This window comes from Carettochelys insculpta, chromosome 4 (assembly GCF_033958435.1).
Source record: "Carettochelys insculpta isolate YL-2023 chromosome 4, ASM3395843v1, whole genome shotgun sequence".
Classification (NCBI taxonomy): domain Eukaryota; kingdom Metazoa; phylum Chordata; order Testudines; family Carettochelyidae; genus Carettochelys; species Carettochelys insculpta.
In genome coordinates this window covers 106,603,959-106,748,137 of record NC_134140.1, presented here as the reverse complement: position 1 = coordinate 106,748,137, position 144,179 = coordinate 106,603,959, and the positions used below count along the sequence as shown (strand labels likewise).

Genomic DNA, 144,179 nt, shown 5'->3' with positions numbered 1-144,179 from the left:
TGACAAATTTATCATGACTTACTGTACAGCCCATATACCCCAGCTGGCAGCAGCGCATTGGATAGGGGGTAGTCAGGCCAGAATGTTTATTTTTTCTGGGTGGCAACAAACCAAAGAGTAGCTAAAATCCTCTACTTTTTAGGTGTATTTATTGTGCACATAATCCACCATGCCGCTTACCTACCCACCTCAAGTAGGTGGCTGGAAAGTTAGAAGAGATGGGAATGGCCAAAGCCTGGGCTCCCCCTTAACGCACCAACCAGCACAGCAGAGCCAGCTCAGGACAGGTAATAGTTTAACTGTTTGTATATACACCAGACTCAAGTTTCTACATCTAACTGGAAACATGGGGAGGAAGGAATCATACCTCTGCCCCATCCATGTGTTATTTTCAAGGAGCAGGAAGTGGTTTACCAATGCAAAAAACAAAAGGGCTCTAAACAAAAAATAAAAGTTGCCCATTAACTTTGATAGGAAGGAAAAACTAAGACTTCTACCATAGCAATCAATGAAATGCCACTGTAAATTCGGCACTGGGGGTGCAGGGGTGATGCACAGCACATGGAGAGTTCCAGGAGTATTTCAAAGGTGGAATTAATGGTATGCGACAAAAGACCAGCTTTTCACAATGGAAATAATGCTAATAATCTTTCCTATCGCTTAAATCCACTTTCATCTCATCTTTCTGTCCTAATCGATTTTAAAAATTGATTCAATAAATCCCACAAATGTATTTTTTTTAGATTACACCTAATCTACCTATTTTAAATACACCATTGGGCACTAATGCACTTCCCTGCTGATTAAAGTCACTCTACCTAGGAGTGACCTGTCCCATTCATCTTGATTCTAAAAGGTGCTGCCATTGCAAGGAGGGATGTGAGCAGGGGGGGCTGCCACAGTGCCGCAGTATGGGGGTGAGACCAGGGAACGCCATTCTGATCTATGGTTGTACTCTTCACAATGCCTAGATTCAGCCTTGCCTAAGACTTCAATCTTTTGTACCAAAGGATCACCTGAGCGGGGGGGCGGGGGGGAGGGGGTACACAACCCAGAGAGGTGTGCCTGGTAACACAAAAAAACATACTGACTTATGAAAATCAGTTTTGTTGGGGAAGCAAAGGCAATTTTGCTTGAGAAAGGCCTGATTGAAACCTGAGGGCCACAGTTTGTTGAGTAGCCCATTACTTGGTGATTACTTGCTGAGTCCTTTTACATCACTGGGTCTGTGCCACAACAGATGTCAAGGGAGCAGGATTTGGCCCTGACTCGGGCCTTCATGCATTGGCCCCATAGCTGTAACTAACAGAGCTGTTTGCTACAGTTATGGTCTGTCCCATATTCCCATATAACCACAGGCCAAATGAGGCTTTGATTTTTCTTGGTGGTGGTGTGGCAACAGTGATTATTATATTGTTCAAACATGAGTGTATTATTACAACTGTTTTATTGTATTTAGCCATCTCCTTCTTCCCATCCTCTCCTTTTAAGAAGGAAAAAAAAAAAATCAGCCGAACTAATGAATCCCACAATGTTAACAGTCAGTTAAGCAATATAACTCGCATGGTCATGCAAGAGCTGGTTTTGCTTCTTGCCTTAGTTCAGGAGCACCGGTTGATATTAGCAAAGTTGAAGTCCAAACTGCTCTGCTTGATGCGAGAGGCTAAGGGATGCAGTCCCCCTAGAGTAGGCCGTCATGTTAATAAGGGTTGATTTGTAAACGGCGTCTACTCCCACCCCCACTCCCCCCACCCCCCCCCCCTTTGCCTGACTCCCGCTTTTCTGCTCAATGGCACAGATGCTGCTTTGTGCTGTCTGGGACCAAGCAGCTATTAGCAGCAAATCCAGCAAGGGAAATTAATGAAGGGACTAGTCATAAAAGACAGCTCAGGACAGCCATACCAACTTGCTCCAAGCAGTAATTAACTTAAAAAAAAAAAACTCATGAAGGTAAATATGCCATAAGCTTTGGTCCAGTCTCTCTCTCTCTCTCCTCTATTAAAAGATGAGAGCAAGCAAGATTGTTCATGGGCAACTAAGGCAATCAATATTCCTTTCCCGTAAGAACAACTTTCAGTAACTTGCTGCAATATGTCTCAAACTCCCTGGCACAGAAATGTAGAGCAATTCACAAAGCCCCAAACCAAAGATTAAAAGTTGTCCAATATACAGACTAAATAAAAACCCTCTAAAGAGAGCTAGATTTGAGAGAAAAAAAACTATTTGAAAAGGAAGCTCTCTTTTGCCATCTAATGTTGCGTTGCTTTCGTTACATCTTCTGAATTTAATACACTGGGCTAATGACTGTAAGATATAAAAATAGCAGCTAGAATAAAGACAGCTGTTTGTAGCCAATTCTCAGCACCCCATTGGCAGTCCAGCCATTTAGTTCTGACCATTCAGGACCAACAGCTAGGGTCAAATTCTGCCCCCACATAGACTTATACAACCTTACTGAAGTTATGCACCCTTTTATGGTCACAGTTTAATAGACTTTAAAACCGGTAGGAATCTATTATCATACAGTTAGGTGCCCAAATATCTTTGAAGATCTGGGGGCTGGGATTTAAATACTGGGTCAGCGCTTATCACTCATATTTGGATAAATCTCTCAAAACACAAGGGGATTTTTTTGCCTAAAAATGGGGACATGAACATGGGCTCATTGTATAAGAAGAGCACACAGTTGTGATTGTGTTGGAGATTGTTTTCTAGCTCCTTTTAACTACTATACACTAACAATAATGGCATGGGCTAAGTCAGCTTACTCTGAAAACTAAATTTTAAAACCTGGACCCCGTCAGTATAGGGTTTGTTTCTGTAGCTGCCATATCTCCAACTGTTGCATTTATCTAGACCGTCAGTGAACCATCTCTTCTCCTAAGAGCCAACGCCCTAGTTCTCAAAACGTTTCCTCTCTCAGAGCACTTCAAAGAGCTGGACAGACTATTTATTGTGTATAAAAATCACTGACTGAAGAGGTTATAAATAAAACATTTTCTTTTGTGCTTGGGCACATGCGCACGTTAGCAAGCGTGACCCTTATGCTGGGATCTGCATATACTGCCAGCCTGAAAGAGAGTGCCTCTAGTCCTGAGTATGACTGTTGTCTTTACCTACAAAAATAAGATTAGGGAAAGCAGTTACTGTCTACTGTTCAACAGCCTGAATGTGCTGGTAAGTGCAGCTGCCTTGAGTGCTTTGCCACAGTCATACTCTTCCCAATAAGCCTTCTGTACTTGCTTGAAAAACACAGGCTTAGCCTCCATTTAACCATTAGCCTTGCTCCTGGCTCAGTTTTATTCCTTCACACTGAGTTTATCTGATTACTTCAGCTGGGTGAAACAGAAGGCCAGTTGACATCACCAGTGAATACTCTGTCCTCCCATCTGACTCTAAAGCAGCCACCCAATATTCCATAAAAACACAGAAATCAGCTTGGGGAGAGCGTATTTTAAAACAGATTCTGCACAAAGAAAGCAACACACCTCTGTGTGTGCAGCAAGTACTTCTTCTTTGTTGCAAAGTGGCCTTGCAAAAACACAAAACATTATGAATAAAGCCCACTGGTTTGTGACAAAAGCCCCACCATTCCCACAAATGTGCCTCAACGTTTAACCAGGAAGACTTCTTGCAGGGTTAAGAAAACGAGCTGGAGCAGTCCCTGTGTCCGTTCAGTCTTTGGGTTCTCTTCAGAGCCTGCTAAGAAGATTGTTAATTGTAATGGTAGTTTTAGCCATGTGGACATGTGCTGTGCTCACATGATTCCAGATCTCCTGCTCTTCATCTCTGAGCCAAGACTACTCACGCCCTCCCTCAGCCACATGCACACTGGAGTGACCAACAAGGTACAGGTGTCAGGGATCAGCTTTTGTGTCTCTGTCATCTCCTTGGGTGTGTTTTCTCTACCTTTAATTACCTCTCTCTATAATGCTGATGCTATAGAACTACACGTACCCTTTGACAATGCCAGTGACTCCACCCTAACTGTGTCCAAATAGACTTCCCTATCTCCCATGCTGGGAAAATCCCCTTCCCTTTACCTCTGCTGCTCTGCAACATCCTGTAACCCAGTGCTCCAGCTCCAACTCTGCTCATTCACATCTTTCTCACCTCTTTCCTCAATGTATTTCTCTTCTGCATGATCTGATTCAGCCCTCCAGACACTTCTGTGCACAGGCAGCTGCTGCTTACTTTTTTTCCGACACAAACTCAGGTTCATCCTCACGGGCTCCTCATTCCTTTTGAGTCCACTTTAGAACTGCCCTTCTGAGGCCCCTTGCATGATCCCCTGTCTCCCAGGTAGTTCAGCCCTCTATAATCCCCTCCCCGATGCCGCCATTAATTTTGCTGTAACACCCGCTCAATTCCTTCCCTCTTTCCCACTCTCAGTGCACCAGCTTCAGATAGAATGACCCCGCTCTTATGTGTTAGCTAACCCATCCCAAAGGGAAAATTATTGCACCAAGCTACCCATCCTTCCAAGCAAGAGGTAGAAAGGCTGAGCTGCTTATGTTTTGTTTTGTTTTGTTAGAATACAGACTAACATGGCTACCTCTCTGGTGCTTTCAGTAAGGTTAGCATTACCTCTTACCCATCAGCCTATATACTTCTTTCATTTTTGAATGGTACTTGGATTTTCAGCTGTTTGAATTCCTGCTCTAGGGATTACGCCAATAGTTGACAGCAGTAGCAGGCAGTTATCTTCCAGTTCACCAGGAGTTAAAGGCAGGAGGTGACACGTTGTGTCAGCACATTTCAGAAGTCTGAAATACAACTTTTCTGCCACCTCCTTCTCCAGCCGCAGAAAGGCAAAAGAGGGAAGTTGGGGGAGACACTAGAGAAATGGAGGGAAAGCCCTACAGAGGAGAAAAAAGCACTAGTTGGTGCCAGGCCTCCCTCAGTTTCCAGATTCCTGGTAGACAAGTGTCCCTCCCTCCTGCACGCTCTCTCTCGCTCGCTCACTCGCTCTCTGCTTTCCAGGTCCCTGAACTCTCACCTCTCCTTCCCGCCTTCTGTGACCTCACTGCCTCCCACTTACAGCTCTCCTCCCCCGCCACCCCGCCTTGACTTCCACATATTCTAGCTACCTGGCTAGGAACTGTGCCTGCTGCCCTCCCTGAACGTGTGCCCTGTCTGCTTCTGCCCACCACCATCTGCAGCTGAAAGTCCTGCAGACAGACCTGCATTCACTTCACATTCACATTCCTTCTCCTGAATGGTCAGATTTCTTTTGCTGCTCCTCCCGCCTCCCCAGCAGACTTTTGCTTTGGAACAGGTTACCCTAGCAGGGATCTCTCCTTCAAACAATTTACCTATGCCTTAACCAGCCATAACCACCTCACTTCCCTTCTTAAGCAGCTTGCACAGTGGGGGGAGGGTGGAGAGCCAATCTCTTCTGCAGGAAACCTAGAGCAATTCATCACAGCATCAGCTGCTGCTCCATACAGGGTATCGTGGGGCACTCAAGTCCCATCTGAGTAATCCCACAGCTGTCATGCACAGCCACGCAATGCTCAGGAACCTCACTGCATTCAAAATCTATCAGGTGTGATTTCCCATGAGCACATAAAGCTGGGTTTCCTAGGTTATTCAAGGGTCAGCCAAGGCATCCTTTGAGGTACCTCAGGGCCGGTTCCATCCTGACCAGTGCTGTCCTCCATGTCATGTGAGTTTTGACACATTACTTGTGCTGCACTTAAAGCATTCATGCTGTTACAGCACTTTTTTGTGCATGAAGACCTGAAGAAGGGCCAGCAAGCTGTTCATGCGTCTCATTCATGCTGGAGAGAGGGAATTGAAAGCTGGCCGATAACATTTTTTGAAAGATGCAAACCATTTTTCACAAAAACATTAGCAAATTTTAGTTTGACAAAATGTCAGCAATGTCCAGCCAGCTCTGCAGGTATGACTCTAGCAAATAGGCTATAGGCTGACATTGCCTGAGGACCAACCATGTCTTGGTGGAGGCATCCAAAGCCTCAGAGTCACCATTTGGAGCCAGGTTTCAAATGAGCTCAAATCCCATTTAGGCACAAGAAGCTGTGGGTTGTCAGGAAAACTGGCAGGCACAGTAGGTACAGGGAGCTTCTAGGTGCTACACATTTTTGAAAATCTGGTCCCCAAATGTGATTGTCAAACACTTGACCATCTGGCCCTTGGTTAAAAACCACATGTAAGTTTGTGAAAACCCTGGCAGCTGGACCTGCTCCTTTCAGTGGAGTCTTAAGAGATGCAGAAACATCCCTTTTGCGTTTGCCTTGCTTTGACAGATATAGCCTCTCAGCTTCCATATAAGACAAACCCTCTTGCAGTTGTTCCACTGCATGCTACTTCAGGACAATGCAGTGACTTTTTTCTGATGGTATTGTGAAGAGAAGGGCTACATAACAAGGAAAATGGCTCACCTGTAATTTGATTTCTGAGTTTTCTTTCCTCTCCCTTCATCCCTTTTTTATAAGTGGCTTGCTCAGGGCATGTTCACTCTAAAGGCCAAGATAGCCTTATATAAAGCAGTGGACTAGCAGTCTTTTATTTCCTCCCACTTCCTTATTGGGTGAGATAATAGTATAATATTATTTATTATATTTAATTTATTAATAAGTAATTTATTATTATTCCCTGTCACATGAGTATGAGAAGCCTACAACAAGCTGTTTGTCTTCACTGCCACATCAACCCTCCATCTCATTCCAAACATCATTTGAAAAAAGAATACTTTCTCCTTTGCCTAGTATTGGTTGTGCGTGTTGTTTGCAGTGCAGTGGTGCCTAGAGCCTGTTGTGCAAGGCACTGTACAAACATGCAGGGAGGAAAGTCCCTGCCCCAAAGATGTTACAGTCTAAACAGACTGGAAAGATGAAAAGGTGAGACAGGAAACAAAGAAGATGAAGTGATTTGCCCAAGGTCATGCTGCAGTTCAGTGGCAGAACTGGGAATCGCACTCAAGTATTTTGACTCCCAAGTCAATGCCTTGATTTTGCTTTTCCACTGTTATTTTAGGGCCCGATCCTGCAAAGATTTACTCACATGCTTCATGTTACACACTATGAAAAGCCCCACCGATGTGTGTAAGTCATTGTGGGCTCATGGCCTTACTAACTATATTTAACTGAATGTGTGTGTAAGTATTTTGGGATAGGGTTTGCAGAAAAGATAGGAGGCAGAGTTGGAATACATACATATTTAATCCCTGTCCCATGAATAATGTTTGTTAAGTGCATGTAGAATTTTATATCCCTGCCTAGACCCAACGAAGTTAATATCAATGGCATTCCTCACAGGTGCAAACTTATACATGGTTTTTTTCTTTGAGCGCCCTACACCTCGTTTAGGGCTGTCTCAAGGTGGCATTAGCACTTTAAGAAAGCAATAGTCCATACACCTGTCACTGGTCAGACACTTGCTCCCGTCCCTGTGCTTGTCCAATTAGGTTTTAAAAGGGGCACCTGGGGCCTAAGTGGAAAAAAAAATCCCTGCTGGAAGTCTGCTGAAAGCTGACTAGGAGGCTCCTGAAAGAGGTGAAGTGAGACCTGGTGAGTCAGAGCTGCTTACAAACATTGACTATGAGAGACAAGAAAAACTGTGTAAAAACTGCCTTAGGAGGAGAGGAGATATCCAAAAAGTAGTAGAGGAAAGTAAGTACAGTGAACCATTGATAAGATCAACAGTTTGTTCTTGGCTTAGCCAGAAGTGGGGGGTAAAGGAGAATTTGTGTGAGGACCTTTGAGATGAAGGGGAAGCAAGCTATATGGTTAGTGAAAGCTGAGACCAGAGGGTGGTATCCTGGAGGGATAGGATTTGCAGGGAGTTTTGTCACAAGATACCTGACCTGTGACTACTAGAGCAGACTTGTGGGAGGTAACTGGGTCTTGAAATCTACAAGGAGTGGGGCCCCGATCATATGCTTAATAACTCTTTTTGTTGGTTGATGGGGTAAGGGGACTAGGTGATCTGAGAATGGAATTGTAGAGCAGCTGCTGCTGTGTAACTTTTTTACTTTCTGATTTTGAGCAACGTGTACTATGAGGAATCTGGACTGTGGTAGTTAATTTTAATAAATTAGTTTGAATTTCTTGCTCAAAAATGTTACTTTGCACTGGTGGATTCTAAGGGAAACTGTGGCAGGTGTGCCTGTCCTGTTGTGGTTTGCCAAAGGAGGGTATGCCAAACAGGTCCTCTCTATGGTAAGGGTCTGCATGGATTTTCAGTCAGTTCTGCTTTTCATGGGCTTATGGGATGACTTAATAGCTTTTTGCATAACTTGTATCATCTCATTGTTGCAGAACTTTGCAAATCTATGTGGAAAATTTATTATTATACAGGTGTTACATTTAGTTTTGCACCTCCTTTTCTGAGGCTAAGAGTTTTAACTTCACACAAAATGGTTGATCCTTTCAGCGTAAACCTATTAAGCAATGCCATCATAACCATATGCAGCCGAAGTGAATTACTTTAAAGTACAATCAGATAACTTGTTTCTCTGGTGTGAGGTAAAACGTAAGCCTACGTTCTCAAATGGTGGATTGGGACCCTAATGTGGGTCACAACCATGTTTTAATGGGGTTGCTGAAGCTGGAATTAGGTTTGCTGGGGCCAAAGGCTCCATCCCACTGTCTGAGGCCAAAGCTGAATTTGGGACTCAGGTTACAGGTCCTTAGGCTTTGACTTTGCTTCCCCTGTAGTGAGGGTTGATGTTTGACCCTCACCCTCCTTCCACTGCCCAGGTAGGCTGAGGCTGTGGTCCCACCTCCTGAGCTGGGGTAGTAAAGTTTGTTATCAAAGGGCATAGGAGTGTAATGGCACCTGAGAATCACTGTGATAAACTAATTTTAAAATGACAGTCTCAAAACCTGAATTTCACATTTCTCGTGTACCCAGGCCTCAAAGGCCTGCAGGTCTGGGCCCATGAAGACATGACGTAATCAAGACTGTTGAACTCCTCCTCAGTGACTATGTATAAAATGAGTAAAGATTGCAGACAAACCCACAGATTTAATGGGAGAGAGCCTCCCATTGCTGGGAGACGGCACTGTCTCTGATGCCACTAGTTTTTGGCTGCGAGCTGTCTGTATCTTCCTCTTACCCAGGAAGCATAAACTGACTGAATGTACAGTTCCTAAATTTTACTGTCAATTTTCCAGTGTGATAAATTCCTGGATGGGGGAGGTGGAGACCAACTGATCATACATCAGCCCTGGCTATTTGTGCACTAAAGCCCCACTTTGCCTTTGGTTCTAGGTGTTTGCCTAAAGTGTGGTGGTGGAGGGGAATCTTTGTTTAAATTACACAGCCAGATTAAGGCTGTGTCAGGACCTTGCTCTGAAGCTATATGGCCAGATTTATGCCTTGTGCCAGAGAAAGCCCAGGCAAGCGCTTGAGGCTATGCTTTTGTCCCCCTGGCACTGCTTTGGCTTCTGGTCATTATGTTGATGCCAAGGAGGGCAATAAACCCTCCGGAAGGGCCCAGACCTGCCCGCTGAGCTCCAACTGTGCAAAGAAGCTTTTATGCCAAAATACAATACTCCCAGGGATCATAAACCCCCTTTAAAGGGAAGATGGCTGCTTTGTCAGGGGGGATGGAGGTTTTATGGCCAGGGGCTGCTATGGAAACCAACTTCTATTTTTCCCTCCACTTATTTTGAAGGGGACAGGCTGTCTTTTTACAGCCCGATCCAGCAGCATATTGACTTTATTGGTGGTGGGCTGATAGCCTGATTGCCTCTCTGCTCCAGCTGCAGTCAGTGGGGAGTTGGGAGCTCTTAGCCCCTCAGAAGGCAATAGCTGGCCTGGCATAGCTAGGCCTATTGGGTTTTTGCTTTATATACACTGGGAGCCCGTCTATTTCAAGAAGCAATTGGACAAACATGGCAAAATGAGTTTGACATACGCTGGGTTTGACATACTGCTTGCAGCCACTGCTATATCAGTACAGAGTCTGCCATGGGGGGTTTCGCAGGCCGGGCATTGTGCATCAAGGGGGTGGCAGCAGGCAGCTCTGGTTGATTTTATTTTTTTAGTGGAGTTCAGAAATGTGCTGGGAGGCACCTAGTCCCAGCAGAGGCCCTTTCAGCAGTCAGCTACAGAGCCCTGGACTACTGTCAGGATATGCCCCGCTGGACAGGAAAGGGTCTTCTGCGCCCTGTTCAGACCCTTGGAGTCAGGGAGGTGCACACTTGTATTCGCAAGCAGCAAGGCAGCGGGGTGATCCACCTCCCCTGTGCGTTTGGGCGGAGCAGCTCACATCATTTTAGCTGACAGTCTATGGAAAAGATGGGCCTTGCCTGAGCTGGGAATGGCCTGTGAGCGGGGCCCGCAAGTGAAGCGTGCACCTCTCGGTGGCCTAAGGCAGGAATGCAAAGTACCCGAGTAGGATCCCTTTCTGCCCTAGTCTCCAGAGCTGGGGAGAGCTGCTGAGCTTCCGGAGCAAGTGTTCAGCTCCCTTCCTGAGGACACTTCATTGCTAGATCTAAGAGTTGTCTCCCTCTCCTAATTCAGGAGCTGCCCATTCCTCCCCTAGACCCAGCTTTCCTTTGGAGCCATGTAAACACTCAGGAGGCAGCTGGCTAGTTAGGCTCCATTGTCCTTCCATGCACACCCCGCCCCCAGAGGTTCAATGTGGCGCACGTCTGTTGGGATCCTTTGTTGTATCTGGCTACAAAACCCAGCTGAGCCCACCCCAGACTTGCCTGGAAACCCCTGAGATGTGGGTGGCTTCTACTGCACTCTGTGTGCTTGCCTTTGAGCTGTGGAGGATCCCAATGCCAGACTGAGCATGGGTGAACCTGAAGCATGTTGAAGGACCCTGAAAAACTCCCCTCAAGTTGCGGGTTTATAAGGAAACAGGCTTTCTTAAAAAAGGCTCTTCCCACGCCTCCCAGCCCCCGTTTTGGTAGGTCTGCCACCAATCAATCCATGGAGTGTTCTCCCTACTCTCATTAGGATGAGGTGCTGCCTAGTCTAGCTCGGTGTTTCGTAATGCATGGTACACAAAAGAAGTCCACGGGGGGGTATGCACTTGAGCCCTATGCAGCTCTTTGAGCAATAAAGTGCTCAAAGCCACAAGGGCGCTGCGCACTGCTCTGCACGTGCGTCCCTCCCTAGCATCTGGAGGGAGTAGTGTGGCAGTGGTAGCAGCAGCGGTGGCTCCCATGAGTCGCCAGCATTGGATTACAGTGTGTATGTGTGGGATGCCTGCCTCCTGCGAAGGGGGGATTGGGTTAAAGTGGGGGGTGGAGAGGGCTGGGGGGTGCCTGGCTCTGGAATATTATACATGGTATCTGAAGTAAGTGATAAAACTGCCATTTGTACAATTGTAGTTTAGTATTTATAATTACAACTGAAAGGGTTTAAAGTGGACCAATTCCTTGTGAAAACTAAGAATAAAAATGCGGATTTGGAAGAAGGTAATACACAGGAAACCATATCAGAAACATCGATTTAATTGTGGTCCTCAGCAGTTTGGAATCTAGGTTTGAACATTTGATTTCATCCAAACAAGCTCAAATTTTGCACCAAATGTTGAATTAAATTATACTTTTCTTATAATTTCAATGACGTTTGAATAAAAATATATGTATGAATATAAAATGGGACTTACATTATGTTCTAGTGTTTATATCTATCCTCTTTGCACGATCACAAGTACAATGGCAAGTTTATTGCCTACAGGCAATTTCTTCCAACCAACCAGTTACAATTCAGTTGGTTAAACAAACGTGTTTCAATGGTAGAAAAACCAATTGCCTGGTCGAAAATTGTCGGTTCTGGGGGTATTTATAACTTTTTTTAAAAGGGGTACTCTATATTTAAAAAAAAAAAAGTTGAAACACTGGTCTAGCTCGGGAGCAAGGCGCTGTACGGCGGGGGTTGGGTAATAGGGGGAGAAGCAACGTCCCGAGCCGAGCCGTGGGCTGCCTTGCTGCGAGCTGGAAGTAGTCCCGGAAACCTATAATGACACGCTGATGGCAGCGTGGCTCATCACACCGGCGTGTACCTTCCTGCCCAGCCTTCAACGACTGGGGGAAAGCAAGAGGAGTCCTCCTCGCCTGGGGTGGGATAGGCAGGCACCTGTTTCCGATCCTTAAAGGAGACGCGCGCGGGAAAGGGTGGAGGGGTGGGGCCTGGCTTTAAAGCCCGCTTGAGGCTCCCACTCCTCCGCGGGTGGGGCCTGGCAAGGGAACCCTGAGAGGAGAGGGGAGCTGTTTATTCGGGGCGGGGGTGCAGGAGTGGGTCTCGTCCCGTCCTGTCGCTCCAGGCCAATGGCGTCTTTGGGGGACGCGGCCTGCGCTCGCTGGCCACATCAAAGCAGTGATTATGCAAATAGCCCCTCTTTAAAGGCGTTATTTATCCCCCAATAACCCCCCGCCAGGGCCGGGGACAATGGAGCTGGCCCCGGAGAGCTGCGGAGCGGGGCGGAGGAGAGCGCCCTGCGGTTGTATCGGGCTAACCTAATTTCCCGCCTGCTCTTTCCACACGTGGCGCTTCCGGGCTGGCCTTGGCGGGCACCGCGCCTCTTAGTTAATTAACACCGTCAGCCGGGCCGGGTCCCGCGTGGGGCTCGGCGCCGCTGTAATGAGCCCCAGGTGCTGGCGCCCAGCAGTCACCCGCTGCTCCAGGCTGGATGGGGCCGATTGGTTTTAATTAGTGCCACTGCTGTAAAGCGGGAGGTGACGCCACCCGGGTCCCCCGGGGCACGGGGGGGAGGGCTCTCAGCTGGCAGGAGTGCGAGTGCCCCGCCTGGAGCCGCTCCTCTCTTGCCTGCTGCTGTCTGGCAGTGACCCGGGCCTGTAGCTGTGGGGTACGTGGCCAGCGCTTCCCGCGACTCTCCCTGGCCCTGGGCGCGGGCTCTCCCGGGCGATCTGGCTGGGAAGCGCCGGGGTGACCCCTGCCCGGTCCCGCGCCGTCCCCTAGCCCCCCGCCCCGCAGCTCTCCAAGCGGGCGCCGGGCCTGCAGGGGGCCTGGCTCCGTGGGTCTCGTGCTGCGACGAGGGCTCCAACTGCCGTTCCGCTGCACCCAGCCCGTCCCGGGGCAGCTCGGCGCTCAGTACCGCGTCTCCAGCTCCAATTACAGCCGGGGCTGGGGCGGGCCTGTTTCAAGGGGTCCCGCCCGCGGCTGGCTTAGCCTCGCCCCGGTCTCCGGCTGTGGCGCTTCCAGGGAGGAAACAGGAGGAAGCGGATCTGCTACAGCCGCGGCGGGATCGGGCCCAGAGCCGCCTGTGATGCGCTCGGCTGAGATCCCCAGTTCTGGCGAAGCGAGTGGCTTCGAGCCAGGCCCTGCCGCGGCACTGCTTGCAAAGCCAGTCGGCTCGCCCGGCCGCCCCGCCCAACAGGCTACTCACAGCGCTCGCTAGAGAATACAAGCCCTGAACCCGAGCGAGTGGCGATCAGCCCCAAAGGGGCTCCCTCGGACCTGGATTCCAGCGTTGCTCCGCCATAAGAGCAAACCTCTTTGGAGCGGCTCCCAGGATAGCGTCTTCAAAACCCAAACCTCAGCGGCCCCAAGGAGGGCAGGCCGGCCCCCCACATAGCTAACTCTACCTTGGGTTCGCGCCTAGGCGCACGAGGGAGAGTCCCACTAGGGTGGCAGCAGGGGGCGGAATAGTCAGTGGTATAGTGAACGGAGGTGGTGACTGATTGCAAGTGATCGACTTTTTCCACGGTCCCTTCGACAATCTCGCCTTGTGGCTGGAACCCGGCTCCTAAGCCTCGGGGCCCCTACTGGCGCGTGTTTGAATGTTAGTGCAGTGGTGGGGAGGGAATCCACTGCCTTGTTTCATTGTTTTAAATGGGCATGTCCCTGTCAGGCCTGGGAGTCTGTGAATTAAGTGAGGGATGGCCGAGAACACACAGAACCAGGGCACGGTTAGACCGGCAGGTCCTCTCCAACACAGGCTCTGTTGTGGGCGGGGGGGGGGCGTGTTTTTCCTCCGGGGATCATCGACCCCCTGGAAGCCTCAAGCAGGACCTCCAGCGAGCATTGGATCCCTGAGCAGCATGCTGGGAAACGGTTCTAGCCTGTTTGGGGAGTGGGGGACTTTGTTCCAACCGGGCTGCGTTTGACTCTTGCCTGGGCTCAGATGACGCTGGCACACGAGACAGGCCGGCAAGGAGCTTTTGTGGGTTGGGCCCGTGTTGCTAGCGCGGTGTTTGGAGGGATTTAGAGGCGCGTGTAAGGTGAGACGGCCTCCTGCTCGCTGCCTGCCAGGCTGCCTGGGGTAAGTTCTGTTTCCGATGGAAACTATTGTATGTCCTGTGTGTAAACCCATGAGCCGCCGGGGGGCGAGACTCGCCCGCGGACGAATACACTCGCGCCTTTCTTTTCGCTTACACGACTATTCGCAGCCGTGGCTCGCCCTGGAGGGGTGCAGATGCAAACCTCACGTGACTGCATCCATCTACACGTCGCAGGACACAGCACCTAGCAGGGCAAAACTCTTGGGTACCCGTTCCCGGACCTTACATCAGCTGCAAGGGGTAGTGGCAGGGCTCTGTGCTCGCTTTCCGCCGCCTTGCAGCTGGAGTCAGCTGAGCAGCCAGTCCGCACCTGACAGCGTCTCTGGGTCAGTACACCGTAAATCGTTGTGGGTTTTATCTTGACCTTTCCCGTACAATCAAGCCGAGGTGCCTTCGCTATGGAAGGAGGAAGCCGTGTTTCTAACTAACTCTTCTAAAAGCTCTTCTCAGTCGGGAGTTAGCATGAACTTTGGAAAACAAACCAAGTTAATTTCGACTGAGGTCTCTAGTCAAACTAATCCCACAGGGGTGAGGCAAATCTTCATTCCACTTATTTAGAAAACACAAACCATTTATTTAGGAACCGCTTTTTCTTACTTGTGGCCCACTCGTTCACATCTCCGCCCTCCCCTTCTTTACAGGCAATAACCCACAGCTCGGGGCACCGCCCTCGCTTTGTCATACGTTTATCTGTGTGTAAACACACAAATAGGCCTCGGGATGTTAGAAGAGGACCAGATGTCTTTTTAATGCGCACGTCTGTGAGCTCTTCTGACGGGGGAGAGTCACGTCGTAAGAATTTTCCCTAAACTTTCCTGGCTAAATTAAATGATTGCGGCCCCTGTTGCTGCTAGCTGATACGCAAATAACCCAATCAAAGACGACAAAGTTATGAAAATTATAGTTTATTTATATCTCCTCACAAACACGGTGCCTTTGCTCCTCAGCTGTAAAACGTACTAGAATAGACTCTGTAAAATATACAAAAATACATATATTCCATGAAATCTTTCTTTTATAATAAATAGAGGTGAACACGTGTGGGGCTGAGCGCTGTAATGCCCCGTGTCTGTTTAGGTTTTCAGGCTGTTGATTTATTTTTAATCTCTTGAAAGAAGGGGGGAGTTTCTCGTCCCCTTGAAGGTCGAGATAAATAATGCATGAGGCAATCCTCCCTTCTGACTTCCTCCCCCTCTACATTTTTTTTTCTTTTGATTGAGAGTTCAGCCTAAATTTCCACGCTTGCATTCAGTCGTTACAAAGCCTACAAATTATACAATGACTTCTAACCTGGGCCGGGAACAAAACAACTTTTTTTTCCCCTTATAAATCATAAGAGACAGATGGCAAAATGGGGGGCGGGGGAAGGGAAGCGAGAGCGAGGGGACAAAACCGCATTGTGCCGAAGCTGGGAATCTGAACAAAGTCCACAGCAGCCAGGAAAAGTTTGGTGTGACATGTGAAATTCCCACAGCCTCGCGGCAGCACTGGGAAAGCGACAGATGCCAGGCCCCGCAAAGCTGGGGCTAATATTGCCAACGGGCCTACGAGTCAGCTGCGACAGTGCTGTTTCCCTCTTCCGTTCACATGCCTGTGAAATCAAAGGTGACGAGACCACAGCGCAGAGGGGCGCGGCCTGGGCTGCTTCCCAGGCCACGGCGGCCCCCTAGCGCGGCCGCCTGGTTCGCACGCGTGGCCCTGAGCTCAGCCAGGGTTCGGCCTCCCTCTGCGCGCTGCCACGGGGTGGCTGGAGCTCCCCCCCCCCCCCCAGTCTCTTAGCGGGGTGTGTCAGTCCGGCCCCGATCCTCCGAACGCCCTGCGGAGCCAGCGCCAGCGCGGCTCCGAGCTCTGCTAGCCCGGGGCGCTTAGATGAACTCTCTGGGCAGCGGGTGGGGCGGTGCGTAGCGATGCTTGTCCGGCTGCCAGTAGTCCAGGTCCGAGGCGGAGCCGGCCGGGCTGGCGGGCGATAAAGCGCAGCTGCAGGAGGAGGCGGCGGAGGACAGGGGGCTGCTAGTGCAGCTCCACGAGGGGGCGGGCGAGGGGCTGCTGTCCGGGGCGCTGCCCGGGCTCAGCAGCACGGCCTCGGGGAAGAGGGCGCCCGGCAGGCCGGCGGCGCCGCAGTGATCGGCCAGGCGCAGGGTCTCGGTCAGCGCCCAGATGTAGTTGTGCGCGAAGCGCAGCGTCTCGATCTTGGTGAGCTTGGCGTCCTCGGGGAAGGTGGGCAGCACCTCGCGCAGCGCGTCCAGCGCTGCGTTCAGGTTGTGCATGCGGTTCCGCTCCCGGTTGTTGGCCTTCAGCCGCCGGCTCTTCTTGATCCTCTGCACCGTCTCGGCTGTCTTGGTCCCCCGGGAGCCGGCCCGGGCCCGGCCGGGGCGCCGCTTGCACGCGTGCCGTCTTAGGCTCAGCGGCACCCGCGCCTGCTGCTCCTGCGCCGGGCGGGCCGGCGAAGCGGCCTGGAGGTCCTCCTCTTCCTCGGCGCTGGAGGACAGCGGGGAGGAGCCAGGGGAGGCCGGGCCCAGCAGCAGCAGGTCTCCCTCCGCCTTCAGCTCCAGGCTCTCCGGCTTCACGAACATCCTGAAACGAGAGCGGGCGAAGCCCCATCAGGCGAGGTTCCCGGGGCTGCGCGCCAGACCTCCGAGCCGGGGCGCTGCTCCTGCGGCGCTCCCTCGGCCTGGCCGCGCCCCGCCGCCTGCCCACCCTAGGCCCTTTGGCTGTCCTGCGCCTATGGACGCAGACTGCGATCCGCGCACTCCTCCCCCCTGCTCCACAGCTGGTCCCGAGAATAACCTCGGAGCAGCCAGAGCAGTGCCGTCGAAGCGCGGGGGCGCCTCGCACCCAGGGCTGCTCCCTGCGGCTAACCGGGCGGTGCTCCCCCTAGATCAAGGGGAAGTGGCGCGGCCGCACTGGGAGCAAAAGGTGTTTTGCTCCCGGCAGCGGAGTTGGTTTGCGCGACCTCGCGGGGGGGGAGAGCGAGAAAATCAAAACTCCAGCGAAGCTTCAGGCAGAGGCTCGGAGACTTACGTGGCTCCCCTTTTCGCGCAGCAATGCCTGGTCTCTGCGGAGCGCGCTCTCCCTGCACTGACAGCCTGCGGGGCCAGGTCCGCGGGTGTCCCCCCTCCCCTCTCCTGGAGAGGGTCCCACTCGGGCGGGAGTGGGGGGTGGGGGTCCAGCGGCCTCTGCCAAAGAGGAGCTGAAGGCGGGCCGGCGGCCTGCTGCCTCTGCCTGTGTTTTGTTGGGGGGGGTGGGGTGCGAGAGACAGAGCGTGTCCTGGTGGGGCCGGCCGCTGGCACGCGCCCCGGCACTCCAGTTAAAGTGAAGCTGCTTGAGGTTCAGTGGCTGTGTGTCTGGCACACGACTCTCCTTAAAACCCCTTATATACCCCCCGGGAAACAATCAAATCTACCCCCGGGGCCCCTTGAGCTCCCCCTCCCCCCCTCCCAGGCTTGATTCTTTCTTTTCATTTCATTTATCATCACTCGTCTCATTCTTTTCTCTCGCTCCCTTTTAAAGCCCCCCTCGCCCCTGGCCTCCCCCAGCCTCCTCCCCTGCTTTCCTTTCATCTGATCCCCATAAAGTGTGTGGGGCAGCCCCGGCTGCGCTGCGGTGTGATTGGTGCCTCGCGCTCGGTTGGAGCGTGCCGCTAATTTATTAATGAATGGGGGGTCGCGAGGCGCAGCTGGCCAATCAGCGAGTCCCGCTCGCCACGCGCGCTGGAGTCTGCTCCTTTTCAGCAGCTCATTAGGCTGGAGGGCAGCGAAGGGGAGGGAGGCTATAGGATCCCCAGCTCGGCCCCCTTCCCCCGCTGACTCCGGGGCACAGCGACAGACGTGCAGAGCGGGCCACGCAGCCGCACCTATAGAAAAGAGAACGCTCGAGCTGGGGCATCAGATTGCACTGAGACCAAGCGCCGCTCCCGGGTTCATGCTCAGTGCGACTCGGGGCCCGCAGTTTACACCCGACGCGATCAAATGAAAGAGACAAAGCGGCCCCGCGCGCGTGTCGGTTTAGGGCTGGCCAGCTGCTACCCAGGGTGTGGTGCGCTGGTGCTCCGGGGTGGGGGGTGGGGGCGGAGCAGGACGATCTCCAGGGTTTGGTAGCCGGCGGGGAGTGTGGAGAAAGGGGAGGCTTTTAGCTATGCGTGGGGCTGTGGGCCGAGATCGTGGGGAGAGGTCTGTATTTGCGCCAGACCGGTAACCCGCTGAGCAGTCGCCTTACCTACGCCTTGCCGGGGAGTTGTGCGTGGGGGTAGCAGGTGTGAAGCAGTGCCAGGGCAGAGAGAGGCGTGGAAGCCCCCCGGTAGCGGAGCTGTCACCACGAGCGCGAGGTGTGGGAGAGCTCCGAGCTCCAGGAAGGGCGTAGCACTCGCTCTCCTCGTTTTGCGCTCCTGCCACTTCTAGCCTGGTCAGTGTGTTCCGCTCCAGGCAGACAACAGACACGTTGCGGCACAAGCTTTCGTGGGCGAAGGCCCGCTTGGTCTGACGGTCTTTGCCCACGAAAGCGTGTGCTCCAAAATATCTGTTAGCCTAGGAGGTGCCACAGGACTTCTTGTTGAAGATCCAGACGAACAGGGCTTCCCCTCTGGTACCGCTCCAGACGTGAACCTGTCCCAAGGAAAGGAGCTGTCCAGAGTTCCCTCAGCTAGCCGGCGGCCTGCGCTCGCCTTCTTCCCCTGGCTCCCCACTGACTGAACACAGCCCTCCCTTTTCTTTCTCTGGGGCGCTGAGGGCATTTGAACCCTCCAGCCAAAAGACACTGGGAAGGGGGCCGCTATGCATGTGACTCTTGGAGGAAGGGGTACTGCTTTAGGGGTACGTCCACGGGGCCCTTAGACAGCGAGCCTCCAAGGGAAGGACGGGGGGATTTGTAGCGAGGGTTCGCATCTGTAAATGACCCGAACCAACACGCTGACAGGCAGTACAGCTCAGTTAGAGGGTAGCATGTAGCCAGGCAAGGCGGGAGTGGCGGGGGAGGTGGAAAAGAAGGGAGCTGTGCCGACAATGGTTTCTGTGACTGAAAAACAAATTTTTAAGGACAGGAGAGGAAAGCGAGTTTTGTGGGGTCTTGTACGAAGGAGGAGAAGTGCAGCGACCTAGTGAAATCCCTGGGGAGGAGCAGGTGCTGATGAGAGCGGTAGCTCCTGTTTTTGAGGGACAGGAACAAATGAAATCTCTCTTGGCAACCCGTGACACACAGGGGAAATAGCTCATCTTGTGCAAGCCTCTTATCATGGATGTACCTTTTCTGAAGTCTCTAAAATGTCTGTGCTAACGTATTTGTTCTGCTCTACGTCCACTCGTGGAGTTAAAGGCTAAAATACACAATCAAATACAGTAAGGTTTATGATGAGCACTGTTTGCAAACTGGGAATAAGTTCGTCGTGACTATGAGGGGGAAAGGGCTTTTAAAATTGTGTTAATGCCCCGTTTCGGATGGGGAAGGGATTGGGGAGATTAAGAGGGAATCTGCCTCATATACATTTATGCTGGATTTTGAGCCTGGCGACTAAGCAAAGAACATTTTCTTCCTCCAACGAAATGGAAAAGAGAGGGAGAAAAATGATTTGGGAAACCAAGTGCATTGCAGATGCCTAGTTTATTACAGCATGTAATAAGATGTTAAAATACATCCTGAAAAATCTTGAAGCTGCCCTTTTTCTAGTTTCAAGGTGCGAAAAAGAAACCAACACCACTGCCTGAAAACAAGAAGGGGTCTTGCAGTTTGTTGTTTCATGGACACTCTTCTTCACACTTAAAAGGTCGATGATCTTTCTATTCTGTACCTTACCCGAATTTCCTTTTACCTTAGTAAAAGCTGGGAAATTAGGAGGAATGAACGGAAATGTGACTTTTTTGATGTGCCTTTCCTTCTATGGGAGCACATGTCCACCGCCCTTTAAAAACAATGCTGCGAAATGGATCACACCCCATATCCGCGCACCAGGGCTTAAACCCAAACCAAACCAAAATCCAGCCCCGCACCCTTTCTCCAGACCACCCTATTAGGCGAAAGTCTCGAGTGAATACCTAGGCCTTGCAACATGCCCTGGAAGTCACCAGACTTGGTCTCAGTCGGCCTAACACGGGAAAGGAGTTGAGCGGAAGACCTATACAATCAAGTGAAGAGCGCCGCGTATTTCAGGGGCCCAAACAAGACTATAGCAACTTAGGGGGGAGGGAGGAGCCCCCCCCACATCTAAAAAATCGGCGAAGACAACCCTAAAAGCCGGCTGTTAACACTCTTCCACATGCCACAGCCAGACACTGTAAACGGCCCAAAGAACTTCTTCCTTCGGGCGCAACCGATATTTCCCCCTTCCGTGTGGTTTGGTCCCTTATATGACTGTGCCCGAATTGCTTGCTAAAAGCACCTTGTAGCCTCAGCTCCGCCTGCATCCTTAGTGCTGGAGCTAAATCGGAGCGCTAAGGCCAGCGGTCGATTGCCGGGGACCGGGGACAGACTTCCAGTGCAGTCCTTGTGCGCGTTCTCTCGGGATCGGGACAAGAGGGGCGCGGTTACCGCTTTCCGGTAGCGGCTGAATGGAAAGGGCCTGGGAATCGGGCGAGGGAGTGAAATGGCCAGTCAGGATCCGTGAGCGGTATGGAAAACGCGCCCGCTTCCCCACGCGTGTAGGAGTGGAACGCCGAGAAAGGCCACGCACGAGCTCGGGGGGGGGGGGGGGGAGGCTTCACTTCAGACCAGTCGCCTGCCCCCTTGTTTGGGCCACGCGTGTGGCTCCATCTCCCTCCATGGCCCAGGCCGGACTGGCTTTCGGCCCCGCTGTGAGACGCGCGGAGTGAGGTGCTCGGTAGGACAAGCGCTCCGCTCACGGCACCGTTCCAATTGCCGCCCGGGGCCCGGTTACCAGGCACGGCTGTTTATGGCACGGGGGGGAAGTGTGCCCGGGAGAAACTGCGAAACCCTCTCAGGGGCGTGATCGCAATGGGAGAACACGGCGGTGGCACCAGCGCGGCCCCCACAGGACTCGTTATTCCAAACCAGGGGCGCTTACCCGGCCTCCTCCTCCTGCAGCACCGGGGCCAGGCTTGCACACAACGAGCCCCGAGCCCCCTGCCTCCCCGACAGCCAGGCGCCCCCCCCCCCCACTTTAACCCAGTCCGACCGATTCCAGCGCGTCCCCTGGCTCGCGCCCGGAGAGCGCGGCGGCACGTGTGTGGTCCAACCACTGGCCCAGCGAAAGGGAGCCGAGCGGCTCCGCCCCGCGTGCTGATCGGCTCCGGGGGTGGCCACGAGCGTGGCTGCTGCCCCACTGCCTGAACTGTCCCCAAAGGGTCAAACTGTTCCGCCCCAGCCCCCGGCCGGGCGCCAGGCGCACAGCGCGTTAAGCGCCTCGCCCGGCCCAGCAGAAGGGGCGCTGCACGGCGGGCGGCCGGGCGCGCCCTTCCGAGCGGCTTTGTCAGGGCTAAGACGCTTGAACTCTGAGGCGACCCCGAAGCCCTCAAGGTCTGGGGGCGGGTGTAGCTGAGGGACCTCCGGCTCCCGCCCGCGCTTCGACCTCACAAGTTGCGAGCGTGGCGTGGCGCTGCCGCAGGACTGGGCGGGGGCCACGATCCTGAGGCGCTGCGAGCCAGCCCGCCTCCTCCCGTGCGCTCCAGCGTCCGTGCCGCGAAACGCCCTCCCCCCGCCCCCGGGCCAAATCCCCCTCTCCCGCCCGCCGCGGCCGGAGCCCTGTGCGGCTTGGGGCGCACCCTGCCATGCCCCTGCGGCTTGCGGGCGTCGTCTGCCCGGGGCACAGCACCCCGCCCCCGCCCCCACTCCTAGGCCGGTGGCTCCCGTTCCGATTTGCATGGCAGGTGCAGGCCTGCGGCGTGGTTTTGACACCCCCCCCCGCCCCCAGGCTGCCTGCCTGTGGAAAAAGGCCGCCGGTCTCCTCCTTTCCCAGGAAGCGGAGGAGAGGCCGGAGCGGCGCCCGAAAGTGCCCCACTTTTCTGCTTCTCTTCTATAGCTGTGGGCAAAAGAACAGCCGATTGTGTGGGAACCCCGGCGCCTGCAAAAGGGACACCGGCAAGCCAGGCGAAGGTGCGAGCGGGCGAGAGCACTAATCGCTGAACCAGGAGACAAATACGATTACCAGCTTCGAGCCTTGAGTCAGAAAGTCTCATAGACTTTAAGATGTTAATCCCCGACATAATCCTTCCTTTGGCGTGTAGGAATAGTGCAGCCACAAGAGTTGTTTTGTTATTTATATTGGCGTTTAATAAAACTCAGCCAGTGGTGAATGGGCTGCCCACTCTCCAATGGTAATTAATTCCCTATTTCAGTGACCCAATTGTGCTGGGATAGAGCAGTGGGCCAGTCCCACTGCCCCAACCCGCCTTTGTGCAGCTACACAGCTCTCGTGCTTCAACAGCTATGGAAACTCATTCTTTTGATGTCATTCAAGGAGTTTTCCTTGGGCATCTTCTAAACTTCAAGGACCCTTTTCTTTCGCAAACGCATGAAAAGCAGGGCTAGCTTGACCACCTCTGTAGAATGTAATGATTTGGTGAAAGGGCCTTTTGGGGGTTTGTGTAAGAAGAGAGAGAAAGGAAAATTTGGCAGGGGGCTATCCAAACTTGAGCGCATCAACCTCATTCAGCGCCTAATCTATACAGCTCTTGAAAGCCATCCTTCCTTATTACACATACTTCTGGGCTTCTCTTGGCCAAGCCCCTTCATTAAAGGACCTGCTGGGAAACGTATATTATTTTGCACGCTTGCCCCGCGAAGAGGAACTTGCGGGCGTTGTGAAATCAGCCCCGAAACAACGATGAAGACGCTATTTTCGGCCATTAACGGGGAAAGCGAAGACGGGTGGAATTAGATTGCTGAGCGCTAAAAGCAAATAGCGCACCCTTGGTTATGTATGTTGCGTCTTAAGCAGAAAGTAATGGCAGTTAGTTGGCTACAGAGGGCAGGTGAGGAACAAGTAAAGGACACGCAGGGGATCTGCAAAGCAGTCCCAGCACACACAACTTCTACGTCTTTATAGACACTTAAAAAAACCCACCTTCGCAAGTCACAGAAACAATTCAGAATTCAACTAAGAAAATACAGAGTGAACCATATGGCCAGGGTGGCTCGAGTTGGCTGCATTTTCCCCCAGACAAAGAAGGGATTGAGGGTTGAAGGAAAGGAGAAAAAAAACAACTTTCCGGCTGATGAAGCTGTTGTCTGGAGGCAATGATCCCAAATCTCAAGGCTTTATTCCAGGCTCCGACTGAGACGTGATATGTCATATGATTAGCATCTTTCATATTTACAAGAGTAGTATAGGCTGCCAGGCTTTAGAGAGAGGCGAGAGAAAGAAGGGGCATATGCTGAAATGGATTTAGCATTTGAAAGAGTGAAAAGAGATCGGATAAATACACTTAAACGAGGATTTAGTTTTGCTCCTGTTGAGTTCTAATGGATTGTTGATTGAGATTTTAGGGAGTGTAACAGAGGTGTCAGCAGTAATTTAAAAGAGCTAGTCAGTCGTTTACTGATTTTTTTTTCTTCCACACTTCACTTATTAATGTCTTCAATCACTTCTTGGGCCAGAACCATTTCACAAATATGGTAGTAAGATACACTCCTGGCTTGATATTTTAATAGAATGGCTAACCTGCAAACTTTAGGCTGTGGAAAGCACTTCTGTTTCTTTTCACTCAAAGAAAAGTACTCCAGCTCTGTTGGCAGCAGACTTGCATCAGATTTAGCTCCATTATCTGTACAGACGTCGTGTGATTATTCAAATGTTTTCTTCACCATCTTTCTCTATTAAACCTTTGGTAGTTCAAAAGGATGGTTATTCAGATCGGTCTAGCAGCAAGAGAGTGTGCTGGCGCCACCTAGTGGACCATCTTTATCTTATCACAAAATCAGTTTAGCGGGCTCTGGAAGAACTTGCACAGAATGGACAACACACTCATATTAAATCACATTCCAAACCAAGCGTTCTATCTACATGATACACAAGAAATACTTGTTCAAATTGTTTCAGAAACTAGGAAGAGTAGCTTGAATATCTTAACTAAATGAATTTTCAAAACCAACACTTTCGATAGAAAACATTTTTAGACCTGGCGTCTAGACATATGCTATGATTAAAATGCATTAATATTATTTTAAAGAGGCTATAAGAGGCTTTTCTGGCTGTCTTGGTTATTTTATAACAGGCTGTTCTGGTTTGTTTCTACACTTCTTGTTTAATGCACAAGTTTCCTCTCCATGTCCCGCTCCATCATGCTATAAAATAGTAATTCAGATCATTCAGTTGGATGATCATTCAGGGCTGAGAAGAGAGAATAAGCATTTGTAAGTGGGTAAAGGGAAATCATTTTGAAAATTTCCACCAGATGTTTTTTATATTTAAAGGGAGTCATGGTATTTTCATTTTTCTCATGAAAAGAAAAATAATAAACTTCACTGTTTTATCAATAAATTTACAAGCCCAGTAGGACCTCTTCCAAAATAGGTCATGTTCAATTATGTAGTTCTAAATAGTAATTAAATACAACCTATTGGAAAGTAAAGGGGGTAAGGGAAGCACTATTTCTTTATAAAAAAAGCTTAGCCATGCCCATTCCTACCTTTTGGCTGAAAGAATCTAAATTCTCAGAGAAGGGAAAACTCTGCAGCTTTTATTGTTTGAAATACACTGTCTCAAATGTTTATCCACACAGCAAAAACACATATTAGGTTGGATTCCAAGGGTTCCTTCCAGAAACAAGGTACCACTTAAACTGAGTAAGGGTATCATAATCTGGCTCACAGAGAAGATGAGAAGTTGTTTCAAAACCTGGTTTTATTAAAGTTTGCTATCAAAAATCCCTTTTGGGTAGTTTTGCTTCCAGTGATTTCAAAGCAAGGACGCAATCCATCCTATGTTACCATTTATGAAGAGCTGCCAGCACATATAGTTCAGGCAATACTAGGGTTTGTTTCCTGATAGATAAGAGTCTGGGGTGATGGCAGTAACATATTACATTTTCCAGGATGACTCCTTGCAGCTGCTGTTGCCCCTACCGCCTGCCCCCTGCCCCCAGGTAATTCTCTGTTCCCATCCATAGGATGGGTGGGGCAGCTGTGGGGCCCCAAAAGCGCAGGACCTGGGATGGACATCCCACCTCATCTCATGGATGGGACAGCCCTGTGCATAGGGCAGCAACATGGTCCTCCTATTAATACCTTCATTACGCACTATAAGGTGGCATTTCCATCTTCCACAGGAGCTTCCTCCATACCCTTTAGCATGCCCATAATTTGCTCTATAATTCTGTGACATTTTTTTTGAGATGGGATGGCTAGTACTGCACGTGGTGTTCCAGACGAAGCAGCACCATTAAGTCACATATCATAATAACATTTTCTATCTTATTTTTTATTCCATTCCTCATGCATCCTAATTTTTTTTTTATTTTTTTTTCACTCCAGCTGCATATTGACTGGAGGTCTTTATTGAGCTGTCCAATTGCATCCGGGTTCCTTTCCTGAGCTAATAGTTAATTCATGCACCATACAGGTTCTGAGTAATCCGTACTAAATTCATGGCCATGAAAATGCATCACAGACCATGAAATTGAGTCTCACCTGCGAAACTTGGTCATTTATGTACTTCTGCTCTATGCAATGCAGTGTTTCTCAAATGGGGGATCCTGACCAGAAGGGGGGATCGCAAGGTTTTTGTAGGAGGGTTGTGGTATTGCCACCGTTATTTCTCTACTGCCTTTCAAAACTGGGTGGCTGGAGAGCAGCCACTGCTGGCCTGGCACCCAGCTCTGAAGGCAGTGCTTCACCATGACATCCTTACTTCACTGCTGCTACAGCGGTGATGCTTTCACAGCTGGGCTCCTGGCTAGCTGCAAAGGCAGCCCTGCTGCCTGTAGTAGCATAGAAGTAAGGGTGGCAATACTGACACCCCTATACTATCCTGGTAACTCCTGACTCCTACAACTTTGTTTTGGGTCAGGCCCCCTACAGTTACAACACATTCAAATCTGAAATAATTAGTTTTTCAATTTTTGTGGCCATGAAATAGACCATGAATTTGGTAGGACCCTAAGAGTAACTGAAATTTCTGCTTCCAATGTGCATTATTTTGCAATTATCAATAATGAATTTAATTTGTCATTGTGTAGCCCAGTTACCTGACAATAGTACATTGCTATGGAGTTACTCTGTCTTCCCTGAACTTAACTAGCACATAAAATTTTGTGTGGTCTGCAAATTTCGCTCCTTGTTTCAACACTCCCTTAGCTGACTGTTAAATATATTAAGCCACGCTGGACCTACTACAGAACCTTGAGGCATACTTGTATTACTCTTCTATGATTAATGGTTTATTCCTACTTTTTGATTTCCTGCCTTGAAGCTAGTTTTTGATATTTTGTTTCTAAAACTATTGATTTTTTTTGAGTAATCTCTCAAATCTTAGATATTGTCATAAACCTTCTGAAATTTTAAGCAAATGCCAATGCCCATTTTTCTCTTTTTACCTACTACTCAACTGTCACCTCCCAAGAATTCTAATAGATGACCGAGACAATAATTTCTTTGCAGCAGCTGTGCTGGTTAGACTGTACCTGATGTTCCAGGTGTCTTATCATTCTGTTCATAATTATAGTTTCGACCAATTTGCTGGTATAGATGTAAGGTCTGTAATTTCCAGGATCACTCCCACACAGAGCATTTTTAAGTTACATCTACCATCTAAACTGGAGAGTTCTGAGTGAGAAATAATGCAAATTACAGTGCTCTTAAATTTAAGTATTCCAGTTATCAAGCAATTAGATGTAATTACATTAGTGATTCGTACATGGAGTAAGTAGAAGACTTGCACAGTGTTGCCCAGGGCTGGCCTGGTGTGGGAGGAAGGGAGGCTGAACCCTAGCTGCTGCAGGTCCAGGGAGGGGAGCTATGTGGGCTGCCCACAGTGCTGGCCTAGGGCAGCAGGGGAGGCAGCTGCACAAGCCACCTATGAGCTCTCCCCAAGGCCAGCTCAGGAGCGGGGGCCATGCCGTTGGGGTGCTCCCTGTGGGCCAGACTGGGGGTGGAAGGGCCATGTGGGCAGGTTGGTGTGGCAGTAGTTGTGGTGCTGGCCAGAAACTGATCACTGGGGCACTTGCTCACCTCCCTTTTCCCTGCATGGGTCTATCATGAATATAACTTTCCCCTGTGCTTGCTGCCCTGCTGTGGTCATGTGTAAGTGTAATTGTTCCTGTTCTCAGACCCCCTCCCTTTCTGCTTGATATAGATCAACTGCATTCCATGCCCATTCCATTACCCTGGCACTACCAAAACCTGACCTTGCTTTATGTTATGGTAAGAGGAAGCCACATATCAAATTTGGTGGTCCTCGCTCTTACTGTTTAGGAGGCTATCTTAAACAAATGGACTCATTGACAGATGGACAGATTTTAAAAACATGTATTAGGAATACAGATATCCAGGCAGTGGTATATAAAAAAGCTGTATGTTACAAGTGATTTATTTTTAAATATTCTTTGTTGTTCCATTTAAAAGCATATAATTTATACCTTTTCCTTCTGTGACAGATTTTTTCTTTCTTTCTTTTGCTTATTCTTTTCTTCTTCTTTCTTTTTCTCCAAGTAATATTTAAGAATATTGTTCAGTTGCTGCTCATACTGGCTTACATGTTGTACTCCATTCTCTCTCCCTAAAAGCAACCATAAAGGACAACTGCAACTTATTTTACAACAGCCCTCATAATTCATGGTGAAAATATTGAATTCCCGAAACACACCAAAAAAATGTTTCCGAACCTTGAAAACAAGGAGCCTAACCATTATAAATCAATGGGGCTGTCCCTCTCAAGTCAACAGGGAGCTAACTAATTTAGGGGGCACAGAATTGGCATCCAACTGTTCTCCGGAAGCAGCTCCTACCTCTTCGTTTTTTGGTTTGTTTTTTAACCTGTTTAGGAGTCTCTTACAGCCTCTCAAGTGCTAGGTGTACCAAAGCCCAGTAAATGGTGCTAGATGTACTTCAGAGTCAGAGTTACCATTTTAAAAAATCTCTGGCTGTTATGATTCCAAACAAAAACTTTCAAGACATGATGATGTGAATGTGGATCCCTTGATGCTAACTGGCAGAGGGCACACAGGGTGTTGAGGGTTTTACAAGAATCTCCTTAGTTCACCAGCTGCATAATAATGTACCACACAGTGGCATGTGAAGTCTCCAATGGTGGTCATAACCCCTGCAAAATGTATGTACAGATTATACTTAAGGTGTTGTGTCTATGCAGATTATGTTCTTAAGGCAGCTCACCAGGAGGTGACAAACTTCAGAAATCTTCATTCAGATAGGAGGTAAATGGCACCTATCGCCCTGGCTGGCCATTTGTGTACAACCTGGCCATTTGCATACTGAACCAGGGCAAATTGAAGGAGATCAAAATGTATAAGAGAGGAACTCCACAGGAATAAATAGTAAATGGGTGGCCTGTTTAGGAATAAAGGCAAAGAATTGGTCTGGTACACGCTGAAGAGCAGAGAGATACTGGAGCCTTCATCTGTCTGGCAAAATAAAAGTGTGCTTGTCTCAGGAAAGGAGTTACATCCACTCAGCTCTCTGATGATACTAGGGAAAGAAAGCAGCCTGATCCTTGCACAGTGATCAGAGGCTGCTAAACATAAATAATGCTTCTACAGATCAGCTGCACATGTTGAAATAAGATACAGTATAGTTTTCTGTCATAAAACTATTATAACAAAGAAGTGGCTTTAAAATTAAAAATATTTTACCTTCACAGTGGTGAATTACGTGGCCCCAGAGTTTGTTCTTACTGAGACAGGCCAGATTTCCCACAATCAATAAATGCCTCTTTCCTCTTGTTAGGGCAACATTCATCCTCCTTTCTGAGTCTATGAACCCAACTTGTCTTGTTCTTACACAAGACAAAACAATGATTTCCTTTTCTGCTCCCTGGAATGCATCTACAGTTGACACCTGCACAGCTTTAAACTCAACAGCATCTGAGTGTACAGCACTTAGTAAATTATAAATCTGTGAACAGATGAAGATGGAAAGTTATTGTTTTACAAATACACTAGTTACATAGTCATACTCACTCATACTACTTATAAAAGACTGACAAGTCAGGCTTTATTCACATTAAATGGACTCTAGTAACAGAGAGATAGCCGTGTTTAGTCTATAGTCTACCAAAAACAAAAAGGCAGTCCAGTAGCACTTTAAAGACTAACAAAATAATTTATTAGGTGATGAGCTTTTGTGGAAGAGACCCACTTCTTCAGACCATAGCCATACCAGAACTCTAAATGGACTCTAAAGATTATATCTTACAAGGGTACCTTCATCAAGTGCAAACACACTTTTGCACTGAGCCTACCCCTGACACCACATCCATAGATGTAATGAGAGGAAAGCCTTCCGGTCTGGCAAACAGATAGATAGATCTGCATGTATCAGATTTTGTTACGGCACAGTGGCAAGTACACTCATCTCTCTTTAAACGAGTACTATATTTACAAAAATGCACTTAAATGAGGGACACATATACCTCCCCTAGCTCACTCAATAAGCGAACCCCACCCCCCGCTAATACGAGTCTTATTGCCTCCCTGTAGCTCCAACTCCTGGTAGTCTAACTCCCCCCACCAGCCCTGCAGCCCCAACCCACCGCAGCCAGACCCCCACACCACCGCCCCCCCATCCCAAACCCCCTGCAGCCTGACCCCCCGCTGCTGGCCCTGTACCTCACCAGCATAACCAGCCCCACAGCCAGACCCCCCCTGCCCATGGCCCCATGCAGCAGCAGCATAAGGCCCCGCAGCCAGACCCCCCTGCCGGCCCCGCAGCCCTGTACCACTGTAGTGTAACCACTCCCATGGACAGATCCTTCTGCTAGCCCCCGGCCCTGTACCGCTGCAGCAGCAGTGTAGCCAGCCCCCCTGCCGGTCCTGCAGCCCTGTACCATGGCAGCCGAACTGGCCCTGCAGCCAGACCCCCCTGCTGGCCCTGCGGCCCCATACTGTGGCAGCCTAGCCGGCCCTGCAGCCAGACCCCTCTGCTGGACCCTCGGCCCTGCAGCATGACCTCCCCCCGCTGGCCCCACAGCCTGAACCCCCTCCCAGCCTCAAACCACAGCAATCAGACCCCCCCCATTGCCCATACCCCTCCTGCGGCCCCGCAGCCTGAACCCCTCACCAGAATTCAATCTTCCCTCCTGCTCATGGCCCCAAATTGCCCCCAGCCTTTAACCCTCCCCAACCCAAGGTTAACTTACCCTTCAAAAGCAGTGCCACCTGCTGCCACTCCTTCCCCGAGTTAGGAGCCCTTAGGAACCAAATAGAGACTTTTACATGCATTTTAATAGGAATTTAGTGTTCCTCTTATGAGTTTTCGCCTACGAGCAGAAAGCTGGGAACCAGATGTGCTCGTACAGCAAGGGATGAGTGTACATGAGACGTAAAACTCTCCCGCTTTGCCAAATAGGGAGCATTAGGTTTGACACAATGATTCCATTCCTGACAAACACATCATTTTACAATGGGCGTCCAATCCATCAATTAAAATTAGGGGTTCTGATATATTAGCACATATTCTAATATTTGTAGTTTTCTGTAACTAGTCTGATACTTTGCAGGGGGAAAAGGAGCAGGCATGGTGAACCAAACTTCTGACTATGAATTGACACAATCTTTCTGATGTGTTTATTAGAAAAGTTATGCAAATTGCTGTAAATGTGTTCACAGAAAAAGAAAAGCAAGCTCATGGTCTATTTCTTTTCAAATCAAAATAAAAGCAACCTTTTTGGTCTATTTCTGCTCAAATCTAATTTGGCACTCCCTCCTCACTTTTGAATCCACAAGGAAAAAATCCAGACTGCTTAATTCAAAGACAGACTATTTATAAGAAGACTTCTTCTTTTGGAAGAAACAAAGGTCCATACATATTACTATTTTAAATAAAGAATAGAAATGTAAGTTATGAAAAAAATGCTTTATTACAAGTTCATCAGAAGGGCAGAAAGGGTCAGCCCCATGGCCCATCTAGTTCAGTATCCGGTTCTCTGAGAGTGGCCAGTGCAAGCTGCTTTAGAGGAAATAAAATGAGCAGGAAAATTGCAGTTGTTCAATCTCAGCTTCTGGCAGGCAGAGATTTAGAGACAAAAGGAGCATGGTGTTGGGTCCCTGATAATCTCAGCTAAATGATCAAATGACTATCTTAACTTTTCTCATTATATTTTTATCCAATTATGCTTTTGGTCTTCACAATATTCCCTGGCAATACATTTCCATGGGTTGACTGTGCTAAGAAATATTCCCTTTATTTTATACTTCCTGTTCATTAATGTAATCAAATGGTCCCTAGATGTGAGAGAGGATAAATAACACTTCACACAACTTCTTCCACGCTTTTTCTGATTTCATTAACCTCCATCACTTCCCTCCTCTCGCGGTCACTTTCTAAGATGAACAAAGAGAGTCTTTTCGTCTCTACTCATAGAACTGTTCCATATCCCTAATCTAATGTAGATTATTTTGCACTGACTGGTATTGAATTCCCTGTCATTTTTTGCAGTGTCCTGAGGTCCCTTTGTAACTCTTCGCAGTCTTGTTGAACTTGACTATACTGGGTAATTTGGCATTGTCTTCAAATTTTGCCTCTTCACTGTTTGTCTCCTTTTCCAGATTATTTATGAAAATGTAGCACAGATCACAGTACAGATTCCTGGCTGGGGGAGAAGGGGAATTCTGCTATTCACTTCTCTGTTGGGAAAACTGACTATTCATTCATATCTTTGTTTCCTATCTTTTTAGCCAGTTACTGAGTTGTGACAGGACCTTCCCTCTTATTCCTTGACTGCTTAGTTTCCTTTAGAGTTTTGGTGAGGGGACGTTGTAAAAGATTTTCTTTATACTATACCAACTGGATCACCATTGCCCACATGTTTGTTAACACACAAATAATTCTAACAGACATGATACATAATTTCCCTTTAGAAAAGTCAAGTCAATTTTTCTCCAACATATTGTTGACAACATGTCTAATAATTCTGTTCCTTACTATAGTTTCAACTGCATTTGCTCTGTACAGAAATTCAGCTTACAGCCTATAATTCTCTGAAGCTGGTTTTAAAAATTGGTATTTATATTATCAAAACAAAAAGCAGTCAAGTAGCACTTTAAAGACTAGCAAAATAGTTTATTAGGTGAGCTTTCGTGGGACAGACCCACTTCTTCAGGTCTGCCTATGGTCTGAAGAAGTGGGTCTGTCCCACGAAAGCTCACCTAATAAACTATTTTGCTAGTCTTTAAAGTGCTACTTGACTGCTTTTTGTTTTGATAGTGTATAGACTAGCACGGCTTCCTCTCTGTTACTATTCAACGTGCAAGGCACTGCATTTATATTAGTTACCCTTCAGTCATCTGTACACAGACTGATGTATGCAATAGCTTTCATGCTGCATTAGTCATTCTGCAATTTCATATTTGAGTTCTCAGACCTTTTGGGTGAACACCATCTAATTCTGGTGAATTATTACTGCTAAATTTATCAATTTGTTTCAAAAGCACCTCTGCTGACACCTCAGTCTGGAACAGTTACCCAGATCTGTCACCTAAAAGAATGGGTCTGGTGTATGGATCTCCCCTACATCTCATACAAAGAATTCAGTTAGCTTTTCCTGGAGTGCTCCTTTGTCTCCATCACCCAGTGGCCCCACTGACTGTGTGGAAGACTTCCAATGAACTTGACTAAATCAAAAATTGCCTCTTTCCTTGTGGGCTTCAGGACAAGCTGCTCCAAGAAGCAGTCCTTTATGTTAAGCAGACATTTTCTGTACACCCATTCCTGAGGTGACATGCCCAGTCAATATGAGGATAGTAGAAATGCCCTATTATTTCTGACGTTTCTGCCATTTGCAGCCATTTGAATCACCCTCAGTATTTCACAATCACAATCTCTATCCTGGTTAAGTGGTTGGTAGTGTATTCCTACTGCTATACTCTCATTTAAACAAGGACTTCCTATCCATAGAGATTCTGTGGTGCAGTTTGAGTTGTTTAGGGTTTTTACTGTATTTGAATTTACTTTCTTTAACTGAAAGTGCCCCTCGCCTTCCTGCACAATTGACTCTATCATCCCTGTATATCTTGTACCCTGGTATTACTGTGTACCTCTTTTTGTGAAGTTTCTATGATTCCTATTATATCAACATCCTCATTTACTGCCACGCCCTTTAGCTCACCAATCTTAGCATTTAGACTTCTAGCATTTATATATAATCACTTGCATATTTTGTTAATATTCAATTGATTGTCTTTAGTTGTATTCCATTTAGATGGGACTCATTTACAGTTGATCATCACTAATTGTGGAAAGCATAGTACATACCTTATACATCTGTGACTTATATAGTGTAATCACACCAATCTTGGATCCCTCTATTCCACTTGCAGTCAGAGACTGTACAAGCTTGATTATAAAATAAACTTCTGCCATATTATAAATGCTATTATCTCTTTCAATCTGGAGATGGGGAAAGAAATTTCAGATTATGCTCTGCTGAAAGGCTATCTAAAAAAATTTAGCCATGAATAATCAGGCAAAAACTAACAACTCAAGTCTCAAAACAAGATTTCTATTTAAAAACCTACCTGCTCTATTCCATTAACATTAAAGAAACATAGTGTTGGAAGCCAATCCAATAGAGGACTTCTGTCTGTCTCTGAAATACCATCCAACAAATTTCCTTCATAGAACAGATCATTGACTATAGCACTAATTGCAGGATGACAGCGATACTGTGTCCTAAGAATGACTGCTTTGTGTCCCTACAGGAATGCAACATGAAAATCTAAATAGTTGCTGAACATTTTGCAATACATTCCTGGGAAATTGCTTAATACTTTATATCAAACTACTAATAGAACAGATTTACTTAGACCAATGGTCCCCAAAAACTTTTGCTCATGCCCCCTGCCACCACTACATGGTCCAAGTCCAACCGGAAGCCATGGTCAAGAGCCAGAACCACAGCTAGAGCCAGGAATGTGGCCACAGTACAGTTCCCCTTTGAATGTTCTCCCACGACCCCTATGGGTTTGCCCCTCCATTTTGAGATCACTGACTTAGAGTATAGTAAAAACAAACTATTAAGATTCAGTTGGGTTTCTGGATATGTTCTTGAAGCTCTCACTGATCTTAATGGAAACTGTACTTTCAGAGCTGAGGCCAGAAGCTGGCAAGTATATTGTAAGTCACGTTTTATTCAGGCATTTGATGTTTTCAAGTTTCTATGAGCTATTCAATTATTTATAAGTAATACTTAGACAAAAATCTGGACAAGGCCATTTTAAAAAAAATCAGTGTCCTAAAATAATGTTTAAACTAAGATTCATTTAAATGAACTGCCCCAGACAACATACACAATAAAGACAATGGGGCTTGGATTTTATCCCATGTCTTTCAAACAGCACATACCATCAAGCAAAGCCGGTCAAAGAGTGTCTGCTCCAATCCTTTATCATGAGCACCTTCAGGCCCTTGAATGGTTGGTGGTAACTGTTTAGGGTCTCCAACTAGCACCAACCTTTCACACTCAAACCTAAAATCAGTATTCTAGTGAAAATCAATTGTAAAATAAATGAATTACAGCACTTACTACAATGTGGTTCTCTTTACAGTTTGCTTTGTGCTGGGCGACTCTTCTATTAGCAACTTGTGACTAAGAGAACTGCCACCTCGGAGGAGAAAAAATAAAGCCCACACAGGTAACTCCAGTTACCTCTTAAGGCTGCTAGGAGTGGGAGGGGTTTGCTCCTATGTAAGCTGGACATAGACCAAGGGAAGTGAGAGGAAAAGGCAATGGCCGGGAAGAGTGGGATGCTAAAGCATCCCAAAGGGGGCAAAACAGTGACAGGAAAAGGGGGTGAAGAATTTAAAGAATGCTCTGTTTAGGGAAAGTTTGGGCCCAGGTTGGAGCCTGTCCCCCTAGGAAACCTTGGACTTGTCTGAGAGGTAACACAACTTATGGGTAATGGGGCAAAAGATTTTGGTTGTGGATGGTGGCAAACTAAGGAGTGATACACCAATTTTAAAGTACTCCTCCATTCATCCTCTCTAGTATCCTTCCTCTCCCCCATCTCTGTGGTGGTGAGATCATCCTGGCCCCCACAGGAAAAAGCTTAGTGAGATGTGAAATTTGGGGCTGAGCTGGAGGGCCAATTCATATTGGTGATTAACTTTCTGGAGTTGTTGAGAACCCACCAATTCTCACCATCCTTTTTGTCAACTGAATTAAATGCATAGTAGTTCTGAACTTTTCTTAACTGTAAACTTTTATTTTTACAGTTAGTCATCACAAAACAGAAATGTGAACAGTTGATTTGTACCTTGCAATGGGAAGGAGAGAAGCTGGTTCTGTCATCTGGCTACACTCATCCAGCACCACCACAGGGAATTTAAGATCATTCATGCAAGGGAATGGGCAGGCAGCACAGGTTGCTCCAACCACTTTCACCTTTGCAACAAAGGGTGGGGGAAAGATTTAACAACCTACACAAATATACAGATTCCATGATAGCTTAATTTACATAGTTTAATTTCCAATAATCTGGGCATGTCTAGTGTACCCATCAATGTGGCATACAGACACTGGTGATTACATTTCAACTTCCGTTACAACATCTCCTGGAAAACATATTTCTTGAAAGTTGTGTTTGACCGTTTTGCCCTTTCTCCCACAAATAATCTTTTGCATTGGATTTCAAGTTCCGAAGAGTGGCTCTCACCTTGTGACTCCTTTAATAAACTTAAAGAACTCAGTCACACAAGTTTCATTTACTAAAGTATATTGGGAATAACCTTATGGTGGACAGATTCTATCTCATTCTATGTGATAAGGCTTTCACAGCCTCAGAGGGACTGCCAGTTTATGCATACTTGGCTGCAAGTAAAGATTTTTTTTAAATGTTTACTTTCTCTTCTCCAAATCACTATGTCAGTACCTGTTTCAGAATAGCTTTATTGGTTCCCAGTTTATGATGTTCAATACTCTTCCTGACATATATTTTTTCTGCTGGAGTTAAATCTTTTTTCATTAGGGAAAACAACTCTTTTAATTCTTCACTTTCACTTCCAGAGCCAGCATGTAAACTTTAAAAATATTTTGAAATGAAAGTTATTAATATTGATTGTAACTGCTTCTAGCACTCAAAATGCAGCAAGTATATAAAATCATATTTGCTACTCTAGTACCTTCACATTACTGATGAGATAGGTAGGAGTCTCTCCGCTGTATAGTGGAAGAAACAAATTTAAGTCGTGAGTACCCAAAGCTACGTGGGGCAGAAAAAAAAGGCAGTAGTCATGTTGTTCTTTTGCAGACAGGTTTATATATGATATCTGTGTGGCACTCAGCTTGTGATTAGGAGACTGAACATTTTTCCAAACTTTTTTCAATTCATGCATGTTTTGTTAGCATTTTCTGAGCAATTCCAGCTACTTAGATCACTTCTGCTTAAATCATACCTACCAGAAGGGTAGCCGTGTGAGTCTGTACCTGCAAAAACAACATGATGTCCTGTGGCACCCTATAGACTAACAGATTTTTTTTGAGCATAAGCTTTTGTAGGTACCTGATAAAGTTGGTCTTTGCCAATGAAAGGTTATGCTCCAAAATTCTGTTAGTCTATAAGGTGCTACAGGACTCCTCATTGTTAAATCATACCTGTGACGCTATGCTCCCATATTTAAGGAAACGTTTTTGAATATGCACTACTCAAACAGGGTTTATGGAAAAAGTGCCGTGGTACCTTTTGTTGAAAAGCTTGTAGTTTGCGGAATATGTAAATTCTATTTGTATGCATGTATAGTTCTTGTATGTGAGGTTAGAAATATGATGTGTAAACCTGCTTATTAATCTAGGTCTTCTAGTGAAAGCCATTAGTGGTAAAGAACTTAATGTCCTGGTGCTCAAGACAGTGATCTGTAAATAGTTTAGTTTTTCCTTTTAAGACTGAAGTGTGGTTGGTCCAATAGAGACATATGACCACACCACCTGATATTGGAATCCATCTTCTGGGTGGGAAACGCAACAAAGGACTCCCACTCTGGGGAAATTCTATTTGAGTGAGGGGGAGCAAACAATGAGTGTCTTCAGCTGGCATTTGAAAGTGCCTCCCTACCCTAAGAGGATACACAAGAACACCTGGAAAAGAAAGGACCTGTAACTAGATGGGTGGTGGAGTACTGCAGGGCCCAGGTCAGAGAAAAAGATATTCGCTGGCTTGAGAATAACTGCCCCTGAAGTAAGTAGAGTGAAAAATATGATTTGTGACAACTTCTCTTAGTATATTAGGCTTAGCTGGCATGTTTTATTTTTGCTTAGCAACTGATGCTGAGCTGTCTGTTTCTCACTTGCGCTCACTTAAATCCTGCTCTTTTTATACTTTTGATTATTTAACCCAGTGTAGATAATTGCTGAGGGCAGTGGAAACAACAGATGTGCATATCTCTTTTCACTGATCAGAGGCAAACTTCATGAGCTTTCTCTGGGTAAAATTTTAATGTGGAGTAAGATAAATTTATCTGGGGACCTAAGCTCTAGGTGCTGATGAGTCCTTGTAACTGAGACCAGTGTTCTGCTGGGGAGCTGTTACAACAATTCTGTGCATTTACTTGGGGAGACTAGAGCTTCTGGTATACCAGGACAGAGTGGTGGGGTGCCTCAGAAGACAGATAGGTGGGCTCCGTGGTAGGATCAGCATATCGGATATCAGTATCCAACCCACCACAATATCAACTTTTACACAGAGAATTGTCTAAACCCAGAACAATTTTAGATTAATACAGCCATATAGTACTATAGACTTATAGACTATAAGCCATTACATCTATTACATTTTCTGTAAAATCAATTCTTCTGTAAGACTCATTAAAATCCTGTTTCTATACCAGTCACCTTTATAGTACTACCTTCTATCAATCACGTGATCTGTTCAGTCCTTTGAAAAATCTTAAGCCTCTTACCTGTAAGGAAGAACTCTCTTAGCAATTTTTCTAACACTTCCAACTCTGATAAAGTTCTCAAATCCAAGATCTAGTAGACTGAAAAAAAGATGCAAGACATTGCAGAAATGTAATAAGATGCAAAATTTGTCAGGAAAACTGAATGCTCTTGAAAGAGACAGATACAGATCAAAACACTAACACTTTTTACAGAAAATTTATCATGTGAAGTGTATGTATTGTACTATGTAGTACAGCACATGCATTGTTCATTTATTGATATTCTTAGTATTCCTCCCAAAAGCACTCCTCACCCACATGTATACCTTCTCTGTATACCTTCTTTCAATCCCATCACTTACTCCGCCATTCTTTACCATATCTTAATCTCTCCGACTTTCTTTTTATCTTGAATTCAGAGATCAAGAATAGCCAACATTCGTTGCAGCTGATGTTTTCTCTTTATTTCTGACTTGTCCTCCTCTTATCTTTATACCCACTGTTTAACTTCTTTTATTCTGTTTTCCCTCTTTCTCCTGCTGGCCTTCAAGGAGCACTTGCTGACTCATCAACCAAATTAACTTGGTACCTAATCTTTTAATATTCTGCTACCTGTATGTTAGCCAGATTTTGCTTATAATCTCTGTCTGTAACTGCCCTCTCCTGCTGTGACTGTACCTTCACAAACTTTGTGTGCTAGATGCTCTTCCTCTCTCCTTTCTGTAGTTTTCAGCCACACACCCTTCCACGGAATCAGTTCCCTTTAAAATGTATAACTTCCCCACTTTATGTCGTGCTGTAGACAATCATGCTTCTAAGCTACTTTCTCCTTTGACTCTGGCTGGTTTTCACTATTTCCTCAGTCCTTTTGCCTTATTGTTAATGACTTCAATGCTCCTATTGACTCCTCTCCCCCTGCTTATCTAAAAGCACCTTGCTGCCATTTCCTGCTGATCTGGTCCCTCATTTGAGCTGGTGTTCACCATGGACTGTTTGTACTCTAAATTTTCCCATCTCCAAATCACCTAGGACCATCAACTCTTTCAGCATCACTCCCTCTGCCTCTTGAGATTCCCAATCTATTAGCACAGGAGTGCTTCAGGTATGGCTGCTTTGCTACATCTGAATATGATGTGTGTCTCTTCTGTGACTGACCAAAGTACTGGAGATGAAAATTAGCCTTGCACAGTTAACACTGTTAGACTTAAATGGTCCTGGAGCTCAGGTGAGCTGCTCTAGGGAGAGAGGGAAGGAGCAAGAGTCTCTCTAATTCTTTAAATTCAATGTTACCTACCCAAGAAGCACCCTGTCAACAGCAACATTAGTGGAAGAAGCTATCAGAAGTTTCCATGGGGTTGGTCTTGAACTTTCAGCTTCCTCACTGCTTTCAAAAAGCTGTACCAAGAACAAGACCACAACAGACAGCAAATAGCTCTTTCCAGCTCCAAAAACACCTACCATTTTGAGAGGAAAAGCCAAGGTTATAAATATAATTTCAAGAAAATGAATAACTGAGATTAGTTCTTTCAAAGTACTATAACTTCATATTTCTCTTAGTGCTTCCTTGGGGTTCTGATTGATGCATGAACCAATAAATGACAGAATTTGGTGGGCCTACATTTTGTATTTATTATCTGAATGTTTAATAAAACCAAAGGATAGGTAGAGACTCTTTCCAAATGTCCTGGCCCAGAACCCCAAAAACATGCTGCTGGACAAAGTTTCTAAGCAAGAATGCTCTCAGGAAACAAATGTGAAGTGAGCATCTGCAAGGTGTTTATTGTGCCATGAGTCGGCAATGCGGGGTTGTATGTAAACTGAGTCTTTTCAGTTTTCAGTTCCATCTACAAATGGAATAATACACTATAAAGAGAAGCATGTGCTGACAGCAATACTTTTTTAAAGAATAGGCTGCGTGATTTGAAGGACTACAAGTAACTTTACTTTGAATATTTATTTTAATAGGACCCAACATAAATTACATACTTACCAATACAGATTAAAAATAAGATCTCTGAGCTAAGGAGTTTTCAAACTGTTTGGATATAATGCAATGAGAGGACAAAAAGACAACAAGGAAGAATAGAAGACCAAGGACAAAGGTATCTTTTTAGTAGATTCCATGGTTAGAGTATTTAGCAAGACCAGTATATAGTACAATGACATGTAAGGTAATTTTCTTACACTGGATAAATTTATTTAAAAACAAATCCCGACCCTGCAATTGGATCCCCTAGAATGGAAGGGGCAAGGGCACACGGGATGGTGCTGATGAGCCTAAAGTGGAATCAAAGCCTTAATATGTTTTTCTTGTAAGCCTCATGGAAGAAATAGATTTTCAAGAAAGATTTGCAAGGGGAGAGGGCAATAGTTTTATGAATTAGCTAAAGTGAGACACTCCATTACCTTCCACTTGGCTCAGTCTGAGATTATCCAGCTGTAAATTGGGCATGAGGATATCCTTCACTACAAGATATTGGAATGGAATCTATGATAACTGAACAGTTAGAATCTCTCACCATTTAAAGGATTCAGACCTGGATGTTCCACTAATCATAGCATCACATCAACTTTATTTTTATATAGATCAAAACATCTAGCATCTCGAGATACTTGGGTGTGTGTATTGCAGGGGTGGCGAATCCACCCTGCTGTGGGCTGGATCCAATGGAGGGGTGTATGTACTGCAGGGGCAGTGAACCTTTATCGAGTTGGGGTCCACAGGTAAGAAGCAAAAAACTACAACTGCCAACTCACTGTGGTCCTAGCTATGGGATCTGGGAGGGAGGGTGCAAGAGAAGGCTGGAAATTGGGTGGGGAGGGAGGGTGCAGAAGTTGGTGAGGGGGCAGGGTTGGACCTGGGCAGGAACAGGCTGGGGGTGTGGTTGTAGGTGAGAAGGATACAAGGATACAAATAGTTTTGGGGTGAGGGGTCTGGGTGGGACGGGCAGGAAGACAGTGGGAGTGGAGGTTGGATGTGAGGCAGGTGCAGGAGCTGTCTGGGTGATGGGTACAGCTTACCTTTGCAGCACCTGTGGGGACACACATTTCTGTGCCCCCTACCCAAGCTCCCAGGCACTGCCTTCTGCTGCTCTGATTGGCCAGAGGAAGCCTCCGGGCAGGATGCCTAGGCTACTGCTGCTCCCACCTCCCTTCTCCCAGCTGGGAGAATAGCAGTGATCAGGAACAGAGCCCCGAGCTGTTTTGTGGTCCCCAGCAGTCTGGATCAAGTCCTGGCTTGCCTGATCTGGCCCAAGAAGCTTGGGGTTCCAAATACTCCACCCTGCTGTGGGCCAGATTCAATGGAGGGGATTGATCTGGATCCAGACTGCAGGTTCCTCTCACCTGGTGTATAGTAAAGGAGCTTGAAGGATTAGTCAATGAAACTAAGGGCTGTAACTAAGGGCTTGACAGTTATTTGCTTTTTACCGTGAATGATTGTGATTGGGAAGGCCTGCTGGTCTTCCATTTGTGGATCATTTTCATGTGATGCCATCATCTGAGCTATCTGAATTAGTGCTGTAGCTTGATCTCTGTTCAGCTGGAATGTCTGGATCATCCTTCTGGCCAATCCCAATGTTATTTCTGGACTAAGCAGCCCACACATCATTGTGGTCTTGGAATTTAAGGCTGGCGGAATAAATTTTCTTTTGTTGATTCTGTTAGCATGTTTGGGGCTGAGAGGCCTAAGAAAAACAAGAGTTGATCTATCAGTAAATTTGGTCCATTGCAGACTAAATGCATATATGCATAACTTTATGTGCACACATGATTTCCTGTGTACATGCATACATATAAAATTGCTCTTCTAAAGGGGGAAATCTGAGTAAAAAACAACAGTACCTTTTCAACTGATTTTCAGGTAAAGAAGGAAATATTTCCACTTTCACCTCTAGATATATTAAATCTCACATTCATGCGTAAAGTATTGTTTCCGATTTATTTTTTATACTGAAAAATCTTTATATGGCTACCAAATGTTTTTAAATTTTGTTACAATCAATCTAAATATCAACTTAGGTGTAAAGGACCAACGACTGTCACTTTTTAAATAAACTGTATCTTCGCTGCTTATTTGGACCAAAGATTTTTTGTTTGCTAAACTTAATCTAACCAAATTTTAAAAGTTACTCTCATGTATATCAATGCAAGCCACCATGTGCATCTTTATGATGATGATTCCACATCCCCTTTTCTTTCAATTGTCTTATAGGCTCAACACAAGTTACCTTGTGACTATTCAGAACACTGCACTGATTTTTTTTACTCTCAGCATGTATTTCTTCTTATTAGAAATGTAGGGAAGAAATACTGGAAGGCTGATTGATTAATGGAATATAAAGGCTGACCAAGACATTAAATTATAAAATTTCACAAATCAAGTGACCATTTATAAGTCAAATTACAAGGGCTGGGGTACAAGTAAGGTAAACTTGAACAAATACATCAGACCCTTGAATAAGAGATAAGTAAGGAATTACTTGTATCATATCTTAATGAGAACTGAAGTGTGACTTTAGGTGCTGACAATACATCACTTACACTGCCACAACTTTTTCCAGCTTTGATTGGAGTGTACTTATTGTCCAGTGAGCACAAAGGAAAGCTTTCTTTCACATCTATTCACATTTACAACACACACACACGAGACTGTATACATACGTTTTTAGTAGGTACTTTACTAGTGGTAGAGTAGCTGGATTGAAATACTCTTGCATATTTCTCAAGGTTGTGAGCTCAGTGCTAGCGTTACAAACCAGCAAAGCATGAACAATCACTGAAATAATTACAAAGGATGTTATAAAAAACAAACAAACAATTTTCTAATGCTCAGTAAATAGCCTTCCGTGATGTCACAGAAGATAAACTGAATACTTTACAATGTGTAATCTAATGATTTATTAAGTGATGCGCTTTTATGGGACAGGCCCATTTCTTCAGATCTGAAAATTCTGAGATCTGAAGTGGGTCTTTTCCTAAAAGCTCATCTTGTAAATCATTTTGTTAGTCTTTAAAGTGCAAGACTGCTCTTTTGTTTTGGTGAAGATACAGACTAACATGGCTACCTCCCTGTGATAATGTCTAACCTGAGATTGTAGGGCAAAAAAATCAATGAGCACTTCCTTTAAGCCCATTAGCTTGAGAGATTTATAGCTTTGGCATGAAACTCCAGGATGGATATCTAGATATAGCGATTATTGCATCTGATAAAGCAGGTCTTTGCCCACCAAAGCTTATGCTCCAAAACGTCTGTTAGTCTACAGAACTAGACTGCAGTATTTGACTTGACCACAGAACTTCTTGTTGTTTTTGAAGATGCAGACTAACATGGCTACTTCTCTGATAGCAATTATTGTGATATTTAAGGAAATCATTTAATTGGTGATGAGGTTCAGGAGATGGAACTTTTAAAAAATTGGTTATTTGTTTGGTCATTAACAGACCAGCTTCATTTCCATTTTGTTTCCTTTATTTAAAATTATCATAGGTGGAATTATTTTTTGCAGTATGAATACAATACATAGATGGCAATTGTTGATCACACTCTTTTTGGGAAGTGGCAGTGTTTGTGCAGAACACTTTATTGACATAATCTGAGTTTACAACAGTTAGGTGGAGCTGGTCTCTTTGAGGCGAATTAGAGTACAGGACTCTCAAACTGAGGTTGAGATGTTTTGGCTCAGGCTTGAACCCAGGCGCTACTACCTTGCAAGGTGGGTGAGTGCCAGGAAAGCCAGAACCTCTAAACTGCAAGTAATCAGACCCTTAGTTGACGTCAACTGGCATGAGCCATCCCCAATGTCTCACTGTAGTGCAGACATATTTCTAGTCTGCAGGTAATGTTTAGTACTTAATTTACTACTGTAGACTAAATTTGGTCTGTATTTTACAAACATCAATGAAAAACTTTACCCAACAAAAACTACCATAAGATGATAGGAAAGTAATAAAAGCAAAGAAGTTCATGTTTAAGTATCTTCTAATATCTTCTGATGGTAGCTCACACAAGCCCTGAATCCTGTTCCATTTTTCTGCAGTAATTAATTTTGCTATTAAAGTCACAATGCCTGGTTTTTTCACTTTAGTCTTTCTGCAGTCTTAAAAAAATTACAAAAACATTTTGTGCTTGGTTTCAGCTCTGAATTTCTTCAGAACTAGTAAATTCCATTACATTTTTGTGAATTAGCCAATGGGGGGGAAAACCTACTTTTTATTATGGGGGGAAGAATTTAAATTTTGTTGCACGTGGACAAAACAAATAGTTAAATTTTAATTTCAAGTTTATGTAGCTAGACCTCCATGAAGAAGAATCATATTTCTTAAATCTTGCATCTTAAAATTATATTATAAGCTAATTAAAAATCTTTCCAGAGACAAGCTTAGTTTAACATTTCCTCCATTAGGGTTTTCTTTTTTGAAACAGAGCTGGGTAGCATGGAACAGCCCAACTTTAATGCCACAGCTAGGTTTTTTTCAAGTTTTAAAACTTACAAGGAAAATAGATGTGAAACATTAAAATTGCAAAGTTAGGGAGCGGATTAGTGAAAGGCCCAACTCTGTAGTTCTCATGCAGGGCAAAACTCCCAGGCTACACCTACAGCACAGAGATCTTTTGAAAGAAGCCCTTCCATAAGATCTCTTCTGAAAGAACTTCTTTCGAAAGAGAGCATCCACACGCAAAACAGCAAATCAAAGGAGTGATCTGCTCTTTCAAAAGAGAGTGTACACACAGCCCCCCGCTCTTTCAAAAGAATGTGTCAGGGATTGAAAAATCAAGCCCCATGGGGACTGCCCTTTCAAAAAAAGGGCCTGCGGAAAGTCTGCACACATTTTCTTTCGAAAGAAGCTTTTGAAAGGGGACAGTATTCCTGAAACAGGAAAGAAAGAGCTATTTCAAAAGGAGTGATGCATTCTTTTGATTTATGTTTGAAAGAACACATTTGCGTGTAGACACTCCATGGGATCTTTCGAAAGAACTTGCTAATGTAGACACATCCCCACTGAATTATGAGCCTCCGGCTAGAATAGAAACATTTGTCTGACCACACTGCACATATGTACAGTGGTATTACTGATTGATCTTCAGTCTATTAGACAAGAAACTTAAAGTATGTGCAGTGTACCCTGGATTAAAAAAAAGTTGAAAAATAATTCTCGAATTTGTACCGTATTTGTGTACATTCTTGAACTACCAGAATAATGTCAACAGCTGTAGGTTTCTATTCTGCTCCAGAAAACATACATTGCACTATATAGTTCTACTTCCTACTTACTTCGTCACCTGGCTTATTTGTAGCTTCATAAACAAAAAAAAGACATACACCTCCAGCCTAAGCTCCCTGCTTCCCCAAACCCCCAGATGTTTGGATGTTCCTGGGGTTTCTCTGTAAGACAACTTCTTTTCTTGCTTCCTCTGCCAGAGGCATGCTCTGAACCCTCTTGTACACTTTGCCCAATATCATCACAATACATAACCTGACTGGGTTTTAAATGAGGCTGAGGTGGAAGAGAAAAGAGTAAAACAAAAATGTCATTAATTCACTTCTGAAATATTTGGCACATAATAAATGTCACTGGTTAACAAAACACTTCCAACTCTTTCTACCAGGTTCACTTTCTGAAACCTTTGCAAAAATAATTCAGAAGTAAAGTCCTTCAAAAACTTATGAAATTTTATATTTTTAAATAAAATCAAAGAGTTTGGATTTTTTTTTTAAAAGAGTAACAGGATTTGAGACTAGAACAGGGAGGAAAATTTGCTGAGCCACAGAATAGATTAAATAATTCCAAGATGCATTTTGTAAAAATGTTACAGCTAGCACGTTCTCAATGCATGAGTGACATACTTTTTCCATTGTATATGGCAAGATAGATGATGAATATCATTTTGGGTTTTATTTATGGGTCTCTAATTTCTCCAGTTGTTCATTGCTCCAACCCTTAAGAAATTCATAAATTCATGGAGGATAGGTCTATCAATGGTTATCAGCAGTGGTGCAAGTAAACATTTGTTACTGAGAGGAGAGGTGGGTGTCATCCCTGTCTCAGTCCCAGCTGAGTTCCCTCATGCTTTTTCCTCTCACCTCCATCCCATGTTACCTGCAAGGAGTAGGACCTGAGGACTATGTGGCAGCCAGAGGAGCTGTTAGCAGTTCTGCTCCTTGCCCCTCCCAGCAGGAAAAGGAGCATAACCCACCCCAGCCCTTCCCTTCCACAGAGCTACTGTGCCTCTGTAGTGGCATAAGCCCAGGACTTACCTCTTCCCTCCAGCTCTATACACAAAGACAGAGTTCCATGGAGATGCTGGGGGGTTCTACTCCATTTCTCACTGCCTCATTTGAAGGGAAAGGAGCAGAAGCAGTAGCTCCACCACCTGGCCCTCCAGAGAGCTGCTGCGTCTATGTACAGTGGTAAGGAGAGAAGGAGGTCTGGGAGTTCTTGTCCTTTACCTGCTGGGAGAAGAGCAGAATGCTGATACATCCTCCAGCTGCCACAGTGCTCCCAGCCCCGGTCACAGCCCTGGGCACAGAGATGCTGCAGCTCAATGGAGAAGTCGGGGCTGGCTGGCATGGAGTCTTTTCACTATGTGATATCAACTACAAATAACTTGCTGGTACAGCATACTGTACCAGCCCCTTGCACCACTGGGGAGCAGATGTGATGTCCTGAGCTCTGTTCCCCAAAAGCTGCACATGGGCGGTCGGGGATAGATTACTTGATGACCTCATAGTTCACTCCCTCTTGGCCAGTTAGCATTAGCTCCTGGAAGAAGACAGGAGAGTGGACTGAATGGACCTTTGGTCTGAACCATTGTGGCAGTTCTTATGTTCTTAATTGCTTAAATGACTAACCTGATAATAATACTTCATAATAATCAATTCATAAGAGTGACGTCTGAGAAATATTGTGTTCTTCATCCCTACTTGGATATTTTCCTATTAATACATGAAACAATTCTTCAGAATAAAACTTACTATTTGAGCACCAATTTGTGGAACAATAGCCTTTCAGAGGCAATAATTCAATTTCATTGCTAGACGATGGTCCAAAGAAAGCACTACATGCAATGAAAGTGTCCAGAGATTCAAAGTTCAGAGTCTTTGAAACAACCCAAAGGTCGTCTGTCAAAATAAGAAATCAATTTTTCACTTAAGACCAAATTTCTACTATTGCAGACTTTTAAATTCAAGCAATTTTTTTCCAAATTATGCCACTAATACTCTGGTAAATAGTATCTAGTGACTTATGACAAATCTAAGTGTCTTAATGCTCTTCACGTTATTCAGACTTTAGACAAATTGTTAAAAGAAATAGTAGCCATTGCCAGCCCCTAATTACAGACAACAATTATAACTGACAGCTATTTTGCTAAAAAACACTAACAAAAGATCTCCTTCAAGCTAGATTCTGAGAGCCTAAGAGCACATCTACACTGCACACCATATAACAGCACAACAGTCCTATTGCAGCCACCTGTTGTAAGGTGTGCTGTGCAGACATTATTTATCATTAGCAGAGAGTTCCTGTGGTCTGGCAAATTCTCTCATCCAACAACGGTCAGATCCCAAGGGTGCTACATTAGAGAGGTTCAACTTGTATCTGTAAATGCAAACCATGACTTCTGAGTACGCTTCAGTGCCTAAATTATGCACAGGCAAAGGTTATACATGTGCACTTCTGAAGACTTTTTCTGTAGTTCTATTCTAAGTGCACACGTTATATAGATATGAGAATCACCCTATCTACCACTGAAGTGCACCCACTTGAGTGGAATGCAACAGTGGTCAGAGGACTCGACTACCCAGTAAGTCAAAAAGTAGAAAAAATACCTTTTCCAAATAGCACCACAAAGAAGTTTAGGTAAGCAGAATTATCAAAAATGGAATGTGATTGTAGCACCATGGCAGCCTATTTCCCTTTTCTTGTGTAAGGTTCTTAAAAGACCACCATGGTCAAGAACCTTGATTTTCATGTCTTCATTGAAAGACTGTTCCTCTGACAGAACAATGATCTGTTGTGTGGTGATGGATCAGAACCAGTTCAGAGAGAAGAGCAACACCTATTAAATAATATACACCAATTTCTGTGATCTGAGGTTTCCTTAAAGGTTCCTAATATGAGGACCATGTCTGACTCTAGGTGGCTTGCTAAATCAATAAGGTCCCAGCCAAAGATGGCATATCTACAGACCAAAAATGCTGCAAATTCACTAACTTACATTAAATACTTTTACTTTATACAAAATTTATTTTATTTTCTGAACATGATTTTCAATGTTCATGATTACAAAATCAAAAACTGACTTAAGACACCTGGCTACCTTTCTAAAATTAGAACGAAGCTTCATTTCTTGTCAAGATCAAAGAATTTGAGGTTTTTCTCTCCTATGACAAATGCTTTATAAGACCACTTTAGAGGCAACACTAACCTGTGTCAGACCTGCCAATGAAAGATGTAGATTTGCTTACCTTTGCTGTACACAGAGGAGTGTTCCTTTCTGCTCAGTTTAAGGTATAACTTGCTTTTAGAATCTCCTTCAAATTTGGCATTTGCAATCATTAATTTCTTTAGCTTACTATGTTTTCTTTGAGCATCGAAGTTTCTTCTGTTTTTAAAAAATCCTATTTCAATAGTCAGCATGTAACTTCAAGCAAGAACCTGGCAGAATTCTAATTCAGCTTAAGAAACAAATCAGCAGTCTTACCAAATAACAAAAATATTAAGATTGAAATGATTTTTGCAGCCATTTGTCTTTGGAAGAGTTTATGAAAGACACTCACTAAAAAATACTTCTTTGATATTTCTTGTCTTCCTCCTACTTAATCTCCCAAACAATGGCAATGTAACACTTGTCCCCATTTGCTATTAGTTGTGTAGCTGAGTATGAAAACAACTAACTTTGAGAGCCTAATCATTCAGGATTAAATCTGTTTTCCTTCAGTAGCAAAAATGATGTGCTAAGCATAATTTTTAGAGTTGGTTGGAAATTTTTATTCATTTATTTATTTTATTGCCATTTCTATAAAAATAGAAAATATTTTTTCACTTAAAATGGTTTGTTTCAAGACTTGTATTCCTAATTTTCTATTCATTATCAAATCTACACACTACACCTAAAAGAGTAACCATGAACTTCTTCAGCAACTGCTTCTGCTGCAGTCCATAAATTTCTACAGTAGCATGACACTGACATGGTCTTTGACAATTGACAGCAGAGTTTTTCTAAATGGGCTGCTGTGAAAGTACTGGAGTTGGCTGGCTATCTGACTCAGAAAACATCATAGAATCATTTTACATTCAGTTTATCTCCGAATCCAGCAGGACTAGTTTTAGTCTGCAGGTTTTTATTTTACTTTTTAATGGACAACTTGAGGTGTGCAGAGGTCCACGACTAATTAGGGAAAGTTTCACATTCACCATTGGCAAATTGCCAAGTGGTGTTTCAAATGGTAATGATTTTTATTTACTACCAGACTGGACCACAGTGCACTTAGTATTCTGAAATTTTAGAAGTTCAATATACTAATACTTTTTAGCCAGACAACACTGGGAATTCTTATCTGGTGAAAAGGCTGCAGCAATTTGCTGGCTAGTGAAATATTCACTTTAAAAGAGGAACTTGTAGCAGAACTGTTAAATAAAATCCAAAAATTGAAGTGGAATTTTACTTCTCCTGTACAACCTTGATGCTAAGCCAGGGTCTAGGATTCAGGCAGTTCACACCTTTACTGCTACACTTAGTCTATTGTAAATTCAAGTTGATATTCAGAAGTTTTTCTGTGCTACCTTGCTACTTCTATTCAAGTTCCTCTGTTGGTGCATCCTTAGGCTAAATCTACACTACAACATAAATTTGAATTTAAGGCATTTAGCTCGATTGTACCAAGTGACTGTCTTCACTGTAAATACCATTAGCTCGATTCAGGGAGCACTAATATTGATATCATAACATTGTTGAAACCAGCTGGTTGTAGTGTCAAGTTCAAATTTAAATGTTTGAATGAAGGCTGATGTGGAAATGCCATGTCTTTGAATCAAATTCATTAGCCTCCAAAGTCTGACTGGCACTGCTGCAACTGGTTCCCAGCTCCAACAAACCAGGTGCAGCAGCACTGGTCAGTTTCCTGGCTCCCCCAAGCTGGAAGGACCTGGGAACCAGGCAGCAGGGTGAGCGCTGCCGATGGTAGGGGTACAGCAGGGCCCAAGAGGGTGGTGAGGGAAGGTGCAGACTGTGGGGCTGAGGGAACTGTGGGACAGGTTCCCACAATGCACTTCTGCAACAGTCGCTGTTTGGTCATTGAGTGTGGCAGCACTACCTCGACTTTCTGTGGATTTTGTGGGGAAGTGAGGATACTCGGAGTTGAATTGATAAAACCCAGCATTGTAAAATCGAATTTAATAAAATCAAATTTATCTGGTAGTGAAGACATAATCTCAATGTAACTCTTTTGGCCATAGAATCACACTGGAAGCTCTATTCAGCTGATTATCCATCACAGCCCCAAAGATGAAAGATTAAATTCTGGAGAAACTGACAGGTACACTTTGGCTTTACTGAGTAAAATTGTCAAATCTTGCACAATAGGACGTATTTAAGGGAGAAATTACACAAATGATAACAAGCAAGACAATCAGAAGGGGCTTAATTTTCTGGGTATCAGCAATTTGATAAATCAGTTGTTTTCACAAAATTATTGAAGGCAAAAATCTAAACTGTTGTTGTATTGATCTTTCTCAATCTGAACACTTTAAAATTTCCCCCCCAGAATCCCTACCTCATTAGCAAAGATTGTGAACATTGGGCAGATTCTCTGCTCATATAATTCCACTACTGTCCATGACATTACAGCAGCAGACCACTAATTTACAAATGTTATGTTTCATATGATACTGTAACAATTATCTTTTAATCCGGTATACCTCACCAAAAGTTGGCATTCCTCATAGAGGGAAATCTTCTGACATCTGAGGTAAGCACCAATACTCTTCATGTCATGAAGCATTAAACTGGCTCTGGAATGTAGCTGTCTTGGGTTCACGTCTTCTACCCACTTGAAAAACTTACATTGGTCAGTTTTGGGGGCATCACAGGTATAAAAAAGGCGACCCTAGAACAAGTAAGCCATCAATTTTATTTTAAAAATACGTATCAGTTTATAAGTTGGTTTGCCCATGCTGTGTGCTCTAAAGGTAAGTAAATAAATCTGCTGTTTTTATTTGCTCCACAAATCTGCTGGGAAACTAGGCAGTTTGCAGAATCACTCATTTCTGTAATTGTGGCTACGTCTACACTAGCCCCAAACTTCAAAATGGCCACGCAAATGGCCATTTCGAAGTTTACTAATGAAGCACTGAAATGCATATTCAGCGCTTCATTAGCATGCGGGTGGCCGTGGCGCTTCGAAATTGATGTGGCTCGCCGCCACGCGGCTCGTCCCGACAGGGCTCCTTTTCAAAAGGACCCCGCCTACTTTGAAGTCCCCTTATTCTCATCTGCTCATGGGAATAAGGGGACTTCAAAGTAGCTGGGGTCCTTTCGAAAAGGAGCCCTGTTGGGATGAGCCGAACGGCGGCGAGCCGCGTCAATTTCAAAGCGCCGCGGCCGACCTCATGCTAATGAAGCGCTGAATGTGCATTTCAGCGCTTCATTAGTAAACTTCAAAATGGCCATTTGCGTGGCCATTTCAAAGTTTGGGGCTAATGTAGACACGTTCTCTGTGTGGATTGTCATTCATCACAGTCTATAGAATCCAAACTGATACTTAGCAAATCATAGATTTTGAAATATCTGGTATTAAATCAAATGAACTATCATATGTGCATGTTACATTAAAAAGATAACATTTATACTTTAATGTATTAATCTTGAAATTGATACTAACACTGATTGTCAGAATATGATAATGCTATGTTAATTTGTAATCACATAACAATCTAAGAACCGTAATAAAGAAGTAATCTGCACCTTATTTTGACCTTCTTTTTTAACCATAACAAGCTTCGCTGGATGTTTGTGATTGCAGAGTGGAACACAGTTTTCATTACTTTCCTCAAGCCCATCTTTCACTGAAGTGCAAAATGACGTGCTCACATTGGAAAGAGCCTTGTGTAGTTTTTGTGACTGCTCAAAAAGCAGTATGTTTAACTGTTCTTTACATAAAAAGAGAGGGAAAATTTAAGATAGCTATTGTGCACACAACTTTCCTTTGAAAGTAAACAAATGCATCTCTTTTACTATCAACATAAAATTTAGATGGTAATTTTTTCAAAAATCTATACCTGTCCTATAAATGTGACATCTTCTTTGAGGGTGAACAGTTTAGAAATGACATGAGTTATTTAGTTCCAACAACCTTATTTTCAGATATCCCATGTGTAAATTGAAGTATCTGCATATTAAAATGATTGTACTTGAAAAAGTATGTACAAATCTTGACCTGGGACTTATGTGATATATAGGTCTTGGGAAAGACAACAGCACAGAGGAGTTTTTGAAAAAAAATAAATAAATAAACATAGCTATTGGTTTTAACTCATTGTCAAAGTAACTAAGATACTTTCAAACCAGATAGAAATTTACTGTTCCTTGCTCTTCCCCACCATGAAAATGCAGCACGTTGAGCAAGCTACATTTATCACTACAATGCATATGACGTTCTTTGAATAGTCAAGAAGTGAATAGGCAGAGAAGCCGAATATTTTCAATGATAACAAAGTATACAAGTCAGAACTGAGATACGTGGGCAGGGAACCAGTCAAGAGTCAAAGCAGATACAAATCTAACACATGTAACATATCACTTTTTCAGTCTGTGAAAACGTTTAGAAATTAAAAAGTTCACAACTTATTAATTTATTATGGCTGACATATGTTTTGAAACTATACCTGTCAAAGCAGCTGTAAAAATCTGCTTGTAATGAATATGCGACTGAAACACAGTAGGTATGTAAGTTTGCCTTTTGGGAAGATTAGTACATTTTACTTTATCTCCACTGGGAAAAGAGAGCTCAGACAGAGAGAGGTCCTGCAAAGTATTAAAAAAAACAAAAACAAAAACCACGAGGCATTAAAAATACTTGCTAAATCCTGATCACCTTTTAAGAAAAAAGTAATAACTAATGGAAGGAATTTTTGATTCCTGATTGACATGCAGAAGAAAAGCTGTCTGATTCACTTTGCTGGGACTGCAAGCATGTGTAATGACAAGCACATACGCATTTGCAATACAGAGGCTTTGGACAGCACTTTCAATACTACCATGTTCACTATCAGCATGCTAAACAAAGTGAAATTCACACCTCCATTGAGAGTCTGTACAAAGTTATGCACAATCTAAGTTTTGAGAGCTTTAGTGGAATTTAAGTGATACATAGGTACCGTGGCAGGCCTTAGCGCATGGATGAATTCTCCCCAATTCATAATTAGAACCATTTCTGTAATGCAGCAACGTAGTTTCACTCATAAAGTAGTGTAGACGCTCTGGGGCCCTTTTGTCGACAGACAGGGCTTCTGGTTCATTGGGCAGCCCTGTTTGCAGAGCTTCCTGTCAACCATTCTATTGAGAGAGGGCCAGGCAGACTGGCTGCTCTCTGTCAACACAGCAGATTGCTCTTTCGATCTGCTTTTATGTGTAGATGTGATCTGTCGAGAGGAAATCCCTTCTGAAAAAGATTTCTGTCAACAGAGGCTTCTCATCTAGACATGGCCAAAGACTTCTGTTTTGGTGCCCTCCTTTCCCTGTTCAATCCACGTCTGTTGTTTTGGAAACTACTTTGTGTTCTTAACTGAAACACATCTCCTTGTGTTTCCCAAGCTCTTATTTATTCTATGTATGACTGGTGTGCTTCTAATGATAAAATACAAGAACAGTTATGAAATTTAACTACTGCATTTTGAAATAACATTTTTCAAGCCATAACATTCTCATTGATATGAACCACGTACACTATAATCCTCAAGCTATACACATGAAATATTGACTTAAAGAAATACTGTCAACTTAAATAAATTTTTAAATCTCACTTCTCCATTTTCCCCAGTATCCCTCCCTCCCTCTGCCACCGCTATGTGAAAGGAAGAAAATGACTAATCATACAGGGGAAACTATGAAACGTACTAAACAAAAAAAAAGCAGTACTGTAGTACCTTAAAGACAAACACTATTATTTATGAGGTGATGAGCATTTGTGGGAAAGACCCACTTCTTCAGATCTGGAGAGTAACTGAGAGAAAAAGAACTGGAAGGAAAAAAAAAGCAGCGAAAAAAATTTGAGGAAACAGCTGCAGATGGAGGGAAGGAAGGAGGCGGAGAGGTAAAAAAACCTCTGCAAGTGTCTATTAAGTGGGATGTCTGCCATCACTGTGAATATCAAAGGAGGGGAAACTGTCCTTGTAATATGTAAGATAATTGAGATCTTTGAGTCCATGGTGATAAGTATCAAACGTGAAAAGTTTGGACACTTGCCAAGGTTTCCCCCCCCACCTCTCTTCTCCATCCCCCACCACAATGTCTTCCCCCATCTAGCTGCTTCCTCAAGCTGAGGAAGTGGGTCTTTCCCACTAAAGCTCATCACCTAATAAATAGCATTGTTAGTGTTTAAGGTGCTACAGGACTGCTTTTTTTTGTTTTGTGAAGATACGGACTAACATGGTTACCTCTCTGAGACTATGACACTTACCGTGCATTTGACAGTAGTATGTAGCTAAAATAAAAACAAGTTGGTTTGTTTTCTTTAACAGATGGAATCTCATATTTATAGTGACCTTAGCTGCCACTTACTACAGTAGTAGGTTAAGTGTGTGTTTTGTTTTCTTTAAGTTGACTGTCACTAAACACAGATTGCAAAATATGAAAATCAACTGTAATCTATTGGTTAGTTAATTTTCCCTTCAGAATATTAACTTGATAAACTGAAAGTGGTTCATTTTCTGAAGAGAGCAACATGGATTTGCATATACATTTTGAGGACAAACAAAACCTAAAAAATTTGGAGACAATGTTCATAAAGACCACCTGAAATGCACTGAAGTCTTCTATGTGCAACATTGATATGTTCATGCATAAGGAAATATAGTAACAAAGAGGAAGCCGTGCTAGTTTATACACTATCAAAACAAAAAGCAGTCAAGTAGCACTTTAAAGACTAGCAAAATGGTTTATTAGGTGAGCTTTCGTGGGACAGAACCTTCTGGTCTGGCTATGGTCTGAAGAAGTGGGTCTGTCCCACGAAAGCTCACCTAATAAACCATTTTGCTAGTCTTTAAAGTGCTACTTGACTGCTTTTTGTTTTGAAGGAAATATAGGTACATCTAAACATCATTTGCCTATAGAGCTATCTATTTCCACCTGATATTTGTAGTGCACAATAATTCAGATTGAAAACTCAGAATACCCAATTATTGGAAGTGGCCTTGCTCAGGAGTGGACAACCTGTGGCTCTTCAGAAGTTCATATGTGGCTCCTTGCGTAGGTGCCAACTCTGGGGTTCGAGCCACAGGTGCCAACTTTCCAGTGTGTTAAGGGTGCTTGCTGCTCAACCCCCAGCTCTGCCCCAGGCCCTGCCCCCACTCTGCCCCTTATGGTCTAGATCTATAGTGTTCAACACATTAACCACTAGCCAAACATGGCTGTTTTGCCAGTTGAGTTGGCTAGTTGGCTTGACAATAAGTATTTTCTGAATAATGTGGCTAGTTCTCTACAGCAGTAGCCACTATATTGGTTATTGCTTCAGAACTAGTTGGACACCACGGGTCTAGATGATGATGATTGGTTTTGTCATGAGTGCAGGAGACTGGACTTGATGACATCTCAGGGTCCCTTTACAGTTCTATGATTCTGTAATTCCCCAAGTCCCGCTCCTTCCTGCCCCCACTTCTGAGCCTGCCATATCCTCTCTCCTCCTTCCTTCTGTAGAACCTACTGCATGCTGTGAAACAGCAGATCACCATGCGGAGGAGGCACAGGGTGGGAGACGTAAGTGCTAATTGGCAGTGGGTGGGAGCTGATGGTGGAGCCGCTGACCTATTACTGTGGCTTTGTGGCAATATACACTGATAAATTCCGGCTCCTTCTCATGCTCAGGTGGGCCAGCCCTGGCATTGCCAATTCTAAACAAAAGTCAACATCACAACCTTCCTATCAACTCCCTGGCATCAAAAATCAGAGCATACAAGTCTATTTGGCAACCAATGAAACAGAAGTAGTCATAAAGCAATTACCACAATAAAAATGTATGTACCATATGCTGTTACTGTGAGCACGAATACGGAAAATAGTTCTACATTTTGCTGAAACATCCCAAAGGAGATCTGACACACACAGTCAGAAAAACAGTTTATTGAGCAGACTATCAACAAGTAATGTGTCACCATTCAGCCTGGCAAATTTTTACATGTCAGCTTTTTTAATATTTTAAATGAAAAATTCAGGTCATTGGTCTTCTACATCTACTTACCCATACCTGTGGATTTTGTGTGACTGGAATGGTGAATTGTCATGACTTGTTTTGCAAGGATGATGTTTTTTGACAAGGCTTGCATTGGACAGCACAGCCAGCATGAATTGCCAGTGGGGCAAACATGTATTAAGTGTACACAGTCGACTTGAATAGTTACGCACCTGAGCCTCTACTATTAGACGACAGTGAGTCACCTGACCCAATGCTTTTTGTGTTTCTTCAGCGCTAGGAATCTGGTTTAAGTGCAGAGAAAGTATCTTTCCTTCTGAAATAGAATCTTGGCTGCTAAAATTTCTGCCATATTTATCAAGTATGCCTTTTATCATTTGCACATGAACAGAGTCTGGAAGGCTTTTATTCACAGCATCCCTCTCACTCTCTCTAGTGTCAGGAAGTGGCATTCCAAAGACATTCTCAGCACAGAAGTCATCGGTCATTTTCACATCACCTCTGTTTTGAGTTATCAAATCACACTGAGCTGTGTTGTGATATTTCAGCCACTTGCTTTGTCTGTTTTTTGAAGTTCCATTTGAAAACACTGGCTCTATAAACTTCCCTTGTCTTTCTTTCGAGTGCTCTACAGGTGCAGAGGTTTCATAGTTCCTGTCCTCAGGCCCAAAAGCACAGACAGGAAACACTGCTGACTTGCCATAAAAGTTGACTATTGGAGAATCAAAGGATTGCTGATTCTCACAGTCAGTTACACCTGAATAAACTTGAGAGTCAAGAATCTCCTCAGTGGCAGGAAGAGTGATATGTGGAGTTCTTGTTCTAACTGTGGACTGGAGGCTTTGGAGGTTGCTGTCTCCTGAACAGCAAGATTCTTCTGTTCCTAGAAGGCAAATATGTCGTTAGTAATCTGCTACACCAATCCCTCAGACCCTATTTTTATCTTAGACGCACAGAATAAGCAAAACATTACACCTTCCTTGTGCATCTTGACTTCACCTTGTCTGTCCTCTTGGCAGCAAGCCCTACATTCTCTAAAGAGTATCAGACTAAATGCCAGCATAGAATCATAGAATACTAAGACTGGAAGGGACCGCGAGAGGCCATCAAGTCCAGCCCCCTGCCCTCACAGTGGGACCAAGTACTGTCTAAACCATCCCTGATAGACATCTATCTAACCTGTTCTTAAATATCACCAGCGATGGCGATTCCACAACCTCCCTTGGCAATTTATTCCACTGTTTGACCACCCTGACAGTTAGGAACTTTTTCCTAATGTCCAACCTAAACCTCCCTTGCTGCAGTTTAAGTCCATTGCCTCTTTTTCTATCCTCAGAGGCCAAGAAGAACAAGTTTTCTCCCTCCTCCTTATGACAATGTATGTAATAGTCATTTCAAATGTGATTTTTTTACTCAGTTTAAATTCCTATTTTGAACAGATATTTAGAGGAGTCCTACTGAAGTAAAACTGTATTTTGTAAAACTTGTTTCAGCATTCTGGCAGCTACTAATAAATATGTGGAACTAGTGGCTGGGTCAGCTGTGTGCTTTCAAAAAATCAGATTCAGCATTAGCATTTAACAAGAAATAAAACCACAAAGTTACTACTGTCCCATGTGAAAAGACTGTGGTATTACAATAATCCTTTTGCTCAAATTCAATACGAGAAGAAATAATAGGCCAGGGGTAAGTAGGGTCACTAAAAGTAGACTGGAAGAAATTTTAAAAGCAGCCCAATAAGACAAATTACTAAAGTTGAGAGCTCGGCTTTCAGATCTTTTCAATGGCTTCTAGAAGGCTTTTGATTGCTTCAGGGTTCTGAAGGGAAAAAATACTGTTCCAGGAAAAAACCCCAAATACAATATTGCCCTAATTAATTTTCCTATGCTGGCAGGATAATCTAGCTAATTGCTATTTACAACTACAAACAAACATATACATGAAACCTGAAAGATATAGGTGGTGAAGGAGCTTGATGTTTTCCAGGAAGCACTCAGTATATTTCAAGATCAAGTGTACAGTAGAGTATTTTATGCAACAGAATTTATTCTGCATCACAGAACTTCAAGGCTGTGCAGGTAAAAGTAACAATCTATAATTACAAAGAATATTTTTCTCACTGAAGAAGCATTCTGAGTTTTCTTTATTGCTTGGTAAACATCTGGATATCAGGGACTCTTGTTCTTCTATGCTTTCAATAAAGTCAGATTTCTTTTGAAAATTAATTTCTGTAATAAAGTTCAGACCATCTTCTGGAAGACATCTTGAGTCTGGGGACTTCAGAAAAGACCAACTTGATTAAAGCTGATAAAATATTCACCTTTCAAAATTCCAATTTGTATTTTAAATGGAAAGACATACATTTTACATTTTGTACTAGCAATGATGCAGTTCTTGAAATAAGACACAAATGGCTTTCTCCTAGTTTCTTCAGTACACTCATCCCTCGCTATACAAGCACAATTGTTTCCAAGGGCTTGTAACTTGACATAAACCAGTTGAGTTTAGGTACTTTTCTGATGTATTTGAATAGTTTGGCACCAGAAATAGGATGTAATGCATGTATGTAGAGCAGGGATTTCCACCCTATGGGTCGGGACCCAAACATGGGTCCCATTAGATTTATTAAAGGTTGCCAGCTGGGCAATTTCCAGCTGCATGTGGCTGTTAAAGAAGCCATTTGCAGTTTCTTAATACTGCTGCCTCAGGCAGGTATCTATCAATAGTGATAGCTGCCATCTCCAGCAGTTAACTCTGTCACTAGAGATAGCAATTACCATATGCCTAGGTGCTGAAACCTTAACACTTGAGTTAATTGAGGGGAGCAGTAGGGCTGGGGGAGCCACCCAGCCTAGCAGCCCCAATGAAGAGGCTGCGGGAGGAGGAGGAGGGTCTAAGGCTGGGGCGGTTGAGGGATGCAGGGGAGGTCTAAGACTGGGAGAAGTTTGGGGCTGCAGGGGGAAGTTTGGGGCTGCAGGGAGAGTCTAATGCTGGGGGCAGTTTGGGGCTGCTGGGGGGGTATAAATCTGGGGGCAGTTAGAGGATGCTGGGGGAGCTTTAAGGCTGGTGGTGGTTTGTGGCTGCTGGGGGGCAGTCTAAGGTGGAGGGTGGCCTGGGACCATGGAAGGCAGTTAAAACCTGGCCAAGGGTGAGCTCTGCAAGATGGGCAGGGGAGTCTAATACAGTAAACCCTGGAACTACCCAGGGGTTGTTCCTGCAACATCTGCACAACTCAAATTTTCTTGCAAGGGGAGTGGAGCCAGCAACCAGCAGGGCTGATCAGTTTCCTGGCTCCCAAAGTGGCAGGAGCTCGGAACCAGGGGCAGGCTGGTCCCAGTCTCCCCATGGCTTGTGGGGCTGGGAAACTGATCAGCTCATGGCTGCTCAGTTTCACATTCCCGCTATTGCAGGAAAGGAAACCAGGCTAAGAGCCTTCTCCCTCTCTTCCCCCAGACAAAGGGCTGTCAGACAGCTGCATGTCTGAGGGAAGGGGAGGGGGGGGAAGGCTTCAGCTGCGGGTCTTCCCGACCCAGCCAAGAACCTGAAGGCTGGAGCTGAGCCAGCCGCAGGGCTGTGGGTCTCCCCAGCCCCCCAGCCAGGGACTCCGCTCATATAAGTGGGGGAAGTTCACTCATATAGTGAATAAAGGTAGGTATATATGTTCCTCATTTTAGCAAGTACTCATAAGTAAAGTACTCATTAAACGAGGGATGGGTTTAAAGGGCATTGTTTGGGGGGAAAAAACATGGTATATTGTAACATGACTGAGCAGTTACAGATGCCACTGTCAAGAACAAACCAGAACAGAATGTTTAAACTACTGCCCCCTACCCAACCAAATGAGTAATTTGTGAAAGGTCCTGGTTGCTTTCCTCTATGAAGAATGTATTCAATATCTCTTGTTACAAATGTGTGTGTTCCACTGGTCAGAGACACTAACTGGAATAAAATCAAATAGTTTTATAAACTCTTATACAAACAAGGCCTTCAGCAAAGTAAAGACTTGTAGGGTAACTGCTTAAGACAAATCATTAATGAGCAAACTCTGAACACAAACTAACTTTTTTCAGTTCTTAGTGATTTTGATATATATCTGGGGATTTAACAACTAGTTCTCCTCATATTATTTTCACATGATGTTTCCTAGGATTAGACTGAGGAACGGTAACTAGAACAAACTTATATTTTACCTGTATTAAACCAGTCCCAATAGAACTGCTTGAAAGCCGGGGTGATAATAAATAGTCTGTTGTCAGTCTCTCATGCTCAACAGTGCCTGGATATTGATTCCATCCTAGCTGTGAGTAGGGCAGTCTCATCATTAACTCGCTAGCTGCTGATCCTTGCACCTGGTACCCTCGAAATTCAACTGGCTATTCAACATATTGTGATATTCTTAGTTATTAAATGAAAGCAAAAACTGCTTAGAAACAATCTATAGTCTGAAACACAGTCTTCGGAAATATAAAGGAAAAACAATGAGGTACATGGCAAGCATTAACTCAAAACCGTGACCAGCTTCTCTCTCATTTACTGAAGTATGAATTTGCAATTCATACTAAACTGCATCTTGAAAGGCTATAATGCGAAGAAGTTGGGAGGCATAAGATGAATATTTAGTAAATATTTTTGGTTACTTTGAAAACTTTACTCAGCATTCTGTTGAAAATGTTTAACCATTATCTTATATTTAAAAGATATATACAACATTGTTAGCACTAGAACACCTTAGACTGTACCTTTGATTGGTAGTCAAAGATTCTCTTAGCTGTAGTACCAGGCCAGGGAGTGACAACAGATTTCTCTAAATCATTGTTCACAGAAGACTGCTGGATAGAAAGCAGCAAGAACAAATTAGTCATAGCATGATCGGTTATTCTGTAGTCAATTTTGCAGCAGAGAATCTATTCTGGCTTGACATCAAAACCTTAATGGGAAAAGTTCTGAGTTTAACATTTGACCTGAATATAGATGCCAAGATCTCTCTGTCAAAACAAAAAAGTGGTCATGTAGCACTTTAAAGACTAAAAAAAAAATGTATGAGGTGATGAGCTTTCATGGGACAGACTCACTTCTTCAGATCATAGCCTTTCCGGAACAGACTCAATATATAAAGCACAGAGGTCCAAAAATTATCAAGGTTGGCAAATCAGAAGAGCAGAGGGACGCAGGAGGTGGGTGAGGGTGGGGTGGGAAAGTTAAGAGTTAGATAAGACATCAAAGTATGTAAAAGAGTCCTTATAATAGTCAGATAATTGCTGTCACTGTTCAAACCACATGTTAATGTGTCAAATTTGAATATGAATGTTAAAGAGGGAAGGTTAGTCCCTCTTTAATAGAATGCAGACTTTCAGGTCTTTAACAGAATGGCCCATGCCATTAAAGTGCTGGCTGATAGGTTTGTGTACCCGGAGTTTTTTTTATGTCTGTTCTATGTCCATTCATTCTTTGTCAGAATGTTTTCAACCTGTTGCATATACATGATGTGTGGGCATTGTTGGCACATGACGGCATATATGATGTTCGCTGAAGAACAGGAGAATGTACCCATGATTCTGTAATTAACGTGGTTAGGTCCAGTGATGGTATCTGCAGAATAGACATGTGGACAAAATTGGCAATGGGGCTTGTTGCAAGGAAAAGTTCCAGGATTAGTAGTATCGTGGTATAGCCTGTGGTTGCTAGTGAGAATCCTCATAAGGTTGGGAGGTTGTCTATAGTAAAGAACAGGCCTGTAACCCCAGGGCCTTCTGGAGCATGGCATCATGATATAAGATAGGTTGTAGGTTTTTCTGGCAGCTGATATGTCTATATGTTGGAGAACCCTGTAACATGCCCACTGTTTAGAAGTCAGAAACAGCCAAGAGAGTGGCCACAGGTTACACGGGGCCACAAGACACAACTCACGTGAGGAGAAACAGAAGAAAGTGTCTATTTCTGACAGTGGGAAGAACATGACAAAATTCTAATTGTTTGGGGTTAAAGCGAAGTGCTAATAATTGTCCTAGCCAGTGCTTGTTTTGTGCCAGTACTGAGTCGCACCAGGACCTCAGTAGCCTGAGCCATGGGACTGGCTGGGTGTGGGGAGCCAGCTAAGTATCAGCGCGCACGCACGCACGCACACAAAGGCATTGATGCTAGATGAAATCGACATAATGCAGGTAGGCACCAAAGAAATGTCCTCACACAGTCTGATCATGAGCCTCAATCCAAGCTGTACAGCTCTTAGTAAAGTATCCTACAAAGCTGTATGAGAAATGTTAAATCCATGAAATTTTTCAAAGACTTTGGAAACAGAAACAAGAACAAAATGCCAGTGATAATAGCAACAGGTAAAGAGGGAAAAAATAGCAATGGAAGTAGGCAGTAAATGTACTTAACACTTTATCTGCTCCACTAAGAGATTCTTTTACTATTTTAAAAATTGTATTTTGCTTTTCAATTTTCCCATTGTATTTTCTAAACAATATTGAACATACTCACTTATATGCCCAATCCTGCACTCCTTACTTGGGTAAAACTCTAGTTACTTTCTTCACAGATGAACTAGAACTTTAACAGAGGATACTTTTACAGTGCTCAGTATGTCAGGCACTTCCCACTACAAATGGACAATATAAATTTGCTGCTGCATGCTTTACAATCTAGTTTCAGGTAATGTAAACAACAGAACAATAGGGTGTGAATGAGGAAGATTACATGAACAAGGTCATGTGGTTAGCCATCAAAGACAAATAAGAATGATGGAATAATTGTTTTTTTAAACAGTACATATAAAAAATCGGAAGCATGTGAGAATGTATGTATATGTGTAATGGGTCTACTCTGAAATGATAGCACAGCATGATAAAGATAATACAAAATGCAAAACATTTTAAAAATACTGAAAATTCTGGAATTGTAGACTACTCCACTGTTTGGGGTTGAAACAAAGAGTATGATTTATTTGGTTGGATTGTTAAGTAATTATGAGTCAGGGGCAGAACTGTTAACTAATACTGATGATCACAGCGCACCAAAACTAAGGGACCCAAAGTCAACTGTGTATTTTTAAGCATGTGAGTAGTCCAACTGACTAATATAAAATAAACAAGTGTCTGAATGTGAAACACAATATTAGTATTCTCAGGCTTGGGCCTAATATACTTAGAATGGTAAAACAAAGAAATATGCTATAAAGAACATATATTTCAGCCACTCTTACTTTTAAAAATATATCAATCTGTAAAGGTTTGAGTGGTTCATTCACACTGGTTACCTGGCAGATGCAATGACATCTGCGCAAATAAAAACTACAATTCTCTTTTGTGCTTAATTCTCCCATATGAAATAGATCAGGGGTCTAGTTTCCACTCTAAACTGAACACAAACACAAAACACAAAATAGAGTTCATGGTATAAAAAATTATTTCAAAGTAGAGAGTCATGCATTTTGTAGACTGTATGTAGAAAAAAATAGAAACAGTTTGTTTTCCTAAAATACCCTAGATAAACTCTAATAGAGCAGAAGTTCCAAGTAATTTTACAAGAAAATTTGAAAGTATTACTTTCTTATTTAAAAATTAAACTCAGTAGGCCACACTGCATGGAACAAGTTCTGTGTCCTTCCTCCAGAAATGGCTCAGTCTAATTCTTGACCTTCCCCCCCAACCCCTCCACTCTCTGATTTGCTCACCTTGATTATCTTTTTTCTGATTTGTCCTCCTTGCTTACTGTTTTTGGTTCTCTGTGCCTTAAATATTGAGTCTGTTCTGGTCTGGCGATGGTCTGAAGAAGTGGGTTGTCCCATGAAAGCTCACCTAATAAACCATTTTGCTAGTCTTTAAAGTGCTACTTGACTTTTTGTTTTGATAGTATAAGAAACAGTTACTGAATAACCTACACAAAAGAGAAGTTTCTTCCTAATCCTAGGCACTGGCCAGGGGCTGTCTTATCTTTCTGAAGACATGCCACTTTTATGGTGTCTAACATAACTCTGGATGTATCATATGAAAGTCAAATTCTTAATCTCAATAATATAGTACAAAATGCTAGATCATGTACTGTGGGGGGGAGTGTCTAATCATAAGAATTTCTGATATAAACTGGGTGCTCATGAGTTGGAAGCAACAGAGGATAGAGACCTGGCTCTATATCTTGATTGCAACATGATGTACCAAGTGAGGCAATTCCAGCAGACAGAGAAGTCTTAATGCCATTGTACAACACTTAAGACCTCATTTGGAATACTGTGTACCATTCTGCTGATTCATGTTTTACAACAGTAACTTTTAATTTTGTCATCTGTGAATCAAATTTTGAATGGACGCATAGACACCTAAAGACAATCTGAGGAACCCTAGTGGTCTGTGGAACATAGGTTGAAAACAACTGTTCTAGAAAGACAACAAGAAGTCCTGTGGCACCTTACAGACTAACAGATGTTTTGGAGCATATGCTTTCATGGGCAAAGACCCGCTTCATCAGATCGGCATCTGACAAAGCAGGTCTTTGCCCATGAAAGCTTATGCTCCAAAATATCTGTTAGGCTATAAGGTGCCCCAGGACTCCTTGTTGGTTTTGAAGATACAGACTAACTCGGCTACTTCTTTGATACTTGTTCTAGAAAGATGCATTTAAACAAACAAGTGCTGAGAACAGCTACTAGGTCTTCCATTTCCATGATCGTCCTGTCTTATGAGAGACTAAAAGAGTCAGGTTAATAGTCTAGCAAAAAAAAAAAAAAGCTGAGAGGGATATGATTCTTTATAAACACATCAGAAAAATAAGCATCAGGAAAGGTTAAGAACTATTTAAGTAAAGGGGAATGGTGACAGGAGAATAAATAGATATAAACTGGCAACGAACATATTCAGACTGCAAATTTAAGCTTCTAACCCTCAGGTGGATGAGGTTCTGGAACTGACTCAGAATAGGAATTATGGGGGCAGAGTTGCTTGTGACAGGGATTAGAATCTCTAGGGCTCATGTCTGGTTTGTCTTATTTTTATAAAAGCTCATGCTTCATGGTTTTGGTCGGTGACCAGAAGTCAGGAAAGGATTTTTACTTCTTTGTATTCTGAGAGGGTTCTTTTTGTTTTATGTTTTTTGTTTTGTTTTGTTTTGTTTTAATTTCCAATCTCCTCCTCTTTGAAGCACTGGGGTTTGTCATGATTTGAGAAAGACATTGGACAGGGAGGCTCATGGCTCAGAAGTGGCACCAAAGGTACTGGAAAAATTTCTGTAGTGAGGGTTGCTGAGAGCTGTTGAACCAAATTGTAAACTTATATATCTAAACCACTTTAAGACGGGGGTGCTGCAACACCCCCAGTTCCAGCACCTGTGTAGTGGCACCAAGTATTCTCTCTCTCCCTCTCTCTCTCTCTCTCTCTCTCTGATATTTGGGCTGGCTGGTTTTTCATAAGATCAGTGCCTAAGTGATTGCTGTACATGAGATCAGGAAGAAATCTTCCTCCAGGTCAGACTGTCAGAGGGAGGGGTTTTATCTTCCTCTACAGCAAGTGGGGATGGGACACCTGCAAGGATTGTCTGGATATATCTTCTACAGTCATTTCACTGCCATTGGTGACAAGTATCAGAGGGGTAGCTGTGTTAGTCTGTATCTGCAAAAACAACAAGAAGTCCTGTGGAACCTTATAGACTGACAGATTTTAGAGCGTAAGCTCTCATCCGATAAAGCAGGTCTTTGCTCATGACAGCTTATACTCCAAAATATGTTAGTCTATAGGGTGCCACAGGACTTCTTGTTGTTATTGTGAGGGTCTTAGTCCCACCCAGTCTCTGCTTGTGACACACAAGTCTGATCTTCTGTGACTGTAATACTATCGTCTAAGTTTGGTTGTTAGATCTAGTGCATGGTTTCCCAAACTTGGGGGCATGCCCCCCCAGGTGGGGGTGTCAAGAAATTCTGGGGGGGCATGAGAAAACCCATCCCCCCGTCAGTTTCCTCTCCCCAAAGAAAGAGCCTTTGCTTCCAGCTCTCAGCCCCTGCCATTTTACATGGGTCACCCAAAGCAGCCGCTATAAAAAGTAGGCAGCCGGCAAAGACCAACATGGAGCTAGCTGCCTCCTGCAAAGGTGAGTGAGTGTGGGTTGGAGGCAGGCCGGAGAGGAGGATGGGATAGGAGTCGGGGGCTAGTGGTGCCTGGCTTTCGGGCAGGGGAGGGGCTTGAGTGGGCAGCTCGCAGAGCTTGGGCAGCCAGCTTACGGGGCTCGTGCATCTCGGGCTGGTTGGTGGGTGCATGGCTGGCCCCAGCAGTGTGGGGCTTGGTCAGCTTGGGCTGGTGGGTGGACAGCTGGTCCTGGCAGTGTGGGACTTTGGCAGCTCGGGCTGGTGGGCAGATGCCTGACCCCAGCAGCGCAGAGCTTTGGCAGCTCAGGCTGGCGGGTGGGTGGCTGGCCCCAGCAGTGCAGGGCTTTGGCAACTCAGGCTGGCACGTGGGTGGCTGATCTGGCACCATGGGGCTGAGGCAGGTGGCTGGGGCAGCTGGCCTGTGGCTGGTCCTGGCAGTGCAGGGCTGGGGCAGCTGGCTGATGGGCAGGAACCAGCCCTGGTAGTGTGGGGCTTGTGTGGGTGGCTCTGGCAGCACAAGGAGCTCTGACGGCTGGCATGTGACTCGGGCAGCTGGCCCTGCACCGGGAGCCTACAAAGGGCCAATAAAATCTATTTGTGCTTATTTTTAATTGTAAGTAACCTTTTTATATCAAGATTGTGTTTATTTTAAATTACAAATTGAATTTTTTGTTACAAGGGGGGTTGGATAGTGGTAAAGAAGAGGTGGGGGGCATGAGGGTTTGTCAAAAATCAAAAGAGCTGTCATGCCTAAAAGTTTGGGAACCACTGGTCTAGTGTGTGGGTAATGATGTGTCTGGTGGTCCTATGTGGCCTTAAACATTTTGGCCATGAGGACCACAGGTTAAAAATATATTGTGTTGTATTAAAAGCATGCTGGAATATCAAAAAGTAATATACCATCTCCTAGCTCTACCACTGTGGATTCTCAGATCATCAAGTGGAATTTAGGAGCATCATGGAAGCAGATTTTATTTTTTATAGAAACGTATATGTGAAATTTATTACCACCAATTCAGGAGAGTCGAGGTACAAATAAGACGTCTGCATATCTTCTGAATAAGACACTTCAGCTAATTGTTGCCTAGCTATAAAAAACAAACAAACAAAAACCTATCATTTCAGTTTAACGAGAAAACACCTGAACATTTACCGTCTGATCTTGCAACCTTTACTCAAATAAATTATCATCTCCTTGAAGTCAATGGCATTGTTCATGGAAATAAGACATACAGGTTTGGGGCACATAATATATATTATTTTTGGTGTGTCCTTCCATCTGGTTGGGCACCCATGTCCATCCATCTGTTCCCCACCCCCCACTTGCACCATGCCAGCCCCTATCCAAGCCAGCGCAGGGCCCAACCCAGCTCAGGCCCCTGGCAGAGACACCCTCCCTGCCCCCACTGTACTGTGCCACACCAGCCCCTTCTGTGGCCAGCACAGGGCCTGACCCAGCCCCTCAATGGAGCTCTCCCGCCACATACCATGCCAGCCCCAGCCCCTCTCTCAGCCAGCCCAAGGCTGGTCCAGCCCACCAGCAAAGCCCTCCTCCCACCATGCCACTCTCCCCCACCCCCCTGTGGAGTTTTCCCCCACATCATGCTAGCCTCACCCGTCTCTTGGCCAGCGCGAGGCCCAGCCCATACACTTTGGATGTGTATTACAAGAAGTTTATCTAGAACTTCTCTTCCAGCCCAACTTCTGTTTAAGTGGAGCTACAACTGGGCATCTAGTGTTTAAGAAAGTTACTAAATACCACCAACTGCATAAGGTATTTTAGTACATGCATATTGCAAACAATTATGTCACTGCTGCGTACAAGAAGACATTAACTTTTCCCGCTCCAAAAGAGGCTGATACACTACTGATGCACATTTTAAATCCATAAATCTACTGTACTGTTACTATTTAACTGCAAGACTGCCAATTTTTAATGCTATTTCCTAGGCTATTCAATTGTCACACACAACGTATAGGAAAAAAACCCAGCATTGCAGCATAATACTCTCTCCCTGAAGACATAGGCTTAGCTCTACTCATGAGCAGTTGCCAATGTCTAAGTCCTTGAAAGATGAGATCCTTATTAATATTTTTTCACAGTGTGTTTTGATATCAAAACAAAGATATAATAGATTCACAGGGAAAGAGACAAAATATTGATTGACAAAAGATCCTAAAATTTTTGGAACTAATTTGGTGTCAAAACACTTTTTTTTTCCCACTACTTTCAGTGAAACCAGTCTTTGTTTGGCAGTGAACCCTATTTAAACTATATTAAGCAATATCCTTTTCAAATCAAACAAATCTAAAATTAAACAAGGCTAATAATCAGTTCTTGGCACTGTAGGCTTGATATCTGCTAAATAGTGAGCATACATTTTTTTTTTTGTTTTCAGATTATGGCTAAGTCATTTTTCAATTGTTGAGATCACCTGTTTAAATTAGCATCTCTAATTGATCAGTGAGAAATCGTTTTATCAGGGAACACTACTAGAATGGGAAATTTGAAATAAAATTGCAATATACAGTAGATATTGCCTTCTTATGAGACAACTATATATTTTCCTGTCTGTGTAGTCATTTTCTGTTCACCAAGTTCTGAGTTTCTTAGTTTCCTCAGCTCCCACTAAATTCTGAATTGATCCCTTTTTATGTGTTTTCTATTACATATGCATGGTCTCATTTTTATCATTGTAAAGCTTTGTTTATATACAAATGACAGCTGACATAAGGAAAACACTATTTAAATCTCAAAATGAAAGAAACCCATCTTCAAAATCTTGCTTTTAGAGATTATTCTCCCTTCACATGTTGTGCTGCTCACTTTAAAAACATATGTGGGCTAAATATTGAATTAGCTTCAATAGAAATGCCAGGATAACCACAGAGAAAATTTAGTCCCTAATCAGATTTTCAATTTTCTTTCAATTTAGTTATACTTTGATAAGTGACTGTGAAACTTCAATAATTTAAAAAAAAAAAAAAAAAGTTGAAGTCCCATGTTTACCACAAAAGTCTCAAATGTTAGGCGTCTCTGCTTTCAAATCCACTATTCAAAATCTTCAGTGAGCTTTAGATCAGGCCTAAAATCTATTCACTGTAACCAGTATCGATAACGCTAATTAACATTTATTGATACTGTAGTTGCCTTCTGCAGTTTTGTGTATCAAATGATCCATCTTTAATTCTTTTATTTGCTAGCAGCTCCTGGCTTCTCTGGCTTGGAACAGGGGTGTAGATGTCCAACTTTCAGGAAATAATGGAGCATAATATTCTGCTTAGTTACTATTTTTTCTTACAGACTGTTAAAAGAAATGTCACCACCAAACTAAGTCATTTTTTATTGTTTAAGGGGCCCTTTATTGTTTAAGTGCTACATCCACTGAAGTCAATGACAAATATCACATTGTCTTCAATGCTGCAGGATCAGATCCTACTTTATTTACAGTTAGTTGCAACTGTGAATTTTAATATCTGTGAAATTCTTACTAACAGCTCTGGAAAGTGCTATTCTATTGCAGTACAGACAGATACAGTACATAAGAGTGCAGGCTTCCCCATGATCTAAAATGATGACTTCCAAGAAAGAAAGGCAGTTCAGCCTCCCAGGTTCATTCAATCCTTGTCTCCTCTGTTTGAGGCTAGATAAAAATAAGTTGTTTAGCAATGCCAAAATACTCGTGGAGAGTATAAGATATCATCTGTAGAACATACCAAACTCATACCAAAATTCAGTTTTCTAACTGGAAATGTGTTTCTCAATAAACTTAAATACAGGGAAAAAAGGCAGTCAGGTCAAATACTAATGTAGAAATCAAATATTTAAAAATTAACATCATAATCCAATGTAAAATGGAATTTGACCTAACCTTCTAATTCTTCAGCTGGTTCACTTTTCTCTTTAGGATACAGCAAACAATCATTGTCCTCCATCATTTCTAAGCTTTCTAGTGCTGTCTTATGTTCAGTCAAAGATCTTAAGAGAGTCATACCATTTACCAACTCAGGAAGTCCTGAGGAATATTCAACTTGAGATACGTGTTTCAGGAAATCCATTCCCATTCCTTCACCTTCCCTGGTTTCGTAAATGGAAGGCATGATGCTTGATTCATTTTCACCTATTCCTGCTTCTTTTGAAGATGAATGCCCTTTTGTTAAAGGATAAATGGCAGTTCTGGAAACTTGAGTATGTTCTCTAACTAACATATCAGATGCAGTACCGTATTTACCTGTAATATACTGGCATGGATCACTGGAATTGCCAGTCTTTCGTGGTGAGGCCTGTAAAGGACTAAGTGGTTTAATATCATCACTAGCACTAAAGCAATTTTCTAAAGCACTATCCTCGGTGTTTGTCTCTCTGAGATGTAGAACATCTTTTTCAGGATTTTTGTCCATGACAGAAGTCTGTAAAGTAAAAGGAATATATGAAATAATTTCATTTTTCTCAAACTTGTTCCCAGTATTACAGTCATAATTGAATTCCGCATTCACAAAATCATCAGAACACTTTTTATTCATTATTAAGTTACTGATAGTACACACTGGAGAGAAATCAAGGCCTTTTTTGCCAGTAGCATCAATACTTATGGTAGTTGCATTCATCCCTTCTTCAGTATTTTCAACCCTTGAGGCTCCCTGCTCAATTGCAGAAGGATTGAGAGCATCTTTCACAATTTTGTCAAAACTTTCACAGGTTTCATCACAAAGTTGTAATGGTAGAGACTCCCTGGTCTGATTATCATCGTTCTCTCCCAGGATTGCTGAATATTTGACAACTCTTTCTTCATTATTATGTATCATTATTTCACAACTCGTATGAACCCTCCTCTCCTCATTTTGTGCCATAGCTCCCGTTGCCAAGCAGGCTAAACCCTCTGAAAGCATGTTACATTCATGTACTTCTTTATCTTGTGTGTCATTAAAATAAAAAGCATCCAAGAGATTGAAGTTAATCTCCATGAACTGTTCAGCTGAATCACTAACATCTCCACATGTAGTTAATATCTCACTTATAGCTCCCGGACCAGAACACGTTATATCCCCAGAAATCCTAGACAAATTAACTACATTTCCTGAATTTATACTTGGCAGAGGTCCACTTAGTGGTTGAACAGAAGAGACTTCTGAATCCTTAAGATTCTGCATTACTTCATGTTCACTATATTTGCACATATTTGTTTCAAAGATAATGGACCCATTTGTGCTTCTAGAATAAACGTCTTCTGAAGATGAGGCAACCTGAATGTGTCTCTCTTTATTTATGTTTGATTCAGATACTAGACAAGCCTTTGGTTGGTGTCGCCCAGAACTTTCATTAATGGCTGACAGGGGAGTTACCAAATCGCTTCCACTGGGTGCACATGCTTGAGAAGCTGTTTTACAATCACAGCAGTACTGCCTCTCATGATCAGTTTGTTTCACGCAACTGTACTTTAGCTCTTTTTCAACGGGCTGCACAAAGGCTGTCATGAACCATGAAGCCTTTGGATTGGAAGGCTCTTGTAAATCTAAACCCGAAATACTTGCTTTTTTATCATGTCTCCTTTCTGTGACTTCTTTGTCACAAGATTGTTCAGCTGAATTTGGCAACATACAAACAGCCCAACAATTATTAGTTACGTTTTTCTCTGTAGTATGTTGGTGCTGTATATTTTTGTTGCTTTCTCTGTCAGAGTTACCCATATGTTTAGATACAGTTTCACTCCTTTGTTTAAATAAGATGCCTGGGTCTTCTGATGAGTGACATCCAGAAAAACACTCTGTGATTTCAGAAGGCTTTTGCTCTTTAAACAGTTGTGTTGGTTTGGATTTCAGAAGCGCTATTATCTGTGCCTTACTCCTAATGTTCTGAGAGACAGCCATACCAGTGAGTGACTGACAATTTGAATCCATCTGTCCAGAAATAGAGATGTTGTGGTTTCTATTATGTATGACTTCTTCAGGAATGCTGATATAAGATGTAGAAACCAGTGAGGAGATAGCTGTACTGTTTCTATTGCTACTTGTGCAAGCATCAGGATTAGAGTGTGATGGTAAATTAGTTTCTGCATTCTTCTTGCAAATAGTAGAAAATAAAGGAGAGGTGACGTACAATTGAGAAGGGAAGGAAGACTGAGATCTCTTAGATGAAGGGGATATTATTGCTTCCATGTCTTCCACTGGTACCATTTTCTTTTCAATCTGACGTGGTCCTTGGAAGCCCTAAAAGGAAAAGTTTAATTTTAATCTAATTCATAAATCAGCTTTCAAATTTAGAACCTAAACAATGAAAAGCAACAGGCACCCATTATGCTGCAGGTTCTCAAACAATTTGACACATTAATTGAACAACTCCAAATTTATGCTTTTTGTATTGCATCCTGAGCAGCAGCAATGTTTCTAAACATAACAAATGTATTACATCGTAACAGAGAGAAAGCTGTGCTAGTCTATATACTATCAAAACAAAAAAGCAGTCCAGGAGCACTTTAAAGACTACCATAATAATTTATTAGGTGATCAGCTTTCGTGGGACAGACCCACTTCTTCAGATCATAGCCATACCAGAACAGACTCAATATTTAAGGCACAGAGAACCAAAACAATTACTATTTTTGGTTCTCTGTGCCTTAAATATTGAGTGTGTGCTGGTATGGCTATGATCTGAAGAAGTGAATCTGTCCCACGAAAGCTCATCACCTAATAAATTATTTAAAGTGCTACTGGACTGCTTTTTTGTTTTAAATCTATTAAACTGGGCAAAAATCACCCTTGCTGATAGGAGTTTGCCTTAGTTTGCCAAAAAAGCATAAAGAAATGTACCAGGACATTTAATATCAAAATGTCTGTCATTAATCCACTCTGTTTTCATGCACTATACCATATATATTTGCGCAAAATACTGCACATATGTTGAGCCCCTCTGAAAAACAGTGTCAACAGCAACATGAATAGTCATTTAAGGAAAATATTATGAAAAGAGACTGATGAAATATACATCTAAACAATACATTTGCTGAACAAAGTAATTTTGTTTATGAACAACCGTGCAAACTTTAATTAAATATATTTTCCTTTCAATACACTATCTATTTCATCTGTACTATCTAAATATGTACTAATTCATCTACAGTACTTTAATATTCTTCATTAATACTTTTAAGGTTCATGTCTTGGTAACTAAACAATCTAATATGCTGTAAATTAAACCTGGCTACAGTCATGACATTTAGCATGAATTGAGCAAATCACATATCTAAACAATATATTTATATTAATATAGTTTGCTGAGAATTATGCCTAAACATATTATACCTCCTTCTCAATATACACTTTCTTGATTTCACTCTAATGAAACTCCTCACCTATGTGCCCACAACACAGTTATTCCTTGGATAATTAGAAAGCACTAGGAAAGACACATGTTGGATGCAGTTACAGGGTATACCATCATGAGGGAAACCCTAGATTTTAATTAAGAGGTTCCACTAATGTTTTAAGTTGTTCAGCAATGTCAAACATATGAAACAAAAGCATACAGTATATTTCCTTTTCAACCCAAGAGGAAGATGTGGCAGAGAGAGACCATTAGGCTTCAAACTATTTCTGTTCAATGTAGAAGCTTCTGTTTTCTTTTGCTGCTCACTATCAGCGTTTACTTTTGCTGCTTCAATTGTGATCAAATATCTATCGCTTTCTAAGTCATCTCCAGGTTTCATCTAGACAAGACAGAGAACCAAAGGCATTGTGTAATGGCATTATGTATAATAGTTTCTCCTAAGTATTGCCAAATATATGCATACTGAAAGAATTTGTTTACAATACTGTCAGAAATAAAACCATAACCTACAATATTCACTGTATCCTAGACAACTGGAGCAGATAAGATATGAAAACAAGCAGCAGACTTCAATTTCAAGTTGTTTGTATAGTGTCTTATATAAAAACTCCAATTTGCTCAGATTATAATGTTAGAGCTTAAAAATGAAGTTTTAAACAACTCCTGACACCATAATTATTTACATATGTTTATCGGTGTTTGGGTGTCCAGTAACAACCAAGCAAACAAAGAGATCTCCATCTCAATGTACCTGTAATATAAAAAAGTACTAAATAGATCAAAATCAAATGGGTAATGGTGAAAGTATATTACTTTTATAATGCATCCTAGAAGAGTGTTTTTGCTTTTTAAACAAATGGTGTAAAAGACTTGCATAGAGTAAGAGAATATTTCAAGCATAGATGTTTGCACAACCCCATCTAGCAAAAACTTACTGTATATTCCCAATCTGTTATCCACCATACGCACAATTGTCAGTTATCCATGTGCTGCTTTACATATAAGCTGTGTCTACACATGTGGGCATGTTAATGAAGCACTTCAGAGGATGCTAAGGAGGTGCTGATATGAATATGCAGCGCCTCATTAGCATAATGGCAGCCACATGCGATTCAAAAGGCTGCTTTCGGAATGCCACCACCTGTGTAGACAGGAACCTTTCAAAAGGACACCCCTGACTTTGCAAGCCCCTTCTTCCTATCTGGTTTTAGGAAGAAGGGGCTTGCAAAGTCGGGGGGGTCCTTTCAAAGGCCCCTCTCTACACATGGGGCTGCGTTCCAAAAACAGCACTTTAGAATTGCATGTGGCCATCAATATGCTAATGAGATGTAGATCCCAGAGGTACTGAGACCTCATCTGGGGTGAGTGAAGTCCCTCTCTACAGCCTTGGCTCATAGCCAGCTGGCCTTTAGCTCATGTGGTAGAGTGCAGGACTTTGGCCCTTATGCTCGCAGGTTCTATCCTGGGGGCTGGCAACCCAGGTCTGTCAGCGTTACAACTGGTGCATTGGCTGGGAAGAACTGCTGGGAGGTCTCAGAAGCTCAGGATGTGTTTCCTCAGCCCAGAGAAGCATGTAGTATCCAGAGGCACTGAGACCTCATCTGGGGTGAGTGAAGTCTCTGCTCTACAGCCTCAGATGAGAGCCAGGTGGCCTTCATCTCACATGGTAGAGTGCAGGGCTTTAGCCCCTGTGCTCACAGGTTCTGGCACTGGCACCGCCAGGTCTCTCAGTGTTACAGAGGCACTGTACAAAAATGTCAGCACCTCATTTGAATCTTCCAAAGTGTCCCATTAACATGGGGCATGTGTAGACACAGCTATATATTAAAAGCTGAGTTATCTGCAATTCAGATAACTGACAGACTGACAGACTTAAGTAACTAGCACCAGATGCGGGCAGGTGCAGGGGGGGGGGGGAGTGGCTCCACTCCAATATCCAACATATTTTTATTAGCCGGAACCTCCATTTAGCTGCAAAGATGAGGACATTAGCAATGACAAGGTCAACAAAACTGCAGAGTATGAAATTTCGGATCATGAGACAGTAAAAGGAGCTGCCTCAAATTATTGTCCAAATAAGTTTAAAAGCTTTACCTGATTATAAAAAATAATACCTGAGATTTCACAAATACACTCTCCAAACATTGTCCTCTGTCGTCAAATAGGGTTGCCTGCATAGAAATAAAATTTTAAACAACAAACGTGGTTCAAAAAGCAACTGGTGACACAAATAGAAGCTTCAAGAGTAGTACGATATAGCCGTGTCTATGCTACAAAGTTTTGTCTACAAAAGAAGCCTTCTGTTGACAAAACTAGAGTGTCCACACTGCACATGCGTTCTGTCTAGAATCTGTCGACAAAACACAACCTTTTTATTTTCCCCAGCAGAGTTATGTCTTGAAAGTTTGACGCATAGCACCTCTGTACACAGATTCTGTAGACAGAAAAATAGTGTAGGTGCTCTGGGGTCCCCTCTGTCGACAGAGAGGGCTTCCAGTTCACCTTGCAGCCCTGTCTGCAGAGCTTCTGGCTGGCTATTCTGTCGACAGAAGGCTGGGCGGTTTGGCTGGCCTCTGTCAACAGAGGAAGCCCCTATTAGGCATGGACATGTTCTGTAGACAAAGGCTCTGTTGGCAAAACTCTTTTGACAGTAACAGCAACGAAGGGTCCCGTGGCACCTTGTAGACCTACAGAAAAGTTTTGAGCATGAGCTTTCATGAGCACAGACTCACTTCATCAGATGAAGTCTGAAGTGAGTCTGTGCTCACAAAAGCTCATGCTCAAAACTTTTCTGTTAGTCTATAAGGTGCCACAGGACCCTTCGTTGCTGTTACAGATCCAGACTAACACGGCTACCCCTCCGATACTTGACATCTTTTGACAGTGACTTCTGTAGACAGAACTTTGTAACATAGACCCAGCTTTTATGATACTGTATTAAACATGAATTCTTCACCTTATTTCCTGCAACACTGGTCTTCAAAACTCCATCTTGCCATACTTTTGATTTCTTAGTCTTCTGATGAGTATACAAGACCTAATTTTTTAAAAATAATTATACATTTACATGATTTAAAGTGGTCATAAAACATTTGTGAAATCTGATTTCCTTTTATATACAACAGTGTTTAAAAATAAGACTCACAGTAAATTCCTGACAGGCCATTGCTTTCATGAAACAAAGCAGTCCAAGGGCTTACGATGTGTATATTCAGATCTTCATATTAGCTAAGAAAGAGGAGGGCATACTTAGAATTGAACTCAGCTCTACTACAATGGTACCAGACAAAAATACACACCCCATACTTTCCCTTAGGAAGTGGGAAGTAAGAGAGGGTAAAAACTGGGTGGTGATAATAGTGAAGGAATGCTAGAGTTCTAGAGACTCACATAATGAAAATGAATTAACACAAATAAAGATTGACAGCAGAAGCAGCACTTCAGTATATATCAGGAAAAGGCCTAATTTTCAGAAGCCCTGAGCATTCACAACTCCTATTCATTTTAATGGAAACTGTTGCTGACAAACTGATTTTTAGAGATGCTAATATCAGTTCATTTTTATACAGCACTTTAAAAATTATAACCTTAACAGCATCAGAAATAACATACCTACTACTAAAATATTATCCAAGATTTTCATATCTCTAGTGAACTGGTGGGGCTTCGTTTTTGGGTACCTAATTTTGAACCCCTAAAATCACTAATCACCCATGAAAATCTGGGCATAAAGTAATCAACGGTAATCAAAGATTTATATAAGCATTTTCTCATCTTCAAAACCTGTGAGACACCAATATTGTACAGTAAATAAGTAATTATTAAACATAACTTGTATTTACATGTAAAGAGTTGCACTTATATTAGGATCTTCATTCTGCTTAACTGAAGTTTTATCAGTTGAAAACCACAGGAACACCAATGATACTGGCAATTGCCAGTATAACTTCTTGAAATCACTGTCTGACTCTGTGGATAGAAACAAAAGTGATGAAGAAATAGTTAAACGTAATCAAATATAAGAAAACAAAAAAGCAGTCCAGTAGCACTTTAAAGACTAACAAAATAATTCATTAGGTGGTGATGGCTATGGCCCTAATGAATTATTTTGTTAGTCTTTAAAGTGCTACTGGACTGCTTTTTTGTTTTGATAGAATATAAGTTAACATGCCTATCTCTCTGTTACTATCAAATATAAGAAAAGGCTTGAGCCAAAACATAAAAGCTGTAGAGATTATAGAAAGATATGAGACTAGCTATTAAACAATCGTGAAAGGTAGTAAGTTTTAACATTAGACGCAGTAGCAACAGGGTGAAAAAGCTCATAGCACATCTTTTGGGGAGGAACTAGAAAACTATTTTTGAAAAATTGTAATACACTGATTTCATTGTTAACATATAAGCAGATTCAATTAGCATATTCTTTCTACATAAATGTTTACAAATCAATAAAAATGTGTATTAGATTAAATAGACTGCTGTTTTTCCTAATTACAATATTTCTCACACTGTGTTTCATTAAAAATTCCAGTTTTAAAGTGTCTTGTTGCCCTTCAACTTCTTAAATTCTACACACTCACCACAAGGTGGCTCAGAACAATTACTCTTTTTTCTTCTCAGTCATGGTACAGTTTAGATCATGGGTGTCCAACCTTTTGGCTTGCCTGGGCCGCACTGAGTGAAGAGGAATTGTCTTGGGCCACATATAATATATATAATATAGTTAATGTATATAAATCACATAATAATGTTAAAAGTTTACAATCTTGTGGGGCCACATTACTAGCTGTCCAGGGCCGCATGTGGCCTGCAGGCTGGACACGCCTGGTTTAGATAGACGTATGGAAATCCAAGTTCCCATCTGTGCAATTTATAGATCCTGTTGCCTCTCAACATTTTTGTAATAGTACCAGAAGAGGCATCTTCACTTTCCCCTTACTTGATACAACAATGCTAAATCAAGCCATTTACAGAAAGATTGTTACTTAAGAGCAGTGTGATTTTTCAGATAATCATCATCTCATCCCTAGAACAAAAGGGAATAAGAATATAAATTACATAATCTATCCAGTAGTCACTGTATGGGTGGCATGGATCATCATTTATGTTGCTCCTGTATGCCTGGCCCAAGCAGTAATTTTGAGAATGCTTATTGTTAAAAATAAGGCCAAAATGTATACTTTCTTTCACAGAAACTACCTCAAATTGTTTGCAGGGTTAAAAATTTAACAGGCCCGGCAGTAAATTGAAAGGAAGACAAATCAATTTTTTCTTTCTGAGCCACAACAATGAAGTTATGGTCCTAAAAGGATTTGTACTACAGCAAGCACTTCTCATATACAGTATTCTTGGAAAAGCATGAAGCATTATTATTTTGCTCTCGCATCATTCTCGAAGGTAATTAACTAGTCTCTCAAACCATTTAGTAGATAATTTTGAAAGTGGCTCCATGTTGACCAAAATCCTGAGTTTTACAACTGACAAGTTGGAACAGAGTTCACCTAATGCTGAGTGCTCTTAAAAATCCCAATGTTAAAAACTAATTGTATTTACAATTGAAAGTGGGGTTTACTAGTGTAGCTGAAGTTGTTCATAATCAGACATGTAATATTTTTGTCTGAGAGCAAGACAAGGCTTTTTTTAATGGCCTTATTTCCTTTGTACAGCATTTTTTTTAAACTAAAAAGTGGGTCAGGCCTGACTAAGGCAAATTCTGCACCCAGAGCAGGATCTGGGAAAGCACTAAGGAGACCTGTAATGGAGAAAAAAAAAAGTTGGGCTTCTGCTCTCTTCTCCTCTAGGCTGTCTATGCTACAGGGATCTTTTGAAAGACACTCTTCTAGAAGATCTCCTCCAAAAGAACTTTTGTTTTGAAAGAGAGCATCCACACAGCCCTCTATTCTTTCAAAAGAACAGGCCTGGGATCAAAAATGAAGACTGGTCTTTCAAAAGAAGGGCCCTGGCAAGCATCTACACCTTTTCTTTCTAAAGAAGCTTTCAAAAGGGGGAACTCTTCCTGAAACGGGAAACAAAGCGATTTTGAAAAGAGCACCCTATGCTTTCGATTTACTTTCAAAGGAACGCTTTTTGTGTGTAGATGCTCTATGCGATCTTTCAAAAGAGCCTCTTTTTCTTAAAAAAAATCTTATCAAAGAGCTTGCTAGTGTGGATGCAGGCGTAGAGGCCACAGCCCCATTGTTCCTGGCCCTGTACGTTCACCCATCAGCGACAGTGCCTGTTCTGGGGAGTCAGGCAGCCAAAGCTATTTTATAGTATTTTTTAGACACCTCCGCCTTTCAGACGCTAACTCGGCTGGAGGACGCTGGTGATCAGAGGACCAGGCCAGAGGCGTGAGTAGAAGTCATGCCACAGAGGGCAGAGAGGATACGGCCAGACCGCCCGAGGCTCTGTTTTCCGTTACCAGACGTTTCCTAACCCTGACAGACCGTTTCTACGGATGCAGCCGAGTCCCGGCCGGAGCCCGCGGGGCTGCTGCACTCCTATTCTCGTGGAGTGTGATACACAACAGGCAGCCAGAACCGGTCTCCTCCCCTGCGCCGTCCTCTTTCAGCGTGGATCGCTGAGGCGGCGAGCCCAGCAGCGCCGAGCCCCGCGGGCTAGCCAAGTCGGATCAGCGGCCACGCCACCCCGCCCCGCTTCCCACACCTCTCGCGCTCTCGGCCTCTGTCCCCGATGTTTGAAGGTTTCCCGCGCTACCAGCAGTCGATGACGTTATTTTCCAGCGCTATGGCACTGAAGGCCCCTCTCGTCTCCGGGGTGCGCGGTCGGAGCTCAGCCCGTACCCGGGCGGCAGGGTAAGTCGGGGCCTTTCTGAGAGCGTCGCGCTGGTAGTGACGCGACTACTGCGGCGGCCCTAGGGACTGTAGGAGGCGGGTGAGGGTTGTGCGGGAAACCGCCAGAGGCCTGCACGTATTGGCGGCAGCAGGTCAGAGCCCGGCTCTCAGGAAGGGAAGGGCAGGGCGGGGGTGGAATGTAGGTGCGGCGAATTATGGCATTGTAACCCCTTCTGCCCTGCCGGCAGGGGGCGCTGCCCGACGCTGTCTCGGCGCGTGCGTCTGGTGCGCCCGTGTGACTCACGGGATGGGAAGAGGGGTTGGGGCGCGCGCGTGGTCGGGTGTCGTGGGGGGTGCAGCTGGTAATCCTTGTGCGTCAGGGCTTGAGGCAGGTGTTCCGAAGTCCTTTTACTGCCCCCCCATTCAACGGTGTAAGGCCATTGGCAGGAGGGGCGGTTGGTTTGGGATCACTGTGCTGGTTTTGTGAGGGAGCTACCTTCTGCACTACTGGGATCTGGCATCTCCAGCCCTGTCCACGCTACACTGCGAAGTCACCCCTCTGGGACTCACTCTTGTGCATTGGGTGCAGCATCCATGGGGTATTATAAACCTGGGCTTATAGTTGCTGCAGCTGAGCTGCCTTGTCTAGGGTGAGTGGCACAGACTTTTTGATTTAGGTCTGTGTCTGGATCTGCACCCGCACAACAAAATGATAGAGTTTGGATCAACTGTCAGATTCTGGTTTTTCTTTCTCCTTTGCAGGGCCCCTAGAGCTGGCTCCAAAGTGCCCATTGGTTAGTCTTAGGTAGACTTGTGAGTGGATGATAGGGAAATGAGTGCAATGCAAGCTCAACTTTTCGGACCTCCCACCCCGGTAAATCCTACCACAATGAGTTTACATCATCTCTCCATTGTAACAATGTTGCCAGTGCTTTAGACATGCAGCACCTTGCATATGTGAAAGTAGACTAGAATCTGACATAATAAGCATTAAACTTTTTTCTCAGTACCCCTGTGAGTTGTTAGTTCCTCATCCATTTCTGTTGATTAAAGGAAGGCTTTATTTTCTGATAAACCACAGCTGACAGTCACTTACATCCTGTAATTCTTGTAAATCCTTTACTTTCACTGAGGCCAACAGAACTTTGTTTGGGTGAGTACTGCATTGTTTGGCCCATAGTTCTTACTGATAAGTTTTTTTGTTATTGTCCATTTCTGTTCTTTGTCTCTTTGTGCAAAGCATGAAGCTCAATATAAAATCTTGTATTTAAATTACTTGGGTGGTAGTTGTGCATGCCAAATGGAAATGGAGGTAGAGCTAGAAAATGCTCTAGTCCAGGGGTCTGCAACCTGTGGCTCCAGAACTCTTGAAGTACTTCTTTGTGGCTCCCAATACTACAATTGCAAAGTTTAAAAAAAAAAAAAAAAAAGAGAGAGAGAAACCCTCCTGATTGTTTTGGATAAAAGGTTAATGTCTAAGAGCTCAATAATGAGTCCAACTCATGTCTAAATAAAAACAGAAAAGCAGTCAAGTAGCACATTAAAGACTAACAAACATATCTAAATAGTAAGCTATATGGAACCTTGAAACATCGGATAACTCCCTATTTAATATGCACAGTGTATTGTGGGATATGGTACTGTATCTGTGTTTTGATTGAGTTGCTAATAAAGCCTTGATTTTGAATAGGAAAAGGAGGCATGCGGCTTTTCTGCTGTGAGGGCATCCCACATTTTAAGAAAACTGAAATTAAAAATGAAATAAAATTGACAATTAATGCGGGTTCTAGAGTGAAAGGCAGGAAGACAGTAGTACAAACGCACATATGAAGTGTGAGAAAATGGAATAGGTAAAAAGTTTGTGAACGTCCTGCAATAAACATACTGCATTGCAACTCATTGTGTGTGCTGTTCTTGAAATAGGGGGTTACAAAAAATATGAGTTGATGTTATTTATTAAGAACTGCCTTGTATTCACTTGCATGGCAACTCTTGAATTATTGAGTTTTTACCAAATCCAAAAAAAAAGTCTCTTCTTGCTATTTTGGTTGCTGACCCCTGCTCTAGGCAATAAATATTAAATGTAAAAATGCATTAATTCAAAAGTAACAGAGAGGGAGCTGTGCTAGTCTATATACTATCAAAACAAAAAAGCAGTCAAGTAGCACTTTAAAGACTAACAAAATAATTTATTAGGTGAGCTTTCGTGAGACAGACCCACTTCTTCAGACCATAGCCAGATCAGAACAGACTCAATATTTAAGGCATAGAGAATCAAAAACAGTAATCAAGGAGGATACTCTCTGATTTGCTCACCTTGATCATTTTTTTCTGATTTGTCCTCAATTACTGTTTTTGGTTCTCTGTGCCTTAAATACTGAGTCTGCTCTGGTCTGGCTATGGTCTGAAGAAGTGGGTCTGTCCCACGAAAGCTCACCTAATAAATTATTTTATTAGTCTTTAAAGTGCTATGTGACTGCTTTTTTGTTTTGCATTAATTCAGGTTTTAGTATAGTTATGTAAAAACAAGTAGTTCTGACTGGACCAGGACATTACTATAGCTGCTTTGACCAAGAAAAATAGAAGAAATTTGTATGTATTTGGGTGAATGCCTCATTCATAAGGTAATAATTGGGAGCATTGGCTTTTGTGATCTTTGGGCATCTTCTATTTCTTTTATAATGGCTGAAAACTAAGGGACTTTTTGGTACAATTCTTTGTTTTTAAAATACAAATCAAGTCTCATTCACCTTTATTAAAATATTTTTATGAATATCGGTTATTTATTTGGGTTCAGCATCAATTCAAGGTAAACCTCAGTGGCAAATGACTTAAAGGGGAAAATGAGTTTCCTCTCCCACAAATAACTAAGTTCTCTCAGTTTTAAAAGTAGAATGCCAGGAATAATAATGCTTGACACTTGAAACTTCCTAAATAGTTTATGGATTGATTGAATACTGTTAAGTGATAATGTAGATAGGGTAAGCAGAGCTGCCATTATGTCATGAGCAATAGCTCTCAAAGATTTGGGCATTAGGTGTTGTATGTTGAAGGAAGGTAGTATCAGGAATACATTTGTAATGCCTGAATATTTTATTAGAGAAGTCTTTATCTTCTAACTGGACAGGCATTGGAGGCAATCTCTATCTGAAAAAAAAACCTCTAATACTATAATTTTTCCTGTAGCTTCTTGTCAAATACTGTATTGCGTTGCTGATGTTAGTGTTGCTGTGTTACTTGAACTCACATTGAACTAGCTCAATGATGAGAGTGTGACCTCAGTTATCCTTTCAAGCTAATTGACTGTTTGTTGGTCTTAATCATCTTGAATGGTCAGCTCACAGCAGGGCCGTAAACTGGAATCTTGCTTAGAGGAGCCTGATTTACACAATAATCTGAAACCATTTCCATGTTTATGCCATCTTGTTATATAGATGGGCTTCTTTTCTTTCTCTGTGCAAGCACCACTTCCTGGCATATTGTATTGCAGTACTAATCATTGGCCAAGTCATGGAAAGACTTTTGTGTAGCTATCATGTGCAAAATACTTAACCCATTGTAAAAACTTAATGTTTGGACAACTTCCACTTTTGCCAAGCTGTATCTTTTTATTTTATACATATAAAATAAAATAATTTGAGGATGCTTAAAGTCTCACAAGATAGGTGCTAAATAATTGAGAAAAAAGATTAACCTTATATTTGAATACAGCATATTCAGGTTATAATGTAGACTTCAAGGGGGGAAAAAGTATTAATCAGTGAGTCCAACAATATGGTGTTCTTAATCTTTGTCACAGTTTTAACAATGCAATGAAAACGCATGTTGATTTGCAGAAGATGTTGACTGAGAAATTTTGGATCTCCACATTCTTTTCTGGTTTTGGTGTTTCCTCTAAAAGGAAGCAAACTGTTCCCAGTGGCATAATGGGTCAGCGCACTGTACTTATAAAGCAGGACTGTTTTTAAATTTGAGGTTCAGGCCAGAAACTCATGCAGCCAAGCTCCTTAGCTGGTTATAAGGAACATAAACTCTTGGAAAGACCAGATGGGTAAGGTTATACCTCTCACTGAACCAAGTTCTGTTCTTTTTTCCTGGAACTAACATGGCTCCAGCAAACATACAGCTGTTGAACATTGTAGGATTAGTAACAGGGAGATAGTCAAGCTAGTCTCTATACTAACAAAACAAACAAGCAGTCCAGTAGCACTTTAAAGACTAACAAAGTAATTTATTAGGTGATTGAGCTTTCGTGGGACAGACCTGCGTCTTCAGATCATAGCCATACCAGAACAGACTAGAGGTGCTTATGGAAGAGCAAACCAATAGTCTGTTCTTTACAAAGGTATCTCTTATTTTCAGATGACAGTATGACTGGCATAGAGAATGAAACTGTAAGGGACAAAGCCATGCAAGAGGAAAATACTGAACAGAAGAAGGAACGAGAGAAAAAGAAAAGGTCCAGGGTTAAACAGGTGCTGTCAGATATAGCAAAACAAGTCGATTTCTGGTTTGGAGATGTCAACCTTCACAAAGACAAATTCCTCCGAGAACAAATAGAGAAATCTAGAGATGGATGTAAGTTTGCTCATGGGTAAAGAAATTTCTGTTTTGAATTTTAATTTCATCTGCAGTAGTGGTGTTCTGAATAATTGTTTATATAAATTATGAATGTATTCTGTATGCATGGCTGCTATGGAGGGAGAAAAAAGGCCTATGCAAGCAACTGGAGTAGTGACAGTCCTACTCCCAAATGAGAGCTGGATACTGGGCTTATGAAGAATCTTATTTATCCTTATATTTTTCTTTCTTTTCTTATATCCAATTAAAATTGCTTTTGGAGAATTTCATGGGTAATTTTTTGTGGTTTTGGTTATTAGTTTTAAATCAGTAAACAAATATGAAAATATACAAATTAGCTATTAGTGTTTAATTTATAGTGTATCTGGCATGGAACCATGAGAGCTCTCTCACTGTGTTTCTGCCCTTAGTCTTGTTCCAGCTTTTTTAAATTTGTTTTTTAGGTATGTTTGGATGAGTGGGATTTTTTCCATGTCAAAGAAGGGTAGTTAGAGTTCTGTTCTCTCCTTTGATTTTTATTTGTGTAGTTTGACTTTTACCTTACAAAGCAAAAAAACTACCCATGCCACAGATTTTTACTTCGGCTTCTAAAAGAATCACAGAACACTTGCCATTCTGAGATGGAAAAAGGTTCTTTCAGTTACATTGTGCTATATCATATAATTTTGTGATATTAGTACAAGCATAAAGGTGCTTTGAGTTTTGGTAAGATATTATGGACATCTTCCTATATGTGATTCTATGGTAAATGAATGTTACTTTATATCAAATACTATGCAATCTGAAAATCATGTAGAAATCCCCTTCTGAAGAGCTATATTTTAACCTTTTTTCTAAATGTTAATCTTAAATAAACTTGGTAAAAATATTTCACCAGTGCACACTTTGCAATAGTTTCTGTCAAACTTTTAGCAACATCATTCATTACTACTAAATAGAGGGTATGAACAGATCCTTTGTAATGTGAGTGAGTGCTTGAGGGAAAGATGAACTGCCAATGTAAAAGATTTTTGCATCATAAAACCACAGTGAAAAGGGGGTTTCTTCCCTTTTTTTCCAAAGGGAGTAGTTACCAGTGGAAGTTAGAAAAATAGATCAAAAGTCTATTGGGAAGATCTGGAGAGGGGAATTTAAGCTTACTTAAAGTCCAAAGCACAGACAGTAAAAATTCACCTTTATGTAAATTCTTGTCAGTAGTCAACACAGTTACAAACCAGAGATGCTCTTGCAGCTTTTATGCAGGGAAATAATCCCAGTCTTTTAAATGCTACTTTAGAATACATTGTTAGTCTAGATCTGTGGTTAATGTGAATGAGACCTAAATATTTTCTTTTTTAACTTGGACTATTTTCACTACTTGCTTTTTTTTTTCCCCCCAGATGTTGACATATCACTTCTTGTATCATTCAACAAAATGAAAAAATTGACTACTGATGGGAAGTTGATAGCCCGAGCGGTTAAAAGCTCGTCTGTTGTAGAAGTGTGTATTGTTTTTTTCATTACTTTTACCTGCTATTACTGCAGTTGGGGTGGCAGACAATACTTTCCAATACTGTGGAAAACTGATGTACTAATTTGCCTTTCTTGCTCTTAGTTGGATTTAGAGGGAACTAGAATCAGAAGACGTCAGCCACTGGGTGAGCAACCAAAAGATGTGGATAGTCGTACAGTATATGTGGTAAGGTTGCCTCTATTACATGAGTGTCGTGTCTAGAAGATTTATGGATTATTCTGTTATCTTTCAGAGGAGTAGCTGTGTTAGTTATCTATGAAAGTTAATTTTAAAATTATTTCTTAATAAATCTTAGACTGTGAATTCTACAACTCCTGATTTGTTTCTGTCTTGAAAGTGCCATGCCACAAGAATGAGTGAAGCATTAGAAAACACTCCTTATAAATATAGACTCAGAAAACTCAGATCTATTTATCTTGACAAAGAGAAGGTTAAGAGGGGACTTGATTACAGTCAAGTATCTGTGTGGGGGACAAATGTTTAAAACCTGTGACAGGTATAACATGATCCAGTGGTTGGATGTTGAAGCTAGACAAACTCAGACTAGATACAAGGCATAACATTTTTCATAGTGAGTGTAACTACCATTGGAACGTTACCAGGCGCCACCATGGGTTCTCTGTCGATAATTTTACAGTCAAGTTTGGATGTTTGTGTAAAAACAGAGTTGACTTGGGGGGGGTGGAGGCAAAGATGTGTGTGGCTCCCAAATGCTGTGGGCAGGAGGGGCAAGGAGATGGATCTTCTGGGTGGCCCAGGAGACTAGCAGAATGGCCTGGCACCCTCAGCAGGGGTGGCATAGGGAGAAGTCATGTGGAGAGAGTTGTTCATGTGACTGGTGTGCATGTCCACCCCCTCATCCATCCTCACAAGTTGCCCTTATGTAAAAAATATGCTCTAGGAATTATTTTGGAGATATTGTATGGCTTGTGTTTATATAGAAGGTCAGATTAGGTGTTACATGGTGCCTTCTGGTTTTGAAATTGTGAATCTTTGAACCGATTAGGATAACAAAGAAAAATTCATGCATATTAGCTGCTCCTTGAGACAGGTTGTTAATGGAATTATAAGACAGTGAGAAGCATGCAACTTTAGGGAAAGGTAATGGAAAACTTCATAGTATGAATATTCTAATGTCAGTTTTACTACTGTTTTTGCTACTAATGTACAGAAACATAGATGCAGCATATAGAGTGAAGCATTGAACTCACATTAACTAATGTTAGCAAGATAAGCAAGACTTATTTTAACACACAGCAAGGCTATTTATATTGGAGAAGTGTGTGTGTGGTTTTCCTGCACCATTGCTTCCACAGTTGGTACCATGAAAGGAGCTGCACTGATGCAGACTAGTGCTTCTGTATTCTTTCAGAACCAGGGTTCCCAAACTGGAGGTTGGGAGTGGTGGCCCAGGAGACGAGGGATTGTGAGGTTACTATGTGGAGGGAGTCATGAGCTCATTGTCCACCCCAAATCTGGCTTTGCCTGTAGCGTTTATAATGGTGTTCAGTACATGTAAATGGTGTTAATTTATGAGAGGGATCACACTCAAAGGATTTCTTTGTGAGAGGGGTCACCAGTACAAAAGTTTGAGAACTGCTGTCTTATGGTAAACAAGGCATTAGGATGATGATAGAGGTCACTTGATCAGAGAAGATGTGAGAGATGAGTTTGACAAATAATCTAGAACTACTTTAGAGGTTATTCATGTAGCATACATTACAACAGGAGTTGTTAGTGTTAGAAGTATGAGCATGTTTGTTACATATCTGGTTTGTCCTGCAATATCATTGGCAGTGTTTTGAGAGCAGAAAGCTCCTAAATTGGTTGGTTTCAATGTTTTGTTTCTGGGAAACCCTTCCAACATGTATGCACTTCGGCCGTGTCTATAGGTTTTTTTTTTCTGAAAAATCTCCATGTGTTGCTGCGTCACCAGTATTCCAACAGTGCTGGCAATGGCAATGAAAATGGTGCTGGATGATGTAAGCTAATGTTTCCACATTGGAGCTGTATTCTGGGAAGATTTTCAGAAGGAGCTCTGTATAGACAGTTCCAACTTCACTGGGGTCCTATATAGGAGTTCGTTGGTCTTCAGAGAGCTTTTGTCGTTCATATCAAAGTAGGTATTATAGCAGGAGCCATTGGGAAACTGTATTTTCAATGAAACAGCATTTTTTTCTGGTATGCACAGAACTTTTCATGACTGCATTTATTCAGTAATCAGAACATACATGTTCACTTGTGCCATGTTTCTCAGCTCTCCAGGTGGGTAAATAATTTGGGTTGCTCTGATTGTCTTAGAGAACAAAGTATTTCTATAGGCCCCCTTTTCTTCAGTAATAAATAGTGATGGCCTGGGCTTTTGTTGAGTGTGATGTCGTAGTGCTGATAGAACTCCTGAAAGCAGTTCTAAGCTCTCCTTATTCCAAAATTGTTCAAATACTACCAAACTTTTCTGTCACTATTATTTGAAGTAAGGTGTTCCTATTTTAAGGAGCTTTTTAGTTAGGCGTTGATTTGAAACAGTTATAAAAAGAAGCACCTGTTTATGTTTTGTTGCTCCCAGACGTTTTATATGGAGAGTAATTGAAAATATACATCTAATCCTTTTTACCACTTACAGATTTTTTAACAAGGGAGAGACCAATGTGTTTTTATACAGAGATTAGGTAAATTTCGAACCATGCTCAATCACTTCTTTTAATGTTCAACTATGGGGAGGTAGAGATGTATTAGGGAATGTCACCAGGGATTGTCAACCTTTTTTTCTGTGAGCCCTCTTGCTCCTCATATAATGCCACAGCCCCATCTGTGCCACAGTAGCTGTTCTACTACATATTTGGTAGATCAAAAGCCAGAGCCCATGTTAGCAAATAGTAAGCAGGCCAGTTGCCCGGAGCTCCACAAAGATAAATTGCTTGGGCTTTGGCTTCCATCCTGAGCAGTGAGGGCTCGGGCTTCAGTTTTCAGTCCTCGGCCCTTGTTAGTCTAACATTGAGCCTGGTCTCTGGTTTATTTTGGTGGACCTTCCGAAAACCTGCTTGCAGCTCCGGAGGGTCCCTGGGTGAGAACTGCTAGTCTTAAACAAGTCTGTGGGCTCAGACTGCAGCACTGTAATCTTTGTGGTATAGGTTTTGGGGTTCAGACTGGGCCCAGAGTCTGAGCTCCAGTCCAACCCCAGATGTCTGCATCACAGTTTTACAGCCCAAGTTCCACTTAGCTGACCCCAACCATGTGCGGGTGTTTAAATGCTGTTTAGGCATTCCCTAGGGCTTGTGTGTGCACTCCACTTAAACACTTGCAACCAGCCTGTGACTAGGGTTTGAGACTAAGGGGATGTTCAGTTGCAATGGGCAAGGACCTGAGCTCTGGAGCCCTCCCACCTTTCAGCATCCTAGAGTCTATGCTGCAGTCTGGGCCCAAATATCTGCATTGCAATTAAACAGCCTCTTAGCTTGAGACAACTGACACCAGCAGTTGAAGGTTTTAAATGACAATCAGGCCTGCTGATTGTGGTGGGAGGGAAGCAAAGGGGGCAGTTGCTCTGGGTCCTGGGGCTGTGAAGAGCCTGGGGCACCCAGCTTTTGCTACTGCTCCCTCTTCTTCCCCCTTCCCCCCCACCCAACCCCTTTCCCCAGGGCTCAGCAAGTCTGTCAGCCCACCTGACTGCAGTGTAAATGTACATGTAGAATCCTTGATAGGTTTTCCTTCCATCCTGGAGATGATCAAGGAGAGGTTTTTTTGAAGGATCTACACAGTCCACTTTTGTAATCTCAGATGAATAGAACACATCCTTGCATATCACAAAAAATCTGCTCCTGCACTTGGGTTCACTGGCACAATAGCATATTTTTCAGTTGATACTGTAAGGCACAGCTCCTTTTTTGAAACAAAAATTATGTCCATGTAATGTATTCCTTTTAGGTGCTGCTTCATTATCTTATCTATAAAAAGAAACTTCCCTTAAGGCTTAATTGAATTATCAAATCATTTTTGAAGTTTAAATTTCAAAATAGGTAGCATGAAAATAAATTTTGCTCCACTTTTGATTTATTAATAGTGCATAATTTTTTCTGATGCTGTACAAATCCCATTAAATATTTTGTGATTTTTGAATTTACTGACACTTAGATTGTAACAAAACTATGTTGGAATGTGCTTCTAAGGCAAGCAGAGCCTATATTAAACCAGTCACTTAACCAGAAGTTTCTCTTTCTTCAGACAGTGCAGTGTCTCATTACTAAGTTCTTCAGTTAAAACTGTCTTTAGAAAGATAAACTTGTAAGGGGTTAAACAATGCTTACATTTCAATTTTTGTTTATATATGTATTTGAATGTGTCTCTTATCAATTGGGCCACCCAGAAGGGCCTCTTCAGAAAGTATATAAAGCTGTTTCCAAAGTAGAAGAAGCTAATAGTTTGGATAAATTTGTGCTGTCAGCAGTAAAGGGAAAGTAGGCTATCGCAAGCTGCTAACATTTGTAGCACTAAATTATGCCCATCACACAGGTGATTGACTGAAAATCCCACACTAGTCATCACTACAGATAGTCAGTTTTGCATGCTGCTGCTCATGATAAAGTCTAAAAACCTAGGAGTACCAGGTTTAATTTACTGTTCTTTTCATTAGTACTTGTTTTTTGTGGCATACAAATACCTATTTCTCTGAAGTGTGAGTTAACAAAAGTCAGAAGACCTTTGTGCTGTGAATAGATTGTTTCAAGCCAGTGAGACTCTGCACTGGCTCAGAGATTGCTCGTGCATGTATGCGATTGCAGGATTGAGGTTTTGGTATGGGAAGTAAATAGATAAAGTATCTAATGTACTTTATTGTTTGTACTAATGGTATAGTTTAAAGTAACATTTCCAAGTGAACACTAAAACTTGTTGACCGTTCTGCTTTACTTACTGTCAATCTCCCTGTGTAATTCAATAAACATACTTGTCTAGAAAAGTAAAAATATTTCTTAAAATTTTCATAGCTATTTCCTTTTGAATACTTTTAAATAGCTAACATCATTATGCTACCTTGAACACCCTGAGATTTATGATAACTAACTGTAGAGGAATGTGTGTATTGTACTGCTAAGAAAAGTAAAATGTCGCATCTATTTTTTTTTTTTTAAGGAGCTGCTTCCCAAAAATGTCAACCACAGCTGGATTGAGCGGGTATTTGGGAAATGTGGTAATGTAGTGTATGTCAGTATCCCACGTTATAAGTCCAGTGGAGATCCAAAGGGATTTGCATTTGTTGAATTTGAAACAAGAGAGCAAGCAGACAAAGCTATTGAGGTATGTCCTGCTTTAGCGCTTTCTTTCATGTCAAAATAGAGTGGCAAATGTGAATAGTCTTCATTGCTGCAAAAGGCAGTACAAGGGAAACTTAAATTTTAAATAAATGAATGAATTTAAGTACGGGAGTTTTCAGAAATAATGTAATTTCATAGTCTGGGTATCACCTTAGTTTTTATGTTATGTTTTTTAATATTCTTCAAAACCTGGATATAGAAAACTTTACTGTTGGTGAAGGTAATCCAGTTAAAGTAAATGGAGCAAATGAGAAAAACCTCTGATATTTTCTCTTTTAATTTCATTAGGCTATTTTTAGCTCCTTTTGAGTCTGGGATAAAGGTCCATTTATGACAGCTGCAAAATGGGAATAATATGGCCTTGCAAGAGGATTGTGCAGATTTTAATGCTATTATAGTTTTGTTGTGTGGTCCTGAGGATGGTTCATTTGCACAACAAAAATAAAATTAAGATTATTTTATTGGCCTAAAGAGGTAGTAACACTAATTACTTGAAGAGCAATGAACATTGAAGCAGTAGTGCTGGGCCAGTGATCAAAAAGAAGACAGATGCTCCCTTGATGGATTCTTAGCAACCACATCTTTCTAGAATGGGTGTAGAGGCAGTATATGTTTCTGTAATAATTTCTTTTTTGAGGAGGGAATTCTGCTGTGAATAAATTTTAGTTTTTTTTAAAATATTTTCTTGATCTTATATACTTGTTTTATTTTAAGTTTTTGAATAATCCACCAGAAGAAGCACCAAGAAAACCTGGCATATTTCCTAGAACAGTAAAGAATAAGCCTGTTCCTGCACTAAATACAAATGAATGCTGTGTGGTGGGTAGGTATTGTGGGGGGGGTCAATATTTTCGGTATAATATTTTCATTCAGAAATCGTAATCTCATATTACAGCAGTTTAATCATCTATTTTTGTCATGAGCCACATCTGTGAGGGTGGATTTTTCTTTTATGTGTCCTCCAACTGATCTTTTCTGTCGGTCAGTGACCCCCAGTCCAAAAAGGGCTCCCCACCCCTGTCATAAAAGAACTAATAATGCCATCTGGGACAATCTCTTTCCTCTTTACAGTACAGATAGTCCATGATTTACAAACAGGTTACATTATGAACACCTGGTCATATCTCGATTTGGTCGTAAATCGGAAATACCCTTATACTGTAATCCCTTGAGGTACATGAGGTGGCGTTTCACACAATCCTGATGTACCTTGAATTTTGCGTACGTTGGGGAGGGCTTGGGTTGGGACCCTGGGAGGGGGCAGGGAGGTTAAGCCTGGGGTGGCTTAGGACGGCAGAGGTGGTGGGAGGGTGCAGGTGATCTGGGGCTTGCAGGGGGTTGGACCTGGGCACCAGGGCATTGGGGCAGGGGTTGAGCCTGGCCAGGGGGTTGGAGCTGGAGCCCCACATGATGAGGAGTGTGAGCTGGAGCCAAGGGGAATTGTGGGGCTTAAACAAGGTGAACCGGGGCAGGATGGTTATCTGGGGGGTGGTAGAGCCTCATGCGCCTGCAGCAGCTGACAGTCTGGCATGTGCCAGGGCAGGGGGTGAGGGGTGTCAGCTGGGGACAGAGGAGGATTGAATGGGGGTGAACCAAGGCGCGGGTTGCTTGAGCTGGTGAAGGGGATAGAGCCCTTTACACGCTGGCAGCGCCTGACAGCTGGGGCCCCAAGCATGGGGTGGGGGTGAACTGGGGCCGCAGGAGGGAGGGGTTGAGCCAGGTTGGGGGGTTGAACAGGGGATGCAATGGGGCGGGGGGGGGGTTGAGTGGAGGGGGGTTGGAGCCCAACCGTGAGCTGGGAGCCGGAGCCCCAGGCACAGATTGAAGTCAGAGCCAGATGCATGGGGGGGGGGCGGTGAGCTGGAGCATCGAGGGGGTTGAGCCAGGTGAGGGAGGGGTTGAACGGGGTGTACCGGGGCAGGGTGCTTGAGTGGAGGACAGGTTGGAACACCGCATGTGCTGAGCAATCTGGGGCCACATGGGTTGAGGCCCAAGTGTACGGGGGGAGGTGTCAAGGCCCAGGTGAGTGGGAGCGTTGAAGCAGAGGGGGTTAGAGCTGGGTCTGCAGGGGTGGGAGGGGAGCCCCATGGGGAGGTGAGCTGGGGCACACGGGGGGGTGAGCTAGAGGTTGGTTGTAAGTCGATGTGTTCGTAAGTCGGGGATCACCTATAGTTACCTAAATGTCTTATGGGGTAAGCTCATCCCAACTTTCTCAGTAGCTGAAAACTGAATTTAAGGTTCAGACTTTGAGCGCTTCAAAAGAGGGAATATTTTGCTACCTCTATACAGTTAGTCTTGCTTATCTAATCTTTAATCAGGAATAATAATTTTTGAACTTTAATCAGGAGTAATAATTTTTGTCCAAGTTTTAAATATATTGTTTTACTTGATACAGAAGAGAAAAAGAAGAAGAAGAAGAAAAAGTCCAAAATGAAAAAAGAGAGCAGCATACAGTCAGCTGCAGAATCAAAAGAACCAAACATGGACACTACTGCAGAACAAATAAACAAATCAAAGAGACACAGAACAACATCAGAGAGCTTGGAAACGGAAGTATCTGGAGTCCACAGGCAACCTTCTAAGAAAGAGAAAAAAAAATGTGATAGAACAGAAAGTTCAGCATTAACTGAGGAAAGTGGGCTAGGGAAGAGGAAAAGAAGCAACTCTGGAGAGGTAGAGGCATTAAGCACAAAGGTCAAGAAAACTGCTCAAAAAGATGATGTCCATTCTGCAAAAGAAGAAACGACAGAAGATCAAAAAGATTCCAAAGGTAAAAATGTTATGGAAAGTTATAACTATATTTTTTTTATAGCGTAGAAGCAAAATTAAATAAAGATGGATTTTGGCAGGCATTCAGAGATGGTGAGAAGTGGGTTTGCATTGACACCAATTACTTTTTATCAAAAGGTCTTCAGTCTTGAAGCATTCATTGGTAGTATTTAGGCCAGTGGCTGTCAGATGCAAGATGAGGGGTTCAGAAAACGAACTGAGGATTATGTAGCTTTGGATCTCATTGCTCATTAAGTGCTGTCAAATGTAAAGTCATCACTGAGACATCCAGAGGCATGAGTTTGGTGGGAAACAGCAGAGACCATTGGGACACCAGAGAATTTTTGAGGCTCTCATTGGAAATGAAGATGGTTTACAAGGAAGTCTCAAATCAGATCAGTGCTACATTTCTGCTGTTTTGTTTTGTCAGATCTTGTAGGGGCAGGAGAAGGGCCATTAAAATTAGGTGTATCTTCAAAAACTCAAGACCATGCTGACAGGCCACATACAAAAACCTAGATCACATATAAAAACCTACATATGTAGGATTAAAATCCAGAAAAGGCATATGCTGGAGACTCTTCAAAACTAGAAATGAGTGATGCAAAATGTCAAAAATGTATGTCAAGATAAGGATCTTGGTTAGAAGCTAAGATCAGATGGCTAACCACCTGAACCACAGCAGGCTTTAATATGGGGAAATATTTGATATCCACAAAGAGTTGAGAAAACATCTTTATTAAGAATAAAAATAAATCCTGCAAGTGTATGCAGAGACCTTGAGGTCTCTGCCAAATCTGTGGCAGTCAACTGTGGAAAATGGGAAAGGGGAAACAATTATAGTTCTCAAGTGAAAACTAGTTGGGAGAGCATTGCAGGAGGAGGGTGATAAAATCACTTTTGTTCAGAGTAGTCAAGTTACTTTTTGCCAAGGTTTAAATTTCTTGACCAATATAAAATCAAGGTCCAGACAAGATAATGATTAAATAAAAATGTTGTGATCTGTTCAACAGTTTCTGGTCTTCCAGATTTGGCCTGCAGTCTGCCTATTGATTACCCCACTTTTGATTGTGACAGGGAACAGATTATGGGAAATAGAATAGTGTCTTATGCTACTGGTAAGGGGGAAAAAGTGTGGAGACATAAACTATTGCTGGAAATCTGTTGAGTTTCTTTTATTTACAGGGTGGGAGATGGGTTTGATGTGATCTAGAAGGGGCGTGGAGAGGAAAAGAGTGGTCAATTAGTTTATAGGTGGATTAAAAGAATAAAGACTCTAAGATGAAGAAATCAGTAGAGTGCACTATCTTTAATTTTGTGAATGTAAAACAAAAAACGCCAGTGCTCAGTGGAGAAAAGAGTGAAGGGTTGGGATGAAACAAAATAGAGGACGAATAGTAGTCTAACACATACACCATTGCATTCTGTGTTGTTTTTCTTCCCGGTTGACAAACTAGGAAAGGTTTGACGTGTAAAGGAATTGAACCTTCTACCTGTTCTGAGAAAAGATTAGTGCTGTTGTCTCCCTTAATACTGGCACATGAATGAATGAATGGACTCACGTGATCCATGTGAGCAGATACTGCAGACAGAAGTACAAGATCTGGGTAGAGCAAGCTGATCAAGAATGAAAAAAGGAAGGCTTTTTAGGCATTGACATATTAAATGACAGCACAGTTATAAACTAGCACTAACAGGATCGTATGTGATAGATGGACCATAGACTTGGGTGGGAGTTTGTACTACATTTCATATGTTGAGGAAATTAGAAGTGACCTCCCTGTGTTTAACAGGAAAAAGTAAAATTGAAAAAGGTTAAGATTTGGAAAAGTTTATTCATTATAATCAAGTGCTTGCTTAGCAATATAAATGAGCATGCCATTTGTGTCATGTTTTTTGCTTTAAATATTATCTGTCCAAGTTGAATCCAATTGGGTCTTTCATTTAGAAACTACTACAGAAGAGGAGAAAGAAGGTGAGAAGAAAGATACATCCCTTTCAAAATCAAAAAGGAAGCATAAGAAAAAGCACAAAGAAAGGCACAAGATGGGAGAGGAGGTCATTCCATTGAGAGTGCTCTCAAAGTATGTTACATCATCAACTAATATATTTTTATAGCGTCAGATACGGTTTCTGAAGTTCAATTTTTGTTCTTATATGTACCTCCTACCATTTGAATATGAGGGCAGTATTACCTCCCCACCCCCTCCTCTCTCTTCCCCTAACAATCATTTAGCTGCTCTAAGCTCTTGGTCAACATTAGTTAATATCACTCTGCATGAACACATTAGATGGCTTTCTTATGTGAAGTCTTGTCAAATTTTTGTGTTAATTAAAACTGTTTTGGGAATAGTGATGGGGAAAATAATGAAAAACAGAATCTTGCTGTCTAAAATTTTACAAAGGGCTGCAGTTCTCACAGCATTAAGTTTGGATATCAAGATGATGTCTCCCAATTCAGGCTTTTGTTATTCTCAAGTTTCTTTTTCCAAATCAATGGAAAGCAAAAGCTTTGTCTATGATTCTACTGTCCATACAGAACCTTGTCTGTCAATGTTTCACAAAAATTAAATGTGTTTATTTGAAAACCATATTGATATTTATCTGTGCAGCATAATTGGTGAGTCTTGCAGTATGTTTATGGACTAAGTGTTTAAGTACTGCTTTTTAACTGAGCTTTGTTGCTATGTCATTTTAATTTAATGTGATTCCTTCAAAAATGATTAAAGATTTAGGCTCAAGGGATAGTAACTATATAGAGCCTCCTTGCAATTTAAGATCAAAGTTATTTATTGTAGTATACAAGTGAACAGACCAAATTAATCCCCCAAAGCAGAAGTTTATAAGCAGTTTAACTTCTGCTTATAAAACTAACCAAAATTTAAATGTATTCATGTTCGCAAAATTAAATTAATACCAAGTGTTATAACTGCATAATAAAAGTCACGAGTTTGTAAAGTTTTTACAGTCTTTATTAAAATACTGACCTATGAAACTACGTGTTAAATATAAACTGCAAATTATCTGAGAATATCATTTCTTTCACTTAACATGTCCAGAATTAGTAACAGAGAAAGCCATGCAAGTCTGTATACTATGAAAACAAAAAAGCAGTAAAGTGGCACTTTAAAGACTAACAAAATAATTTATTAGGTTAGCTTTCGTGGGACAGACCCACTTTACATAGATTTCCTGTAAAATCTATTTTTGTATGTCTTGCAGTCCATCACCATTGCTAAAGTGCAATTCCAGCTTTTACAACAGAGTTGCATATTAGCAACAGTAGTGGCCTGCAGTTAAGATCTAATGTTTTACAAGAGAAATTTTACAGTAAACTTAAGATAACCAAAACAGACTATTCAAATAAAAACAATTAGTTATGTAAAACCTTATTTAAAAAATTGGTAGTACTGTTTTTCATATAAAAATTGCTGTTCATTCACCTTACACCATTACAGAAAATGAAAACTGAACTTTATGTATATGTATATATCACATTATCTCTTCTCATTGGAGTTACAGCTGTTACTCTCTACAAAAACAATACTGCAATATCAAATACAAACATGTCTGAAGGACCAAGTTGGAATTATGCTTGTGTTTGATATTTTCTGCTGTACCATTGATGCTGTAGTGAACAGATAGGATTCACCACAACTAAAACATGGAAGCACTTACTTTTTCAAGCATCCAGCAAGTACTTCCATGTTAAAGTAGAGGGGGTCCTTTACAACAAAGACAATAAGCTTATGTAATATATTTTTTGAGTTGGGGGTGTAATTAATTCATGAGTGCACAGCTGTTAAGAGGGAAATTAATCGTGTGTGTGTGTGTGATTCATTAATGCTGGAGAAAACTGAAGCACTGACTGCTTCTTGCCTTCAGAGAATTTTATATGGATTCAGTCTAAGAGCTGCTTAACTCATACAAGCAGGATTGCTACATTCAGAGTATGTTTTAAATTACTATGGTACAATATTTTTCTGTAGTTCATGTCTAGAGTGCGTGGAATGTTTTTGCTGCAGTCTTATTACAATATGGTAAGTCTTTTAGTATCCACAAATTTTTTCTGTAGCTGGTCTGCAGTTGAAAATTCAGGATTCACCATCACTAAAACATGGAAGCACTTACTTTTCAGGAGCAAAGCAAGTACTTCCACATTAAAGTAGTGGGGGTCCTTTAAACTGAGACTGCAAACTTCTGTTGTTCCTCTTTTTTCTGTAAAATACACAAGAATTTGTTAATGAATATATAGCACGTACAATATATAGCATGTACAGAGTTTTTAATAGAATATACAATATGAAATGTAATCTTCAGACAGTATTTTTGTTGTGGGTTTAGGTTGTTTTTTACTTGTCATCATTACTGAGCAGATATTTTTAGAAGTGATAAATTCAAGACACTGGGATCCACCACTTAGTTTTTCTAGGCAGCTGGTAACTCCATGTTAAAGGAAAGGAGGGGGGTTCCTTTAAAAGTTGTCATTAAATACCTCACTTATAATAAATCAATATTAATAATAATAGATTTTACAAAATAGGTACATTTGATCTCTTGTTATTCCTCTTGTATTTCCTTTTACCAGCCACCAATTCCTGTGACAGAAGAGTAGAGGTGCACGATTCCTGTGTTTCCATGTGGCTGTTGCAGGACTGAGATCAGGATTCACCTCTACTAAAACATGGAAGCACTTACTTTTTATAGTCACAGAAAGCACCTCCATGTTAAAGTAGAAGGGGTCCACATAAACCAGTATTTCTGCAGGGTTTGCTATCCTTTTCCATAAGTTCAGAACACCTACACCAAATAGAACAAAAGAATATTACATTGTTTATTATTGCATAATAGAAATTTATAGAGTAATATAATAATTACAATAATAATAATAGAAGATTATAAAATACATTGAATTACTTGCCTGTCTCATTCCCATTCCCCATGGTCTTCTCTTCCTTTTCAATTAAGTTAACACAAGAGTGTCTCCTCAGCCTCCTATTTATACCGTATCTTACTACAGACTGGTTGTTGCCTTTTTATCTCAAAGAATCATTACATGGCTCTTTTGTTATTTTAATGTCTTTGCTCTGTGAGAAGGTATGATCCTGGGTGAGTCTAGATGCTTTTTGAAGTATACAGTTGTCAATGTTAACAGCTAAAACCATTACCACAAGATACCCTCCTCTTTAAAAATCCCCTATCAGCTTGTTTGATAGCACAGATTAGGGTAACAATGAGTCGTTCTCACAGTGACACTATAGGCATTGTGTTTCTATGGAGCAAAGCTCTAGCTGTTTGCAGAAACATCTCCATGTTAAATGTATGTAAATATATAAATTGCTTCCATGCAGTGCAATTTTTTTTAAACTCTAATGCATTTGAATAGGAAGGAATGTTCTTATCTCTGTAGGATTTTTTTGGTGAGTTTAACCATTTGCTTGTTTTAAATCAGTGAATTTTCTAGAGAAAAATTAGTGTCCATGCTCTGTTTAATTCCAGTTCCAAATGATATGTCTGATTTACCAAAGCATTCAGAATGTTATGCATTTGGCAGTCTCTTTTAATGTGTTAGCAATTTTATTCTTTCAGAATTCGTTTAGGCCATTTTGTGGTCCATTTTGTAGGCCAGTTGTAACTTAGTCAAATAACGGCCAAACCCTAAGCAGCTCAATAAAGATGGGAGGCCATTTACTTCCAAGAGGGAAGATTCTCAATGGATGTGTATTACCACAGCTCCTATTTGCACTAAGTGAGAATCTGCCTCCTTATATCGGCTATGGTTTGTGTGTTTTATTTGCAAGACATTTAGACTCTGTCAACCTCTCTTGCATGCCTCACCTGACTCTCCTTCTCCAAGGCGTTCAACATAAGTTACCTGTCTTTCCAGACCTATTGTAGCATATCCTTACTCTCACTTGCTATCAAGGTGTTGACTGTCCTCTGCAATCTGTCCTTGATGCTCCTCCATTTCCCAGTTGTTAAACTTTCAGACAAGCACCTTGTGCTTTTTTCTGTGCTTGGAAGCTCCCTCATTAGCCTCCTACAAAACCCTCTTCTTCAGTACTTTCCTTTTTCATGATGCTTAACATTTGATAGCAGGCTGTGCATGTACTGAAGCCATTGCCTATCATGTTGACCAATATTGTGTTGAGCTATCCCATGTCCCTATTTGTTTTCTGTTGCTCTATACTTTTAGATGAGTTTTGGGAGGCAGAGACTGTCTTTTTGTTTTGCGTTTCTACAGCACCTAGCACAGTGGGGTTCTAGCTCATGACTAAGGATCCCAGACTCTACAGTAGTACAAAATATAGTAATAATTTTGTCTTCATGTCCATAATGGCTTTTTTAAAAGTCTGATTATTTTTACACAACACTGATATTTTTATTCCTAAATCTTTGTCTTATGTAGGAGTGAATGGATGGACCTGAAGCAAGAATATTTGGCCCTTCAAAAAGCCAGTATGGCTTCCTTAAAGAAAACAATGTCCCAAATCAAATCTGAGTGTGCAGAGAAGATGGAAACAGATAGTGGTGTGCAAAAGGATCCTCAAACAAAAAATGTTAAATGTAAATGTTGTTCCAATGGCCTTTTTAATCTGTGTTGTTTTTAATGCCAATGGTGGTCCTTTAGTTTTGATATTCAAATAGATCTATATCAAAGTAGTTTTACAGTGTGCCAACTTCTCTGAATGGAAAAGGCAGAATGAAATAAAGCATTTACATCACTTCCTATTAAAGGAGCTATTTTATGTAAAATATATTTTATTTATACAGATTATGATATGTAAATTGTGTGAATAAGCAAATTATTTAGACAGTAATTGAAGATTACAAATTAATTTTTGGCTTTTGAGACAGTTTCATTTGATAATATTTCACATGTATTGTGATAACTTCTTTGTAGGGCCTGTCTAGAGAGCCCATATTTCAATTTATGCATGCATGATTTCTGTAGCTAGTGTAGATGGGGTAAATAATGTTCCAAACAGGTTTACAAAACTAGTGAAATGTGGCAGAAATAAATTAGTGCATATTCACTTTGTTAGTGATTAAGGTGAGTGTTTATACCTATGAGCTCACAAGAGCTGTGCTGAAACCTTTTCCTAACAATAATAAAGCGCCATACATTGTTACTGAGTTGCATTGGATCGATCCCATGAGCTTTCATACACAGGCTTCCTGCTCCTGTTAGGAGCACTAAACCTTTTTTAGTGCTTCTCAGGATCATTCCAGAGTTTGGGATGCCAAGATCCTTTCAACAAACAAAGCATTAATTTAAGTATTCTTATCACAGGTTGTGTTTTGAAACTGTGAAAGTATTCATATAAGGCCTTTTGTTGAGGAGGGATTTCTAATTGATTCATTCACTATGCTACCTCCTAGTATTTCTTTCCAAGTATATATTTAGTTTCTGCAACCAATAGCATATATATAACTAAATAAGAAATAAAGTGTCTCTCTCTCTCTCTCTCTCTCTGTCTTCCTGAAATAAAGTATATATCAACAACAGCAGTGTTTGGTACCTCTTGTTTCATTCACCCTATGACCATCATTGCAATATTTATTGCATTGTGTGTGATTTTTGTAGTTATTTTATATTCATCAAGTTAATATATGTGACATTTCATTATGCTCTCTTCCTCTCCAAATTAACAGCTACCAATGAAGACTCTGGCACCCCTGAGAAAGCAAACACAATGGGACCTCAGTTTGTGAGTGGAGTAATTGTGAAGATCATTAGCACCGAACCCCTACCAGGCAGGAAACACATCAAGGTAATGTCTGTAACCTCAGGGCAGCTGTTATCCTTTCCCCTTTTACCACTCTGGAAAAGACAGAATATGGAATGCCATTTAAACAACTCACTGAATTTCTATCTGGCAACTAGCTTTATACATATTTCTGAATAGTACCCATTAATGGAAGATTTAATTAAAACAGAATCATGTTGAAAGAACCTATTTCAAAAACAAAAATCATTAAATCTTTGGTCAGAGAAAGAGCTATTCCCGAGAAGTCAAGTTTCTCATGAAGATAAGCTTTATAAAGAAATTATGATTTATCGGGTGTGAGTAGTTTTTTCTCTTCATAACCAGTGCTTCATGCTTGTGATGAAAGGTCTGACAAACATCAGCTGAATTCAGTATTGTTAAGAAAACAAACAAAATACCTGTTTAAGTTATGTGTAACTGCTAGTTACATGGAAAGGCAAAAGGGATTATGATTAATATAGAGTAATCTTTATTAAAATAATGTCAAGTGCCAATAATTTTTTACTGAAACTTTTTTTTACTCAGATAAACAAACTTTATTAAAGTAACAGGACCTGAGGGACAATAAAATTTTCGCCGAATGAGAATCATGATAAAATGTTTCCTTAAGTGACGCACAGTAGTTAATAAAATGCTGTTTATGTTACATTTATCTTTATCTGTAGTTTGATAAATAAAATAATGTGTGGCTGTTACTTACGTTTGTGCTGGTTGGATTTGTTTTTTGACCTTTGTTTACAGAGAACTTACAAATTTGTAGCACTGTGAGATGGTAGAGGACCAACGTTTTTTTTATTATCTGCAATATGCAGCTTATGCATTTTTGGTTGAGATAAGAAAGAATAAATGGTGACATGGACTGCTGCATGTTTGGGGTAACGCAAACTGAGTTCCTATTGTCATTTGTCGTGTTATGTGGGAATTCCAAAATTGGGGTGAAAAGGTTTTGTTTGGACCACACACCCAGTCTTGTCAGTGGAGGTGACCTGATGGTTTTAAGATTCTGCCTTGCAGCCGGAGGGTTAAAAGTAGTGCTAAATTCTTGCATAGAAACATTTTCCTTGCTGTACCTGCTGTGAATGAAATTAACTAGGAATGAGTGATCCCAGTTAATTTCCCTCACAGCAAGTATATCAGGTAAAGTATTTGATTGAATGAGTGTGTGAGACTCTTAATTCTTCAGCTGCTTTTGTCAATTTTCAGGCAGGGGTCAGTTGGTATCAGAGGAACTCCAGTATTCACTGTAGTGTGCCAGGTGCTGATTTCCTAACTTGTTCACCATTATTGAGCTTTTTCATTTCTTCACAGTCCTAACCTGAAATAAAATATTTAGGGGTGGAAATAAATATATTTGTGTTGTTCTAGTATATGAAATTAAAATGATATTGCATTATGTAATTCTGCTGCTGCTGCCATCCTCCCTAAAGACTGTAAAGAACATCTACAAGAGTTACATGGTACATGGTTTCATAATCGATAAAGCCTAGGCTTGAGTTCTTGGGCACATACAACTCTGTGGTAAATTATATAATTCTGCAATCTAGTCAAAAGTGACTGTTCATAGATTTTTCTTCTCAAAAATCAATATATGTTAGCCAGAAATTATTTGACATCAGATTGATTTATTAATGTAACAAAATTCACTTCCTCGTAAACGACTTTAGAGAATATTTCCTATACCATTACTCCTTTGTATGCACCTTGGATTTTCAAAGGATAATATTTGAAAATACTGCTGTTTGCTTTTGTTCAGGCTAACTTGTCTGAGTTCGCTTTTGTGCCATAGGATACTCTGGCAATGGTAGCTGATGTTGCTTATGTTGATATGCTGGAAGGAGACACGGAGTGTCATGTTCGGCTTAAAACTCCTGAAGATGCACAGATTGTAATGAAAACACACAAAGAAGTTCAGATTAAAAACAACTGGAAACTTGAGGTCCTAAGTGGTAAGATGTTTCTTAAAATATATGCATGATAGACAGCTCCTAGGAGCTCAGAGTCATACAGTTTCTTCATTTAAGTTCATTGCTAGTATTCAGTTATGATACTTTGCTCATTATCTATGAGTTACAGAATCAATATTTTGGTTTTATATAATTATTTCTTTTTTTTATTATTTTCCCTTTTCTACAGAAACTAGAGTCAGAATCTCAAACATACTCTATCACTTTTCTTTAGTCTGAGTCAGAAGTGTTTATATTTTAAGTTGGTTGTTTTAAACAGGGCACATAACTTTGTTCTTACAAGGTTGATAGCGTGACTTTACATAACCTGAACTGGCAGATTTTGGTTTCGGTGACATGACAGTAGCCAGTTGTCATTATAGTGAATCATATTCCTATTCCACTCTTCAACTTCTTAATTACAATGTGATGATAAAAGGCAATAATGTGTCCCTAAACATTTGCAATGATGAATTTTATGAAAATTTGACAAGACTAGTTGATTATACAGGTGTAGCTAAAGTGACAAAACTGTTTTAGTTTGGATGCAGTATAGTTTACTGCCATTAGGGAAGTGGAGCACCATTATACTGGTATAAATGTCTTCTGTAGGCCTTTTATCAGTATAACTCTGTGCTCATGTATAGAAGGAGTTATTCCAGAATAGCTATTCTGCTTTAAATTCACATTATACTTTAATATGCAATACTTTTAATATGTAGACAAGTTTTTTGTCAGTGATTTAAAAGAAAAAGTAGCACCGACCTAATCTCCATAGTTAATGTAATAAAATATTGACCTGTAAACCAGTCTCTAGGTAAAACCCAGTATTACTAAAGAACAGAAGAAAATAGAAACCAGGCACCTGCAATAATTAAGACTGCACCAAAAAGGAACGAAATATTTTACCACTGATATTTTACTGATAATGGGTCCTCAGATGGTGGCCTGGATCTGACATTTTGATTACACAGGTGCAGCAGTCCACCTAGTGGATTGCAGTGCTGAAACAAGGACTTACCATTATTAGAGTGCCTTAACCAGCCTTAAAATGATAGGTCAAGGAGCTCACTCTGTCTCAATGAAGACACAGGTAAGAGAACTTGATTACAGTCTATAAATATCTGTATGGGGGGCACAAATCTTGATTAATGATATCTTCAGTCTAGCAGAGAAGGATGTAACACTATCCTGTGTCTGAAAGTTGAAGTGAGACGCATTCAGACTGGAAATAAATATAAATGTTTTGACAGAGTAATTAATGATTGGAACAATTTATGAAGAATCATGGTTGGTTCTCCATTACTGACAATTTTTAAAATCAAGATTGTAGTAATTATTTGGGGAAAGTTCTGTGGTTTGTGTTGCATAGGAGGTCAGACTAGATAATCACAGTGATCCTTTTTGGCCTTGGAATCTAAGGGTATATCCGCATTTAAACCACCATGTAGTGCTTCAGTGTAGACACTAACCACATTTTTGTTAAGTTCAGGTAATACATCTCTCTGGAAGGCTGTAGTTAGGTCCACGGAAGAATTCTTCCATTACCCTATCACTGTCTGCATAGTGGGTTAGGACAGTATAGCTGTGTCTCTCAGGATTGTGGATTTTGCACTCTCTTGAGAAACTCAGGGTAGATCTGTATCATAGGTAAGATCAACCCTGCTGTGCTTGGTCTCCAAGTTTAATTTAGCGCACCTGGGGGGGGATGTGCTAAATCGAATTTACAGGATGCCGCCATCTACCAAAGTACTCCTGCCCCTCTTTAGGAGTAAGGGGAGTTGACTGAAGTGCAGGTTCCCATCGACCTACCTTAGTGGGGTGGCGCAGAAGCCCAAATTAAGGTAAATTGGCTTTAATTATTGTACCTGAAATTGCCTACCTTAATTTGATCTTCCCCTGTCGTGTAGACCTGCCATCAACAATGTCTAAAGGTAAGTCTGTGCTAGGGAAATAAGTCAACTTTAGATATGCAACTGTAGCTGTGGCATTTCTGTAGCTAGAATTGATGTATCAGAATTGACTTACTTTCCTAGGCTACGTCTACACCACAATGATCTTTCGAAAGAAGCTCTTCTGGAAGATCTCTTCTGAAAGAACTTCTTTCAGAAGAGACTGTCCACATACAAAAAAGCAGATCAGAAAAGTGATCTGCCTTTCAAAAGAGAGCATCCACACATCCCCCACTTGTTTGAAAGAACAGGCCAGGGGTCCAAAAATCAGGCCCCATGAGGACATGGTTTTTTTTGAAAGATGCTTTTGAAAGGGGGTGCTCTTCCTGAAACGGGAAAGGAAGAGCATTTTCAAAAGGAGCGCCACATTCTTTTTATTTACTTTCAAAAGAACACTTTTTGCGTGTAGACATTCTGTGGGATCTTTCGAAAGAGCCCCTTCTTATGGAAAAAATCTTTCTAAAGAACTTGCTCGTTCACATCCCTAGTGTAGTCTTAGTGCTAGAGTACACATCCCTAGTGTACTCTGAGCCTCTTTAGTCTCTCGTCGACATTCCTTACAACATGCACTAGTGTGGACTACAGGGGTTGATGGCTGAGCCCAGAGAGGTCAATTTTGCCACATCTTCCCAAGACACGCAACATCAAACTCGGGAAGATTAACCACAGCACATCCATTTTCTGGCAAGTATAGACTTACCCAAGTAAGTTGCCATGGTAGGCTAGCCGTCAGAGTCATAATGTAAGCCAATAATGTTAATTCTTATTTTCAGTTGTAAGTTTTTGGTTTACTGAATGCAGCAATATTTCAATTTGAGGAGAAGGCTTTCTGTCAAAGTGTTTCACTTCTGAGATCCAAAGACAGTCTGAAGAAATACATTTACTTTTCAAGATATTATATCACTATTCTTCATTTTTACTGTGTATTTTTTCTTCAGTATTTTAGCATGGTCAAGTAATAGGCTGGTATATCACAGTTGGGATTTAAGGACTTTGGCTCTGCAAGGGACTATCACATTACAGTAGACCCCTTTTGGGGTTTGTAGTGCTCTCCAAGTTTTCACTTGGGATTTTTTTTTTCAATCAGCTCATTGAAATGATATTAAGTAACTTCTTATGATCAAAAAAATTCCCAGAACTGACCTCAAAATAAAGAAGAATTTTAGAGGATAAATTTGCTCTCTGCCTTTTTCTCTGTGTCTTCCTCCTCTCCTACATACAAAAATTCTTTCAGGTTAATGCAAAGTCAGTGGTTGAAGATTTATATATATGCCTAATGTTATATTTAAAGCTACCTTTTTAAATGAACAAGTTTCCATTTTAAAATTAGGTCGTCCTTCTCTGATAACGAAAATGGATTAACCTGTTCTTACGCATACGTTTCATCCATGCTGAGAACTGAAGTGCCAGGTTTCATCCACAAATATTGTTCACACAGTTACATATATTAAATAATTTGATCTGGCTATAACAGATAAAATACCTCATCCTTTACATTGGTTAAACCTTGCTAATATACTGTCACTTCATGTGTATGTCAAGGTGATCATGAACAGCGGTATTGGCAGAAGATTTTGGTGGACAGACAAGCTAAACTTAACCAACCTAGAGAAAAGAAGCGAGGCACAGAGAAGGTAAAATAAGCTTGAATAGTGGATTATTTGGATTTTGTTTACCCACCAAGACTCTGGTGTTCTGAAGCAGCCTCTGCTAAAGAATTTCTCATTTGCATGTATTTAAGGAATCCTGGTTCAAGATGTAAGACATCTTTACACTTAATGAAATAATCTGATTGATCTAAATAGCATTTTCAAACTGAAAAACAGTGGATTTCAAATGGAGTTTTAAAGAATATATGTGCTGCTCTATGATAAAATTAAGGAGTCTGATAAACACTGTCACAGTGTTGCCAACTCCTGTGGTTTCTTATCCAGAGCATCTCAATATTTGTTGTTTCCTTTAAACCCCTAGCTCATGGTGTTAGGTGCTTATGTGAAAATTTTGGCTCTTATTTAAAAGTAAGTCTTCTAACAGCACTCATGGTTGTAGAGAACAGCTTGTGAAACATGAACCCTTACAGGCTCAACAACCAGATGGTTAAAAAAAATCAAACTTTTTTTACATATTATATGGAGCTTGAGTCATGATTTTTAAGATTGGACAGTTTGGATTGTGTACATTGTATTGGAGGCCAGATCATTAGGAAGACTCCCTTCTGTGTTTGTGCTCTTGTATGCTCACAAACTCACACGTGGGTGAGATTCTGCCTTGCATCAGAACTTACAAGAGGGCATGTGAGAGAAGGGGAGTTCTGGGGACAAGGTGACTCTGAGCCACCTTTTTGAACCCTCACAATCTTCGATTTCTTCAAGGGTGAGAGTGGTTCCAGTGGAACCCATCTCTGCCTGTAATAGCTATACCAGCATAACTGTTCTTGCTTAATCCCCTAGTGTAGACACAGTATTTACTGGCAGGAGGGCTCCTGTCAAAATAGTAAAACAGTATCACCTTCCTGAATGATTTAAAAAAAAAAAAAACAAACCTGTCCTGTAGCAGCTTAAACACCAACAATTTTTTTTATTAGGTAATTTTTTGTGGGTAAGATCCATTTCACCTGATTTCACTACAAAAGCTTATTACTTAATAAATAAAATTGTTAGTCTTTAAGGTGCTGTGGGACTGCTTGTTTTTCTTTTGTTTTAAAGAAGCTACAGACTAACACAGCTACCCCTCTGAGACTACTTCCTCAATGATATTAGCTTACTTAGCCCTCTTAGTGGCATCTGTGTTGGGGGTTTTGCCATCACAGCTTTATAGCCTAGGGCTGTCTAAGGCCAGGTCTATTCTACAAACATATGCCATCAAACCTGAAGTATTACCAAGCCCAGATTTGAAAAAATCATGAGTAGAGCTCACCAAAAAATATGAAATTGGCTTTAAAATCATGAGACTGTATAAAAAATAAATAAGTTAGGTGTTCTTTTTATTTGCCTTTTGTTTTTGAGCTGTTAGAGTGAACTAGAGTCACATCTTGAAGCTTTCTCCACAGCCACAAGGGCTAGAAACTTACTTTTTCTTTAAGAATGAATTAAAGAAATCATTACATACCCACTTGAACCCAGGAACTGACGTTTTAAGGAAAACAGTGGTAATCATAAGAGTTGGAAACACTGCTGCAGGTGGGTGTTCTTACTAGTCGCCTTCTGCAATTTTGCTTGTATAGATTATTTCACTTGCAGAAGCTGAAATTAAGCTGTGTTGGCAACAGTTGACTCCATGCATGGATTGCATTACTGGTATAGTATAGCAGTCTGTCTATACTAAAAAAGTCTCGGAGGGGGAGCTGTGTTAGTATGTAGCTTCACAGATGACAAGTACTCTTGTAGCACTTTAAAGACTAACACATTTATCAAGTCAAGAGCTTTCCAGGGTAAGATTCACTTCTTCAGACAAAAATCTGAAGAAGTGGGTCTTACCCTTGAAAGCTCATGACCTAATAAAAGTGTTAATCTTTAAGGTGCTACAGGACTGCTTGTTGTTGGCTGGGTCTACACGGATCTGTGGTGCTGGCAGCTTCATGTAAATAAGCAGTCTCACAATTGCAAGTGGCTGCTCATTAGCATAATCATATGGCTAATTAGCATAACCACCTGAGATCTCCTTACTTGCAGAGGCTACTGGCGGCAGTAAACAAGCCATGTAGATGTGCCTCTCCTGGCAAAACCCCCCTCTGTAACCAGCCCCTTATCCCCCTCTGCCCCCTGTTTAATCCAAACTATCAGAAATTCTGGTTATATTAATATGGCAGGGCAGGGGGAGGCAGGAATTCTGGCATGTGTAAGCAAAATATGTGGAATGCAAAAACTTCATTATCAGTATATAAATGTGAAAACACATACATAAAAACAGTAACATATTTCAACATTTTGAATGAGATGGATGGGCCTAGGACCCCACAGCTAATCATGCGGATCCCCCCCTTAAGAAATTTCATACCCCTGCATGGAGCCCACCCTCCACTTTGTGCACATATGCTAAAGCCACTATTTGTCAAGGGATCCTTGGAATATAGCTTGTAGCAGTCATCTTCAGTTCCTGCCCCAGAAAATTTCTCTTTGGCCTAGTTCTTGGGCGTTTAGAGTCACTATACACTACTCTGTCCCTCTTACCTGGTGTACAGTGGAAGGATGATGGTGAAATTCTCACCTTACTTCTCTTACTGCCTTGAATGCTCACCATATATCCACTACAAATCATGTATTTTGGATGGATTTTTCAATAACCCTTTTGTTTTCCCTTATAAAACTTGAAAATCATCTGGTTTTCTTGACCAGCCTCAATTTCCTAGTTGCATATGTAGATGAAAAATTAAAAAGAATGTCATTGTATGGCTGCTTCCTTCTGTATATAGAAACAGTATTTTTAAATATAATATCTAATGTGACTGTTCAGTGAGCTGTCACATAGGAAAAGCTACCTATAAATCCTAGTCCTCTGACAAGGCAAGAGTGCTTTGAAGGGAAATTTATGGAAAGTACCAATTCAGTTTCCTCATAAACTATGAATATCTTCATTGGCTTTTTAATCCATTATGTTTTAACAGGAGCAGCGAACAGCTCAAAAGCTCCACTCTGATACAAGGATTTATTGTTGCCATTTATTTGATTAAATCACAGGGTTGTCCTTTTTTTTACATTTTTAAATCAAGAGTTTAATTAAATTTTCCCCCTTCCCTCCCAAAGGTCTTGACTTCAGCTGAGGGTGGGGAAACTGAACAGCCAAGTTTCTAGTCCTTCTTGTTGGGAAGATCCTACAGTATTTGCTTTGCAATTTAATGAAACGTAGGCAGTAATGTGTAACTTATCTTGGCTTGCAAAAATAAACTCTCAGTTCTGCCTAACAATAGCTGCAGCAAAAGGTGCAAACTCCCACTCCACCCCCTCTCCCATCACCTTTCTACCCAGTGAGGTGTTAGCTTCAAAGCCTAGTCAGGTCTTTTTAAATGGTAACATTATTAAGGAAGGCATTTTAAGAGGAATGATCAACGGAAGTCAAATAATTTTAACTCTTTCACTGTACTTTGATAATGTGTTCCAACTATGGTTTTTAAAAGCTTCAATGCAGGTTGAACCTCTCTCTTATCTTGCACCCTCGGGACCTTACCAGTGCTGGAGGAGAGAATTTGCTGGACAACAGGAGGTCAATAATTTCTAGCACACTTCCACTGCTTACTGGGCTCTTAGAAGATATTTAAGAGTAAATTACAGCTGAATAACAGCTGAGAGCGCTGAGTACCAGGACAGGTGGCTGTAAACAAACTTTATGGGACCGCAGGAAACTTGGCCACACTCATGATGAGTGATCATTCAACTAACTAAAATCATGCCAGATTTCAGAGTTTGTCAGATCCGAGAGTTCTGAATTAGAGATGTTCAGCCTGTATTTGTTTTTAGCCCTGCTCATCAGGTTTTATTTTTAACTGTCAAACTTTTGTAAAAGACCCTTCAGAATTAGTTATGGCTTTTTCCTCTAAAGCCACAATTTAGGAAAACATTAATTTTTTTAATAAAAACATAATTAAAATAGAAAACATAAAAGCATAATTGAAGCTGTACAGTTGATAAGGATATTACAGTTAAGGATATTACAGTTAAGAACTAATGCCAGGAGAAGAAGGAAAACAAATGAATCTGTCAGGTAGGTCCTGCCGTGCAGGCAGGGGACTGGAGTCAAGGACCTCTAGAAGTCCCTTCGAGTTGTATGAGATCGGTACACACACACTATTTTTAATTTTATAATTTTAACTATATAATTTTTTTTGAGCAGGGAGGGATAACTCAGTGTCTTGAGCATTGGCCTGCTAAACCCAGGGTTGTGAGTTCAATCCTTAAGGGAGCCATTTAGGGATCTGCGGCAAACAGGTTAAAAAAAATGGGCAATAAGTGATGAATCATTCAATTATCTGTGCTGTCCATTGTCCAAAGACAGGATATGGGCTAGGTGGACCTATGGTCTGAACCCAGCAAGGCCATTTTTGTGTGCTTATAATTAAAGGGATTTAAAATCCTCTTTTTTGTAATTTACCAATACAAAATTACTCTTTGAAAATGTTTGTAAGGCATTTTACAGGTAAATGTTAAACATTAATCTTATATAAACATATATTCACAGGCCTTTGTATAGTCTCAATAAGATCACAATTTTAAATTATCTTTCAATTTATATAAATTAATGAATACATTGAATTCTGAAGGACTGGTTGTGTTTGAAAAAAAGTGTTTGTCAGACTTACCTGGTACATGGTTCTTCTCTAAAGAAATAGGCATTATTTTTGGTTACCTTTCACTCCAGCTTATGCTCTGCCTCCACTAAATAAATTTGAATCAGCGTAAGGCTTGAGCACCAAGGGAAGTGGAGCTTGGAAAGTACTACCATCAGTGCAGAACAGGGATGTATGTTCATGTGGTTTCTACTGTGGTGCAAGCACACCAGTGAGCGCACACACAGTTGATTTAGTTTAACTATGAACAATATGCAATATCAGTGCAACTTTTAAATATAGCTGAGGCTTTACAGTTGTCCCCAGAGTTGGCTGCACTGATGTAAGCACTGCTGTACATATACTGTACATATACTTAATCCAATATAATTGCATCAATGTAATCAGTGGTGCAGATTTCCTTACTATAGTCTGTTTCAGCAAAATCTATGAGGAGCCCTGTAGCACTTTAAAGAGTAACAAATTTATTTGGGAAAATTTCTTCCATTTCTACTCATATGCTTGCAAACCCTTTCTCCTTATTCTCATCAGAGCGACTCAAGTGACAATAGCAAACATCCCTTCCCTCCTTGGATATTAAGAACAATAGTAGGGCAGAGCTCTCAGTCCCAAGTAATACATGTGTCTGAACAAGTGGGCTCCAGCTCATGAAAGCTCATGCCAAAATACATTTTAGTGGTTAAGGTGCCACAGGATTCCTAGTATACGCAGGGTTTTATACACAGGAACCTCTGTCTTCCTACATACTTTCTAACTAAACTTGAGAGGAATTGAGATATTTGTGTCTGCTCCTTGTTTCTTTGCATTTTCTTTGCTCTCTTTACTATAGTTCATCCTATGTATCTGCTGTAACTCAACATCTTGCTTGTGTTTTGGACCAAGTGTTCTCATCCTTTTTCTTAACAAAACCCTCGTCTCCCACATGCTTACACCATACTATAAAAACTATATGGCCCACCTTGTCTATGACTATTTCCTATATATCCAATAGATTCAAAGCGAGGGCTGACATTAGGGGTAAGGAACACACATCACAGAAGGCTCTGAAAAGCTAAGTTGCTTGGTCTTTGGCTTTCAGCCCTCTGGCCCAGCAATTATAATGACAGCTGTGCTGTTTGATTTATTTGGTGGACCACCTGAAACCTGCCTTTGCAGCACTCTACAGGTCTCCGGGCCTATGGTTAAGAATAGGTGTTCTCTAATATATCACAGATGTCATGAAGTGAGTCTGTGTTTATGCTAGCTACAGGTGGGTTTGCACATGTTTAGTTAAATCAATGTATGCCCCCGTATGGACACTAAATGGGACACATGTAACAACAGAACACAAGTAAGATGTCATGTTTGTGGTGATTGATAAGATTTTTCTCTTTCGGTGAATTTCAGCAGAACTTGTTACCTGTCTTTGCAGACCAACTAAGGCCTAAAAGGTTTATAGTGTATATAAGATTACATTTTTTTAAAAATGCAAAGTTCCTTTGGGGGAAAAAAAGTTGCATAGTTGTGACTCTCCATCAATTGAATAAATCACAATTGAGCCAGTAATGACAGAAATTTCTTGAAATTCTCACCTTTGTTTAAAACAAACTTTTAGTGATCCTATTTAATTTTTTCAGATCTAGGAGAAAAAACTAAATCTACAAGTTGTTAAGTAGCAGTGCCATTTGCTTCCACCAAGGGAACATAAAGAGTATTTCTTATGTTTCATACTATTTGGAACTGATAGTGTGGCAAAGCTTTAGTTTTTAGTTGCCAAGAAGTGAGGGGATGTTTGCTGTTGCTATCAGAGTTGCTCTGATAGGAATATATAGAGAGGGGTTGGACGCATATGAGTAAAAATAGAAAAAAATGCAGCTAATATATTAATTGCAGTTTCCAAAACTGAGGACTTCTCTTGTACTGGCCTAATATTTTGAGCCCTTGTGTCGAAGAAGAAAGATGTCCGTTGTTCAATGACTGGACAGTTGACGATAGAATTGTTTTAGTAGTGGGAGATTTCTTTGTTGCAAAACAGTACCCAGTTTTTAAAAAAATAATTCCAAGTTGTCCCAGTGTCTTTGTAGTGAGTTCTATGTGCTATAGACTTGACTTGTCTTAAACCCTTATACTCCAAGTGGAGCATAGGTCATCTACAAGTCTCCACTTCGCTCCGTCTCAGGACAAAACTCTAGGAGTTACCCCCATTGTTGTCCTTCAGTCTCAGTAGATTTTCTCCATGTTGTCTGAGGTCTTCCTCTTCTGCATTTTCCTTGCGGGTTCCATGTGAGAGCTTGACAGACTATGCTAGATGTTGGTTTTCTGAGAGTGTGGCCTAACCGTGCCCATTTTCTTCTCTTAACTTGAATATCAAGTGGATCTTGTCCTGCTTTGTTTCAGAGCTCCTCATTTGTGATCAGTCTTGCCATTTGATGTGAATAATATACCTCAAGCATCTGTTTATGGATGTCTGTAGCTGGTGATTTGAAAACTTTTTAGTATGCCAGGTCTCGCATCCATGCAAGAGCACACTTGTCACGTTTGTGTTGAACACCCACAGTTCCGTCTTCACAGATATTATTTGTGAATTTCGTATGGGACGAAGAGTCTTGCATGCTGCTGTTGCTTACCCTATCCTGGCATTGATATCCTTCTCTGTTCCTCCATCTCTACCCATAATACTACCCAAATAGGTGAACTGCTCCACAACTTCCAGGGCATTCCCTCCCAGTGTGATGGTGGTGTTGTTGGACTGGTTGATCCTCATTGTCTTGGTCTTTCCTTTGTTAATGCTCAGTCCAGTCATTGAGTCAGTTTTGTCTAATGTTGCAACCTTTTCTTCCATGCTTTTATGTTGGTGTGAAAGGAAGCGATATCGTCAACAAAATCAGTGTTCTCTAGCTGTTCGAAAAGCATCTACTGAATGCTCCATTGATGGCCATCTGTTGTCCTGCTCTTAATCCAGTCCATTGTGATCAAGAACAGGAAAGGTAATAATAGGCACCATTGCTGCATTCCTGAGAGTATACAGAAGGATTCTGTCAAGACACCATTGTGAACAATTTGGCATGTCGCAGTTTTGTACATTGAACAAATTAGGTTCATAATTTTGTATGGGATGCCACAGTGTTGCTGCAGTTGCCACAAAGTGTCTCGATCAATACTGTTGAAGGCTTTTTCAAAGACTTTGAAGGTTTTGTAGATGGGGGAGTTCTACTCAAGCAGCTTTTCCATGATCACTGTAAGAGTTGCAATTTGGTCAGTACAAGATCTCTCACTTTGGAAGCCAGCCTGTTCTCCCCTGAGCTGTCAATTTTTGTCTTCATGCTCTTCAAGAGAATCCTATTGAACACTTTTTTCCTGGAATAGACAGTAATGTGATGCCCCTCCAGTTCTTGTATTCCTTGAGGTTGCCTTTCTTTGGAAGCTTGATAAGGTTAATGTTTCCAGTCTTGTGGGATCTCCTCAGTGTCCCATATACATCATGTTGACTGATGTCTCACTACCTTCCTTGGTTGCTTTTGTGAGGATGTTATCTGAGCCAGGTGCTTTGCCATTTTTCAGATGGGCAATGGCATTTCGGATTTCTTCTTTTTGTAGGTCTGTTGCTGTTGCTGCAGAGGTATATTTGCAGGTGGTAACTTTGGAGGTTCCAAGTGGACAGGGTGGTTCAGTAGCTCTTCAAACTGTTCCTTCCATCTACTGAGCTGCTCACTTGGCAAGAGACTAACATTGACCTCCTGGCTAGGCTATTATTGGCTGGAAGTGTGGAAGGTATATAGCATATTCAGTGTTCAGGGGAGCTGCTGCCTTCCGTTCATTACTCTGCTCCAAATAGGGGTGACTAGTGATGTGGGACATGGATGGACAATGGCCATGTGCCTCCTGCCCGCACCCTGGGAAGGGCTGGGACAACCTCCCCAATGCCCATCCTCTTCCCACCCCCACTCCACACCTCCCTGCCTCTTTCCCACCCATGCTCTGATCTGACCCCAGCTCTTCCACTACATGATGTAGCCCAGAGGACTAGCAGGGCCAGGGGGCCAGCACCAGAAGCTGGGGTCCAACCCCGTCCCACCAATACACTCTCACCTGCAGTAGAAGAGGAAGCAGAGCATCATGACCCCAGCTCACTGACAGTTTTTTGGTTGGTTCAATTTTTTGAAGATTAGTTATCTGTGAGACTTGCTAGCTTGATACTGTTTTGTTTTTGTTTGTAGCTGATTGCCAAAGCTGAAAGAATGAGACTTGAAAAGACACAGGAGGCAAGTAAGCATATCCGCTTCTGTGAAGACGACTGACCTGAGATGGATTTTTTTTCTATCTATTAAAGGATATTTTAAATAGTCACTGTATATTTCAACTAAACCATAAACTGTTCTTATGAAGAAGTCGAAAATCTGTCCGTTTGCTTCATAATTCTTCACTGCGCAATTTTTAAACATGCTGAGTGTTTGCAGCTCCTGAGCCTTAGGTAAAGCTTTCTGGGAAAATGTATCAAACAAGGTCTTGCTTTGTTTTACATTTTTACTTTTGATGAACATTTGTATATTGCAGTTTTGTAACCTGAATTACAAAAAAAAAATAAATAAAATAAACTGTTTTCGAAATATACAATATTAATTTGACTTTCATTTTAATATGTCAGCAAAAAACATATAAACAATAAAGCTAATTTATATTATATTTAGGCTCTGATTCCTCGATCAAACAATGGCGGAAAAATGGGAAGGCTGATATTTTAGCAAAAACTGTATCATTTATTTCAAAACATATTTAAATACTTTAGAGTTGTCATTATATTGGACTGTCACCAATGTTGTGGGCAGGCTGAAAAGAAACCTACTAATATGCCAATAATTAACAGCTCATTCCTTAAAAGTATCTTTGGAGCAAGTTTTGCAAGCATACCATAAGAAAAGCAAATAAGAAAACATTTACATTTGTGGTCTGAGAATTAAAGTTCTGTAAATAACTCCTATTTATAACTAAAAGTTGATATATTATGCAACTTAGGAATCATAAGATATAGCATTGTAAGTGGACAGTGGGAAATATGTTTAGCATAATTGTATTTCTACAGCTTGAGTGCTGGGGTTTGGTTTTGGACAGAATAATGGTTAAGTGTATGAATGAACAGCCCTAGTCTTTGAAGTTCTCTCTACATCATGGTTTCCCAAACTGGGGTGTGTGTGAAGAAATTCCAGGGGGGGGCGCAAGGCAACCCAGCAAGTGGGTGGCTGGCGGCTCTGGCAGCACAGGTCTCAGGCAGGCAGGCAGCTGGCATGGAGCTCAGGCAGCTGGCTAGCTGGGGCTGCACCAGGCAACCACAAGGGGCCAAGAAAAATTACTTGTGCTTATTGTTAATTTTAAATAACATTTTTATATCAGTCTTTTGTGTTTATTTCAAATTACAAATTGAATTTTTTGTTAAAGGTGTGTTGGATGATGGTAAAGAAAGGGGGGAGTCATGAGGTTTTCTCAGAAATCAAAAGGGGAGGCGTGATGCCAAAAAGTTTGGGAACCATTGCTCTACATTAATGTAAAGAAAAGTTCACACCTTGGTGTGTCTTACTGCAGAGTAAATAAGACACTAACACACTGAACTGTAAAGTGTGAACACTGCTAGTTGCAAGCAGGAGGGTGAACAACTTGTCTTTCAAAATAGAAGCACATTACTAAAGTATCAGCCTGAGCTATTTAAATTAAGTCCGAGAAATACATAGATTTTGTTTGCCCTTAGATTGTGTTGCTGGCAAATTACAGTGTAGGTATTTGTACTAGCCACACACACTGTGTTGGTGAGTGGTGATATCAGTATAACAAATTTATTAGGTCAGGAGCTTAGGTGGCTAAGACCCACTTCTTGAAATTATTGGAGTGATGATAGTCGTGGTGCAACACCAACCCATGTAATTCTGCTATTATTGACAGCCAGTGTTAGTCATAGAGAAGAGGGAACCAAATGAGAGAAGAGCGTGGCAAAAATACTAGCAAAGGAGGTGACGTCTGATTATACAGATTTTGTAGATCTGCAGGTGGGAACAGACTGTTTCAGAGAGGAATGAAGCAGAGCAATGAAACAGGGAAAGTTTCATGAACATAGACACTTAATGTTACCTATAAGGTCCAGCACAAGCCTCTGTCCTTTGTTCCCATACCGTATGTCACAGCCACAAAAGTAAACCTACAGCTACACAAGAAGCTTCTGTCTACAGAAGTCACTGTTGGAAGGGATTTCCCCTCAAAACTTTCATTGACAGATTGCGTCTACACATAAAAGAAGGTCAAAAGAGCCTGACTGCCCTGGCCACTCTTGACAGAACAGCTGACTGGAAACTCCGTCTGTCAACAAAAGGGCCCCAGAGCATCTACAGGCTGTTGAGAGAGGCATTATACCTGAATGGGGAGAAGTATTAACACTGTCAACGGATATGCCAGGTTTTTTTGACAAGCTATTGACAAAGCACATTTTGCATGTAGACATGTCGTGGTTTTTCCAGAGAAAAGCCCAGTTTTGCCTGGAAAAGCTTCTGGTGTAGGTGGGGCTTATGACTAAGTACATGTCTGACAGCCAGCAATGGATATGATTGCAGCAGGGGCAAACTGAGAAGGAGAGAGGGAGAAAAATTAGGAGATCAAAATGGATTTTAAAATGACGACTAGAAAAATACGCAGGAAAAATACAAGATGAATGAAACATCAAGACTAGAGAGTGAAAATGGACAGAGATGAGAACATAACTAATGGTTCATGGCTATTACACAAGGGGATGTTAGTTGGTGTGCTAAGAAGCACTTTGTTTTAAATCCTCCTCACACAAAATCAGCCTCTGAGCTTCACCCATATTTAGAAGGTCTCTTATTTTGCAGCTGTAAGACTATTAAAAATCCCAACAAACATAAAAAGTGATTAACATTCTGCCCAGTAAAACATTTCATCATAAAACTGGACTTATTCTTTCCTTTTACTTACCCCCCCCCCACATTTTTAAAGGGCTGAAATGGAAGTGGTCTGTAAAATAAATTGTACACCCATCCTTAGCATTTCTGCCACATCAAGAAAAAAAGTTTTAGTACGAATGCAGAAGACATGTGAGTTTAGTCTGAATGAAATGCGTGTTCTTGTTTGTTGTGTGAGTCTGGTAGTGAACTTCACTTGAGACTAAAATCCACTCAAGGATGTATTTTTCTCTTAATTTTCTTGATAGTGAATTCAGACTTTTTACATTATTGGTGAAGAGTAGGTAAAATAACGTAAGCTTTGTTGCAGGGATTACTAATAAATTTGTAATAAGCGAAACCTTCTCAACCCCTTTGTTTCTCTCTGTATTTACAATAGATTAAGCACTTGGAGTACAGTAGATCCCAACTTACGCAATTTCAACGTACGCATTACTTGCAATAACCCAAGTCAAAATTGTGAGTGGTGGGGAGCTAGGAGCCAGGTGGCTCCCTCTGCTGTGGGATCCAGGAAACAGACCAGTGGAGGGGATCCAGGAGCCAGATGCAGCCAGGAGCAGGGGTCCCTCCCCTACCTGGTCCTGACTTGTGTAAAATATGACTTATGAGTGGTTGCCCCAGGATTCAACTTAAGCATAAGTCAGGGGTTTACTGTAGTATTTTTCTCATTTCTCTGGTAAGAGTTCTACTTAGGTATAACATGCCATTGTTGAGCTCCTTGCCTAATTGAAATCAATGTTAAAACTCCCATCGACATTGACTTCAGTAGGGGTGGGAAAGTATTGGATTCTGTCACATGCGCTTTCTGAAAAAGTCAACAGGAATTTTGCGACTAACTACAAATGGAGCAAGGCTTATGTACATAGACCAAATGTGAGCCATCTGCTCTTCTACTGGACGAGTACATACACATTTGTCACAATGGCTTAAATATTTTTAAGTTCAAATTTTATAAGTAATAGTTCCTCCATTTCTTTCTCTGCCATATCACCTTGCAATAAGAGGATTGTGTCCCTCATATTGAGAAAGGCTATCCCAAAACTGAGATACAGTCCTCCTTTCTCCTTATTGTCTTACCAATGGAGTGTACTGTCTTATCTTCGGTCTAGAATCTCTACAAAAACTGCTTTTTGGCAGAGAATATTTCATTCTGGAACTTGCATGCTTTTTATTATTAAAAATAATCTGCTTGTGGTTAAACCACAAATGTGGCAACTCTAAATATGGGGGGTTTGAGTATTTTGGTTTGGTATTTTTGTAGGTTAAAAACACTGCCATTCCACTTTTCAGAAATACAACTTTACTCAGAAAAAGAATGGTCACTGATGCCTCATGCTTGCAGGGGAACTATGATTATTTTGCTTATTTTGTTGAGTCCTCAGTCTCTATTTTTTTAGAAGAATATAGTTTATTCATTCTTGTGCCTGCAGCAAAATGTTGAATTCAAGCAGCTCTTCTCAGTTCATGACCTCGATAGGCTGTTACATTTTTTTAACGTCTTTCTCCTTTTACCTGTGAGTTACAAGGCAGAAACTGGATGGTGTAAATATGAGTTAACTGAGGCCACTGGGCACTGTCAACATGTAAGTGTTAATCACTTGGTTCTTTACTCAGAAAAGAATTAAAGGATGATAAAAATATTTGTTGGCCAGCTTGAATAGTACTGAATTATGAGTTTAGATAGTGGAGTCTCTGATGGTTTATGGAGGGTTTCTTGTAAGCCATCTTGTTTAGATATCAATCCCTTTCAGACAGCTAAGACTCAACAGCATGGAGGTGGGTTTTCCAGCTAAGCCGCTTGTGCTTGAAGAGCACACTTTTCCAGAAGACTTTGTCTCATGAGCTATTCAAGGCCACCACCCACCCCCATCACCAGATACTCCTGGGCACTGTCTGGGGATGCTTCAGAGGCATAGTGGAAAAGAGCCTGTTCACAAAGCAATTCTTTGCTGAGCAGCCTTCTCCCTAACAAGGAAGTAATGTTTGTGAAAGTAATGCCTAAAGCTCAGTCATAATTAGAGAGTCATTGTGATGGATGCTGCACAAACACAGAGCAGTATGCAGTCCCTGCCTGAGAGCTCACATCTAAATAGACAAGATAGATAAAGAAAAGAGGAAGCAGGAGGACAGGCAGAGCAGACACTCTGTGATGGCAACAAACAGCATGTTTGTTTTGCAATTGCTTTGTGAGATGGGGAGGTATGTGGAGTGAGACTGAAGTGAAGAGACAGAAAGGGAGTGTTAGAGCAAACCGCTAAGGGGAAAATCCTGTGAAAACTAGAAAATATGTCCATGTCTGTCCGTGTTTGCATAAGCTGCTTCTGCAGCTCCTCTTTTGGCTTCAGTCTCTGGCTGGGGCCTTGCAGCAGCTTCCCCTCTGGACACAGGGTGGGAGTGAAGAGAGGGGCACCATCATATAGCTCCTAGTGGTCTTTTGAGGTGGGATGTACTTAAGCCTATCTGAGGCAGAAAATTTGGGATAGAAAGCACAGCTCTTTAGTCCCTGCTTGTTCACCAAAGCTGAACCTTACTAACAGATTTGACAAACTATGAACTGAATTACTTTTTTGAAAACACACCCCTGAATACTTGCACTTGGGAATCAAGGTCAGAGCTCTAAAGGGAGACATTTTTGTTATATTTAGTCTTTCAGACTCCTATTGATTTGTTTACATTTTTTTCTCTGGCACTGATATTTTAATTCATTATCTTCTTGAACTCATGAGAAAATAGTGCTTTTCTAGAAGAAGTCAACATTGCACAAGGAAGCTACTCAGCTACTGCTTCTGCAGTTAATTCAGGGTTGGGGTTCTGCTTCTGGACACAAAGCATCAGCGGATCTCTTCTGTATTTCATAGCTGATAACTCCATTCACTTGTTTGTGCCTGCCATTTTTTAACAGACTGCAAATATAGACCTTCAAGGTGAATGTTTCTCAGTCTGATTCCTGGCAGGCAGAAAGGTATGCCAAATCCCAGCATCTATTTTAAGTGAGTTTAACACTTGTTCATATTTAACTTTTATTCAGTGGTTTCAAGAATTCATTGAACAGATCTTACTTTCAAATGCAAATTTGTATCATATTGGCTCATTTGTTGGTTTTGTAGAAAAGCTTTTTTATCTTATCTCGTTAATGTTCATTTTAAAGTTTGTTTTGATCTTGAACTGAGGTCAGTTGGATCCAGGTCCAGAAAAGGTTCAGGACCAGTTACCAGCAAGCACCAGCACTTCAATAGAGCAGCGCTGGAGAGGCTAGGGGAAGCTAGGGATTGACTCCAGCCTGACACCTGCCAATCTGCTGGCTGTGATATAGAGGCCCAGAAGGTGCAAGGGATCTCAGGGGAAGTGGCTCAGGAAATGGTGGGGGTCCAGGGGAAGAGGAAGATGACAGGACAGGCAGCTAAGAACATAAGAATGGCCATACTGGGTCAGACTAAAGGTCCATCCAGCCCAGCATCCCATCTGCCGATGCTGGCCAATGCCAGGTGCCCCAGAGAGGGAGAACAGAAGACAATGATCAAGTGATTTATCTCCTGCCAGAAGAGTCACTGGGATGAGATGCAGCGTAGTGGGTGGACCTGAGTTCCTTCTCTCCCCGCTTGCTCTGCACCTGGCGACACTAGCTGTGGCCTATATGGACTGTAGCTTTCCGCTGAGGTAAAAGGCTAAACTGAGGCTGCAATGCACCACCATGGTGAGTGCCCCAAGACAGGACTGCTGGGTGCAAGGCACTATAGTGAGCACTGCCTTGAAGACACCCCAGCAATCCTGGAAGCAATGCTGGTTCTGAGCAGGGCACAAGGTAGAGCGGGTAGTGGTGGTGGACTATGCAGCAGCCAGTGGGAGACGCCAGGCTGGAGCATGGACTAATTCCCTTAGCAAACGGCAGGTGGCACCATGGTGGTGAGTTCACCCCACGACCCTGGTTCCTAAAGGTTGCGAGATAAACTAATCACTCTTTCACAGACAGGCTGTCTCCAAAAGCAAATTTAAATATTATCACTGTACCTGAACTCCCACATAGGCACTGAAGGATGTAGGTCTACATTCTAATTGTTTGTATTACACGAGTGCCCAGGAGCCCCAGATGCGACCGGAGCCCATTGTGGTGAACTCAGTACAAACACATAGTTAAGCCTCTTCCACAACGAACTGACAACGAGTTAAATTCAGCTTTCTTGCAAATGACTCCTGTGCTGTCACTTCTCCATGCAACACATCAATAATGTGATTTTTCTATTAAAAATATTCCTAATGACCTTCCTAGAAACTGGGGTGTCCAGCCTAACGAAGTCTGAATTTATTTCAACTGAGCAAAATCAACAACAGTAGTAAAGTTTTTTTTTCCTTTTGGTGGTGTGGGGCAGGTGTGTCATCATTTGGTTTACGTTACTCTGGTATCCCAGCCGTAATAATTTATTAGTTTGTTAGTCTTTAAAGTGCTACTGGACCGCCTTTTTGTTTTGATTTAGGCATGTGTATTATCATTCATTAACCAGGCAATCAGAACACACTAAATTATTTATTACTTTGGTTTTGCATAAAATGGCAGTAACGTACTGTGACCAATTACATTGCACACAGTTTTGGTGTAATTCAGATACTACTTAACCATATAAAACTAATAACACAAATCTTTTAAGTGAATCCTAATCCTCAAAAGGTCTATGTTTAATGGTGCTGTAAGAGGAACAGAATTACAGAGTTGGAGATGTCTAAACCTCATTTCCAAATGCAGTGATTGCCATTATTAGCAGGGCTGCAGTACTGTACTGGAGATGGTACAAAGATGAATGGATGCTTTGAACTTAACAAAGATCTGTTGCCAAAGTGCTTGTTAGTTCTTTGAGGGTACAGTATTTGGCAACTCATAGGTTTTTGTTAGTTTACAAGCCTCACCCAGCCAATTTTGATTCACTCTCCTTCTATCTGCTGGAATAAATATGGATTTGAATACTTAATATGCATATTTATTACCCAAGCCATTCAAACAACTAAGAAAACAAGCGAAAATGAGAGCAGCATAATATTAGGGAGCTTTGCTTGCTGTTACTAAGGTAACCAGTTCCTAGGTATACACGTTTGGTCACATCTACAGTTCGACTGCGTCGGCAGCTTTTTGAAAAGCTAAAAGTGTGGCGGAGGTGAAGGTAAAGGAAAGAGGGAGGAAAACACCCAAACACTTGAAAATGAATGACAATTCTGTGAGCAAGAGTGGCTCCTTTATCAAGTGAAGTTCTTGTTTGGGGTTTGGGTCACAGTGCTGCTGAGTTGTAGAAGGCTGCCAGAAATGCAATAGAAAATAATTAGAAAATAATTTCAAGTGAGTAATTTTCTTATGCTTGCAAGCTTGGTCGTACGGATTTTGTGCAAAGGAAGAGAGTTCAAATGATGCAGGGAAGAGGGGCTGCATTTGTTTAGCATCTGTTGCGTCCTTCCAGGTTGGGGTGATTTTATCCATGCCCATTTAGTTTCCTTTGTTTCCACCTACTCTTATGCGCAGATGGGCAAGAGGTAAGTGGTGGGTGCCAGTGTCTCATTCCTTGCACCTTATTTACGACTTTTAAGCATTGGTAGAGTTTTATGCACAGCATCAATTTGGCAATGGGCATGTACTAATTATTTATATGGGCGTGGATTTTCAAGTGTAACTAATTATTTCCAATGACTAACTAGAAATATCTTAAATGGGTCTGACTTTCAAAGAGGAGCATTTTCTGAACAGCAGGCCCCTTTAAAAGATATCTTGAATTGCACACTCAAAAGTGAGGCATCTCAAATCACAAGTCATTTTGGGAACTTTGGCCATAACGTATATATACGTCACTTGCATAACATTTTCTACAAGCTCCCATTAATGCATGGCTGCTGAAACTAGGGGCACTGAGAATGCTGCAGCCTCCTCTGGCTGGAAATGGCTTCCATTGTATCCAGGGATTTGTATACAGGTTTTACAGTTTCGTTCAATGGCTCTTAGCACTCCTGCGTTAATGAGTGAGCATTGCCGTGTTAATCTAAAGTAATAAACAGGGGCAAAACCTGAATCCCGTGGCCATAGTGAGCCCCTAATGCAAGGGAACAGGTGTGGTTCAATGCAACAAGTTTGATTCCATGCAATACGGGCGTGAGGACGTGAAAGGGATTTTGTGCAGTGTGACGTGCATATTATGGAGCTTACTTCTATAGGGGCTTTCTCCACTTCCACATTGGCTATGTCTACACTAGCCCAAAACTTCAAAATGGCCATGCAAATGGCCATTTCAAAGTTTACTAAAGAAGTGCTGAAATACATATTCAGCACCTCATTAGCATACCAGCAGCTGCAGGGCGGTGAGCTGCGGCAATTTTGAAGTGCCGCAGCTGCTGGCATGCTAATGAGGTGTTGAATATGTATTTCAGTGCTTTATTAGTAAACTTCGAAATGGCCATGCAAATGGCCATTTTGAAGTTTTGGGCTATGTAGACATGGCCATCCTGTAGCATCTGGAAGTGGGGCAACATGGGTCAGAAAGGAGTAAGGCCATGGCTGGATATCAACTGCTCTATAGAGCCATTCAGCATTACAGAGGTGCAGGATCTTCTTCTAGAACCCTGAGGGAGACAGTGGCGTGAATAAGATCTCCGATAGATATCTTTGGCCAGCAGAGGGCAAAACCAGAATGTATGTTCTCTTTAAAGAGCAATGTGCAAAGTTAAATTTTGAGGTGGGGACCGGTTTCTATGTTTACTACCCAGCTAACCTGGCTAGGCAGGCCATTATTTTATTGACAACTTAGAACCAAAAAACCACTGTGAAAATACACAGTCTCCCTAGTCATTTTAGAGACACCCCTAGTGCATTGTCAGGAATCCTAGAGACCAGAAGGTGGCTTCGACTGCTGACTCCTCTGGTGTCTGTGATCTTCCAGAATGATGTATTCTGGAGCCTCTGTAGTAAATGCGGGAGAACAGATTTCTACAAAGAGGAAAATATGCATTGTATAAACATTAATCAGAACTTATATTTGTGCTGGATGCCCACATGACACATACACCCTGCCAGACTTCAGAGTACCTGTGGGTTAGCTGCGGTTACACGCAAGCCGGCAGTTCAAAGTTAAACACTTCGAAGTTGCCGCGGGGGAGAACTAGCTTAATGAAGTGCTGCATATACACTGCAGTTCTTCATTAATAATCGCCTGATACCCTACTTACCATGCTCCCTTCGAAGTTGGGAGCTAGCGTAGACACAGCCTTGTGAGCAGTTTCAGATACTCAAATTCAACTTTGTAAAATCAAGTGTTAAAAAGTTGACTTTAATAAATTGACTTTATTCCCAAGTGTAGACATACCCTGAATCTTTACTTCTGCTTTGGGAGTGTATTGTTATTTCTCCTCTTTCCATCGTCTGTATGTCTTTCCTCTATAAAATACATAAAATTAACAGGGCGCATACCTATTTGCCTAACTAGTTGCTATGATTTGCTATTCTCCATGGCACACTCCAGATTGATTGTGTTTGTTTCCCTTTTCTTTCCTGTAGCACTCTTATGCAGTTACTGTAAGAAGAGTAACTGTGTAAAACATCACTCTCTTACTAAGTATGGCTCAAGGGCATAGAAGGAGCAGATATATATCTTTCTGCTTCTCTGAGAGCCTTACAAAATGAGTTAGCAACTCCAGTGGGATGTCTTGCATGGGGCTTGCCCTAAAATAAGGCTTTACTATTACTGGAATAACTGAGGTGATAATAGACTTTGTTTTATTCCTCTTTATGTACCCTCAAGAAAATGACAGCTACTTTACTACCACAGGATCATTTAATTTGTTACTGAGGTTTTTCATCAGACCCAATTGTATTTTTGTTTACAGGTGGACTGGTCTAGCCCAAGTATTCCAGCATGTCCCTAGGACAAAAGTGCCTTTGGGAAGTAATCTCAAGAGGAGATACTGCATACAGCAGGTGCTTTTATATCTCTATAATTTAAAGTCCAATCCTATCAAATGCTGAGTACTCTCTACTCCTTGCAGGGATGAACTCATAGCAGGGATGAACTCTTGACTGTCAAAAGGAGTGCTTATTTCAGTCATGGTAACTGAGTTAGTTTAATGCAGCTGCAATCTCTATTCAGATGCAGACTAAGATACTGGAAGCTACATTAATTGTCTGTGTTTATAAGCGATGTCTACACTGCACACCCATGTGGCAGTGTATAGGGTACGTGCAGTTACCTGATGTAGTGAAAGGCTCTGGCTGGAGAAAGGCAGTGAGAGAAAAACTCCTCCCCACCCCACCCCCACCATCTTCTGAGTCTTTCCATATGTCCAGGAAAACCTTTGTCAGTGGGGAGGTGGTGGGACACTACACTGCTACAACTTGTCACATAGCTCAGGAGACATTGCTTGGGTGTGTGGAGAGTTGTGTAGGCACAAAGGAATATGCTCCTTCAGTAGAAACAAAAAACCTAGCTGTGAGTGCCCTGCTAATAAACTGGGCAGAATTTGAATCTCTCTTGAGTGGATGCTAAAGTTCACAGCTTACAGGAACACTGGCTAAGGCTTAAGTGCATTTAATTCAAGTCTGTATAATAGATCAAATAATTAATATTACAAATCAGGATTTCACATTCTTAAAATTATGACTGGAAAGGCAAAATGCATACTTCTGAAACTGTTTTTTAAAATTTTCTCACTTAATCCCCAAATCCTAAATCCTCTGTTGCTGTTGTTTGCCCTGAATTGAAACACCAAATAGGGTATTTAGTCATTTTTCCTGTTTATCCTCCAATATATATACATCTAATCAACACTTCAGAAATTTCTTCTCTTGTAGAGAGGTTTCACCTTTCTAACTGGTGGTGTCAGAAGAGGTAAATCATTGCTGGGGCCTGGAATAGTGAATACTGTATGCCCACCAGTCAAATATTGTGTTTTTTCTAAATGGTTGTAGAGTGTTTTGACCCTATGGGACCAGGGTCTTGTAATCATATGGGAAAAAAATGTAGTTTATTGGTACAGTGTGTTTTTACATCCACTTCTAGTGGCTGGTCCATTAGAGAATAGTGGCCTCCTGCCACTAAGTAATGGAGTTATTCCTTTAGCTCAAGTGCCAGCAGGTTGCGCTACAGTTCCCACACCTATTAACAGTCAAGGTTTTGTCATGGATGAAGGAAAGATCCATGGTTGAAGGTAAAGGGAGACCTGCTGTTATAATACAAAGGGAAGTAGTAGTTATGGAAAAATGAGAGTAACCTCTTAAAAAGTATGAACACTGGGAAAAATACAGTACATTCTGGATCTTTTTTTTTCTTCTTCACACTTTTCCCTTCTTCTTCACACTTTTTCCTTCTCCTTTGCCCTTTTCTCTTTCCTTGCTTTGTTACTGTTCTCTTCCTTTCTGCTTCCCAAAAGTTGTCTTCCTCCTCCCTCTTTCCTGTCTTATCTGTAAGCAGTTTTCTTCTACCCTTCCCTTTGCATCTATCACTTCTAGTTTTGATTGATTCTTTTTTTCTGCATATTAAAGTTAGGGAGAGATTGTGCCCCAAAAAACTCCCATTACCATTTCCTTGTGCTAAAAGTCCTAGAGCTTGATTCTGTACCCCATTCACTCGATTTTACCTTAGTGTAAAACTAATGATACAGTTTGGCTCTCGGTCTCTGATTCCGATTTTTAAAGTTATGTAGACACCTAAAACTTCAGAGAGGCAATCCCAGTAGGCATCCATCAGCATCTCTAGGTACTTAAATACCTTTCTTCCCAAATCTCAGGAGAGTTATGGCAAGTTGGAAAAGGTGATTAATTTACACATGCAACTTCTAGTGGAGAAAAATATATTCCGCAATTTCAGTTGCAAAGTAAGTGTTTGTCACAGTCCTGCTTTTTGTATGACTTGAGACTGTGCTGCATTCAGTGTAATCAGACTGTGCATGAAGAGCATTTTACTTAAGGACCCAAAACCAGATAGGAGCCCATGTCAGAATGACCATTTTTCATACTTACTGAAAAATGAGTGCGGGATAGCTAACTAGCTAACTGAAAATATGCACTGGGAGCTTGATGTCTGAAAGGTGCACAAACAACTTGTGGAAATATTTCCACCTTAGCTGATGCTGGGAGCAGACCAATAAAACACTTTTAGATGGTGATTTGGCCTTCAGATTTTGCCAACAATATTTTTTGAATTGTGGATCAACTGGTGTAGAAGCTAATAGCACATTTCTAGAACAAAGTTAATATCAGAAAAAATGTTTTGTTTCTCTGTTTCAGTCTCCCTCGTATAAAAACCAGAGTGGCAGCTGATAATCAATGCTAAGCAATGAGGGCATAATACAGACATCCTTCCACAGGTTGGTAGAAGACATTTCTTCTGGTACAAATGATTCCTCTCTGCCAGCACTGATGAAAAACAGGTCACTTTGTGACAGAGCACATTTGTTCAGATATAACATAGATGTAATATTCAAGTCTAACACTGACTTTGTCTAAACAATCTTCATTCATTTACTCTTCTCCTGGGAATCTTCTCAAGGTAACAATTGCTTTTCTGTTGCTCACCTTTCCCGTTTCTTAAAGAAACGCTGATGGGTTCCAAGACACACACACATTCAGTGCTTCAGCCTGAGGAGTAACTGAAAATGTTCCAGTCTCATCTGCCTAATTTTTTAATCTTCCCACTGTCATGGTATCTTCATGCCAAGCTCTCCTAGGAACAAATAAAAGTCATCACAGAAGAGAGTTCTTGAAGCAGGAGAATATGTTTCACGACCTCAAGGACTCCTTTAGAGGTGTCTGTGTTTCGGCTGAATCCCAGTTTTTCAGGAATGAATTCCATAGAGCAAAGGTTTCACTTGTCTCCCCAGTGGTCTGTGAGGAGCCACAATCTGAAGATGAAACTCCCAGATGCTCTTTCCACTGACACAGCCTCTTCCTTAATTGTGTGCTCACGCCATTATAAGAGTGCTACCTTCTGCAGTTGCAGGAGAGGCATGATTTAAGCCTTTCATTGTTCTCTCTGCCCTTTTTGATGGAAGGCTGATAGTTTACCACAAATGTTCTGGAATTCACTGAAAAGAAATATAGAGTGTAACCAAAAATAGTACAGTTTCACTTTTCTGTGGGAGAGGGATAGCTTAGTGGTTTGTGCATTGCCCTGTTAAACCCAGGGGTGTAAGTTCAATGTGTGAGGTGGCCATGTAGGGTAAATGGGGGGAAAAATGTCAGGGATTGCCATAGGTCCTGCTGTGAGGCTAGGGGAGCAGACTCAATGACCTCAGAAGGTCCCTTCCAGTTCTATGAAGTAAGTACATCTCTATATTATTTTCACATATAGTATACTATTTCTCATCCACTAACATCTGTAATCTAGCAGGGGGATTTTGGGCAGCTGGATGTCTACTTATCACAGGTGTGGCCAAGTTTCTCGTGGTCCCATAAAGTTTGTTTTCAGACACCAGTCCTGGCTTTCAGTGCTCTGTGCTGTTATTTAGCTGTAATTTACCCCAAATGTCTGCTAAGAGCCTAGTAAGCAATGTTGGTAATTCTCCTAGACAATATTGACCTTCCATGGTTGGGCAAATTCTCTCATCCAGCACCAGTCAAATCCCAAGGGTGTTGGATTAGAGAGGTACAACCTGTACTAACTCCTTACACATGTGAGGCATCTGACTGAAGCAAATGCTTAAAGTTAGGCAGATGCTTGAGTGTCTTGCTGAATCGGGACCTAAATGTCCACAAACTGCATTTCACCACAATATACAAAATGCCACTGATGACGTAACAGTGTATGCCAAGAGGGATTCTGTAGTTTCTTTTAGAATCTGATCTCAAGAGTGATGTAAGAACTGTTTATGATTCTTGGTGACTTATGGCCCAATGGCACAGAGACAGCTCTTTTCTCTCTTAGGAACAACCTTAACGTGGGAAAAATGATACCTTCTGGATTCAAGACTCATGTTCCAGAGATTGTAAATGACACTAATGCTGACAGGAAGACTGATACGTAAAAAGCAGGTCATGGCAGGAATGAGGGGGTTGATGAGTGCAGCAATTCTAGTTTTGAAGACAAATTCTGGCAGAATTTTTTTTTGCTGACTCAGAAAGTCACACGAATCTTAAACAGTTGGCTAGAACACTGGGGATATCATTCTGACAAGAAGTTTTATTATTATTATTATTATTATTATATACCTGCTATTAGTGGTTTGTCTCCTACATATGAATATATATGTATATGCATTGGAAGAATATGAAATGTACACACAGATACAGGCACATATATATATGAAAGCAACATGTCCTGTTGTGTACCATAATAGGTTGTGGGTTTGTATTTTGTATAGAATATGTCTTGTTAGCATTCGATCAAGTTTTATAATGCAACAGACGTTCAAATAAAAGGTTTTTATAGCATAATTATTTATGATCTTGTTATGGCAGCATGTGCTAGAAACCAAACAAACATAATGGCCCCTTTTGAACTGAAAAATCTACAACTTCCTGCCTGCAAGAGCTGAGGTCTGGGAAAGAGGTAGGAATAGATATTCTGAATGCAGGTGCACTTGTCTACTTGTTTTGAATATTAAAAATATGACAGTATATAACAGTGGTTGAATTTTGTTACCTTCCGTAAAGAGACACCACTGATCAATTTAGTCCATGTAAAAATAAAATCGTTGCACCAAGTTAACCATTTCACATACGGTAAGAGTTGTGTATATAAAAATTTCAGTGATGCCTCCAAAGCAATTGTGTTAGCTTTAAATCTATATATGAATCTAGGAAAATTGATAAGCAAATATACATTTAAATCAGATTGGAATTACTTGGTAAATTATTACCCTAATACATTATTGCCTCAGAAATAAATATACTTTTACTAGGGCTTTACAGCTATGGCTTTCTGACATTCAGTACAATAATGTATGCTTTTCTTTTAAATATTTATTTTTCTTAAGGGACAAAGCAGTAAGCCCTTTGCTTCTCTCTTTCTTCTGTATAACTTCATTGGCTTCAACAGGGTGTAGAATGTCAACCGCTGTTATAATTATGACATAAACAAAAGCCAGGTAAGTCTAAATAAAAGGGTGCTTCCCAGTCATTAAATCACAGCCTTGCAGCATTTTTCTAATCATTTTTCAGACTCTGCAATTAAGGTCACTTCCAGCAAGAATTTTGTAAATACATTTGGACACATGGGAGACTGTCATTTGCATCTTTATTGGGTTTTAAATCCAGAATCCCTACATACAACATTCATATTTCTGGTTTTGTCGACCTTCTTTTCTTTCTGAGGACAGAGCTACCAAACTTGTCAGATCTTCAGCTTATCTAATAATAGGGATGACCACTAACAAGAAAGAAGAAATCCCTCCCATCCTCATCCCATTTCGAAGTAGCTTAATTGATAACACTGCTACACCCAAAAATACATTTCAAAATAGCACTTAGCTATTTCAAAATACCGTATCTACACACACACAGCCTATTTCAAAATAGAGTTATTGGATGCTCTATGGCTTATTTCAAAATACATGCTATTCCCTGTCTTAACAGCAACTATTTTGAAATAGCTATTCAAAATGTCAAAATAGGCACTGTTCCTCATGGCATGTGGTTTCAAAATAAGCCAACTGCTATTTCGAAATAGTGGTTGGCTTATTTTGAAATAGCTAAATCTCATGAACCTCTTTTGAAATAGCGGTTGTGTTGTGTAGATACTAGCAAAGTTATTTCAAAATAAGGGCTGTTATTTTGAAATAACTTTGTTGTGTAGACATACCCTAGGACAAAGGCTACATTTGTATCCCGAAATACAAACCAGAGGGACAAACACCATACTGCAAATGGCAGAGCTGTATTTTATTCCTGGTAACCCTCGTCATATGAAGGTTACCGGGAAGTTTGAAATAGACCCTTATTTTGAGTGTCCGTGCAGCGTAGGCTGTACCAGGTTCAACATAATGTAGCTTGAAATAAGTTATGCAATTTGCACAATGAAAATCACATAATTTATATCAAGCCTAGGTGATTAAAAATACAACCTCTCTTATTCTGCAGCATTAGTGAGAAATATGTACATGTGCATAAAGGTAAAGCTGCATGTGAGAGTAACTTTGCTTTTAGACCTGTTAGCATTGAGCATGCAGCCCTGGCAAACTGTCATAGGTTGTCAGCTTCAGAAGTCAGCCAAGCAGGGTCACTCGGCCATTCTGGGGCACCCAAAGCACAGTCTGAAACTGAGCACCCCTCCCCAACTTCTCACCATGACACTGAGGTGCCAGGGAGGGGGAGTGAAGCCCTCACTCACAGCCCTCACCCACAGCTTCTGTCCCATGGACTGAGGTCAGTTTCCCACTCTGTGCTATGACCTGGGGCATGGGATTGCAGCTCTACCCAAGCTTGGCCCTGCTGATCCTCTGTCGTGACAGAGGGCAGTACTGGGCCATATGTAAGGCTTTGTGATTTGTTCCTGGGGTTGTAGTGCCTCTCAGTGCCCCAGCAACAGGGCTGAACCAGAGTTGTGCTGTGATCTCCTGTACCCAATCAAAACGCCACTCTTTCAAATTTCAGGTGTGTGAGGGCTCTACCCGTGTGAGGTGGGGGTTTGAGGGGACAGAGCAAACTACTCTTTTGACTAGCACCAGCCCAGGGAACACTGCTGCAGATACATACATGAATGTTTTGGGTTGAGAGTGTAATACATTATTTCTGGCATCTGCCACCTGAAATTACCCATTTGTGTTAAGATTTCAAGTCTCAGATGTGCGTGTATATTTTATACAGTTGTGCATGAGTGTGTGTGGTTCCTGCCTCCTTTGGTAAATATCAGGGGATGTGCTGTGAAGCCTGCAGGCATATGGAACAGGCAAGGGAAGAAACTTGTGAGTTGCTGCAAATTTGGAAGGGTGGAGACAGTTTAAATAAGATCAGAACTGATCCCATGAACCATCAAAAGCTGTGGTTAAACCCTGGTTCAAACAGTTAATTTTGAAAACAGCTTTTTGCATGAGGTCTCTGCACATTCTGGCCTTAGCCATGAAGGCAACTGAAAGTGACAACACACTGCAGAGAAGGCTGTTCTTGTGGCATTTATACCCTGGCCAGAAAATAGGAGGAACCTCAGCAGAAAATCTGTTTTTGTAACTGACTTGAACCTATTTTGCATGTATCAGGAAGTGTTGGTAACTCCATTCAGATAAGCACCCCAACATTTGGAAGCTTATAAGAGAAATTTCCAAGCTTGTTGAGATTCGTGTGCCCTTAATTACTGCAAATGGGAACAGCTGTTTAGGAGGCTGGATGGAATGGATTGGAGGAGAGGTGGTCAGACAGAGCACACTCCCAAAGAAACTTGGGGCTGCTTTAAGCCTCCCTACTTCCTCCACCTCTGAGACAGCCTAGAGCAGCTGGAAAAAAAGCAGTAATCCAGCAGCACACCAACCCTGCCCCATAAGATGACCAGACAGCAGCATACCTGCCTTGCACAGCTCCAGCAGACTCGCTATTGACTTCTGATGTCAACAGAGACTTCTTGCTGAAGCTACATATAGCAGCAGACATGGCCCATTTGTGCTGTAGAAAGAGAAGACAATGGAAGCACTGGGTCAGGTCAGGAAAGGGGGATAACGTGAGGGTGGGAATGTTGTGAAGGAGACAGTGTGACTAGAGCAGGAACGTAGAAGGCTTAATGATAAAAACAAAAGAATTTTTTGAAAATGGGTGTGGATTTTCTTTTTAAAGCCAGAATAATGAACTTGAAAGCTCTTTGTTTCTTGATGTAGTTTTTTTTAAGGCAAAGATCTCATTCAAAATACTGTTTTAAAAACTTTCATAGCCTTATACCTTCCCTCTGTACTCAGATACTATGGGATGGGCATTGTTCCCTCTAATTTTTTTCCATCCATGTGCACCAAGGTAAGTTCAGATGTGCATTGCCAATAGAAATGCCTGCTGCCAGTTAATGCATGGCTGTGAGTGCTCTGCTTATTAGCAGGGTGGCACCTGAATCTCTCCTGGGGAGCTGCCCAAGAGCTCAGCTTACAGGGAACATGGGTGATGGTTATCTGTGAAAGATATAGTAAAAAGAGACACATTACACATAACTGAAGGTAACTCTATAACATAAGCATATTACATAGATATTAAGTGGTAGATTCTATCTGTCACTTGCAGTGTGAGTGGTAACTTGGTACTCAGTCTTGCAGAGTGCTGGGCAACTGGTGGAGGTGCTGAGTGCTTTAAATTCCCAACACAACTCAGGATTAAGTTATTTGTGAATGTGCTGTAGCAGGTGATGCAGAAACTGAATAATAATCTTGGGCTATAGAAGGCTCGCTCTTTTGTATGACTACAGTGTCCCATGCCTATTGAGGAAAAGGCAAAGGATATTTTTCCAGGAAGAAAGGACATTCATTTTCAGTGGGTCTCCTCTTTGCTCTACACATGCTTTGAGAGTAGCTCATAGAGATCTCTGACTCAATGGAAAGTTTGGATATGCTGCTATGATGAAATACAAGTCTATCTCTAGAACAACTAACACATAGTTATAAAAAGACCATACACATCAGTGGCAAAATCAAAAGCATGCACAATAAAAATCTGGCATAGGCAGGTAGTTGTGTCAGCTTTAAGTTTTTTGGCTACCTGATTTTTAAATAAGGACCTACAAGCTCTTCTGAGCGAGAACAAGTAAGACTTATTGCTAAGGAATTGCTTGTGCTGCTGTTCTCATACTTGTTGTGCAAACAATAAGCTCTGAATTGCCAAAGGTAACTGCGGGTGGGAATAAATAAAAGCAGTGTTATTCAATTTACTTAAAAGAAGAACAAGTTTAGATTGTTTTAAGCATCTTGTTAAAATTAAATTTAGATGCATGAAGACAGGTAAAATGGCATGCAAATAGCTGCAGTATATTTTAGTGAAAATAACCAGGTCTGTCAATAATAATTCTCTAACAGAAAGAGATGTTTCATATCAGCCCTACAATTGATGCAATCTGATTCTGCAGGCCACCTTTATAACCATTGTAATCCTTCTCAGTATTATCTAAAAAAGGGTCAGATTTTCAGCTGGCATAAACTGATGTAGCTCCAGAGAGTTGTTCATGATTACACCAGCTAAGGATTTTGCCCACCATATATAATAAGAGAAGGAACAAACTCATTCCCTCCTCTGGCTCCTATTTCATTATCAATTCCAATAATTTTCTTTTGATAATATATTTCAGAAGAAAGCATGTTTCTCCCGTGCCCCTATATGCTGGATTTATCCTCACAACATCAGGGAGGATGGAAAACAATCTTGTGCAGAATCTGTATTTGCCAACTTCAATTTTTCTCAGCATCCCATATCAAAGAGCAATAAAGACTAGAATTGAAATCTTGGTCCCACTGAAGTCAGTGAGACTGGCAATATTTCAGTCAAGCCAGGGTTTCACGTTATATGAAAGGACTCAGTTAAAATCATATTCTTTCAGTATATTACCCATTTCTCAAGCTTAGTGGTACCAGTTGTTGGGTCTCAGCCTCTCTTATTTTGAGCTCCTTTTTCTTGAGTGATTTCTGTGGGACAATTGCCTTGCCTGCAAAGAGTCTGTGCTCACTGTGGATAGTATACAGCACCCTGTGAAACACAGTATACAGCAGGATTTTACAGTGTTGCAGTGTAAAACCATTATAGCAGGCTGTGCAGCCCCCATAGAACATTGATAGAATTCCTGTGAACATCTTGTTACCACCTCTAATAAGACCAGATCCTCAGCTGGGATAAATATGCTGTTTTTGTGTTTAAGTTAATGGAGCTTTGTAGATTTACATCATCAGAGGATTTACTTCAGCCTTTAGCGAGTTGACTTTGGCCTATTAAAGTAACAACAGGTGTGATCATATCTAAGGGGATTCAGGATAACAGTGGAGCTTTGTTGTAAAGAGAATAGGAGAGATAACAGACATGATGGCTCACCTTGCATGAGGCAGGCCACTCTACTAATCCTGTATTTGTTTGGTGCATTTACCAAGGTGTAAATAGCATACTTTTGCTGAGGGCAGTCTCATCCTCCGCAGAAGAAAACATGCAGAGAGGACTCCTTATCTTATTTATCTAGCTAAAGTGTTTATTCTCTGCTTATGAGGGAAGGGGGTACTCTGGGTTCTCAGAGTGTGCATTGCCACGAATAGGGGCTTATTTATGGCTGGTTTCTCAGTGATATGACTGTCCCAAGTTTCTGAACAAGGTCAAAAGGGTGAAGCAATGCCTGGAGCCCACTTTTGTACATGGGGGTGGGGGTGTCCCAGATAATAACTCTGCATGACACAATCCTTGAGTGGTGAGGTCACATAGGCTGTTTAAGAGGAACAGGCAGAATGAGAGAAGGAACATTATTCTGATTATGTAAGTCTCGTGTTTCATGCAAGACAAGGTTTAGAAGCAACTGGTAATGAGGTAGACTTGTTATGGTTCGATAATTGAAATATTTCAGGGAGTAAACTGACTATCTGAATGTGACTGCCCACTTATCCCAAAAGAACAACTGGAGTGTGAAATCACTGCTCAAATAGAAAAGCAGGCAAAAGGGCAGAGCTGTAGTAATGGAAGATTTTTTTAAAAGTCCCAGGCACAGAGAGAAGGGTACATTTAAATGCAGGAAATAAGGCTGGAGGTATGTTAGTAGTCAGAGCACAGAAGGGCAATTTAATTCAAAAGTGCAACAACTTACAAGAAATGGGACAATATTAGCACTGGCATGAAAACATAAACAATGTATAATGAAAACTGGGGGAAAATATGATATCACAAAACTCCTTAGGTTTTATTAAAGTTTTCCTAATGAAAGGGAAATCTGATTTGTGCATATTAAAGGTGGAATAACCCCCCTCCCCGAAGCTAGCCACAGAAGTCACTTGTAGGTAGTGACAGGTATTTTCAAAACTGCCTATGGGATTTAAATGCCCAATTCAAATTAATGACAGCTGGATGTGCAAATCCCTTAGGCATCTCTGAAAATCTGAGCCATTATCTACACTGTAAGCAATTTGTTCTTAGACTTTTTCTGTGCCCACCATCCATAGATGCTTTTCCCACAGATGCTCCTCAGTGGAACATGGGCCCTATAAATATTGGAGTTCAGGCTCGCTGTCAAGTCCAAGATCAAGTGGTCTTGAAAGAAAGCAAACCATTTATTCTTCCCTGTTGATAAATAAACAGTGTTAAGCAGAGTCTTCAGACATCTAACAGTGAAAATATAGGAATGGTTAATGCCAGATGATCAGTTGGTGAAAATGAACCAAGCTCCACTGAAGTCAGTGCACTGCTCCCATTCACACCAGTGGAGGATTTAACCCGTAATATTTATCTCAATTTCTCATACTATTTTTAATGCTGCAGTTAAAATCATAGCCACTCACTTTCCTAAAAGTACAGACGCACTGAGGGTATTCTGATGAGCAGGACACATAGATAACAGGGAAGGGATATGCTGAAGTGGAATTCCATTATACTGTATCCTCCACTGACGTAAGATCCCTGAGGAACCTTGTGGCAGTGGCACAAGTTAGGCTTGCCCATGTGCCCTCTCCGTTGTCCTGAGGCTGGGCAGCTCTGAACCAGGGAACTGTCACCAGCCCAATGTGACATTTCCCTCCCACGTGAAAAAAATCTGGGGCTGATATTGAGAAGAAATCCATTCTTCCATTATGCTTTGTATTTCTACATCTCTTTCCCTGACATCTTTCTTTAACCCAGTGGAATAATTCTTCCCAAAGTACTCGGAGCCAGATGCTCTTCCATCTGGAAAATATTTGGGACAAAAAAGTTAAAAATTTAAAATTCTAAAACACCATAGAAGAGAAAACAGGAGGGCTATGAGTTCTGAGTACAAACAGTATTATGGGAACACCAGACCATTGACTCTCGGCAGCATGCTGTAGGAACACCATTAAATGCTGGAAAAACAAAAGGGGAAAACTGAATTCCTATAGAGAATTACCCTTTCTCTCCCACTTCTGCCTCTACCATTCCACCTGAATTTATACCCCCCAGCCAGCCTTCATCCACTTATACTTGCTTCCCAGCATCCTCTCTGTTGCCTTACAGTTCACGAGCCTCATATGTCTTTACCTGCTTGCAACAACCCCAACAGACCCTCAAAAGTCTGAGTGTTCCATCTGTAATTACTGAGAACAAAACTATCTGATGTACATTCCATGCTTTGGTGACAGGCACAGTAAGACTTCCTGAGACAGAGAAGTGCTGCTCTGGGGCAGCACTTTCTGGGGATGTTAATTGGTGTATTGGTTCAGCAGTTCTGGGGATGTTAATGGAGCTGGAGGTTGTGAGGATAAATACAGATAAGTAGGACAAAAAGAGAAGTACTTGTGTTGGGTTAAAATTTGCATTGGTGAGGGTGGTAGCAATTGCCCCACAGACTCCATATCTTGTGTTGAAGACTAGATCATGAGCTGCTTTTTTGGCTGCTAAGCCACAGTCATACACATGTGGCCTGATTCAGATCTCTCACTCTTTTACACTGATTAAAGTGCATGGAATTCACCTGAGTTACTCCTAATTTACACCTTTCTGAGATCTGACTCAGACTCCCTTTGTTTTCTTCTCTCTTTTCATTTTGCATCTTCTTTCATATCACCCCTACACTTAGAGCAGCTGCCTTCTTTTATGACAAGTATCAGAGGAGTAGCTGTGTTAGTCAGTATCTGCAAAAACAACAAGGAGTCCTGTGGCACCTAATAGACTAACAGATCTTTTGGAACTTAAGTTTTTGTGGCCAAAGACCTGGTCTTTGCCCATGAAAACTTATGCCTCCAACAATCCGTTAGTCTATAAGGTGCCACAGGACTCCTTGTTGTTCTTTCCTGACAAACAACCCTTAATCATCTTTCAAATCCTCCCTGAAAACCCATGTCTTTAATGATGTCTTCAGACTTTGATCCCCATGCTGAGGACAGCCATTTTTCCCTCTTCGTTTTTTGAGCTATTAACCTACATTTGTCTGGATTAGATAGCATACACCTCTAAGCAGGAAACTTCTTTTGTAGGTGTCTGTAAAATGTAAAGTATGCTTGCGGTGCTCCGTAAATAATAAATAACTTGTCTCAATGAACACACCAGTGTGTTATACAGTTTTTCTTCTTTGCTAAGAGAGATTGCCCAGAGGTCACAAACTAGTGTAGTTCCCTGTTATAAATTATGTAAGTATTTACTATTCTATGCTCTCACAAGTGCTGTACTGAAATGTAATGAATATTTCACTCTTTTATTTAGTAATAATGTATATTGAATTGTATCTGGGTAATTAAAGGAAGACTATCACCCAGACCAAACTCTGTGCCAATTTAAAAAATTCATATGAATGAATATAATTAATTCAACTAGTATCTCAAGGTATATCACAAAATCTATGCTCTTGAGTGCTGGATCTCTGAGTTAGTGAAAAGATGTGACTAAGGCCAGGTCTATACTAGGAGGTAAAATCAGCTTTAGAGACGCAGTTTGGGCTATGAGAATTGTGTAGTTAGTTAATTCACCTAAAATCAACTTTGCCACGGTTCACACAGCAACTGTTGAGAGGTCAATGAGAGCACCATGAAAGTTTGATTTAGGGCGTCCCCGTTCAGTGTGTTAAATCTAACCCCAGATGATCAAATGCCAGTGTGTCACTGGTGGTGGATCTTCCCATAAGTGTAGACATACCCTAAATGTCATTGAGAGTTCCTTGCTCGACCGGCATTCCTTGCATTTTTCCTCACCAACCACTTACAATATATTATGTGCAGAAATTTGCTTTGTTGATGATTTTGGGCATAAGAATGTGTAGAACAGGAGGGTAGAGTTAAAATGTCCCAATGCCAACAAATTAGTGATTGGAAAACCACTCTAAAAAGTTGATTTTTCTCAGAATTCTTCCCAAAGTTTTTTCTTTTAAACCTTTGGGGAGCTCAGCAAGCCCCGAAGAGTTCCTTCTCCATGCACTCATGTTTTGAATCACCATCTTAGCCATCTTTACACACAGCTAAATGCATCCCTCTGAAAACTAACAAAATAATTTATTAGGTGATGAGCTTTCCTGGGACACAAAGGCTTATGTTCCAAAAGATCTGTTAGTCTATAAGGTGCCACAGGACTCCTTGTTGTTTCTGCAGATACTTATTAACACAGCTACCCCTCTGATACTGAAGATCTGAAGAAGTGGGTCTGTCCCAGGAAAGCTCATCACCTAATAAATTATTTTGTTAGTTTTTAAAGTGCTACTTGACTGCTTTTTTGATAGAATACAGACTAACACAGGTATTTCTCTGTCATTATCCCTCTAAAAGTTTCTGATTTGCCAACCTGCTGCATCACCTACATGTGATGAAGTTCAACTGCCTCTTTACACCCTTTGTTGATCTCCTTCCTCTTCAAGCAGAGGACTGGGGCCTACTATCTTATCTCTGGTATGTTTTCCTAATTAGAATGTGTCCTGATGTCCCCCAGATCTTCTCTGCATGATCTTCTCCCAATTTCAGCTGGATTTGGCCTATTCTCTGTGCATTTTGTAAGCTCACCACTGGGTCTATTAATTAATAAATCACACAGGATGTAGTGTGATAGAAGTGTTGGGAGATTCAAAGCCTGTAAGATCCCTCCCACAATTCCCATGGGAGCTGGCAATTTTGTTTCTGAAGCAGACTTTTCTGAATCTGTGCACTAGCAAAAGATCTGGTCTTCTCCAAGTCTCTCTTCCACAATTTGTCTTCACATAGCATCCTGATCCTGGCACAGCTAGAGCTGTGTGGCGGTCTCTCAGAATTAGACGCAGTGGCAATGCTAACACTAGAAACAAAGCAGAAATGTTAAAATATGATGAAATCCTAGTGTAGACTAAGTTGTTTTAATGTGCTCTCTCATAGAGATCATTTTAATGTTAGTTAAATATTGGCAAACACATTAAAATCACACCATTTCTCCCTGGCAAAACCATGGTCCGCATGTAGCACCAAAAATGCACAAGTCTGAGCTCAGGAATAAGTCTACAACGAGTATAACCTACCCTCACTAAAGAATAGTACTTAGGAAAGGACTTGAGAGACTGCCCTAATTATGTGCATAATGTTTTTGTAATCTGTTAAACAAAGTAGTGCAGGGAAAAGATTTCTAGTAGTTGAAAACTCTTTAATTTAGCAGGCATAAATAGAAGAAGATCCAATGGCTGGAAACTGAAGTTGTACAAATTTGGATTAAATATAACACACAATTTTAAAAATGTGAGGTTAATTAATTAACCGTTTAAACAACTTACCCAGAGATGTAATAGGTCTTGGTCACTGGAGGTACTTAAATCAAGATTGATTCTTTTTCTAAAATTTATGTTCTAGCTGAAACAGAAGTTATGTGCTTGACGGAGGACTTACTGAGTGAAATTCTATTCTGCAACAATTTCTGTGTTACGTAAGAAGTCAGGTTAGATCAGGGGTCTGCAACCTGCGTCTCCAGAGCCCCATGCAGCTCTTTAAGGGTTTTTTTGTGGCTCCCGACACCATAATTGCAAAGGTTAAAAAAACAGAAACAAACCTCTTGATTATTGTTGATTAACAGTGAATGTCTAAACGCCTGTAATGAACAACTCTTATCAAAATAGCAAACTGTGTGATCTCGAAATGTTGCATAACTCCCCCTTTAATGTGTCCAGTGCATTGAGGGATATGATACTATGTCTGTGTTTTGGTTGTACTGCTAATAAAGTCTTGATTTTTGAAAAAGAAAAGGAAGCTTGTGGCATTCCTGCTGTGAAGGGCAACACATATTTTAAGGAAGAAAATTTTAAATTAAATGTGATGTACAATTGGCATAATTAAAGTGGGGTTGGAATGGCTTCAAAAAAGAGGAGAATCAAAGATGAAAGCAGGAAATTTCAGACTGAATGGACCCAATCCTTTGCATTTATGTCGAGTTTGGTTGGGCTCCCTTTATGTCTCATTTGTGATGAGAAACTCACCACCAATAAAAAATGCAGCCTTGAGAGGCACTTCCTCAAAAGCCATACTACTTTTGCCAAACAGTATCCAGCTGGAGGTGCCAGACAAAAGGCTGTGGAGGAGTTGCTCCTCAAAGCAGAGCAAAGTTAGCAGCCTCCCATCCTCCCCTCTCACTCGTGCAAACTGAATGCTGGAAATGCTGCAGGAGTCACTGCAGCTGCAGTGGGGGCCTGAGCCACAATGGGTCACAGCTGCTCAGGCCCCAGGAACCATGCTGTGCCATGGTGGGGCCACAGTGACTGTGCAGGGCTGCAGGATCCCCACCAGGGCCATGCCAGGCCACAGCTGCCAGGGCTGCACCAG

General features: G+C 41.8%; 3 protein-coding genes across 5 annotated transcripts; 1 reads left to right on the top strand and 2 right to left on the bottom strand.

Annotated features, from left to right (window-relative positions):
* Positions 1-16,026: 16,026 nt before the first annotated feature.
* On the bottom strand, positions 16,027-17,312 carry NEUROG2 (neurogenin 2). The gene is made up of 2 exons (XM_074991965.1): positions 17,256-17,312; positions 16,027-16,808 (listed from the first exon to the last, which is right to left on the bottom strand). Exon 2 carries the CDS (start codon positions 16,805-16,807, stop codon positions 16,100-16,102), a length of 708 nt encoding a protein of 235 aa, XP_074848066.1. The 5' UTR covers position 16,808; positions 17,256-17,312; the 3' UTR covers positions 16,027-16,099.
* Positions 17,313-27,745: 10,433 nt separating this feature from the next.
* Positions 27,746-80,802, bottom strand: ZGRF1 (zinc finger GRF-type containing 1). Its single transcript, XM_074993420.1, has 28 exons — positions 80,737-80,802; positions 77,862-77,988; positions 77,165-77,247; positions 76,976-77,056; positions 76,134-76,190; positions 74,219-74,398; positions 70,568-72,902; positions 67,704-67,783; positions 61,363-61,452; positions 60,814-60,996; positions 58,744-58,900; positions 56,836-57,506; positions 53,103-53,241; positions 52,183-52,367; positions 51,138-51,325; positions 48,686-48,822; positions 47,192-47,338; positions 42,879-42,993; positions 41,646-41,902; positions 39,511-39,670; positions 38,238-38,315; positions 36,215-36,362; positions 35,600-35,727; positions 34,689-34,812; positions 33,863-34,039; positions 33,600-33,734; positions 28,982-29,243; positions 27,746-27,891 (listed from the first exon to the last, which is right to left on the bottom strand). Exons 3-28 carry the CDS (start codon positions 77,192-77,194, stop codon positions 27,746-27,748), a joined length of 6,390 nt encoding a protein of 2,129 aa, XP_074849521.1. The 5' UTR covers positions 77,195-77,247; positions 77,862-77,988; positions 80,737-80,802.
* Positions 80,803-80,816: 14 nt separating this feature from the next.
* On the top strand, positions 80,817-117,568 carry LARP7 (La ribonucleoprotein 7, transcriptional regulator). 3 transcript variants are annotated; one of them, XM_074993419.1, is made up of 13 exons: positions 80,817-80,834; positions 85,176-85,391; positions 86,774-86,874; positions 86,989-87,072; positions 92,035-92,199; positions 92,931-93,039; positions 94,612-94,986; positions 96,934-97,069; positions 101,395-101,552; positions 102,642-102,760; positions 104,544-104,703; positions 108,195-108,286; positions 117,129-117,568. In XM_074993419.1, exons 2-13 carry the CDS (start codon positions 85,184-85,186, stop codon positions 117,207-117,209), a joined length of 1,788 nt encoding a protein of 595 aa, XP_074849520.1. In that variant the 5' UTR covers positions 80,817-80,834; positions 85,176-85,183; the 3' UTR covers positions 117,210-117,568. The 3 variants fall into 3 exon arrangements, with proteins under 3 accessions (XP_074849520.1, XP_074849518.1, XP_074849519.1); XM_074993417.1 differs by lacking the exon at positions 80,817-80,834 and adding an exon at positions 80,893-80,965; XM_074993418.1 differs by lacking the exon at positions 80,817-80,834 and adding an exon at positions 81,903-81,966.
* Positions 117,569-144,179: the final 26,611 nt, after the last annotated feature.

Coding starts and splice junctions, on each gene's coding strand:
- ZGRF1 (XM_074993420.1), bottom strand. CDS start 77,194: ATGAAAGCAATGGCCTGTCAGGAATTTACT. Junction 67,784..70,567: donor ACCAGCTGAAGAATTAGAAG/GTTAGGTCAAAT, acceptor TGTTTTTTATAG/CTAGGCAACAATTAGCTGAA. Junction 33,735..33,862: donor ATGTTAATGGAATAGAGCAG/GTAGGTTTTTAA, acceptor CCCCATCTCCAG/ATTGAAAGAGATAATAGCAT.
- NEUROG2 (XM_074991965.1), bottom strand. CDS start 16,807: ATGTTCGTGAAGCCGGAGAGCCTGGAGCTGAAGGCGGAGGGAGACCTG.
- LARP7 (XM_074993419.1), top strand. CDS start 85,184: ATGACTGGCATAGAGAATGAAACTGTAAGGGACAAAGCCATGCAAGAG. Junction 97,070..101,394: donor CCATTGAGAGTGCTCTCAAA/GTATGTTACATC, acceptor TGTCTTATGTAG/GAGTGAATGGATGGACCTGA. Junction 108,287..117,128: donor AGAAGCGAGGCACAGAGAAG/GTAAAATAAGCT, acceptor TTTTGTTTGTAG/CTGATTGCCAAAGCTGAAAG.